General features: G+C 45.0%; 3 protein-coding genes across 3 annotated transcripts; 2 read left to right on the top strand and 1 right to left on the bottom strand.

Annotated features, from left to right (window-relative positions):
- Positions 1-7,606: 7,606 nt before the first annotated feature.
- On the bottom strand, positions 7,607-46,772 carry SLC51A (solute carrier family 51 member A). Its single transcript, XM_060767279.2, has 9 exons — positions 46,498-46,772; positions 30,004-30,098; positions 25,433-25,587; positions 25,235-25,308; positions 21,352-21,510; positions 17,430-17,541; positions 15,376-15,522; positions 14,704-14,809; positions 7,607-8,369 (listed from the first exon to the last, which is right to left on the bottom strand). Exons 1-9 carry the CDS (start codon positions 46,521-46,523, stop codon positions 8,230-8,232), a joined length of 1,014 nt encoding a protein of 337 aa, XP_060623262.2. The 5' UTR covers positions 46,524-46,772; the 3' UTR covers positions 7,607-8,229.
- Positions 46,773-56,499: 9,727 nt separating this feature from the next.
- Positions 56,500-78,913, top strand: LOC132769783 (palmitoyltransferase ZDHHC19). Its single transcript, XM_060766714.2, has 9 exons — positions 56,500-56,603; positions 56,706-56,827; positions 60,324-60,451; positions 63,452-63,624; positions 66,207-66,312; positions 66,614-66,690; positions 72,904-73,138; positions 76,226-76,289; positions 78,706-78,913. Exons 1-9 carry the CDS (start codon positions 56,500-56,502, stop codon positions 78,834-78,836), a joined length of 1,140 nt encoding a protein of 379 aa, XP_060622697.2. The 3' UTR covers positions 78,837-78,913.
- Positions 78,914-81,515: 2,602 nt separating this feature from the next.
- On the top strand, positions 81,516-103,819 carry LOC137096673 (palmitoyltransferase ZDHHC19-like). The gene is made up of 6 exons (XM_067466337.1): positions 81,516-81,619; positions 81,727-81,848; positions 89,538-89,674; positions 99,417-99,589; positions 101,685-101,790; positions 103,296-103,819. The coding sequence occupies exons 1-6, from the start codon at positions 81,516-81,518 to the stop codon at positions 103,434-103,436; spliced, it is 783 nt and encodes a 260-aa protein (XP_067322438.1). The 3' UTR covers positions 103,437-103,819.
- Positions 103,820-120,788: the final 16,969 nt, after the last annotated feature.

The following is a 120,788-nucleotide window of genomic DNA, read 5'->3' as shown; positions in this document are numbered from 1 at the left end:
ATGATTGATTTCTAGACTTTCGTTGCATCCAAGAGACATGTTTTGATTCTGCTGCATGACGTTTTGTGTTGCTCAGCTGATTTGCACACCTGAATGCAAATTCACAAATACTCAAATTGTGTCCTGCCTTTAGACAATGTTGAAAGTAAAAGAAAAATGCTTTACTTCAGCAAACACAAAGGGTTAGCAAATGCAACTGAAAAGTGCAAAAGAAAGCAAGGAAGTCTTCATCCAGATGCAAATTAAAGTCTCTTACAAAGTCCCAAAAGAAACACCAGTCTTCCATTAGACAACGGGCAATGAACTAAGTCCTTAGCAGCAGACACAAAGCAGATTCCAGTGAAAACATCAGTATCAGGGTCGTTGTTACCAGTGAAAGCTGACTGCTGCTGCTACTGAATTCCCCATGCAGGAGGTACTAGGGCGTCTTCCAATTAGCTCAGTGTTTTTAGCAGCTATTCTAGCTGAACGCCATCTGTGCTCTGTCTCTTTTTGTCTCTAGAAATGTGGGCACTTTCAAACCCTCATTGTCTGGTTTTTCTTCTGCCTCCAATTCCTGAGCACTTCCCTGCTCCCCTTCCTCTTCCAAAGATGAGGAATCCCTAACAAATTGAAAGCTGACTGCTCCTGCTACTGAATTCCCCACGCAGGAGCAAGGAAGAAAGCAAGGAAGTCTTCATCCAGATGCAAATTAAAGTCTCTTACAAAGTCCCAAAAGAAACACCAGTCTTCCATTAGACAACGGGCAATGAACTAAGTCCTTAGCAGCAGACACAAAGCAGATTCCAGTGAAAACATCAGTATCAGGGTCGTTGTTACCAGTGAAAGCTGACTGCTGCTGCTACTGAATTCCCCATGCAGGAGGTACTAGGGCGTCTTCCAATTAGCTCAGTGTTTTTAGCAGCTATTCTAGCTGAACGCCATCTGTGCTCTGTCTCTTTTTGTCTCTAGAAATGTGGGCACTTTCAAACCCTCATTGTCTGGTTTTTCTTCTGCCTCCAATTCCTGAGCACTTCCCTGCTCCCCTTCCTCTTCCAAAGATGAGGAATCCCTAACAAATTGAAAGCTGACTGCTCCTGCTACTGAATTCCCCATGCAGGAGGTACTAGGGCGTCTCCCAATTAGCTCAGTGTTTTTAGCAGTTATTCTAGCTGAATTCCGTCTGTGTTCTGTCTCTTTTCATTTCTCTAGAAATGTGGGCACTTCATAATGTAAAATTATATTATAGTTTTCACAGCATAGCAGACTGACCCCTTTATTGCAGCACCAGGTGAGTGACTTCACAACTTGTGTTAACCAACCAGAGGCCCTTTTGTACAATCATCTTATTGCAGAGTCAGTGACTCTTCCGTCTCAAAGTAGTCTCGTAATTTGGCTCTGCTCTGCTTCACGCAAATGCCTTGGAGACAGTGAAGGGGGAACTCTGAATAGGCCTCAGTTCTGCTCCAGAATGAAAGGTTTGGGTCACTACAATTCTTGTTGTGTTGCTGAAACACCTTCTGCAATATGGTGGCTCAGCTTAGTTGTTGAAAGTGCTCAACGTTTACTTGCACAGCTCCATATCCAATTTTACATCCCTTTGAGGGGCGCCTTGGGGCTACACCACTTTTCTATAGTAATGTGTTTGATACATGAAATACAGAAGTAAATTGCTAGTAAAAGCCTTCATAAAGTACATGTGTACCTACTCACACAAGTATTGCATATGCAGTGAGCGCTACACATTGTGTATGGCAACAATTGCCAGAGCTAATGGAAATTACTTGAGTTGCAGCTCCCAGGATCCAGAGCCAGCATGGCCATTTTCAAACTCTACAAACAACATACATGTAGGATCAACATGTGACAGTGTGCTTTCATGACATATGCATGCCAGTCTTTGCAAGCATGAAGCACACCCACTTTACTCTGTCAAAAAGTTTTGGCCTATGAATGGAAGTTTCAGACTATTCGACCTTATCAGCAGATGCAAAATCTATCCTTGCAGCACCACCTCGGAATAATACGAGTTCTCGCTTTCCCTTTCCTCGTCTTCTCCACAATATTGCATCTTCAACGTGGTTTCTTCCCTTGAAAGGGCAAATAGGTGATGCATGGCCAGTGAACGTTGTAAGCTGAGTTTCTCCAATGGGTCATCAACTGAATGAACTGCCATCTTCCCAATATACGAGGGTAGAATAAAAAGTAATGCCTCCACCTTCACAACTCCTCAACAGATGGCAGTACTGGTATGCAGCAGGTACTGGCTTGTTCAGTAGACTCCTCTACAGTTCCATTTTGGCAGGAAGCCTTAGCATTGAACGGTTGTGTTGCTAAGTGCGAAGTGTGGAACCCTGCGTAGACAGTCAATGCGACTTAAGCAACGTATGCGGCAGGTACTGGCTTGTTCAATAGACTCTCCTCTACACTTCCATGTTGACGGGAAGCCTTAGCATTGAACGGTTGTGTTGCTAAGTGCGAAGTGTGGAACCCTGCGTAGACGGTCAATACGACTTAAGCAACGTATGCGGCAGGTACTGGCTTGTTCAGTAGACTCTCCTCTACATTTCCACTTTGGAGGGAAGCCTTAGCATTGAATGGTTGTGTTGTTAAAGTGCGAAGTATGGAACCCTGCTCAAGACGGTTGGCCAGTGCAACTTAAGCAATGTGCAGTCATTGAATTCTTGAGAGCAGAAGCTGTCACCTCAACATCTTTAAACTTACCCAACGACGCACAGTACTCACAACACCATAACCAGCTTGCATTCTCTGATGAATCTCCTTTGGGATGACACCTTCTGCTGTGAATAATTGATTGACTGCACGTTGCTTAAGTCGCATTGACAGACCTTCTGCGCAGGGTTCCATAGTTCGCACTTTAACAACACAACCATTCAATGCTAAGGTTTCCCACCAAAATGGAACTGTAGAGGAGCGTCTACTGAACAAGCCAGTACCTACCGCATACCAGTACTGCCATCTGTTGAGGAGTTACGAAGGTGGAGGCATTACTTTTCATTCAACCCTTGTAGAATTACTTTTCCACCGAAACAATCTGAATCCATTACTGCCTTAAGTCTCTGGAGCAGCAGACCAGTACTGCCATCTATTGAGGAGTTACGAAGGTGGAGGCATTACTTTTCATTCAACCCTCGTAGCTTATTTAATTTGGAAAAAAGTTTGTTCTGTGTTAAGTTTAAACCTTTAGTTGGTAGCTAACCAGTTGAAACCATTTCCACAGTGCTTGGAAGTATTTCCACACTTGCAGAATAGGATCTATAGCATGGCGATTACAGTCTTGTTTTTGCATTTTGCATAAATTTTCCTCTCTCCCAATTCTTGAGTAACAAGGGATGATGACTCCACATGTCCAGTTGAAATTTATGTCCTAAATCCTGTTTTTAGCCTGAACCAAAGTAGACTCATTTGTTTGTGTTGATTCCACGACAGATCCAGTGAATCTGCTCCAATGAGAAGTATTGTTGTGTGGTTCCCTTCCATTGCAAATGAACAGCTGGTAGAAACATGGAAATGGGAATTGATGAATATTACCTGCTGACACTTGTTTGTTTCATACATTCCTATAGAAAGCAGGGAATGTATCTGTTGGAGAAATCATAGAATCATAGAATCAAAGAGTTGGAAGAGACCTCATGGGCCATCCAGTCCAACCCCATTCTGCCAAGAAGCAGGAATATTGCATTCAAATCACCCCTGACAAATGGCCATCCAGCCTCTGCTTAAAAGCTTCCAAAGAAGGAGCCTCCACCACACTCCGGGGCAGAGAGTTCCACTGCTGAACGGCTCTCACAGTCAGGAAGTTCTTCCTAATGTTCAGATGGAATCTCCTCTCTTGTAGTTTGAAGCCATTGTTCCGCGTCCTAGTCTCCAAGGAAGCAGAAAACAAGCTTGCTCCCTCCTCCCTGTGGCTTCCTCTCACATATTTATACATGGCTATCATATCTCCTCTCAGCCTTCTCTTCTTCAGGCTAAACATGCCCAGTTCCCTAAGCCGCTCCTCATAGGGCTTGTTCTCCAGACCCTTGATCATTTTAGTCGCCCTCCTCTGGACACATTCCAGCTTGTCAATATCTCTCTTGAATTGTGGTGCCCAGAATTGGACACAATATTCCAGATGTGGTCTAACCAAAGCGGAATAGAGGGGTAGCATGACTTCCTTAGATCTAGACACTCTGCTCCTATTGATGCAGGCCAAAATCCCATTGGCTTTTTTTGCCGCCACATCACATTGTTGGCTCATGTTTAACTTGTTGTCCACGAGGACTCCAAGATCTTTTTCACACGTACTGCTCTCGAGCCAGGCATTGTCCCCCATTCTGTATCTTTGCATTTCATTTTTTCTGCCAAAGTGGAGTCTCTTGCATTTGTCACTGTTGAACTTTATTTTGTTAGTTTTGGCCCATCTCTCTAATCTGTCAAGATCGGTTTCCTTGAGCTCTGATGAAATTTATTTAATTATTTATTTAGAAGTTTTATATACGGGTCTTCTCACCTCCAAGGAGGGACTCAGGCCGGTTCACAACATGTGTTCATATACAATAATATACAAAAACAACACAGTGTATCATGATTACACATTAAAATATAAGTACAATAAAAACATCATCATCACATTACACAAGCCAAGTCATCAGTACTGTCCCATTCACAGTTCATCATCCTCCTTCCATGTGGACGAAGGTTTTAGACTCAGTCCTCAAATGCCACGTTCCAAAGCCAGGTCTTTGTTAGTTTCCTGAAGGTCAAGAGGGAGGGAGCAGATCTAATCTCTAGTGGGAGGGAGTTCCAAAGCCGAGGAGCCACCACCGAGAAGGTCCTGTCCCTCGTCCCCACCAAACGCGATTGCGAAGGTGGTGGGACCGAGAGCAGGGCCCCTCCGGAAGATCTTAATAACCTTGAGAATCCATTCGGACATTTAAACTGGAACAGAGTCGTTTAGGGCTTTATAGGTCAAAACCAGCACTTTGAATTGTGCTCGGAAGTTAATCGGCAGCCAGTGGAGCTGGCGTAACAGAGGGGTCGTATGATCTCTGTACCCCGCTCCTGTTAGCAATCTGGCTGCCGCTCATTGGACTAATTGAAGCTTCCAGGAAGTTTTCAGAGGCAACCCCATGTAGAGAGTGTTGCAGTAGTCTAGACGGGATGTAACCAGAGCGTGGACCACCGTGGCCAAGCCAGATTTCCCAAGGTACAGGCGCAGCTGGTTGAAAACAACCATTACGCACTTTTAGTTTTTCCAGCCTATATTTGTACATCTGGGTTTTATTTATTTACTTTATTTATATACCGCCATTTTCAGCCCAAGGGTGACTCGAGGATTCTGTTTTTCTCTTCATCGGAAGCATCACATTTACAGTCATGAAAGATCAAAGAGATGTTGGGAATTGCAGTTTCAATGCTAGAGGCTTCAGGCACTTCTACACTGTAGGATAAATGCAGTGTCACAGCACTTTAAAGGCTACGGAATGATGTGAGTTGTAGTTTGCGGTGAGGTTTCCTGCATAAGGGTGTTGGTGCCTGACCAAATTACAACTTCCAGGATTCTGTACATTTGAGCCAAGTAGTGCCAAACTGCATTCATTTTGCAGTGTAGATTCACTTGTTTACCTAAAGTGTTGCTCAAGATTTCTTAGATCAAGATCTACTGGTACCCAACAGATTTTTGAATAGTGCATCTGTAAGCTACCAGGGTTGTGAAAGATTTCTCTATAGACAAGCCAAGCTAATAGGGCATCTGCTGGCTGGATGGCCATCTGTCGGGTGATTTGAATGCAATATTCCTGCTTCTTGGCAGAATGGGGTTGGACTGGATGGCCCATGAGGTCTCTTCCAACTCTTTGATTCTATGATTCTATGATTCTATGATCTGACACAAGCCCTATATATTGCCCCAATGGAGCCATGAGGCTGGGGAAGACAAATTGCTCTTCTAGCAGTGCTTCTGTTTGGATCAGTGTTACATATCTCTCGTTTCCTGGATTCTGTTTTGTCTCTGTGTTGGGTTGTCTCCTTTTTTTCTCTTTTGGCTTCTACGTTTAGCCAAATAAATGTCATTTTACCCAAAATATTGTGGGGTGTTTTTCTTCTGTGTTCTCTCTTTTGCTGTGCTTTCAACACACAATCCAGCTGTTTTTGCCAAAGGGAGGAAATTGGGTGGGAAGTAGCATTTTTTTTGGAACCAATAAATGTTATCAAATGCCTTCTCTGCATCCAAAAATGTCAATGCACCTTCCTGTTCTTTATGCTTCTGTAGATATTCTATAGCATTTAGTACAAATCAAGATAATATGAGGATAGTACTAAATGCATCAAGCATCTTTGATGTACCTTGGGAACTCCGTTGAACTCCTCATGGCTATCCGCATGCACATTGGAAATGTCCCAAAGCACATTAGTGCCTACTGTACATCGGGGTGATAGTGCATCAGTCACCCCATTTGCTTTCACTGTGCAACAGGCTACCATAACCTGTAATAACAATCCTAGTTGAACGTGGATGTTGTAAAACTACTCAATTCTGGTCCCCACATCATTAAGTCCACTTTTAAAGGCTGAATTCCAGCCATACCTCTTCTGGGAAGACTTTTGCTTCTGCCTAGGGTACATCTACACTGTGGATTTAATGCAGTTCAACTTTAAATGCCATAGTTCAATGTTATGAATCACAAGAGTTGCAATTTGGTGAGGCACCAGTACTCTGGCAGAGAATAACAACAACAACAACAACAACAACAACAAGGGGACTCAGGGCAGATCACAGTACACAAACATGGCAAATATTCAATGCCGTTTCGACACTGGAGGTATGTTGTGTACAGCTTTTTTGGCTCCTTGGACGTTGTGCTCGAATCCAGCCACAGGAGGGTGCTGTTGCTCCATCCTCTGTGACGAAGAGCCATTAGGACTTCCTCCTTCCTTTTGGTCTCTGGGCATTTTCTGGTCTTTTTCTTTTATGTTGTCATAAAATACCTCCCCCACTTTTTATCAGTACCTAATTTCTCTACTTATAGCTCTAAGCTGTTTTCGAACTGCTTAGGTAAATTGTGAGCTAGGCTAACAGTCAGGTGCTCACATCAACCCGGGGCTTCGAACTGGCAATCTTTCGGTTGGTAGATCTTATCATTGCTAGTGATTCACCAGCTGTGCTAGAGCTAAAGACTTTGTAAAACAACAGTTCCTATTATTCCAAAGCATTGAGACATAGCAATGTCAAACAGCATTATTTCAACAGTGTAGATACACTATTATTTACCAAGTGAAGCAAGGACTGGCAACTTCAAGGTCTCACATAAGAGTTACTCTAGTGCAGTGGTTCTCAACCTGTGGGTCCCTAGGTGTTTTGGCCTACAATTCCCAGAAATCCGAGCCAGTTTACCAGCTATTAGGATTTCTGAGAGTTGAAGGCCAAATCGTCTGGGGATCCACAGGTTGAGAACCACTGATCTAGTGGAATATCCTCAAATCACCATATATTCAGATACCTCCCTTTGCAACCTCTTAGAAAGTGATGCCACCAACAGGATTCTGTCCTACGTCTCCAAATTTCACAGCAAACATCCACGACAGTGTGCGCGCCATGCTATAATACACAACACAATGAAAGATGTGCATTGTGGTCATCCCTTTATTAAGACAAGTAAAAATTGCAAAAGAAATCATGCTAGCTTTTGAATCCCACTGACATCTTCATCAGGCAGGGATGGTTTAAAAACTATGCAAGGGAAACAAGGTGATGGATGAATGCCGCAGGTCTGCATTGTGCCTGAATTGTTTATGAAAGATGGTCTTATGAGAGGGTTGATGCCAGTAGAGGCAAGAAGGAGTTTGCAAACAAATGCAATGAAACTTCCTTCTCCACCAAGTTTACTTTCAGCTCTGGACCTGCTTCTATTCCTTTGAAGCAACCCCTTTGCAGGTGGAATACAGTGAACCTCTCAAGACTCTCCTATTATGTAATGAGACTACAACAAACACACACCAATGCGCTATCTGCCATTTGGGCATTTTCGACAATCGGACCAATGCCTGAAGTCATCTGGAAGCCATGGATGGCTCAACATGTCCATAGTTGCAGTGGTTGTAGATAGCATCAAACTCCCTGCGGTTTTGCTTCTCTTAGCAAATTGCAAACAGCTTCCTCGAAAAAAGTTGTTCCAAGTGGGATATCCAAAAGTTACTAAAAAGAAACAGAAATGTGGCTCTGACATCCGCCTCCACTTTCCATTCAGCTTAGTGGGCATTCGGCTCTGTTCTGCTCTCTGGAGATCCAGCTGGGCAGCAGCCAGGTTGGTCATCTGCTTTCCGGTAATACATCCTGGTCAAGACGGTCATGATGAAGGTCTCTACAATCAGGAGCTGGAAGTGCATCTCTAGGAACGAGAGAGAGGGAAGAAAAGAGGGAGTTTGACCCATTTGCAGCCATAGCTGGAATCTCCCACATCTGTGAAGCAGTGAGTCCATGCTATGTTTCAGACCAAGGCCTCATCTACACTGACCATTGCGTGCCATTTGAAGCTGGGGTAGGGTTTCAGTCATTCCAATGAATGATTTGTTAGATCAGTGGTTCTCAACCTGGGGGTCGGGACCCCTGGAGGGGTCACGGGGGGTTTTAGAGGGGTTGCCAAAAACCATCAGAAAACACAACATTTTCTGTTGGTCATGGGAGTTCTGTGTGGGAAGTTTCGCCCAATTCTATCATTGGTGCGGTTCATAATTCTCTGATTGTAGGTGAACCATAAATCCCAGCAATTACAACTCCCAAATGGCAAAGTCTATTTTCACCAAACTCCACCAGTGTTCATATTTGGGCATATTGAGTATATGTGCTAAGTTTGGTCCAGATCCATCATTATTTATTTATTTATTTATTTACTTTGCTTATATACCGCTGTATCTCAAGCCCGAAGGCAACTCACAGCGGTTCACAAACAGTAAAAACAGTAGAAACAGCAGTGGTTCCATACAACATATAACAATTGACTTAACATATTATCCATAAATTACCAATAAGCAATTACAATGCACAATTATTACAAAAAACAACCGTACCCAATCTTCTCATCATCCAAGCGTAGTCCAGGTTCGTCGTCCATTGTTCCATTCCTATGTTCCATTACCAGATTGCACTAAATTACTCAAACGCCTGCACAAACATCCAGGTCTTCACCTTTTTACGGAATACCATTAGAGATGGTGCTAGTCTAATGTCCGTAGGAAGGGCGTTCCACAGCCGAGGAGCCACCACCGAGAAGGCCCTATCTCTCGTTCCCGCCAGCCGAGCTTGAGAAGCAGGCGGGATCGAGAGCAGGGTCTCCCCGGAAGATCTCAAACTCCTGGTGGGTTCATAGGCAGAGATGCGGTCAGATAAGTCCACAGTGCTCTCTGGATGTAGATGAACTACAACTCCAAAGCTCAAGGTCAATGTCCACCAAACCCTTCCAGTATTTTCTGGTGGCTATGGGAGTTCCGTGTGCCAAGTTTGCTTCAATTCCATCGTTGATGGAGTAAAGCATACTCTTTGATTGTAAGTGAACTATAAATCCCAGCAACTACAACTCCCAAATGACCAAAATTAATCCCCCTAACCCCACCAGTATTCAAATTTGGTCCAGTGATGAAAATACATCCTGAATATCAGATATTTACATAATAACAGTAGCCAAGTTGCAGATATGAAGTAGCAATAACAATATTTTTTTGCTTGGGGGTCACCACAACATGAGGAACTGTATTAAGGGGTCGTGACATTAAGAAGGTTGAGAACCACTGTGTTAGATAGATAATGCGTTATTAGACAGGAATGCATTACCTGTAACCCTGTTGTGTAAAACTGATGGAAAATACCGTTCTAATGGACATGTGGTCACATACCTGCTGAAGAATTAAGTAGCTTGATGTGTAACTTGAGGGACATGCTGAAGAAGCTAAGTCATGACCATGCAACAGTCATGATGAGAGTTGCATCATTCACTTTTGTCCCTGACTGATGACGAGAAGTGATGGGTATAAAAAGCGGGCAGGAAGAGTGTATTCTCTCTCTTGCCATGATTCTCTCACTTCTTGCCGTACATCTGTTGATGATATCTGTTACCTAAAAATTGAGTATATCTCTGTATATGCCATTGATAGGAGATCAGGGGATACTGATGTGTGTGTATTTATTTGTACATCCTTACTTACTTACTTAGGCAATCCCTCATTGTCTGAGTAAGATTGTCCTCCAAGTTCGGTGTCCTGGTGGTGAGTACATAGGTGACTGTAGAGTCCTATTCTTGACCTGCGTATTCTTCCGCAGTGAAGGCATCGGTTTCCAGGTGGAAGACAGTCCTAGTTGGGGTTGGTTCATGCGCCTTCCTCTTGGCACGTTTCTCTCATCCTCCATTCGTGCCTCTTCAAATTCTACAGCACTGCTGGTCACAGCTGACCTCCAGCTAGAGCGCTCAAGGGCCCAGGCTTTCCAATTCTGGTGTCTATGCCACAGTTTTTGAGGTTGGCTTTGAGCCCATCTTTAAATCTCTTTTCCTCTCCTCCAACATTCCACTTCCCATTCTTGAGTTCGGAGTAGAGCAACTGCTTTGGGAGATGGTGGTCGGGCATTCGGACAATGTAGCTGGTCCAGCGGAGTTGATAGTGGAGGATCATTGCTTCAATGCTGGTGGTCTTTACATCTTCCAGCACACTGACATTTGTCTGCCTGTCTTCCCAAGAGATTTGCAGGATTTTTCAGAGGCAGCGCTAATGGAATCATTCCCGGAGTTGCATGTGACGTCTGTAGATAATCCACATTTCGCAGGCATATAGCAGGGTTCGGAGGACAATCGCTTTATAAACAAGCACCTTGGTCTCCTTACAGATGTCCCGGTCCTCAAACACTCTGCTGCACTCGCAGAGCTCAGGCAGTGTCATATTTCATTGTTCATGTTGACTTTTGGGGAGAGGTGGCTGCCAAGGTAGCAGAAATGGTCCACATTTTCTAATGTTACACCATTAAGCTGTATCTCTGGCACTGGAGAGGGATTGGCTGCTGCCTGCTGGAAGAGCACTTTGGTTTTCTCGATGTTCAATGACAGGCTGAGCTTCTCATATGGTTCTGCGAAGGTGTCTAGAGTGGTTTGTAGGTCTTCTTCTGAATGTGCACAGATGATGTCATCAGCATATTGGAGTTCTATAACAGATGTTGTAATTTGTACATAGAGCAACATGTCAAGATAAAAAGTCTCCACTGTGAGTTTGGATGAAAACTGATTTAGAGTGGCTTGTAGGTCTTCTTCGAATGTGCACAGATGATGTGTCATCGGCATATTGGAGTTCTATAACAGATGTTGTAATTTGTACATAGAGCAACATGTCAAGATAAAAAGTCTCCACTGTGAGTTTGGAGGAAAACTGAGTCAATCAGTTCTCTTAAAGATCAGACTCTGCAGTAAAACTCTGTTGACAGCTGATAAGGACTCTGCTATGTATGGGTTTATCTTTTCTGGCTTGCCTCTGAGACCTTCAGTCTGATGCACAGCATATTTAGGGAGGGCATGATTGTGAAGGAGAAACTGACAAATCACACAACTATCCCACTTTGACAAGATCTGGCAAAGATGTTACTTTCATTTCTGTCTTTACCATACATACTCATTGACTTTTCATTCAATCAATGGAAAAAAGAACTGTCTACTTTCATTTAGGATGAGATCCCAGATCCAAAATATTGCAAGGTAATGAGGAAAAGAGACAGTATGGGAGTCTACCCAATCTGAAAATATATTACAATGCTTGTTGTTTGATACAACTTAAGGACTGGTTAAGAAACATTAACAACCTTAGATACGCAGATGATACAACTTTGATGGCCAAAAGCGAGGAGGAGCCGAGGAGCCTTCTAATCAAGGTGAAAGAAGAGAGTCCAAAGACTGGGTAAGAGTTAAACATAAAAAAACAAGATTCTGGCAAACGCACCGATTGATAACTGGCAAATAGAGGGAGAAAACGTGGAGGCAGTGACAGATATTGGATTTCTAGATGTGAAGATGACTGTAGACGCAGACTGCGGCCAGGAAATCAGAAGACGTTTCCTTCTTTGGAGGAGAGCAAGGACCAATCTTGATAAAATAGTGAAGAGTAGAGACATCACACTGGCAACGAAGATAGTTAAAGCAATGGTATTTCCCGTAGTCACCTATGGATGCGAGGGCTGTACCATAAGGAAGATCGAGCAAAGGAAGAGAGCTCCTTTTGAGCTGTGGTGCTGGAGGAAAATGCTGAGAGTGCCTTGCACCATGAGAAGATCCAACCAGTCCATCCTCCAGGAAAGAAAGCCCGACTGCTCATTGAAGGGAAGGAGAGTAGAGGCCAAGTTGAAGTCCTTCAGCCACATCATGAGAAGAAAGGAAAGCTTAGAGAAGACAATGATGCTGGGGAAAAAGGAAGGAAAAAGGAAGAGGGGTCAACCAAGGGCAAAATGGATGGGTGGCATCCTTGAAGTGATTGGCTTGGCCTTGAAAGAGCCGGGGATGGTCACAGCGTCAAGGAGATATGGAGTGGGCTGGTCCAGGAGGTCACGAAGAGTTGGAAAGGAAAACAAGATCCAAAAGTACATAAAAATCCATAAAACTAGGCACTTGAATCCATGAAACTAGACAGCAGGAAAAATCTCATAAACAAAATTGGACCTTGGCAAGAACTTGGTACATGAAACTAAGAGCACTTGAAAACAAGACCAAGATCAATTTCCAACGATGACCCGAATGAGGCAACACTTGTCCATGCATCAATATAAGGCTTTTCCAAACTGTCAGGAAAGTGTTTCTCTTAACCTTGCTATCACATAACAGTTTGTTATCTTTCTTTTGCTGTAAGCAGTGGTCCACGCTCTTGTTACATCCCGAATAGATTACTGCAAAACACTCTATGTGGGGTTGCCTTTGAAGACTGTTCGGAAACTTCAATTAGTCCAACGGGCAGCAGCCAGATTAGTCACTGGAGCATCATACAAGGAGCATACCACCCCCCTGTTATGTCAGCTCCACTGTGCTGATCCAGTTCCGAGCACAATTCAAAGTGCTGGTTTTGACAGTCTTAAGTCTTGCCAAAAGAAGAATTCTTTTGAGGATAAAGACAGAGACTGTTGAATTCCTTCACTGAAATCCGACTCCAGGAAAGGATGGACTTTATTATCTTTAGTCTACTGTTCATTTCTCTATGTTGACAAGATAATCTACATTTACTTATAATGTGCTGATAACATTACTGTTAAATGCTATAAAGTCTAGACAATTTACTCCACTAGAGAACATATAATCCTGATTTATATTACTTTCTTGAGAGTCTTATAAAATACACATACATACATTCTTGTTTCTATGTTACTATAGATATTTGTGCATTGTTTGCTTTGACCTACAAAACCCTAAACAACAGCAAAAGGACTGGTTTACATTGAAACATAATGTGAATTACTTCAACTAGAGGTTTGAAATTTGGGGTACGTGCCTTTCTTTGGTATGATAACATAAAAACAGACTCAAGTTTTTGTAATCATAATCATAAGGAGATCAATATTGCGAGTTTGGAATAGAAGCAAGAATGGATTTTGTTCAAAGCTGCCTTTATGGTGGTCTTGGCATTCTGCGGTGTAATATATAAGTTGTTGATGTCATAGAATCATAGAATCATAGAATCAAAGAGTTGGAAGAGACCTCATGGGCCATCCAGTCCAACCCCCTGCCAAGAAGCAGGAATATTGCATTCAAATCACCCCTGACAAATGGCCATCCAGCCTCTGCTTAAAAGCTTCCAAAGAAGGAGCCTCCACCACACTCCGGGGCAGAGAGTTCCACTGCTGAACGGCTCTCACAGTCAGGAAGTTCTTCCACATGTTCAGATGGAATCTCCTCTCTTGTAGTTTGAAGCCATTGTTCCGCGTCCTAGTCTCCAAGGAAGCAGAAAACAAGCTTGCTCCCTCCTCCCTGTGGCTTCCTCTCACATATTTATACATGGCTATCATATCTCCTCTCAGCCTTCTCTTCTTCAGGCTAAACATGCCCAGTTCCCTAAGCCGCTCCTCATAAGGCTTGTTCTCCAGACCCTTGATCATTTTAGCACCCCTCCTCTGGACACATTCCAGCTTGTCAATATCTCTCTTGAATTGTGGTGCCCAGAATTGGACACAATATTCCATATGTGGTCTAACCAAAGCAGAATAGAGGGGTAGCATTACTTCCTTAGATCTAGACACTATGCTCCTATTGATGCAGGCCAGAATCCCATTGGCTTTTTTTACCGTCACATCACATTGTTGGCTCATTGTTCTTGATGTTGTTGCTGTTGTTGTTGTTGTTCAGAAGATAAATTCTCTTAGAAGGAAATCAGCTGACCTTTAAGCACTTGTTAAGACTTGATAATGACCATCTGTTGATTTAAGTTTCCATGCAAAGGGACATCGTGGAGGACTTGGTTGCACTTTTCTGCCTCGAGTTTCCCCTCCTTTCCTTTGAGTGTAAAATCCTATGTCTCTTTTTGGATATAGCTATTTTTCCTAGGAAAGACACAACTACACAGGCGGAGGTTTACACTCCATCCCGTTGACATTTGCTGGTGCCTTCCATGTCTGTTGGGGTTTCTGCTCTAACCGATGCCCTCAAGTCACCCCAAGTCCCTTTAAATGCCTTCCCTGTGAGCCCCAAAATAGACAACATTGGCTCTCAAACTCACGCTGGGACCGTGATCTGGAGGAGAAAGGTGGGGCGCATGCAATCTGTCCGCCGTTCCCCAAAATGCTGAAGATGGAGGGTTGCAGCGCTGTCAAAATCAGGAGAACCTGGAAGAGGAAAACAGAGGCAAGTTTCGGAAGATGCTTTAGAATTAGAGACTTGCAGAATCTATGTCGTTTGACACCGCTTTAATTGCCATGGACCATTACTATGGAATCCTGGGAGTTGCAGTTTGGTGAGGTACCAGAAGTCTCTGACAAAACTCTTGGTAAAACCTCAGCTCCCAGAATCCCATAGCATTGAGCCATGGTTGTTAGAGTGATATTAAACTGCATTAATTCAGTATAGAATTAATTCTATGCCAGCTGGCTGATTCTATCTGAACATGAGGAAGAACTTCCTGACTGAGAGCTGTTCAGCGGTGGAACTCTCTGCCCTAGAGTGTGGTAGAGGCTCCTTCTTTGGAAGCTTTTAAACAGAGGCTGGATGGCCATCTGTCCGGGGTGCTTTGAATGCAATATTCCTGCTTCTTGGCAGAATGGGGTTGGACTGGATGGCCCATGAGGTCTCTTCCAACTCTAGGATTCTATGATTCTACGACATTTCCCCACCAGAGTATGAGGTGGGTATTCAAATCCTTCCACCTCCATTTAACAGCAAATAGGACGTTTACCTGGAAGCACGCAAATTTGGCACCCACGTTCTGTTCTGACAGGTGCATCTTGACAGAACGAAAGAGGATGGCCAGTGCCCAGAGACCAAAGAGAGTGGAGACACCGGCCGTGGTGTTGATCCAAAGAGCCACGCTGTATTCTGAGATCTAGAGACAGGGAAAGTATGGAAAGGAAGAACGTGGGTGATATTCTCATTGTTCCTATTAGCTGGAACCTTGCAATGCAACTACAGATACATAACGGATACTCAACTGCACCACATCGAGTTATGGTACCTGTGTTTAGCTTGAGAATGGGCCTGAGAGCCACTTGTAAGTATTTGAAAACATGTCCTATTGTTGGATGGATAGGTGTGTTTAGGGGCAATGGTTGGACAACTCTATAGACCAGCGTTTCTCAACCTGGGGGTCAGGACCCCTTGGGGGTTGCAAGGGGGTATCAGAGGGGTTGCCAAAGACTAGGGGTTATGTGTGGGACGTTTGGTCCAATTCTATCACTGGTGGGTTTCAGAATGCTCTTTGATTGTAGGTGAACTATAAATCCCAGCAACTGCAACTCCCAAATGTCAAGGTCTATTTTCCCCAAACTCTACCAGTGTTCACATTTGGGCATATTGAATATTGGTGCCAAGTTTGGTCCAGATCCATCATTGTTTGAGTCCACAGTGCTCTCTGGACGTAGGTGAACTACAACTCCAAAACTCAAGGTCAATGCTTACCAAACTCTTCCAGTATTTTCATGGGAGAACTGTGTGCCAAGTTTGGTTCAATTCCATCATTGATGGAGTTCAGAACGCTCTTTGATTATAGGTGAACTATAAATCCCAGCAACTACAACTCCCACAAAATCATAATTTTTTGAGTGATGGTCACTCCTTGTATAGTGAGACGTTTTGTTGCCAAATTTGGTGTGATTTCGTTCATTGGTTCTTTTTTTTTAAGGTATTCATTATGCACAGAGCACGCGCGTGTGTGTATGTGTGTATGTATGTGTGTGTGTGTGTGTGTGTGTGTATACTGTATTTGTATACCGCCTTTCTCAGCCCATAGGCAACTCAAGGTGGTTAACAGGGTAAAATTCAATGCTTATAATATCATAAATACAATTAAAAACATAACACATAATACAAATTAAACATATCAATAAAATATAAATTCATAATGTCTCCTTGTTAAAAAAAAAACGTATCCGGTCTCATTGTTGTTGTTCTGTTTTCCTTTGTCAGTTACTCTGCATTTGGAAACGCTTGTTCAAAAAGCCACGTCTTGACTTTTCTCGGGAATGTTAAAAGGGAGGTAGCCAATCTAATATCTAGAGGGAGGGCATTCTACAGCCGAGGGGTCACCACTGAGAAGGCCCTGTCTCTCGTCTCCACCAAACATACTTATGACGAAGGCGGTAACGAGAGCAGGGCCTCCCCAGATGATCTTAAAGTCCTAGATGGCTCATAAGGGGAGATACGTTCGGATACGTAAGTAGGGCCAGAACCGTTTAGGGCTTTATAGGCTAAAGCCAGCACTTTGAATTGTGCCCAGTAGCAAACTAGCAGCCAGTGGAGTTGGCGCAACAGAGGAATGGTATACTCCCTGAGCGCCGCTCCTGTTAGCAATCTGGCTGCCATTCGTTGGACCATTTGAAGCTTCCGGACAGTCTTCAAGGGCAACCCCACATAGAGCGCGTTGCAGTAGTCTATATGGGATGTAACCAGAGCGTGGACTAACGTGACCAAGTCTGACTTCCCAAGGTAAGGGCACAGGTGGCGCACAAGTTTTAACTGTGGAAATGCTGTGGTCACCGCCAAAACCTGGTAATGGTTTGACAACTCTATAGACTAAGGTTCGATTCCCCGTTTATCCATGGAAACCTACTGGGTGACCTTGGGTGAGTCACACACTCTCAGCTTCGGAAAACCATGTGATAGCATCGTTTTAGAATCACCAGAAGTTAGCAATGACTTGACGGCACACAAGAAGAAGAGGAGGAGGAGGAGAGAAGGAAGGTCTTCTGTTGCAAACCCTAATAACACATTTTGACCCACAAACTTTCCACTTACATCTGCTGTGTCATACAGGCCTTCCGTGGTCAAAACAAGCCCCAAAAAGGCACAGGCACCTCGGAAGAAGGCATATTGGAAAGTGCCCAGGATCAGAATCCGAAGCTTTCGCCTGGAATGAGAAAAGGGTGGAGCCTGTTACGAAACCCAGGTTTGCTCTTAGGAAACTCCCAATCAAAGGTCAAGCTGGCCCTTCCAAACTCCCCAATTGTCCTAATGTGGAAGAAACAGTCCTGGTTAATCCTGCATCATCCCACTTATTCCAGTTGCTCTTAAAATGTCCTAGTTACTCTTGTTGGTGTGTAGCAGAGTATCGCAGAAGCTCAGAATAATGGACTCTGGAGTCTCCGGTAAAAGCAGGTTTTTAGCTTTACTTAAGCAGCTCAAAATAGACAACATACACCACCAGTGGACAGATGTGAAGAACACAAACCAAAAAAGATAGGAACTAATACAAACTGCAGCTGGAAGGAAGTTTATCTCTAGCACTCCATAATCTTTCACAGAGCAAGAACTCAGAGTCACATTCTCACAGCTTGTTACTTTGCTGTTTAAGCCTTCTATGTCAAGCTACATCCCTGCAATACAATTCTATTACAATCACAATCCTATCACATAAAATTACATTTAAACACACATCATACGTGAATTACACACTGACATCTCTCTCCTCCTCACATTTCCCTCTTTGTCCTTTAGCTTACTTCAATTGTTGTAAACCAGATGCCAGTGCAAAATTAGTTTGCATTGTTGTTAACTGCCTTCAAATTGGCTTCATCTTATGGCAACCTTATGAATGAAAGGCCTCCAAGATGCCTTCCACACAGTTGTATAAAATCCACATTGAACTGGATTATATAACAGTATGGACTCAGATAACCCAGTTCAAAGCAGATATTGTGGATTGTCTGCCTTGACATTCTGGGTTATATGGAACAGAAAGGTTTTCATCCTGATGTATGCTGACGATCTAGTGCTCATCTCTCTCTCCTAGTTGAATCTTTAAAATCTTCTGATGGCTTTCAGTACCTACTGCCAAGAGGAATATGAGTCAATAAATTGCTAATTAAAATATGCATAGATATATGTTAAAGCCAGTACCTTTGTCCTGAGATTCATCCCCATTGCCCTGAAGACTAGAGAAGATGGTCTAGACCCTGAGATGTTGGAACCCTATGATCTCCACCCAAAGTCTAGCCACTTGGTTCCCAAAAACAAAGACAGGAGGCTCTGAAGACCAGAGAAAATGGTCTGGACCCTGAGATGTTGGAACCCTGTGATCTCCACCCAAAATCCACCCATTTTGTTCCCAAAATCAAAGACAGGAGGCCCTGAAGACCAGAGAAGATGGTCCAGACCCTGAGATGTTGGAACCCTATGATCTCCACCCAAAATCTCGACATTTGGTTCCCAAAAGCAAAGACAGGAGGCCCTGAAGACCAGAGAAGATGGTCTAGACCAGTGGTTCTCAACCTGGGGTCCCCAGATGTTTTTGGCCTACAACTCCCAGAAATCGCAGCCAGTTAACCAGCTGTTGGGATTTCTGGGAGTTGAAGCCCAAAAACATCTGGGGACCCAAGGTTGAGAACCACTGGTTTAGACCCCGAGATGTTGGAACCCTATGATCTCCACCCAAAATCCAGCCATTTGGTTCCCAAAAACAAAGCCAGAAGGCCCTGAAGACCAGAGAAGATGGTCTAGACCAGGCATGGGGAACCTTCGGCCCTCCAGGTGTGGTGGACTTCAACTCCCACAATTCCTTGAGGCTCGGCATTCGCCCCAAAGGCTTACCTTGGCCCAACGAGGTTTGTTTGGCTCTTTTTCATGGAGGACGGGCAGCAAAGGGGGAGAGACGAGCGTAACGTAGCTGTGCAGATGGCGAGGAAGGATGCGGAGCCCACAGACTGGCCTCGGAGGGAGAGAGCGGGCGGAAACCCCTGCGGGCAACGCGCCTCCTCGCCGCTTCCCTTTTCCCTTCGCCTTCCCTTTTCCCCGACAAGCTCTGCACGACGTCACTCAGCCGGCGTCGTTGCTAGGGAGGGGGTCCATGCGGGGCGGTTGCTAAGGGCCGAAGCGGCGAGGAGGCGCGTTGCCCGCAGGGGTTTCCGCCCGCTCTCTCCCTCCGAGGCCAGTCTGTGGGCTCCGCATCCTTCCTCGCCATCTGCACAGCTACGTTACGCTCGTCTCTCCCCCTTTGCTGCCCGTCCTCCATGAAAAAGAGCCAAACAAACCTCGTTGGGCCAAGGTAAGCCTTTGGGGCGAATGCCGAGCCTCAAGGAATTGTGGGAGTTGAAGTCCACCACACCTGGAGGGCCGAAGGTTCCCCATGCCTGGTCTAGACCCTGAGATGTTGGAACCCTATGATCTCCACCCAAAATCTAGCCATTTGGTTCCCAAAAACAAAGACAGGAGGCTCTGAAGACCAGAGAGGCTCTGGACCCTGAGATGTTGGAACCCCATGATCTACACCCAAAATCTAGCCATTTGGTTCCTAAAAACAAAGACAGGAGGCCCTGAAGGCCGGAGAAGATGGTCCAGACCCTGAGATGTTGGAACCCTATGACCTCCACTCAAGATCTAGCCATTTGGTTTCTGAAAACAAAGACAGGAGGCCCTGAAGACCAGAGAAGATGGTCCAGACCCTGAGATGTTGGAACCCTATGATCTCTACCCAAAATTTAGACATTTGGTTCCCAAAAGCAAAGACAGGAGGCCCTGAAGACCAGAGAAGATGGTCTAGACCAGTGGTTCTCAACCTGGGGTCCCCAGATGTTTTTGGCCTACAACTCCCAGAAATCTCAGCCAGTTAACCAGCTGTTGGGATTTCTGGGAGTTGAAGCCCAAAAACATCTGGGGACCCAAGGTTGAGAACCACTGGTTTAGACCCTGAGATATTGGAACCCTATGATCTCCACCCAAAATCTAGCCATTTGGTTCCCAAAAACAAAGACAGGAGGCTCTGAAGACCAGAGAGGCTCTGGACCCTGAGATGTTGGAACCCCATGATCTACACCCAAAATCTAGCCATTTGGTTCCTAAAAACAAAGACAGGAGGCCCTGAAGGCCGGAGAAGATGGTCCAGACCCTGAGATGTTGGAACCCTATGACCTCCACTCAAGATCTAGCCATTTGGTTTCTGAAAACAAAGACAGGAGGCCCTGAAGACCAGAGAAGATGGTCCAGACCCTGAGATGTTGGAACCCTATGATCTCTACCCAAAATTTAGACATTTGGTTCCCAAAAGCAAAGACAGGAGGCCCTGAAGACCAGAGAAGATGGTCTAGACCAGTGGTTCTCAACCTGGGGTCCCCAGATGTTTTTGGCCTACAACTCCCAGAAATCGCAGCCAGTTAACCAGCTGTTGGGATTTCTGGGAGTTGAAGCCCAAAAACATCTGGGGACCCAAGGTTGAGAACCACTGGTTTAGACCCTGAGATATTGGAACCCTATGATCTCCACCCAAAATCTAGCCATTTGGTTCCCAAAAACAAAGACAGGAGGCCCTGAAGACCAGAGAAGATGGTCTAGACCCTGAGATGTTGGAACCCTATGATCTCCACCCAAAATGTAGCCATTTGGTTCCCAAAAGCAAAGACAGGAGGCTCTGAAGGCCAAAGTAGATGGTCCAGACCCTGATATGTTGGAACCCTATGACCTCCACCAAAGATCTATCCATTTGGTTCCTGAAAACAAAGACAAGAGGTCCTGAAGACCAGAGAAGATGGCCCAGACCCTGAGATGTTGGAACACTATGATCTTAACCTAAGATCTAGCCATTTGGTTCCTGAAAACAAAGACAGGATACTCTGAAGACCAGAGAAGATGGTCGAGACCCTGAGATGTTGGAACCCTCCACCTGAGATCTAGCCATTTGGTTCCCAAAAACAAAGACAAGAGCCCCGTGAGACGGTGCTTGACTCACTTGGTCATTGTGATGTGTGGGCAACAAGGGCAGCAACAGCAACACGGCCCCGTGCTGATCCTCACCGGAGTGTCCTTCAGGGTCTTGAGCACGGCTGCCTTGCCCCCAAGTCCTTCCACTATGACCAGCGTCATCAGGTAGAAGCAGACAGCAAAGTACCTGGGAGGGGCACAGAAGAAGAAAAGTCACCATTAGTCACCCATATTTACTCATATAATAATAATAATAATAATAATAATAATAATAATAACAACAACACTTTGTTTGTACCCTGCTACAATCTCCCCAAGGGACTCGGTGCAGCTTACATGAGGCCGAGCCCAAATACAACAATACAAGCAATAATAACAACAATACAAGCAATTAAAAACACATAGACAATAAGATAAACAACATTATCAATAAAACAACACATAATTAAAAACAGTGGGAAGGCCAAATGTTAAGTTAAAATTGGAAATAATGCTGGGACATGAACGGAAGGTGATACTGATGTTTGTGGAAGGGCATACGAGCAGACCTAAAGAAATGTAAAGTGCTTTGGAGGACAAAGTGCTATGAGATCATTAATCCAGGAAGGCACACTGGAACAACCACGTCTTCAAGTTCCTCCTGAAGACTGCCAGAGTTGGAGCCTGTCTGATGTCTTTAGGGAGTGAGTTCCAGAGTCGAGGGGCCACCACCAAAAAGGCCCTCTCTCTCATCCCCACCTATCGTGCCTGCGATGCAGGTGGGATCAAGAGCAGGGCCTTGATCCCTTCGGATGATCGAAGGGATCCCTTCGGATGATCGAAGGGATCGCGTGGGTTCGTATACAAAGGGATCGAAGGGATCATGTGGGTTCGTATACAAAGATGTGGTCACACAGGTAGGCGGGTCCCAAACCGTTCAGGGCTTTGTAGGTAAGAACCTGCACCTTGAATTGGGTCCGGTAGATGAATGGCAGCCAGTGGAGCTCCTTGAACAGGAGGGATCACCTCTCCCTGTAAGGAGCCCCAGTTAACAACCTGGCTGCCGCCCGTTGGGTCATCTGAAATTTCCAGGCCGTTTTCAAGGGCAGCCCCACGTAGAGTGCATTGCAGTAATCCAGTCTAGAGGTCCGATGAGCCATCAAATCTAATGCACACCTCAATTTTCAAAACCCTGAACCCTAAAAATTTTTTGCTGGTGAATACAATAAGCAGTGGCAAAATTTGTACTATTTATAATTTGGCCAAAAAGAGTACACAGCACAGTGGGTGCCTGCTTATGATTCCTTCTTTAAAAGCAAAAGTGTTAGAACACCAAAGCTTCCAGCAATGGGAAAGAAAACCTTGGAGTGCAGGAGTGCAGCTATGCTGTAGAATGGATCCACATTAACTGCCTTGGTTCAATGCTATGGGGTCATGGGGGCTGTAGTTTGGGACCATGGGGGCTACCAAAGAATGCTGATGCCTCACCAAACTATAAATCCCAGCACTGCATAACATTGAGCCATGACAAGGAATGCTGTGATCGGGCATTCAGACAACATGGTCAGTCCAGTTGATGGCAGAGGACAATCGCTTCAGTGCTGGTGGTCTTTGCTTCTTCCAGCACACTGACATTTGTCTGCCTATCTTCCCAAGAGATTTGCAGGATTTTTCAGAGGCAGTGCTGATGGAATCATTCTAGGAGTTGCATATGACGTCTGTAGACAGTCCACGTTTCGCAGGCATATAGCAGGGTTGGGAGGACAATAGCTTTATAAACAAGCACCTTTGTCTCCCTATGGATATCCCGGTCCTCAAACACTCTCAGCTTCTAGGTTCTTGTGGGTTTTTTCGGGCTATAGGGCCATGTTCTAGAGGCATTTCTCCTGATGTTTCACCTGCATCCAACAGACCGCACTACCTCTGAGGATGCTTGCCATAGATGCAGGCGAAACGTCAGGAGAAATGCCTCTAGAACATGGCCCCATAGCCCGAAAAAACCCACAAGAACCTAGTGATTCCAGCCATGAAAGCCTTCGACAATACACTCTCAGCTTCATTTGGAAAAATGCTGCACTCGCAGAGCTCAGGCGGTGTTCTATTTCAGTGTCAATGTTGACTTTTATGGAGAGGTGGTTGCCAAGGTAGAGGAAATGGTCAACATTTTTTAACGTTACACCATTAAGCTGTATTTCTGGCATTGGAGAGGGATTGGCTGGTGACTGCTGGAACAGCACTTTGGTTTTCTCGATGTTCAATGAGAGACTGATCTTCTTGTATGCTTCTGCGAAGGTGTTTAGAGTGGCTTGTAGATCTTCTTCTGAATGCACACAGACAACGTTGACATCAACATACTAGAGTTCTATAACAGATGTTGTTGTGACCTTGGTTTTGGCTTTCAGTCTGCTGAGGTTAAATAGCTTGCAATCTGTATGCAAAATGATTTCTGGTGGGAAGCTTCCCATCAACAAGATGAAGTATCATAGCAATGAAGATGCAAAATAAGGTTAGGGCAATAACACATCCCTGTTTTACACCAGATTCCACCTTAAATGGGTCACTTGGACGGGAGGTTTAGCATAGCTGGTAAATCATCAGCAATCATAAGATCTATCAATTAAAAGGTTGCAGGTTCGAAGCCCCGGGTTGGCATGAGCTGCCAACTGTCAGCCTAGCTCATTGTTTACCTAAGCAATTTGAAAACAGCTTTAGCTATGATTAGAAAAATTAGGTACCTCTAAAGCCGGGGAGGTGTTTTATGACGCCATAAAGAAAAAAGATCAAAAAATGCTGGGTGACCAAAAGGAAGGAGGAAATCCTGATGGCTCTTCGTTATAGAGGATAGAGCAACAGCACCTCCTGGACTCGAGCCCAGCCTTCCATGGCACCTCCTTCTGTTCTGTCTGTCTGTGTTATTGTCTAAAGAAGGGGACACTGAATGTTTGCCATGTATGTGTACTGTGATCCGCCCTGAGTCCCCTTCGGGGTGAGAAGGGTGGAATATAAATAAAGTATTATTATTATTACTTTGGGAGCCATTGCTGTCCAAGACTGTTGCCATCATGCCATCGTGGAGGAGCCGCAAGATGTTCACAAATTTGTCAGGGCACCTTATTTTTTACAGAATGGTCCAGAGAGTGCTGTGAATCATTGTGTTGAATGCCTTTGCAAAGTCAGTGACTTCCATGTACATTCATAGAATCATAGAATCAAAGAGTTGGAAGAGACCTCGTGGGCCATCCAGTCCAACCCCATTCTGCCAAGAAGCAGGAATATTGCATTCAAATCACCCCTGACAGATGGCCATCCAGCCTCTGTTTAAAAGCTTCCAAAGAAGGAGCCTCCACCACACTCCGGGGCAGAGAGTTCCACTGCTGAACGGCTCTCACAGTCAGGAAGTTCTTCCTCGTGTTCAGGTGGAATCTCCTCTCTTGTAGTTTGAAGCCATTGTTCCACGTCCTAGTCTCCAAGGAAGCAGAAAACAAGCTTGCTCCCTCCTCCCTGTGGCTTCTTCTCACATATTTATACATGGCTATCATATCTCATCTCAGCCTTCTCTTCTTCAAGCTAAACATGCCCAGCTCCTTAAGCCGCTCCTCATAGGGCTTGTTCTCCAGATCCTTGATCATTTGAGTCGCCCTCCTCTGGACACATTCCAGCTTGTCAATATCTCTCTTGAATTGTGGTGCCCAGAATTGGACACAATTCTGAAAACATATTGGCCAGACAGCCCAGAAACCACACAACAAACCAGTGATTCCAGCCACGCAAGCCTTCAACATCAATGGTATTCATTAAACATGAACAGTCAAAATCTTTAAAGATGCAATAAAAGTGCAATTACAACCACAACATCCCCTGACTTGGTCTTAAAAACCTCCGATATGGCCCTACTTGAAGGAGCCTAAAGGTCACCCCAAGAAGGGACTCACGAGGTTATGGCCATCTCCACCACCGGCATGGACCTCGGGATCCAGAGTCCGAAAAGGCAAAAGATGGAAACGACCTGCGAAAGAGAGTAGACACCAGACTCAGACTAGGACCAATTGATGGGAGAAGGACCAGAGATGGGAAGCCACGTCAAGAAGCCCCTTTTCTGTGTCTCTTCCAGGGAGAGGTCAGTCACTTACGGTTGGCCCCGAGCTGCTCCAGATGAGGGTTTTCATCTTGACAAAACATCGGACCTTCTTAGAAAGGTACAAGGCGTCTTCGGTGAAGATGATGACAGACAGGAGGGTGAGGAAGGTCAGCATGCCAGTCACGCAGAGCTCCACCATGTTCTGCTCTGTAAGGAAGAAAGAGTGGGAATTATAATAGCACCATGAGATTGGAAAAGATGGTCCTGAACAATATGCAGCCTGAAGAAAAGCTGGCATAAAGCAATATGGAGCCACTCTCCATCCCACTTGCAGGTCAATCACAGATATAGTGATGGGGAGATATTGGAAATATATTGATACATATATTATATGTACTTTAGAAGCACTGAAATTTAGAAAAATCAGATTCTCTCTGTGTTAGAAAACCAAGCTGACAGGCCAGAAAGAATGCTGAAGGAGATCTGTGTTGAAAGGGGGAAGAGAAGAGGAGCATGTTATCTGTTCTGGTACGGCTTCCTTTCCTTTCTTTGAGTGTTTGCATGTATTCCAATGTTCCATGCACTTCGCAATAGGGTGGCTTCCCTTGGTTTGCAATTATGGGGCCAATGACCCATCAATCATCGTTGGGTTTTGGTTCCGCCCCTTTCCCCAGGGCTCTGGGAGAGAAAAGAAAGACTTCAGGCAGTCTTACAGTTTTGGAAGCCCAGTTACAGGACATGAGCTTTTCCCACCTGTAGAGAAGCTTCGTTTCTCACAACATCCGGGGGAAACAGCCCTAAAGCTTCTAAGGAAAACAGTTTGACAGCACCACCCTTGTTGGGGTTAAAGAAACAGCTCCACATCATTCGTGGAAAAATTCCAAAAGGACTCCAGCTGAAAAATCTACAAAGTCTTGGCTGGTAGGTCTACTCAGGTAACCAGAAGCAATTGGAACCGGGAGTAGGGCCCACACCAGCAGAGCCTAGAAAACAGATTGGCCAGGGAGTGGTTAAAAGGGTTTTCCTCTTAAAGAAAAGAAACAGTTCACGAAGCCAGTTGCCTGTCCTTTGTGGGCAAGATGAGAAGCATTTGTTTGACTTGTTGAAGATCTAAAAAGTATTGATTGTTTGTTGAAGACCTAAGCAATAATAAATAACTTTGTTAAACTTTTTAAGCTTCTAAAGACTTTTGTATAGGAAAATCCTTAGAGCCTCTCAGCTGAGGCACCCAGATTTCCCGCTGGGCACAAAGAGCACGTCCTGTTCAAACGCCAATTGCTATAGGCCCAGCGCGCGACAGCACATTATCTATACATAGACTGGTACAGCATAGCCCAGGCTATACCTTCTTCTAAAAAGTAAAGAATCTCTTCCTCCCTTTTGACAGGTCAAAGTAGGCCCCTTGATGGATTGGTGTAAGCTGTAAGTGTTGCAATCCAGAGCAGGGAACGAGGCCCTAAGATAACTATCCACCACACTTGGCAGTGAAAAACAATCCTTTTTTATTGAAGAAAAATGGTTACAAAATAAAGGAAAAATGCAAGTCAAAAGCCACAGCAAAATCAGCAAACATGAATTTAAATGGACAAAGCAAAACCAAAAGCCTCACTGGGAAATACTGGAATCTGTTAGCAATCCACTAACCGTACTTGATATCCTAGAAATCTTCCCAAACTATGGCCAGGGAACCGGGAGAACTGCCAAGGTCTTCATCAATTCTGAAACGATGCCTGAACTGAGACAATCAGCTCGGCGTATTGCAATTAAAACTCAAGAATGGGTTCCGTGAACCGCCCTTCTGTTTTGAAGCCAAGGTTTAATTCTTGAATTCGGGAGGATCGACGCAAACTGAGTGATTTACTTCTGTCTTCCCAAATTTGACCCCTTCTGTTGTCATTACAGTTAACAGGTGCAGAAGGGAGGGAAAGTTCAAGGTCTCCCTCTGAAACATTCTCAGGAACACTGGTACTTTCATTTTCCAAATCTATAGAAGTTCCTTCCTCACTAATTTCAGGAACATTGGCATTTTCCAAACCTACAGCAGTTTCTTCCTCACTAATTTCAGGAGCATTGGCATCAAGAGGTACATTTCCACTAGCATCAGTAAATATACTTTCATTAGCATCAGGAGGAACAAACAGAGAATCAGGTTCAAGTTCAAACTCAGGCTGAACCCCAACAGTAAACTGTTTTAGAAAAAAATATAGAGACATGCCTCTTTCATGTTGGAAGATAGAAATTGATATTTCTATGATACCTAAAGTGACCTAGTGATGATGTTATGTATGTAGAAGCATGTTTCTTTGTTTGCCTGCATTTGAAGAGGTATAAAAGGCAAAGTCAACACCTTTATCCTCACTCTTGTTTGCTTTTGGATGAGAGTCCACACCAAATTCCCAGCTGGAAATAAAGCCGTACCTTTCAGGCTCCAAAAGGATCGCTCTTGGTATTATCTCTCCTAGCTGCTGCTACAATAGGATGCAAGCATTTGCCTTGAAAACAGTCCACGCAAAAGGGATTTAGGAGTCTGAGGATGTATTTACATTGCCATATAACGGAATTCAAAGTAAATAATCTGGATTTTGCATGGCAGTGTAGATTGGGCCTTGTAGTGGACCACAAGCTGAACAGAGTCCAACAATGGGATGTGGCACCTCAAAAAGCAGTTCTAGGATGCATTCTTTGGATCAGGTTTGGGCAAACTTTGGCCCTCCGGGTGTTTTGGACTTCAACTCCCACAATTCCTAACAGCCGGTAGGCTGTTAGGAATTGTGGGAGTTGAAGTCCAAAACACCTGGAGGGCCAAAGTTTGTCCATGCCTGCTTTAGATAGTTCCCACCTTGTGATTGATTTCTAGACTTTGGTTGCATAACAAAAGGCATGTTTTAATTCTGCTGCATGACATTTTGTGTTGCTCGGCAGATTTGCACACCTGAATGCAAACTCACAAATACCCAAATGAAAAGGATCCTACCACACCTTTCAGCAGGTGTACATTCAGATGTGCAACATGGCGCCTCAATACAAAGACTTTGTAGCACAATCAAAATGCAACTTTATTTATTTATTTAGAACTTTTATATACCGGTCTTCTCACCTCTGCAGAGGGACTCAGACCAGTTCACAACAACAGTATCACAGACAATCATTTAAACATCACATCCCGTAATACACTAAAACATTAAAATACTAAAATACAATCAGATAATTACATAGGCCAAGTCGTCAAAATGAAATAGTAGTTCATCACCATCCGTTCGTATAGTCACGAGTTATTGACTCACTCGTCAAATGCCAGTTTCCAGAGCCAGGTTTTCACCTGTCTTCTAAAGGTCAAGAGAGAAGGGGCAGTTCTAATCTTCAGTGGGAGAGAGTTCCAGAGCCGAGGGGCCACCACTGAGAAGGCCCTGTCCCTCGTCCCCACCAGACGCGATTGCAAGGATGGTGGGACCGAGAGCAGGGCCCCTCCAGAAGATCTTAACAATCTTGATGGTTCATAGGGGAGAATCCGTTCAGACAGGTAAACTGGGCCAGAGTCATTTAGGGATTTATAGGTTAACACCAGCACTTTGAATTGTGCTCGGAAGCTAATTGGCAGCCAGTGGAGCTGGTGCAACAAAGGAGTAGTCTGGCTGCCGCTCGTTGGACTAATTGGAGCTTCCGGGCAGTCTTCAGAGGCAACCCCACATAGAGAGCATTGCAGTAGTCTAACGGGATGTAACCAGAGCGTGGACCACCGTGGCCAAGTCAGACTTCCCAAGGTACGGGCGCAGCTGGCGCACAAGTTTTAATTGTGCAAAAGCTCCCCTGACCACCGCCGAGACCTGGGGTTCCAGGCTTCAGCGATGAGTCCAGGATCACTCCCAAGCTGCGAACTTGCGCTTTCAGGGGGAGTGTGACCCCGTCAAACTTTACCTTGGCTACACCGCAAAGGTCAGGAAACCAAGCCTTTGGTGGAATGACTTAGGAAACTAGAAGGATTTAGCTTGAATAAGGGGTGCATCTGCACTGTGGAGTTAAGGCAGTTTGGTACCACTTTTATTGCAACTGTCTCATTGTTATAGAACCATGGGAATTGTAGTTTTACATGGTCTTGAGCCTTCTCTGAGCATCAGACAAAAAAAATATCCAAGGACTTTTTTTAGGATTACTTATGCTTTGAGCTGCCTTGAATTCTACAGTGGGAGAAAGGCAGACTATTAAATAAGCAAGTATTTCCTATTTGGAGAATTCTGCACATACAGAACAAGAAAGCAAAGGCAACATTTTCTCCTTTTGCTTTTGGGAAGAACCCTTTTCAGGTGCATCTACACTGAATAATTGCACATTTGTCAACACTTCAACTGCCGCGGCTCAGTGCTATGGAAGCCTGGGAGACAGATGGAAGAAGCAAGAGAAGAAGACAATGCCTGGATCCCTCATCTAATTCTAGTTGGTATCCTAGTTGGCCTTTCATCCCCACAGATTCTGCATCCATGCATTCGACTATCTCTGGCTTTGAAGGTGGGTCAAACCAGGACATGTAGTTCCATGATGGAGCAATGTCAAGGTCTCAGCCTTCATGTTTGCATTTGCAAGTTATGCAACTGCATGAGAGCAGAGCCCACGTCCAGAAGCGCTTACGTTGCAGCCATTGCAGAGCCCTAGGCGGATGGGAAAAGCAGGCAGCCGGGATGCTGAAATTTTCAATTAAGACATGGACCAGTCCAGGGTCGAACCTGCAGAAGAGACAAAATGGGGATCCAGTGAGACATGAGACACTTCTATACCGTCCTGACCACACCAAACCTTGACTCATTTCGCAAGCTAAACTGGGGTGCATCTATGTTGTGGAATGAATGCAATCTGTCACCACTTTTAACTGTCTTGGCTGTGGAGTCATGGGAGATGTAGTTTAACAAGTCCTTCAGCCTTCACTTCCAAAGAGACAGCATTTCCAGGTGAGATCTGACCAAAGCAGAATGCAGTGGGACTTCAACCCCATCTACACTGCATTGAACTGAATTACAAGTATACGAGACTACACTGCCACACAATGCAACTCCTATGCCTCATTGCTATGGAGTCATGGGTGTTGTAGTTTTACAAGGTCTTTAGCCTCTTCCACCAAAGAATCTTGGAAGCTCACCAAACTATAGCTTCTAGGATTCCATTGCAGTGCAGTTAAACTGCTTTATATAGGTGCTCTTACTGCCTATTACAGGGGAAACCAGCTGATCCCCAACCCATCTAAAACACAGACATGTGCCTTCCACCTGAAGAACAGGCAAGCATCCCGAGCTCTGAGGATTACCTGGGAAGGAATCCCACTGGAGCATTGCAGCGCACCCAAATACCTGGGAGTCACTCTGGACCGTGCTCTTACCTACAAGAAGCACTGCCTGAACATCAAGAAAAAAGTGGGTGCTAGAAACAATATCATACGAAAGCTGACTGGCACAACCTGGGGATCACAACCAGATACAGTGAAGACATCTGCCCTTGCGCTGTGCTACTCTGCTGCTGAGTACGCATGTCCAGTGTGGAACACATCTCACCACACTAAAACAGTGGATGTGGCTCTTAATGAGACATGCCGCATTATCACGGGGTGTCTGCACCCTACACCACTGGCGAAATGACACTGTTTAGCCGGTATCGCACCACCTGACATCCGCCGGGAAGTAGCAGCCAATAGTGAAAGGACCAAGGCAGAGACATCTCCAGCTCATCCCGTTTGGGTACCAGCCAGCACGTCAACGACTTAAATCAAGAAATAGTTTTCTTAGATCTACAGAGACACTCGCTGGAACACCTCAGCAAGCGAGAGTCCAAATGTGGCAGGCTCAAACCCAGCACCTCAATCCGTGGGTGATACCAAATGAGAGACTCCCCCCGGGCACACAGAAGACTGGGCGACTTGGAAGGCGCTGAACAGACTGCGCTCTGGCACCACGAGATGCAGAGCCAATCTTAAGAAATGGGGCCACAGGGTGGAATCCACGACATGCGAATGCGGAGAAGAGCAAACCACTGACCACCTGCTGCGATGCACCCTGAGCCCTGCCACATGCACGATGGAGGACCTTCTTGCGGCAACACCAGAGGCACTCCAAGTGGCCAGATACTGGTCAAAGGACATTTAATCAACTACCAAACTTGCAAACTTTGTGTTTTGTCTGTTTGTTTGTTTTGTTCTGTTAGAAATGTAATACAATGTTCTGGTTGCGGATGACACGATAAATAAATAAGCAGTGTAGATGGGACCTAAGACTTTGCTTGATTTGGACACTGTACTCCCGTCGATGCAGCCGAGAATCGCGTTGGCTTTTCTGGCTGCTGCATCACACTGTTTGCTCACAGTCATCTTTTGGTCTGGTGTGACTCCTAGATGATCCCTTTCCCATAATGGAAATAACATAGCAGTGCCCCAAAAGACAGTGGAAGCAAACAGTGTTTCTTCTTCTTAATCTTCTTAATCTGTAGTGTTCATTTGTGGGATTAACAGAACTCAAAAACCACTGAACAAATTGACACCAAATTTGGACACAAGACACCTAACAACACAAGACAACCCAATGTATGTCCTTCACTCAAAAAAAAATTTTTTTTGTCATTTGGGAGTTGTAGTTGCTGGGATATATAGTTCACCTACAATCAAAGAACATTCTGAACACCACCAATGATGGAATTGAACCAATCTTGGCACACAGGACTCCAATGACCAACAGAAAAAACTGGAAGGGTTTGATGGGCAGTGTCCTTTGGTTTTGGAGTTGTAGTTCACCTCCATCCAAAGATGACTGTGGACTCAAACAATGATGGACCTGGACCAAACTCTACAAGAATACTCAATATGCCCAAATGTGAACACTGGTGGAGTGTGGGGAAAATAGAATCTTGACATTTGGGAGTTGTAGCTGCTGGGATTTATAGTTCACCTATAATCACAGAGCATTCTGAACACCACTAACAATAGAAATGGGCCAAACCTCCCACACAGAACCCCCATGTGGGCCACAGCAACGTGTGGCAGGGGATGGCTAGTCTATATAAATAAAAATGTAAGTTTCTTTTGTGGGATTAACATAATTCAAAAACCACTTGACGAATTGACACCAAATTTGGAGACAATACAAGTGTGAGGCCAATGAGTGACCATCATTCATAGAAACACTGAAAAACACAGCAGAAGGAAATTAAAAAGCAAAAAAACAAAAAAAAAACATTACAATGCATGTGCAAAACCACATATACATATGCAAACACATATAACACACACACACATATATATATACACGCAAAACACATATACACAGACTGGGCCACAGCAACACGTGGTAGGGGACGGCTAGTCTATATAAATAAAAATGTAATGTTTGTTTATGGGATTAACATAACTCAAAAACTACTGGACGAATTGCAGCCAAATTTGGACACAAGACACCTACTAATCTAAGGAGTGACCACCACTCAAACATTGATTTTGTCATTTGGACACTATAGTTGCTGGGATATATAGTTCACCTACAATCAAAGAGCATTCTGAACCCCACCAACGATGGAATTGAACCAAACTTGGTACACAGAATTCCCATGACCAACAGAAAACACCATTGGTGTTCCATTGGTCGGGGAGCCCCCATAGAAGTTGTGGTGGGGATGGGGAGATACGGGAAAAGGAGACCTCGAATTCGGCCTAGGGATCGTACAACAACATTAGTAACTCCAACTCGGTCTCCTGATATGGTGAATTGGTGTAACCAGGTCGGCGGTCCCCCCGGATTGAAGGTGGTGCTGTTGAATGCCAGATCTGTCAATGGCAAAACAGCTTTCATCCAGGATTTAATCCTGGATGAACGGGCAGATCTGGCATGCATCACGGAGACCTGGCTGGACGAAGCTGGAGGTGTGAATTTGACCCAGCTTTGCCCGCCAGGTTTCTCCGTGCAGCACCAACCAAGATCCGGGGGGCGGGGAGGCGGGGTTGCAGTGATCTATAGAGACTCCATTCTTCTGACCAGGGTCCCCATCCCGCAGTCAACAAATTTTGAATGCGTCCACCTGAGGGTGGGTGACCGGGACAGATTAGGGATTCTGTTAGTGTACCGTCCACCTCGCTGCACTACAGACTCCCTGACTGAGCTAGCGGGGGTGATCTCGGACCTGGCATTGGAGTCCCAGCGGCTGCTTGTGCTGGGGGACTTCAATGTCCACGCCGAGACCACCCTATCAGGAGCGGCTCAGGACTTCATGTCTACCATGGCAACCATGGGGCTGTCCCAACAGGTATCTGGCCCCACCCACAGTGCTGGACATACATTGGACTTGGTTTTCTGCCAGGGATGGGAGGAAGGTGGCGGTGTTGAGGAGTTATCCATCTCTCCGTTGCCATGGACCGACCACCACCTGGTCAGCTTTAGATTAACTGCACCCCCTAACCTCTGCAGAGGTGGAGGACCCATTAAGTTGGTCCGCCCCAGGAGGCTTATGGATCCGGATGGATTCCTGACGGCTCTTGGGGAATTTCCCGCCGCCTCGGTTGGTGATCCTGTTGATGCCCTGGTCGCTCTCTGGAATGGGGAGATGACTAGGGCAATAAACACGATCGCTCCAGAACGTCCCCTCTCAAGTAGCCGAGCTAAACCAGCTCCTTGGTTCACTGAGGAGCTGGCAGCGTTGAAGCGAAAGAAGAGGGAACTAGAGAGCGTGTGGCGTTCGAATCCGAGCGAGCCAAATCGAACACGGTTTATGTCCTTCTTAAGGGCATATGCCGCGGCAATAAAAGCCGCAAAGAAGACCTTCTTTGCGGCCACTATTGCGTCTGCAAAGAACCGTCCGGCCGAACTGTTCCGAGTTGTCAGAGGCCTGTTAAAACCCACCATTCAGGATGGGTGCCCTGATGACTCGGCAGCTCGCTGTGAAGCCTTTGCTCAGTTCTTTGCAGACAAAGTCGCTTTGATCCGCTCTGGTCTGGACACCATATTAACGGCAGTCTCTGAGGATGTAACACGAGCATCTGCTTGTCCGGTTTTGATGGATTCATTTCAATTGGTTCAATCCGAGGATGTGGACAAGGTGCTTGGAGGAATGAGAGCTACCACATGCATCCTAGACCCCTGCCCATCCTGGCTTCTGAAGGAGGCCAGAGGGGGATTGGCCGAGTGGGTGAAGGTGGTGGTTAATGCCTCCCTCCGGGAAGGCATCTTTCCAGCCAGCTTAAAGCAAGCTGTAATAAAACCGCTGTTGAAGAAACCATCACTGGACCCCACTCAATTCGTCAACTTCCGGCCTGTTTCCAATCTCCCCTTTTTGGGCAAAGTCCTGGAACGTGTGGTGGCCTCACAACTCCAGGCATTCTTGGTAGACACGGATTATCTGGATCCGGCACAGTCTGGCTTCAGGCCGGGGCATGGTACTGAGACAGCCTTGGTCGCCTTAGTGGATGATCTGCGCCGGGAGCTCGACAGGGGGAGTGTGTCCCTGTTGGTGCTTCTGGACCTCTCAGCGGCCTTCGATACTGTCGACCACGGTATCCTTCTGAGACGCCTCGCGGGAATGGGTCTTGGAGGAACTGCTTTACAGTGGCTCCGCTCATTCCTCGAGGGTCGGTCTCAGAAGGTGTTACTGGGAGACTCCTGTTCAACCCCACAACCTTTGTCTTGTGGGGTTCCTCAGGGCTCAATATTGTCTCCCATGTTGTTTAACATCTACATGAAGCCGCTGGGTGAGATCATCCGGAGTTTCGGAGTGCGATGTCATCTGTACGCGGATGATGTCCAACTCTGTCACTCCTTTCCACCTGCTACTAAGGAGGCTGTCGAGGTCCTGAACCGGTGCTTGGCCGCTGTGACGGTCTGGATGGGGGCGAACAAATTGAAATTGAATCCAGACAAGACAGAGGTACTCCTGGTCAGTCGCAAGGCCGAACAGGGTATAGGGTTACAGCCTGTGTTGGATGGGGTCGCACTCCCCCTGAAGACGCAGGTTCGCAGTTTGGGTGTGATCCTGGACTCATCGCTGAGCCTGGAGCCCCAGGTTTCGGCGGTGACCAGGGGAGCATTCGCACAGTTAAAACTCGTGCGCCAACTGCGCCCGTACCTTGGGAAGTCTGACTTGGCCACGGTAGTCCACGCTCTAGTTACATCCCGTTTGGACTACTGCAACGCTCTCTACGTGGGGTTGCCTTTGAAGACGGCCCGGAAGCTCCAACTAGTCCAACGTTCGGCAGCAATGATACTAACGGGAGCGGAGCGCAGGGAGCATACAACTCCTCTGCTGCACCAGCTCCACTGGCTGCCGATCTGCTACCGGGCTCAATTCAAAGTGCTGGCGTTGGCCTTTAAAGCCCTAAACGGTTCTGGCCCAACTTACCTATCCGAACGTATCTTGGCCTATCAGCCTGCCAGGACCCTAAGATCTTCTGGGGAGGCCCTGCTCTCTATCCCGCCTGCTTCACAGGTGCGGCTGGCGGGTACGAGAGACAGGGCCTTTTCTGTGGTGGCCCCGCGGCTATGGAACGCCCTGCCCTTGGAGGTAAGATCAGCCCCTTCATTGATGATATTCCGAAGAAGATTGAAGACCTGGATGTTTAAGCAGGCATTTGGTTAACCCAATGCAACGAATGGTAACTGACTAAAGGACTGGCAACATGGATGACGAACTGGATCACGTTTTTAGTTAAGAGTCGAACTGGATTGGTATTGATGTATGAATTGTGTTTTTATGTTTTTTATGTTTTTTATGCTTTTAACTGTATACTGTTGATTGTTATATTATGTTGTAAACCGCGTTGAGTCGCCGGCTAGGCTGAGAAACGGCGGTATATAAATATAGCAAATAAATAAATAAATAAATAGAAGGGTTTGGTGGGCATTGATCTTGAGTTTGGGAGTTGTAGTTCACCTACCTCCAGAGAGCACCATGGACTCAAACAATGATGGATCTGGACCAAACTTAGCACAAATATTCCACATGCCCAAATATGAACATAGATGGAGTTTGGGGGAAATAGACCTTGACATTTGGGAGTTTTAGTTACTGGGATTTACAATTCACCTACAATCAAAGCACATTCTGAACTCCACCAATGACAGAAGTGGCCCAAACTTCCCACACAGGACCCCCATGACCAACAGAAAATACTTAAGGCCATCCATTCCAACTCCCTTCAGAAGGACAAGAAAACGTAATCAACGCCCTCCTGACAAAGAGCCATTCAGCCATATAGATATAGATAGATATATATGATTCACACACAGAGAGATATAGTATCATAGATTTGAAAGGGACCCTTAAAGAAGGACAATGATATGTTGCATGTTCCAGAGTAGGCAAACCAGACACTCTCCACATCAACACTGACAAAGAAACAGCAAGAAATACTGTTTGCCCACAAGCAGAAAGACATTACATATATTAGAAACCAACACTTTCTCATTACTTTATTTTCCAGATCAACAGACTGGGCCACAGCAACGCCTGGCAGGGGACGGCTAGCAATAATAATAAATAATAATTAAACTTTATTTATATACTGCCCTATCTCCCCTAGGGGACTCAGAGCAGTTTCCACATATAATAATACAAAATAATGCAAAATAATACAAAAACATACAATATAAAACAAAAACATAGGCATAAACTGTTAACACAACATATACATTAAAATCCATTTAAAACCAGACTTCCGGTGGACATGGCGACGGGATAGCCTCGTCGAGAGGGAGCTCCCGACGAGGACCTGTGTTGTGGTGGCTGGGTTGAGCTGAATGCTCCCCCCTTTGCCGGATTGAGTTTGCAAAGGTGTCGCGAATCCCAGAGTGGGCTTGAGACCCCAGAGATCTCTCCCCCCTCAAGGAGGAGGGGTCGGGAGGGTTCGAGCAGCACAGGGGAAAGCGAGCCACCCCACAAGGATCGAGCCGCAAGGCTTGTTTAACTGCCGCCAATCCATTCACAAATTGAAGAAGAAAGAAGAATTAAGAAGCCCCAGTCTGGGGAGAGACACAAGAAAGACCCCATCTTCAGGTAACGGGAACTTGTTCCCAAATTTTAAAGAAGAAAAAGCCAAGCTAGAAATAGCTGGGGAGAATATGGAAAGATAAAGAATCAAAGAAGAAGTCGTAGAAATTAACAAAGAAGCGATTGTATTAATTGGCTTTCCGATAGATAAATTAAGGAATTAAAGGAGTAGAGTGACTGAATTAAGACCTACTTAAGATTAAATACGATATTTTGGCAATTGGGACAATTTGAATGATTTTCTAAATTAGCAAATAGTGAACGTGGCCGCTCTGTTTAACCTAAATTAAACCTAAATTAAATTTAAAGTATAAGAAGACGGGATATTTCCCCCACCACCCCCCCCCCCCCCGCTGGGGAAGCAAAGGGAAAAAGCGATAGTGTGCCCGACCTTGACGCCATAATTGTTGTGTCTAGCTCCAACCTTCTTCATAAACAAGCAGGCTGAGTGGAGGAGAAGGAAGTGACGAAACGGAAGGTTGATTGCAGGGACGAACGAGAAACCGGAAGAAACAAAGAAAGGAAGGAAGGGCGGAAGTGACGGGGCGGAAGGAGGGAAGACGCCATTTTGGAAACCATAGAGAAAGTCCGATACAGAAACAAAGAAAGGAAGGAAGGGCGGAAGTGACGGAAGTGACGGGGCGGAAGGAGGGAAGACGCCATTTTGGAAACCATAGAGAAAGTCCGATACAGAGCGGCCAGAAATAAAATTGAGAATAAATCTGTAATAAAAGGATTATTCTGAAACAAAATTTTGATAAATTTGGAAGAGAAGAGGAGTAGAGGACAGGAGGAGACAGAACAAGGACGAGAAGCAGACGAAACGAGGACGAGAAGTAGACGACGACGGCGGTGACGAGGAAGAGAAGTAGACGAAGGGCGAAGGGCATCAAAGACTAGGACGAGAAGCAGACGAAACCTGATTAATCGAGGACGAGAAGTAGACGAGTACAAAGGATAAAGTAGAGGGGAGAAGCAGAAGAAGAAAGTAGATTCTCTCCTTTTTTTTAGGGAGAAGGGATCCAAGATGACAACTCAAGGAAAACCAGAGTCCCGGAGGGGATCTTTGGACATAAACCCAAAAATGGACAATCTTCTAAAAGAAATAAAAAAGATATCAGAAAAACAAGATGCATTGAAGGTGGAATTGAAGGAGGAGGTCAAGACTAAGCATGAGGAATACTATAAGAAACAAGAGGGAATTATTACGAAGATGACAGAGGAATTTAAGGCAATGAAAACCGAAATAAAAGAAGAATTTGGCCAGATCAAAAAAGATATATCACAATTACAGGGGGAAGTGAAGGAATTAAAAGTTTCTAAAGAGAAAATTGAGGGAACTCAATCAGAAATGGCGCAGAAGATAAAAGGACTGGATAAACAAAGAGAGAAAATGGAATTAGAACAAGAGAGACTGCTGCAAATGCAAATGGACTTCCAATTAAGATTCAGAAATATAGGGGAGGAAGAGAAAGAAGATATAAGACAAATGGTAATTAAAATGCTGGCAAGTTGCTTGGAGTGTGAGGTAGATGAATTGGAACAAGAGGTGGATCAAATTTACAGGATTTCATCATTCTATTCCAGGAGAAATAAGACAGATAGGGATGTGATTGTGAAGTTTACAAGAAAGAAGGTACGGGATGACATTTTGTATAATAGTAATAGAAACCCAATCCTTTATAAAGGAAAGAAAGTTGTGGTCTTGAAGGAATTTCCGCAGATGACTTTAGCAAGAAGAAGAAAATATTTTTTCCTAACAGAGGAGTTGAAAAAGAGGGAGATAAGATTCAGGTGGGAAAGAAGAGAAGGAATAATGGTGACTTACAATGAAGAAAGACTCTGGTTGACATCTGAACATAAGGCAAAGGTATTTTATGATAAACTTATGAGTCAAAAGGAGGGAGAAGAAGAGATGGGAGAAGGGGGGGAAGAAGAAGAAGAAGAAGAAGAAGAGACAGAAGGAGCTGAAGAAAGAAGATTATCCACCCCCAGAAAAGGAATTAAAGCTAAAAAAGCAAGATATAAATCACCAAAGGATTATAGCTACTTCTCGAAAGATCCAAAACCACAGAGAATGACACCACGAAAAAAAGAAGGAAAAGAAGGACAGAGTATGGAACAACCAACAACTGGAATAGCGGAAACGGCTTTAGGCGACATAGGACTGGGATTAGATCAGAACGAATAACAAGATGGAGCGACAAATAAAATGTTTTTCTAACAATATTAATGGATTGAATTCCCCCCAAAAACGTAAGAAAGTCTGGAATAGTTTGAAGAAATCTAGTTATGACGTAATAGCCCTCCAGGAGACACACATCTGTGATAAACATACAGCACACCTCCCGAACAAAAAATTAGGAAAAGAATATCATTCGTCATACGAGAAAAAGAAGAGAGGAGTAGTTACATATGTAAAGGAAACAATAGAATCAGAACTGGCTTTTAGAGACTTAGAAGGAAGATGTGTTGCAGTAAAGATGATAATTGGAGATTCTAAAATTTTGATTTGTAACATCTACGCGCCTAACGGTTCAAAGACAAAATTTGTTGAATTTTTAAATGTTAAATTGAAAGAAGTGGAATTTGATGAATTGATTCTGGTAGGAGATTTTAATGGGGTAATGGATTCCCAAATGGACAAAAGTTTGAAGACTAGAAAGTCTAAGGAAGGCAAACTTCCACAAAAATTTACAGACCTTCAGAAAGAATTTGATTTAGAAGATATATGGAGAAACAGAAATAAAGAAAAAAAAGACTATACCTTCTTCTCGAATAGACATCAATCTTGGTCGAGGATAGACATGGCTTGGATAACTAGGAATCTCTCCGCAAAAGTCAAGGAGATCAATATACTACCACGAGATCTGTCAGACCACTGCCCTCTAGAAATTGTTATCAATCACAAAAACTGTTTCAGAAAATGGAGACTAAATGAGAACCTGATAAAAACAGAAGAAGATAAAGAATACTACAATAAAATAATCCAAGACTTTTTGCAAATAAACAAATTGGATGAAATGGAGCCACGAGTGGTGTGGGATGCATTTAAAGCTGTTTTGAGAGGACATTTTATACAACAAGGATCAAGGAAGAATAGAGAAAGGAATAAAAGAATAACTGAATTGGCAGCAGAAATAGCAGCCAAGGAAATGGAATTAAAACGAAAACCATCGAAGAAAATAGAGAGACAACTGTTGGCACTAAAACAAGAGAAAAACCATATGGAGTTAGAACTCCAGTCAAGACAAATGAAATTTTTAAAACAACAGACTTTTGAAAATGCGAATAAACCCGGTAAATGGTTAGCAAATCAAATCCGGAAAAAAAGACAAATAAATTATATATCTAAAATAACAACTGCAGATAAGGATTTGAGGACGGATAAAGAAATCATAGAGGAGTTCAGGAGATTTTATACTCAATTATATACAAAGGACAATATAATGAAAGAAGACATTATGGAGTACATAGGCCAAATGAAGCTAGATAAAATAACGGATGAAGATAGAGAAGCACTGAATAAAGAGATATCTGAGGAAGAAATTGAAAAAGCAATCAATAAAATGGATGCAGATAAGGCCCCTGGACCTGACGGGTTTACGGCGGGATTTTATAAATCCTTTAAACAACAGCTACTACCAACACTTAAAGTTATTGCAAATGAAGCGATGAAATATCAGAAGGTACCAGACTCTTGGAAGGAAGCGGAGATCACAGTGATACACAAAGAAGGCTCCCCAGAAACGGATATTAAAAATTATAGGCCAATTTCTCTCTTAAACACGGATTATAAAATATTTGCAAACATCATGGCCACAAGATTAAAATTATTTTTAAACAAATGGATTGGAGAAGAGCAAACAGGTTTTCTGCCAAATAGACACATGAAAGAAAACATACGCAACGTCCTAGATCTTTTGGAATATTATGAGATGAACCATCAAAAAGAATTCGCCATTTTATCAATAGATGCAGAGAAAGCTTTTGATAATTTGAATTGGGATTTCTTCAAAATACTAATACAAGAATTGGACATGGGGGAAAAATTTAATAATGCAATTAATGCGATCTACGAATTCCAAAAAGCCAAAGTGAAAATAAATGGCCAAATGACACAAGAATTTGAAATAGCAAAGGGTACCAGGCAAGGGTGCCCACTATCCCCATTGATTTTCATAATGGCAGTGGAGATCCTAATGAAGAAAATCAGAGAAGATGAAAAGATAAAAGGAGCGAAAATTGGAAAATTTGAATATAAGATACGAGCGTTTGCGGACGATTTATTAGGAACAATTGAGGACCCAGAGAAAAATTTACAAAATTGGATAACCAAAATAGAACAATTTGGAAAAGTGGCAGGTTTTAAAATGAATATGAAGAAAACAAAACTCTTATTTAAGAATGTGGAAAAGGAGAAACAAGTAAAGATACAACAACAAGTGGGGATAGAGAGTGTTAAGAAAATTAGATACCTCGGAGTCTGGATTACAGCGAGAAATGGTCAACTTCTGAAGAATAATTACGAAATAGTTTGGAAGAAAATTCAAAAAGATGTACAAAAATGGAATTCTTTAAACCTATCACTTCTTGGCCGGATATCTTTAATAAAGATGAATGTTTTACCAAAACTTATATTTCTATTTCAAAATATTCCGATAATAAGAAATCAAACCCTATTCAAAAAATGGAAGAAGGACTTATTGAAATTTGTCTGGAAAGGAAAAAGGCCAAGAATAAACTATATAAACCTGATAGATAAAAAATCTAGAGGAGGGTTGGGATTTCCTGATTTGAAGACTTATCATGAGGCATGTGCTCTGTCATGGATAAGAGACTGGATGACGTTAGACAAAGAAAAATGTTTAAATTTAGAAGGTCATGACCTGAGAGTAGGATGGCACGCATATGTTTGGTATAACAGAGAACTAAAAGAAAAAAACTTCGGTAATCATTTTGTGCGAGCCTCCCTACTGAGGACATGGCTGAGGTACAAAGCCCTCTTTTATAAAAACACACCACTATGGGTCTCAGCAATGGAGGCACATCAAAGAAGATTGTTAGGATGGAGGGTTTGGCCAAGATATAAGGACATCCTGGTAAAAGGGAAAATGGAGATTAAATCTTTTGAACAACTCAAGAACTCTTATGGCAATATAACTTGGTTACATTACTTACAAATTAAAGAATATTTCAAACAAGATCAAAAAATTGGTTTTGACTGGGAAGAAAACACATGGGATAAAGTATTAAAAATACAAAAGAAAATAGTGACAATACTCTATAATAAATTGGTCCAATGGCAAACGGAAACTGAACAGGTGAAAACATGTATGATTAAGTGGGCCGAAAACTTAAGACGACCCATTCAGTTTAGAGAATGGGAGCAAATATGGAACAAAAAGTTGAAATATACGTATGCCATGGACCTGAAAGAAAATTGGTATAAAATGTTTTATAGATGGTATTTGACACCGAATAAACTTAGCCATATGTATCAAAATGTCTCAGATAAATGTTGGAAATGTGGGGAACAAACAGGTACATTCTACCATATGTGGTGGACCTGTAAGGATACAACTAAGTTTTGGGCTTCTATCCATGAAGAAACACAAAAGATGTTGAAGAAGAGGTTCAAAAAGAAACCTGAATATTACTTATTGGGATTTACAGATTTGGATTTTAAACTGGATGAGAATGAAGACAAATTATTTACATACTACACTACAGCGGCAAGGACTGTTTTTGCCAAATACTGGAAGAATGATCAAACACCGACCATCGAAGAATGGTTGGAGAAAGTTAAAGAAATAAGAGACATGGACGAATTAACTTTTTTGATGAGAAGAAATACTGGAAAATCGCTAAAGAGAACAGACTGGACCCTTTTCTATGACTACGAAAAGAAACTTAAAGATAAAAGTATTAGAGGATAAGAATAGATAAGTAGGTTGGAGAAGTAGAGTGAGAAGATCCTGAGGTGGGAGTGGAAGTCATTTTAGATTAGTTTAGGTGTTTTTTTTTTCTGTTGTGTTTTTGTGCTACCCTTCCTTCTTTCCTATCCTCTTGTTATTGTTCCCCCTCTTTCCCTGTGTTGATTTATAAAATGTTTAATAAAAATTATTTGGAAAAAAAAAAAAAACCTTTTGTTTACTATTGTTTACAAAACTTTTTGTTTACTATTGTTTACAAACCTTTTTTTACTATTGTTTACAAAACTTTTCATAGAATCATAGAAGCAAAGAGTTGGAAGAGACCTCATGGGCCATCCAGTCCAACCGCATTCTGCCAAGAAGCAGGAATATTGCATTCAAAGCACCCCTGACAGATGGCCATCCAGCCACTGCTTAAAAGCTTCCAAAGAAGGAGCCTCCACCACACTTCGGGGCAGAGAGTTCCACTGCTGAACGGCTTTCACAGTCAGGAAGTTCTTCCTCATGTTCAGATGGAATCTCCTTTCTTGTAGTTTGAAGCCATTCTTCCACGCCCCAGTCTCCAGGGAAGCAGAAAACAAGCTTGCTCCCTCCTCCCTGTGGCTTCCTCTCACATACTTATACATGGCTATCATATCTCCTCTCAGCCTTCTCTTCTTCAGGCTAAACATGCCCAGCTCCTTAAATTGCTCTTCATAGGGCTTGTTCTCCAGACCCTTGATCATTTTAGTCGCTCTCCTTTGGACACATTCCAGCTTGTCAATATTTTTGTTTATTATTATTTACAAAACCTTTTGTTTACTATTGTTTACCAAAACTTTTGTTTACTATTGTTTACAAAACCTTTTGTTTACTATTGTTTGCCAAACTGTTTGTTTACTATTGCTTACAAAACTTTTTGTTTACTATTCTTTACAAAACTTTTTGTTTACTATTGCTTACAAAACCTTTTGTTTACTATTGGTTGCAAAACGTTTTGTTTACTATTGTTTACAAAACTTTTTGTTTACTATTGTTTACCAAACCTTTTGCTTACTATTGTTCACAAATCTTTTTACTATTGCTTACAAATCTTTTCGTTTACTATTGTTTACAAAACTTTTTGTTTACTATTGTTTACAAAACCTTTTGTTTACTATTGTTTACAAATCTTTTTAGTATTGCTTACAAAACTCTTTGTTTACTATTGTTTGCAAATCTTTTTGTTTACTATTGTTTACAAAACTTTTGTTTACTATTGTTTACAAAACAACGTTTTGCTTACTATTGTTGACAAAACCTTTTGTTTACTATTGCAAAATAATAGGAACAGTTCCCTTTTGTGTCGTCAAAAGAGGTTTACAAGAGATCTCCGGCTGCTCCCACACAGCTGAATAAAATCCCACCTTATCTGCTTTGAAGTGGAACATATGGCAGTGTGGACTCAGATGACCCAGTTCAAAGGAGATATTGTGGGATTTTCTGCCTTGAGATTCCGGGTTACGTGGCTGTGTCATCCAAGGAAAGTAGATGACTGAGGATCAGCACTTTGGATGTTTCCTTTCAAGTTCAGAGTAAAAACCATGAACAGTTTCACTGTCTCCCTTTCTCAAAACAAAACCCATCAATCACCAATGAAACTGTTGAACAAATGCAGTTTGACCCCACTTGGCTCAATGCTATGCAATCCTGGAAATTATAGTTCAAAGGGGCACCAGCATTATTTGGCAGGCAAAGGCAAAACTACAACTCCCATGACTCATTGCTATGGAGTGATGGGTGTGGTAGTTTTACAAGGTCTTTAGCCTCCTCTGCCAAAGAACCTTGGAGGCTCACCAAACTATAGCTTCCATTGCCATTACTGCTCAAGCAGGGAGCTTTGAGATGGTAGAACAGAAGCTCTCCAAAGCTCTAGGTGCCCTTACTGCCTATTACAGGGAAAACCAGCTGATCCCTAATCCATCTAAAACACAGACATGTGCTTTTCATCTCAAGAACAGACAAGCATCCCGAGCTCTGAGGATTACCTGGGAAGGAATCCCACTGGAGCATTGCAGTGCACCCAAATACCTGGGAGTCACTCTGGACCGTGCTCTGACCTACAAGAAGCACTGCCTGAACATCAAGCAAAAAGTGGGTGCTAGAAACAATATCATATGAAAGCTGACTGGCACAACCTGGGGATCACAACCAGACACAGTGAAGACATCTGCCCTTGCGCTGTGCTACTCCGCTGCTGAGTATGCATGCCCAGTGTGGAACACATCTCACCACGCTAAAACAGTGGATGTAGCTCTTAATGAGACATACCGCATTATCACGGGGTGCCTGCGTCCTACACCATTCGAAAAATTACACTGCATAGCCGGTATTGCACCACCTGACATCCGCCGTGGCAGCCAATAGTGAAAGGACCAAGGCAGGGACATCTCCAGCTCATCCTCTGTTTGGGTATCAGCCAGCACATCAACAACTTAAATCAAGACATAGTTTTCTAAGATCTACAGAGACACTCGCTGGAATGCCTCAGCAAGCGAGAGTCCAAAAGTGGCAGGCTCAAACCCAGAACCTCAACCAATGGCTGATACCCAATGAGAGACTCCCCCCTGGGCACACAGAAGACTGGGCGACTTGGAAGGCGCTGAACAGACTGCGCTCTGGCACCACGGGATGCAGAGCCAACCTTCAGAAATGGGGCTACAAAGTGGAATCCTCAACATGTGAGTGCGGAGAGGAGCAAACCACTGACCACCTGCTGCAATGCAACCTGAGCCCTGCCACATGCACCAGGGAGGACCTCCTTGCAGCAACATCGGAAACACTCCAAGTGGCCAGATAGTGGTCAAAGGACATTTAATCAACTACCAAACTCACACATTTTGTATTTTCTCTGTTTGTTTGCTTTGTTCTGTTAGAAATGTAATATAATTGACTGGCTGCCCTGACACGAGGGGGAAAAAAAAGCTTCCATTGCACAGAGCCGTGGCAGTTCAAGTGGTATCAAACTGCATCTGTTCTTCAGTGTAGACCGGGTATGGGCAAACTTGGGCCCTCCAGGTGTTTTGGACTTCAACTCCCACAATTCTTAATGGTTGTTAGGAATTGTGAGAGTTGAAGTCCAAAACACCCAGAAGGCCCAAATTTGCTCGTGCCTGGTCTACACTTCAATGCTGTTGAATCCTAAGATTTGTAGTTTGCTTACCTGGGGTCTTTCACCAGATCTTCCATGCTGATGGTTTTCCCCCAAAGGCTTCCCTATGGATCCTGGAGCAGAAATGGACAAAATGCAATCTCCGGCCGCAGAGTTCCTGGTTTGCGCTTTGTTTGCACAGCAGGGTCAGAGTCCTCCTGTTCGGCACTGGTGCCGGCTAAATTTGTGAGTGTTTGGTTGGTTGTTTCCCCTTCTTTTCATTTCAGAAACAGATTCACTTTCCAGCGGTCCCCTCTGTTCCTCTGTCCTCTCCCTTTGATGGCATGTCGGCAGGTTCACTGACACAGAGGATGCGTCACGCTTCATACATGTGCCACCTAGATCAATGAACCCGGAAGGGGCGGTGAAGGGACAGCAATGTGGACTCAAGGCTCTTTCTGACACCCTGCATGTGCCAGAAGCCTTGAAAACAGCTTCCTTTCTCTTCTTCACAATCTGCAAATCTCTGAATACAGTTTGGCACCACTATCACTGTCATGGCTCGATGCTATGGGAGTTTTACAAAGTCTTTAGCCTCCTCTACCAAAAAGCGCTGGGCGTCACCAAACTATTAATCCTAGGATCCCATAGCAGTTAAAGTAACAAAATGAAGTTCAACAGTGACAAATGCAAGATACTCCACTTTGGCAGGAAAAACGAAATGCAAAGATACAGAATGGGGGACGATGCCTGGCTCGAGAGCAGTACGTGTGAAAAAGATCTTGGAGTCCTCGTGGGGAGGAAGTTAAACATGAGCCAGGAATGTGATGTGGCGGCAAAAAAAGCCAATGGGATTTTGGCCTGCATCAATAGGAGCATAGTGTCTAGATATAGGGAAGTAATGCTACCCCTCTATTCTGCTTTGGTTAGACCACACCTAGAATATTGTGTCCAATTCTGGGCACCACAATTCAAGAGAGATATTGACAAGCTGGAATGTGTCCAGAGGAGGGCGACTAAAATGATCAAGGGTCTGGAGAACAAGCCCTATGAGGAGCGGCTTAAGGAGCTGGGCATGTTTAGCCTGAAGAAGAGAAGGCTGAGAGGAGATATGATAGCCATGTATAAATACGTGAGAGGAAGCCACAGGGAGGAGGAGGGAACAAGCTTGTTTTCTGCTTCCCTGGAGATTAGGACGCAATGGAACAATGGCTTCAAACTACAAGAGAGGAGATTCCATCTGAACATGAGGAAGAACTTCCTGACTGTAAGAGCTGTTCAGCAGTGGAACTCTCTGACCCGGAGTGTGGTGGAGGCTCCTTCTTTGGAAGCGTTTAAACAGAGGCTGGATGGCCATCTGTCAGGGGTGATTTGAATGCAATATTCCTGCTTCTTGGCAGAATGGGGCTGGACTGGATGGCCCATGAGGTCTCTTCCAACTCTTTGATTCTATGATTCTATGATTCTATGAGGTCAAACTGCATTTGTTCTATAGTAGAAAGCCAACCTATGTGTCCATCTATGGCTGTAGTTCTCAACCTGGGGGTCAGGACCCCTGGGAGGGTCGCGAGAGGGGGTTTTCAGAGGCGTCTCCAAAGACCATCAGAAAACACATATCTCTTTTTTTTAATACAATTTTTATTGTGCATTTTAATATTTACAACAAGACTGAGCGAGTGCCGGTAGCACTCACCCTAAACATCATAGACATTGAAAACTTCCAAAACATCTAAAACATCGTAAACATCACAACATAGAATCATAGAATCAAAGAGTTGGAAGAGACCTCATGGGCCATCCAGTCCAACCCCATTCTGCCCATTTGGGCATACTGAGTATGTTGATTGTATGTAGGTGAGCTATAAATCCCAGTAACTACAACTCCGAAATGTCAAGGTCTATTTTCCCCAAACTCCACCAGTGTTCATATTTGGGCATAATGAGTATGTGTGCCAAGTTTGGTCCAGATCCATCATCGTTTAAGTCGACAGTGCTCTCTGGATGTAGGTGAACTACAACTCCACAACTCAAGGTCAATGCCCACCAAACCCTTCCAGTATTTTCTGTTGGTCTTGGGAGTTCAGTATGCCAAATTTGGTTCAATTCCATTGTTGGTGGAGTTCAGAATGCTCTTTGATTGTAGGTGAGCTTTAAATCCTAGCAAATACAACTCCCAAATGTCAAGGTCTATTTTCCCCAAACTCTACATTTGGGTGTATTGAATATTCGTGTCAAATTTGGTCCAGATCCTTTATTGTTTGAGTCCACAGTGCTCTCTGGAGGTAGGTGAACTACAACTCCAAAACTCAAGGTCAATACCCACCAAACCCTTCCAGTATTTTCTGTTAGTCCTCGGAGTCCTGTGTGCCAAATTTGGTTCAATTCCATTGTTGGTGGAGTTCAGAATGCTCTTTGATTGTAAGTGAACTATAAATCCCAGAAACCACAACTCTCAAATGACAAAATCAACACCACCACCACCACCACCCCTCAACCCAACCAGTATTCATGTCTGGGAGTATTGGGTATTTGTGCCAAATTTGGTCCAGTGAATGAAATGCATCCTGCATATCTGATATTTACGTTATGATACATAACAGTAGCAAAATACAATTATGAAGCAGCAACAAAAACAATGTTAAGGTTGGGGGTCACCACAACATGTGGAACTGTATTAAAGGGTCGTGACATTAGGAAGGTTGATCTATGGAATCAACAGTGACAAATGCAAGAGACTCCACTTAGGCAGAAAAAAGGAAATGCAAAGATACAGAATGGGGGGCAATGCCTGGCTGGAGAGCAGTACGTGTGAAAAAGATCTTGGAGTCCTTGTGGACAACAGGTTAAACATGAGCCAACAATGTGATGTGGCGGCAAAAAAAGCCAATGGGATTTTGGCCTGCATCAAGAGGAGCATAGTGTCTAGATCTAGGGAAGTCATGCTCCCCATGCTCTATTCCGCTTTGGTTAGACCACACCTGGAATATTGTGTCCAATTCTGGGCACCACAATTGAAGAGAGATATTGACAAGCTGGAATGTGTCCAGAGGAGGGCGACTAAAATGATCAAGGGTCTGGAGAACAAGCCCTATGAGGAGCGGCTTAAGGAGCTGGGCATGTTTAGCCTGAAGAAGAGAAGGCTGAGATATGATAGCCATGTATAAATATGTGAGAGGAAGCTTGTTTTCTGCTTCCTTGGAGACTAGGATGCGGAACAATGGCTTCAAACTACAAGAAAGGAGATTCCACCTGAACATTAGGAAGAACTTCCTGACTGTGAGAGCCGTTCAGCAGTGGAACTCTCTGCCCCGGAGTGTGGTGGAGGCTCCTTCTTTGGAAGCTTTTAAGCAGAGGCTGGCTGGCCATCTGTCAGGGGTGATTTTAATACAATATTCCTGCTTCTTGGCAGAATGAGGTTGGACTGGATGGCCCATGAGGTCTCCTCCAGCTCTTTGATTCTATGATTCTATGAGGTCAAACTGCATTCGTTCTATAGCAGAAAGCCAACCTATGTGTCCATCTATGGCTGTAGTTCTCAACCTAGGGGTCATGACCCCTGGGAGGGTCGCGAGAGGGGTTTTTCAGAAGGGTCTCCAAAGACCATCAGAAAACACATATCTCTTTTTTTAAAATATAATTTTTATTGTGCATTTTAATATTTACAACAAGACTGAGCGAGTGCCGGTAGCACTCACCCTAAACATAACATCATAGACATTGAAAACTTCCAAAACATCTAAAACATTGTAAACATCACAACATAGAATCATAGAATCAAAGAGTTGGAAGAGACCTCATGGGCCATCCAGTCCAACCCCATTCTGCCCATTTGGGCATACTGAGTATGTTGATTGCATGTAGGTGAGCTATAAATCCCAGTAACTACAGCTCCCAAATGTCAAGGTCTATTTTCCCCAAACTCCACCAGTGTTCATATTTGGGCATATTGAGTATGTGTGCCAAGTTTGGTCCAGATCCACCATTGTTTAAGTCCACACTGCTCTCTGGATGTAGGTGAACTACAACTCCAAAACTCAAGGTCGATGCCCACCAAACCCTTCCAGTATTTTCTGTTGGTCTTGGGAGTTCAGTGTGCCAAATTTGGTTCAATTCCATTGTTGGTGGAGTTCAGAATGCTCATTGATTGTAGGTGAGCTTTAAATCCTAGCAAATACAACTCCCAAATGTCAAGGTCTATTTTCCCCAAACTCCACCGGTGTTCACATTTGGGTGTATTGAATATCCGTGCCAAATTTGGTCCAAATCCTTTATTGTTTGAGTCCACAGTGCTCTCTGGAGGTAGGTGAACTACAACTCCAAAAGTCAAGGTTAATGCCCACCAAATCCTTGCAGTATTTTCTGTTGGTTTTGGGAGTTCTGTGTGCCAAATTTGGTTCAATTCCATTGTTGGTGGAGTTCAGAATACTTTCTGATTGTAGGTGAACTATAAATCCCAGAAACTACAACTCTCAAATGACAAAATCAACACCACCACCACCACCCCTCAACCCAACCAGTATTCATATCTGGGCGTATTGGGTATTTGTGCCAAATTTGGTCCAGTGAATGAAATGCATCCTGCATATCTGATATTTACGTTATGATACGTAACAGTAGCAAAATACAATTATGAAGCAGCAACAAAAACAATGTTAAGGTTGGGGGTCACCACAACATGTGGAACTGTATTAAAGGGTCGTGACATTAGGAAGGTTGATCTATGGAATCAGCAGTGACAAATGCAAGAGACTCCACTTCGGCAGAAAAAACAAAATGCAAATATACAGAATGGGGGACAATGCCTGGCTCGAGAGCAGTACGTGTGAAAAAGATCTTGGAGTCCTCGTGGACAACAAGGTAAACATGAGCCAACAATGTGATGTGGCGGCAAAAAAAGCCAATGAGATTTTGGCCTGCATCAAGAGGAGCATAGTGTCTAGAACTAAGGAAGTAATGCTACCCCTCTATTCTGCTTTGGTTAGACCACACCTGGAATATTGTGTCCAATTCTGGGCACCACAATTCAAGAGAGATATTGACAAGCTGGAATGTGTCCAGAGGAGGGCGACTAAAATGATCAAGGGTCTGGAGAACAAGCCCTATGAGGAGCGGCTTAAGGAGCTGGGCATGTTTAGCCTGAAGAAGAGAAGGCTGAGATATGATAGCCATGTATAAATATGTGAGAGGAAGCTTGTTTTCTGCTTCCTTGGAGACTAGGATGCGGAACAATGGCTTCAAACTACAAGAAAGGAGATTCCACCTGAACATTAGGAAGAACTTCCTGACTGTGAGAGCCGTTCAGCAGTGGAACTCTCTGCCCCGGAGTGTGGTGGAGGCTCCTTCTTTGGAAGCTTTTAAGCAGAGGCTGGCTGGCCATCTGTCAGGGGTGATTTTAATACAATATTCCTGCTTCTTGGCAGAATGAGGTTGGACTGGATGGCCCATGAGGTCTCCTCCAGCTCTTTGATTCTATGATTCTATGAGGTCAAACTGCATTCGTTCTATAGCAGAAAGCCAACCTATGTGTCCATCTATGGCTGTAGTTCTCAACCTAGGGGTCATGACCCCTGGGAGGGTCGCGAGAGGGGTTTTTCAGAAGGGTCTCCAAAGACCATCAGAAAACACATATCTCTTTTTTTAAAATATAATTTTTATTGTGCATTTTAATATTTACAACAAGACTGAGCGAGTGCCGGTAGCACTCACCCTAAACATAACATCATAGACATTGAAAACTTCCAAAACATCTAAAACATTGTAAACATCACAACATAGAATCATAGAATCAAAGAGTTGGAAGAGACCTCATGGGCCATCCAGTCCAACCCCATTCTGCCCATTTGGGCATACTGAGTATGTTGATTGCATGTAGGTGAGCTATAAATCCCAGTAACTACAGCTCCCAAATGTCAAGGTCTATTTTCCCCAAACTCCACCAGTGTTCATATTTGGGCATATTGAGTATGTGTGCCAAGTTTGGTCCAGATCCACCATTGTTTAAGTCCACACTGCTCTCTGGATGTAGGTGAACTACAACTCCAAAACTCAAGGTCGATGCCCACCAAACCCTTCCAGTATTTTCTGTTGGTCTTGGGAGTTCAGTGTGCCAAATTTGGTTCAATTCCATTGTTGGTGGAGTTCAGAATGCTCATTGATTGTAGGTGAGCTTTAAATCCTAGCAAATACAACTCCCAAATGTCAAGGTCTATTTTCCCCAAACTCCACCGGTGTTCACATTTGGGTGTATTGAATATCCGTGCCAAATTTGGTCCAAATCCTTTATTGTTTGAGTCCACAGTGCTCTCTGGAGGTAGGTGAACTACAACTCCAAAAGTCAAGGTTAATGCCCACCAAATCCTTGCAGTATTTTCTGTTGGTTTTGGGAGTTCTGTGTGCCAAATTTGGTTCAATTCCATTGTTGGTGGAGTTCAGAATACTTTCTGATTGTAGGTGAACTATAAATCCCAGAAACTACAACTCTCAAATGACAAAATCAACACCACCACCACCACCCCTCAACCCAACCAGTATTCATATCTGGGCGTATTGGGTATTTGTGCCAAATTTGGTCCAGTGAATGAAATGCATCCTGCATATCTGATATTTACGTTATGATACGTAACAGTAGCAAAATACAATTATGAAGCAGCAACAAAAACAATGTTAAGGTTGGGGGTCACCACAACATGTGGAACTGTATTAAAGGGTCGTGACATTAGGAAGGTTGATCTATGGAATCAGCAGTGACAAATGCAAGAGACTCCACTTCGGCAGAAAAAACAAAATGCAAATATACAGAATGGGGGACAATGCCTGGCTCGAGATCAGTACGTGTGAAAAAGATCTTGGAGTCCTCGTGGACAACAAGGTAAACATGAGCCAACAATGTGATGTGGCGGCAAAAAAAGCCAATGAGATTTTGGCCTGCATCAAGAGGAGCATAGTGTCTAGAACTAAGGAAGTAATGCTACCCCTCTATTCTGCTTTGGTTAGACCACACCTGGAATATTGTGTCCAATTCTGGGCACCACAATTCAAGAGAGATATTGACAAGCTGGAATGTGTCCAGAGGAGGGCGACTCAAAGCATCAAGAGTCTGGAGAACAAGCCCTATGAGGAGCGGCTTTAGGAGCTGGGCATGTTTAGCCTGAAGAAGAGAAGGCTGAGAGGAGATATGATAGCCATGCATAGCTATGTGAGAGGAAGCCACAGGGAGGAGGGAGAAAGCTTCCTTTCTGCTTCCCTGGAGACTAGGACGCAATGGAACAACGGCTTCAAACTACAAGAAAGGAGATTCCATCTGAACATGAGGAAGAACTTCCTGACTGTGAGAGCCGTTCAGCAGTGGAACTCTCTGCCCCGGAGTGTGGTGGAGGCTCCTTCTTTGGAGGCTTTTAAACAGAGGCTGGATGGCCATCTGTCAGGGGTGATTTGAATACAATATTCCTGCTTCTTGGCAGAATGAGGTTGGACTGGATGGCCCATGAGGTCTCTTCCAACTCTTTGATTCTATGATTCTATCATTCTGAACTCCACCCATGATGGAATTGAACCAAATTTGACACATAGAACTAACATGAGCAACAGAAAAGATTGGAAGGGTTTGGTGGGCACTGACCTTGACTTTGGGAGTTGTAGTTCAGCTACATCCAGAGAGTACGGTGGATTTAAAACAGTGATGGATCTGGACTGGATGGTCCATGAGGTCTCTTCCAACTCTAGGATTCTATAGGAATTGTGGTGTGATGAGACAATAGCGCTCTTTGACAGAGAAAGCTAAAGTCCTTGTAAAGTTTAGCTACAAGTCCCATAATTCCATATAGGGGTGTGCACGGTGCCATTTTTCAAAATGGGATCTGGGAAATGGCACACCATCCAGGGGTATACAGTTGTGTTTTCAGATGTTATATAGGAAATCTATGCAAGCTGAGAGACCTGTTCTCTTTGTATGCAAATTCCCATTTGCATGCACTTCCTACGCTCACATCCTGAAAGCAACATTGCCGATACCAGCAGGACTCCAAATGCTTCCTTTTCTCATCCCTTGCCGTCATGATATGATCGAGAAATCCATAAGCTTTGGAAGCAAACAAGAGGCATTTTCCAGCTTCTAGTTGGCCTAAAACGGGGGTATGATGCCGTGGATGATGGAATGCTTCATTCTAACTCTTGAAACCAGGGTTCAAATCCCTGCTCAGCCATATAACCTCACATGAAACTAATCATATACTTCCACCCCCCCAAAAGTCACATACTCTCAGGGCACAATCCATCAGAAACAAGGTGGGAAGAAGTAGAAGAACGAAACGGGTGATGGACTTGGATCTGGGTGGGTTGGGGTGGAGCAGGAAACTACAGAAGGAAGAGAGATTGAGGAGGACTGCTTTATATTGTGGCACAGAGATATAAATAGAGGCAACATAAGCAATTGAGTAGAGGTGCATCTACGCTATAGAATCAATGCACTTTGACACCACTTGAACTGCCCAGGTTCAGTGCTATGGAACCCTGGGAATTGTATTTTTACAAGGTCATTAGACTTCTCTGCCAAAGAGCACTGGTGAATCGCCAAACTATTATTTTGTATCATTGAGCCATGGCAGTTCAATTGGTATCAAACTGCATTATTTCAATAGTCTAGATCAGAGCGCCTCAAACTATGGCCCATGGGCCGGCCCCGGCCCCCTGACAGCATTTGTCTGGCCCGTGGGGTGTGGAGAAGGGTGGGAGAAATGTCAGAAGATAATGCTTCTGGAACATGGCCAGACAGCTCATAGCAACTCACCAGGATTCTTTTTGTTGTTGGAGACTGCACAACCTCTGAGGATGCAGACGACACCAAATTGGGAGGGATAGCCAATACTCCAGAGGACAGGAGCAGGATTCAAAACGATCTTGACAGATTAGAGAGATGATGGGCCAAAACTAACAAAATGAAGTTCAACAGGGACAAATGCAAGATACTCCACTTTGGCAGAAAAAATGAAATGCAAAGATACAGAATGGGGGACAATGCCTGGCTCGAGAGCAGTACGTGTGAAAAAGATCTTGGAGTCCTCGTGGACAACAAGTTAAACATGAGCCAACAATGTGATGTGGCGGCAAAAAAAGCCAATGGGATTTTGGCCTGCATCAATAGGAGCCTAGTGTCTAGATCTAGGGAAGTCATGCTCCCCATGCTCTATTCTGCTTTGGTTAGACCACACCTGGAATATTGTGTCCAATTCTGGGCACCACGATTCAAGAGAGATATTGACACGCTGGAATGTGTCCAGAGGAGGGCGACTCAAATGATCAAGGGTCTGGAGAACAAGCCCTATGAGGAGCGGCTTAGGGAACTGGGCATGTTTAGCCTGAAGAAGAGAAGGCTGAGAGGAGATATGATAGCCATGTATAAATATGTGAGAGGAAGCCACAGGGAGGAGGGAGCAAGCTTGTTTTCTGCTTCCTTGGAGACTAGGACGCGGAACAATGGCTTCAAACTACAAGAGAGGAGATTCCATCTGAACATGAGGAAGAACTTCCTGACTGTGAGAGCCGTTCAGCAGTGGAACTCTCTGCCCCGGAGTGTGGTGGAGGCTCCTTCTTTGGAAGCTTTTAAGCAGAGGCTGGATGGCCATTTGTCAGGGGTGATTTGAATGCAATATTCCTGCTTCTTGGCAGAATGGGGTTGGACTGGATGGCCCAGGAGGTCTCTTCCAACTCTTTGATTCTATGATTCTATGATTCTATGATGCCTGCCATAGATGCCGGTGAAACATCTGGAGATAATGCTTCTGGAGCATGGCCAGACAGCGCAAAAAAACTACAACAACCCATTCTATTTTTTTTCTTAACTATTTAACCCGCAACCCTTGTCGGCTGCTTTGGCCGGTCCAAAAATAGTGGACTACAACAGAAATCTGTATGTATGTTCGTAGCATCGGACCCATTGGGAAGCATCTTCCATGGTCACTATGGTGCCATTCCACAGCAACCCTCTCTATTATGTAATAACCACATTGCCATGGAAATCCATGGGCCATGGTTCCATCTGGACCTGGCTTTGCAATTGTGCCAGGGTTCCCTTAAGGCATGGCGCCCAGGTCAGATGGATGCCATGCGCTCAGCTCCGGCATCTTAGCTTCGCTTCTTTACAGCACCCTCATGGCCCTCAGCTGCCTCTTTTTCACCTTCCCGTAAGTATGGTTGGGGCCAAACCCATTTAGATTTAATATCTCTTCTCCAAAACTCTTGGGATTGGAAATGTTTTGGACTTCTCTTGGCTTTTCCTCCTACAGATGTAGCTGGCTAGCTCTCCATGTCTCCTGGACGATCCCCGTCCTTTGCGGCCAGTTGCTGGTTGCAGCTGCTATTTACTTCTGCCTCACCAGTTTCACAGACACAGGGATTCTCCACAAAGGTCGGTCAATAGTATGCAAAACCTTCCAAAGTTTCAGTCCTGGTCAAAGCTAGTGAGGTGCCATAAAAGGGGGGGGGGTTGTCTCCTGGCACCACTTAACAATTAAGACTTGTGCGCCAGCTGCGACTGTACCTTGTGAAGTCGGATCTGGCCAGGGTGGCCCAGACTATTGGCTCTCCCTCCCAATTTGGTGTCGTCTGCAAACTTGATGATCCTGCCTTCTAGCCCTTCATCTAAGTCATTAATAAAGATGTTGAACAGGACCGGGCCCAGGACGGAGCCCTGCGGCACTCCACTGGTCACTTCTTTCCAAGATGAAGAGGAAGCATTAGTGAGCACTCTCTGTGTTCGTCCACTTAACCAATTCCAGATCCACCTCACCGTAGTTTTGCCTAGCCCACATTGGACTAGTTTCCTTGCCAGAAGGTCATGGGGGACCTTGTCAAAGAAGGCCTTACTGAAATCCAGGTACGCTACATCCACGGCATTCCCCGCATCTACCCAGCTTGTAGCTCTATCAAAGAAAGAGATCAGATTAGTCTGGCATGACTTGTTTTTGATAAATCCATGTTGACTATTAGCGATGACTGCATTTGTTTCTAAGTGTTTGCAGACCGCTTCCTTAACAATCTTTTCCAGAATCTTGCCCGGTATCGACGTGAGGCTGACCGGACGGTAGTTGTTTGGGTCGTCCTTTTTTCCCTTCTTGAAGATTGGGACCACATTGGCCCTCCTCCAATCTGCTGGAACTTCTCCCGTTCTCCAAGAACTCTCAAAGATGGTTGCCAATGGTTCTGAAATGACTTCTGCTAGTTCCTTCAGTACTCTTGGGTGTAGTTGATCTGGCCCTGAAAGGGGACTTGAACTTATTAAGAGCGGCCAGGTATTCCTGGACGACTTCTTTCCCAATTTGGGGTTGGATGTCCTCCAATCCCTCATCCACTCCATCTTGCTGAGGTTGAAGACTCTCTTTTTGTGAGAAGACCGAGGCAAAGAAGGCATTAAGTAGTTCTGCCTTTTCCCTGTCCCCTGTCAGCATTGCCCCATCTTCTCCTCGAAGAGGAGAACCCCCTGCTTCTTGGCAGGGGGTTGGACTGGATGGCCCATGAGGTCTCTTCCAACTCTTTGATTCTATGATTCTATGATTCCATGCCTTATTCACCTCCAGATTGGATTACTGCAATGCACTCTACGTGGGGCTGCCCTTGGAAACAGCCCGGAAATTTCAACTGGTACAACGGGCGACCAACTGGTACAACGGGCGACTAACTGGTGCTTCTTGCAGGGTGCGGTCAACCCCCACCCCCCCCACCCCCGTTTAAGGAGCTCCATTGGCTGCCGTTCATTTTCCGGTCCCAATTCAAGGTGGAGGTTCTTGCCTACAAAGCCCTGAATGGTTTGGGACCCACCTACCTGCATGACCGCATCTCTGTGTACGAGCCCACACGATCTCTTCAATCATCTGGAGAGGCCCTGCTCACACTCCCACCTCCTTCGCAGGCGCGATTGGTGGGGACGAGGGACAAGGCCTTCTCAGTGGTGCCCCCCCCCCCCCCCCCGATTCTGGAATTCACTTCCCAGGGACATTAGACATGCCCCAACGTTGGCAGTCTTTAGAAGAAGCCTGAAAATGTGGTGTGCCTTCCCAGAATAAGGAGAACTCTCAGCAATATGTCCTCACAATGCACTTTAATACTGACTTAGGATGGACTGTGCTTCCTCATTTCTCTCCGAAAAATCCTATCCTAGTTATATTTTACCTTGTTCGCGTCAGCATATTTTCAATTTTAATCTATTACATTTGGCCCAGTCATTTTTAAAATTGTTTATGTCACTATTGATTGGTTCTTGTTTTTGTGATTTATATGATTTGTATTTTATTGATTGTTTATTGATGTTGTGTTTATTGATGTTTAGTTTGATGTACTTTGGGCTTGGCCTCATGTAAGCCGCACTGAGTCCCTGGGGGAGATGGTAGTGGGGTACAAATAAAGATTATTATTATTATTGTTGTTGTTGTATTGTCAAAGGCTTTCATGGCCAGAATCACTCGGTTGTTGTAGGTTTTTCAGGCTATATGGCCATGTTTTAAAGGCATTTTCTCCTGACGTTTCGCCTGCATCTATGGCAAGCATCCTCAGAGGTCCAACAGACCTCACTACCTCTGAGGATGCTTGCCATAGATGCAGGCGAAACGTCAGGAGAAAATGCCTTTAGAACATGGCCATATAGCCATAAAAAACCTACAACAACCCTATTATTATTATTATTATTATTATCATCATCATCATCATCATCATCATCATCATCATCATCTCCTATTTCTCAATGCTATAGAATTCTGGAAATTGTAGTTTTGCAACTACAATGCAAAACTACAATATGCAACCAATAGCTCCCCTTCATCCTGGATGAGTGTAATGGGAGGGAGTGGGTCAGCCCTTGACCTAGTGCTATTCAACATGCTTATTAATGACTTGGATGATAGAATAGGAGACATGCTGATCAAATTTGCAGGTGACACCAATTGAAAAGAAAGCTAATATCCCAGAGGAAAGGCTCAGAATCTGTTGTTGTTGTTGTGCTGGTATGGCTCTACAAGTAGCTTCAGCTTCATTTTCTTTCTATTGAGTGTTTGCATATATTCCAAGGTTCCATGCATTTGCAACAAGGTGGCTTCCCTTGGTTTGCAATCATAGGGCTAGCCACCTGTCTATCATTGTTAAGTTTTGGTTCCGCCCCTTTCCCCAGGGCCATGAAAAGAGAGGGAGCCATTTTTAGTTCAGTCTTATAGTGGAAAGCTAAGCTGAAGGACGTGGATTTGCTCCATCCGTAGAAAAGCTTCATTTCCTACACCATCCGGGGCAGACATTCTGGGGGAAAACAGTCCCAAAGCTCTGGCAGGGAGCTTACGGCCTCTCAGCTTTACAGCATCTAAGGGAAACAGTCCTAAAATTTCGGAAGAAAACAGTTTTGCAGACCCAAAGAACTCCAGCTGGAGAATCTACATGGCCTTGACTGGTAGGTCTACTTGGGACCCAAGACGCAGATTGGAACTGGTAGTAGACCCCACATCAGCAAAGTTTAGACAGTAGATTGCCTGGGAGGGGTTAAAAAAGGGTTTTCCTTGTTAAAGAAAGAAATAGTTCTCCAAGCAAGGTGCCTCTCCATTTTGGGGCAAGTTAAGAAGCATTTGTTTAATCTGTTGAAGATCCAAGAAGTGTTTGTTGTTTTATTGAAGACTTAAGCAATAATAAAGGACTTTGTTAAACCTTTCAAGCCTTCTAAAGACTGTGTATGGGAAAATCCTTGAAGGCCTCTCACCCGAGGCACCCTGGCTCCCCAATGGGCACAAAGAGCACGTCCTGTTTAAAAAATTCAATTATTACAGGCCCAGCGCGTGGCAGCACAGTTGTTGTTGTTGTTGTTGTTGTTGTTGTTGTTGTGCATGCCCCCCCCTTCTCTTCTGCCTTCCCAACCCACACAACTTTTGCAGGAATTGACAAAGAGCTGATGAACCAAGCCGTGACCATGAACGATGCCAACCAGCGCTGGTGCAACAAATGCCAACTGTACTGCTTGCCACACACCATTCATTGCCACTGCTGCAACACCTGCGTGGAGGTAATGCAAAGCACTACAATGACAACATGCCCCCAAAAGTTCGTATTGTGGTCCTGGAAAGCTGTAGTTTTGATGTCACAGGGAGATTTGGTAACCCATTTCAAAGGGGGAATTCCAACCTCTAGGGCGCATCTACAATGTAGAATTAATGCAGTTTGACACCAGTTGTACTGCCATGGCTCAATGCAGTACAACTGGTTGAGGGTTTTCCTGGTTTGTAGCAAATTAATTCGGGACTGTCCAGAATGTTGTCTGGACAGCCCCTTCTTTATTGCGGGAGTTACCACAATAAAGGTACTGTCTGGACGGGCCGCAGGAGAATGCCTTTGCAATTCAGACCAGAACTAAATCTGGATTCACCACTGACCATATTTTATTATTTATTTATTTATTTAGAAGTTTTGTATACCGACCTTCTCACCTCTCTTGAGGGACTCAGACCGGTTTCCAACCATAATATTACATACAGTCACTAAAACATCATACTTCACATTACAATAAAACATTAAAACAGCAATTACATTCGATAAATACAATGGTCAGTCGTCCCACTAAAATCGTTGCTCATCATCCTCCATCCATATCTCAGGGTGTTGGCTCACTCGTCAAATGCCTGTCTCCATAACCACGTCTTCAGCTGCTTCCTGAATGTCAGGATAGACGGGGCGGTTCTGATCTCCAGAGTGAGAGAGTTCCAGAGTCGAGGGGCCACCACCGAGAAGGCCCTGTCCCTCGTCCCCACCAGGCGCACTTGCGAGGCTGGTGGGACCGAGAGCAGGGTATAAAGGCTGGTAGATGGGCAAACGATAGCTGGACAGGGGAGAAAACAAATCCCACCGCTGCCACCAATTATAAAGGCGATGTATATGGCACCGATATAAATGTTATGAGGGGATGTCTCACTAATTAAACTTCCGCTGCCACCATAACTATAAAGGACAGGAACACTCTAGCTGTTTAAAATATTAAAAAAATGCTTTTTAAGACCACCAAGCACTGTGTCTTCTAATTTGCTTCTTTAAAGGAAAACAAGTTGAGGTTGAAAAGGGGCTATATCCACAAATGGCACACTGGACTCAGGCTTTTAAAGTTGTAAAATAAACAAGGAAAGTTTATTGATGGAAATATACAAGAAAGTAAGTGCTGCTTGAAAATCTTGGCGGTTACAGAGAAATTCTGGTTTGTCTTGCAAGCGTAATGGTTACATGTAAATGGTTCTTTCTTTGTTACAACAACAGAGATTTTCTTCTCTTTAAAACCAAGTACACTTGACAGGAACTGAATCTCTGTCAAGATACAACTGTAGCTTAGCTACCCTAAACTGAGGCCTAGCTAACTACAACTCCAGCTATTTTCCCCCTAATAGCTGTTTCCAGTTTGCTACAGCTTACTTCGCTGGCAAACCTAAGGCAAACTGCCTACTCTTAACAAATCTCAAACACGAACTCCTAAACTACCTTCCTACTCTAATCTCCAACAACAATAGACTGACTGAAAAAGCCCTCTTCTTTCCCTCCAAACCTTGCTAACTCCGCCCCCATTTCTAGACCAATCCTGGCTGTTCTAATGCTGACTCAGGCCCAGGACACTCCCCCTCTCTAAAATGGTGTTTTTCCTGAACTAAAATGGCTACTGCTGTTACTGCCAGGCCTATCAAAGCAGCAACTAACTGGCCTGTTTCTCCTAGGCCCTGCCATCCAGGCTGGAAAGGTCTGGATCTTTCCTGTGTAAAGGATCTGCCCTGTGTAAAGGATCTTTACACAGGGCATCTCCAGATGATCTTAATAATCTTGATGATTCATAGGGGAGAATACGTTCGGAGAGGTAAACAGGGCCGGAGTCGTTTAGGGCTTTATAGGTTAACACCAGCACTTTGAATTGTGCTCGGAAGTTAATTGGCAGCCAGTGGAGCTGGTGTAACAGCGGAGTGGTGTGCTCCCTGTACCCAGCACCCGTTAGTAGTCTGGCTGCCGAGCGTTGGACTAACTGCAGCTTCCGGGCAGTCTTCAGAGGCAACCCCATGTAGAGAGCGTTGCAGTAATCTAAACGGGTTGTAACCAAAGCGTGGACCACCGTGGCCAAGTCAGACTTCCCAAGGTACAGGCGCAGCTGGCACACAATTTTTAATTGTGCAAAAGCCATGGTAGTCCACGCTCTGGTTACATCCTGTTTAGACTACTGCAACGCTCTCTACGTGGGGTTGCCTTTGAAGACAGCTCGGAAGCTCCAACTAGTCCAGCGTTCGGCAGCCATGATTCTAACAGGAGCGGAGCGCAGGGAGCATACAACCCCCCTGTTGCGCCAACTCCACTGGCTACCGATCTGCTACCGGGCTGAATTCAAAGTGCTGCCGTTGGCCTTTAAAGCCCTAAACGGTTCTGGCCCAAGCTACCTATCTGACCGCATCTCTGCCTATGAACCCACCAGGACTTTGAGATCTTCCGGGGAGACCCTGCTCTCGATCCCGCCTGCTTCTCAAGCTCGGCTGGCAGGGACGAGAGATAGGGCCTTCTCGGTGGTGACTCCTCGGCTGTGGAACGCCCTTCCTACGGACATTAGACTAGCACCATCTCTAATGGTATTCCGCAAAAAGGTGAAGACCTGGATGTTTGTGCAGGCGTTTGAGTAATTTAGTGCAATCTGGTAATGGAACATAGGAATGGAACAATGGACGACGAACCTGGACTATGCTTGGATGATGAGAAGATTGGGTACGGTTGTTTTTTGTAATAATTGTGCATTGTAATTGCTTATTGGTAATTTATGGATAATGTGTTAAGTCAATGGTTATATGTTGTATGGAACCACTGCTGTTTCTACTGTTTTTACTGTTTGTGAACCGCTGTGAGTCGCCTTCGGGCTTGAGATACAGCGGTATAGAAGCAAAGTAAATAAATAAATAAAAGCTCCCCTGACCACCGCCGAAACCTGGGGCTCCAGGCTCAGCGTTGAATCTAGCATGGAAGCCACAAGCCAATGTTTCTACGTCTCCCTTTGCAGGAATTTGACCACCACTGTGTGTGGATGAACAACTGCATCGGCTCCAACAACCAATGCTTCTTTGTCCTCTTCCTGCTCTTCCTGAACTGCTATGACGTGGCCGTCCTGGTCTGCTGCCTTGTTTACCTGACCCTCAATGCCCAGCAGGATTTCAATGTGGAGAAGATTTGCACGTATCCTTCTCCCAAAGGCAAAACTTGGCCCAGCATCTGCATATCTGTGTGAATGCATTGGTGCCAAGTTTGCAAGACACTCTCCAACTCCCTTTGCCTGTTCTGTCTTTGCCCTTTAAGGGCTTCCATTACTTGCAGGGATGATAGGTAACACGCAACATTCGTGAGGCAAAATCAGAGGGTAAGCCCTTATTCCATGCTTACTTACTTAGGCGATCCCTCGTTGGACGAGTAAGATGGTCTTCCATCATGGGTTTCCTTGTGGGTCCGTAGGTGGCTGTGGAGCCCTATTCTTGCTCTGCATCTTCTTCCGCAGTGAGGGCATTGGTTTCCAGGTGGAAGGCGGTCCCGGTCGGGGTTGGCTTGATGCGCCTTCCTCCTGGCACGTTTCTCTCTTTCACCCTCCATTCGTGCCTCCTCGAGTTCTGCAGCACTGCTGGTCACAGCTGACCTCCAGCTGGAGCGCTCAAGGGCCAGGGCCTCCCAGTTCTCAGTGTCTATGCCACAGTTTTTAAGGTTGGCTTTGAGCCCATCTTTAAATCTCTTTTCCTGCCCACCAACATTCCGTTTTCCGTTCTTGAGTTCAGAGTAGAGCAACTGCTTTGGGAGACGGTGGTCAGGCATCCGGACAACGTGGCCGGTCCAGCGGAGTTGATGTTGGAGGACCATCGCTTCAATGCTGGTGGTCTTTGCTTCTTCCAGCATGCTGACGTTTGTCCGCTTGTCTTCCCAGGAGATTTGCAGGATTTTCCGGAGGCAGCGCTGATGGAATCGTTCCAGGAGCTGCATGTGACGTCTGTAGACAGTCCACGTCTCACAGGCATATAGCAGGGTTGGGAGGACAATAGCTTTATAGACAAGCACCTTAGTATCCCTACGGATGTCCCGGTCCTCAAACACTCTCTGCTTCATTCGGGAAAATGCTGCACTTGCAGAGCTCAGGCGATGTTGTATTTCGGCGTCGATGTTGACTTTGGTGGAGAGGTGGCTGCCAAGGTAGCAGAAATGGTCGACATTTTCTAATGTTACACCATTAAGCTGTATCTCTGGCATTGGAGAGGGGACGGAGAGGGGACGGCTGGTGACTGCTGGAACAGCACTTCCATGCTACACTGTGCTCTGATGAGGCAGCAACCAGGAACCCTGGAGGCCCATATTGCAAATCCCAGACGAGGCTTCTCAATGGCTTCTCTGTGTAGTCTGACATGGTGGTTGTGAGAGTGGTCCAGCATTTCTGTGTTCTCAAATAATCTGCTGTGTCCAGGTTGGTTCATCAGGTGCTCTGCTATGGCTGACTTCTCTGGCTGAAGTAGTTTGCAGTGCCTTTCATGTTCCTTGATTCGTGTTTGGACAATGCTGCTGCGTTTGGTGGTCCCTATGTAGACTTGTCCACAGCTGCATGGTACACGGTAGACTCCTGCAGAAGTGAGAGGATCCCTCTTGTCCTTTGCTGAACGGAGCATTTGTTGGATTTTCTTGGTGGGTCTGTAGATAGTTTGTATGTTGTGTTTCCTCATCAGCTTCCCTATGCGGACAGGAGCAGGATTCAAAACGATCTTGACAGATTAGAAAGATGGGCTAAAACTAACAAAATGAAGTTCAACAGGGACAAATGCAAGATACTCCACTTAGGCAGAAAAAAACGAAATGCAAAGATACAGAACGGGGGACAATGCCTGGCTCGAGAACAGTACATAGACCTTGGAGTCCTCGTGGACAACAAGTTAAACATGAGCCAACAATGTGATATGGCGGCAAAAAAAGCCAATGGGATTTTGGCCTGCATCAATAGGAGTATAGTGTCTAGATCTAGGGAAGTCATGCTCTCCATGCTCTATTCCGCTTTGGTTAGACCACACCTGGAATATTGTGTCCAATTCTGGGCACGACAATTCAAGAGAGATATTGACTCTAAGCTGGAATGTGTCCAGAGGAGGGCGACTAAAATGATCAATAGTCTGGAGAACAAGCCCTATGAGGAGCAGCTTAAGGAGCTGGGCATGTTTAGCCTGAAGAAGAGAAGGCTGAGAGGAGATAGGATAGCCATGTGTATGTGAGAGGAAGTCACAGGGAGGAGGGAGCAAGCTTGTTTTCTGCTTCCTCGGAGACTAGGACGCAATGGAACAATGGCTTCAAACTACAAGGGAGGAGATTCCCCGTGAACATGAGGAAGAACTTCCTGACTGTGAGAGCCGTTCAGCAGTGGAACTCTCTGCTCCGGAGTGTGGTAGAGAGGTTCCTTCTTTGGAGGCTTTTAAACAGAGGCTGGATGGCCATCTGTCAGGGGTGCTTTGAATGCAATATTCCTGTTTCTTGGCAGGGGATTGGACTGGATGGCCCATGAGGTCTCTTCCAACTCTTTGATTCTATGATTCTATGATGTATGGCAAGAACACTTTTCCTCTGGGTGGATCTATGTCTTTACTCTTGTGGCTTGTTCTTGGTCTTGCAGCTCTTTTGATGTCTGAAATCTTCAGTGGGCCACATAGTTGTAGACTCTGGCTCCCCAGGACTAAAGGTCTGGCAACCCATCCATTGTGACTCTCCTTCTTGTTCTCCTTGACCAAACGTCCTCCTCCCAGACTTCTGGTGACCATCCCTGCCACGTTCTGCCTGGTGCCTCTACTCATCCTTCTCTGGAGCCAGATTGGCAAACTCGTAGCTGCTCGTCACAAAGCCGCCTCTAAGGTAGAAGTGCCCAGTGGTCTTTGGAATACAACTCCCAGAATCCCCTTCAAGCCAACCATGGTGGATAGAGGGGTTTCTAGGTTTCTAGAGCTTGTACTGCAAAGAAGAAACTTTTTCCAAACTTTGATTGCTGTGCAACCTCCTTGGTTATGAGCCCCAAAAGGAACTTTGCTAAGCTCCGGTTGGCTCTCTAAACTCTGATTGCTCTCGATGTAAGGTACTTCTCCATTATTCATCCCCAATCAAGCGACTAACTAGCTTCAATCAACCAATCAATTAATCTTTATCTCTCTTTCCACAGCTTCCCTCTTCTAACACTCCTTCTGTCCGGAATAGATACTATCCAGTTTCCATCCAAAGGCGATGTGATGCAGCAAAGTGAGTGGCGTAGCGATTTATTAAGGCTTCTGGTCCAACGGAGCATTATTATTATTATTATTATTATTATTATTATGTTTATGTTTATGTTTATGTTTATTTATACCCCGCTTTTTCTCTCCACAAGGAGACTCACAGCATTGGAACTGGCAAGCCATAAACAGAGGGGGAAATCGATGATATCACAGCATTTATCCATCCGTCATAGGCCCCATCTACACTGCCATTATAATGCAGATTGTACTTATTATATGTCAGTGTGGACTCTGTTGAGGATCCCTCATCGTCAAAATCATAGAATCATAGAATCATAGAATCAAAGAGTTGGAAGAGACCTCATGGGCCATCCAGTCCAACCCCCTGCCAAGAAGCAGGAATATTGCATTCAAATCACCCCTGACAGATGGCCATCCAGCCTCTGCTTAAAAGCTTCCAAAGAAGGAGCCTCTACCACACTCCGGGGCAGAGAGTTCCACTGCCGAACGGCTATCACAGTCAGGAAGTTATTCCTCATGTTCAGATGGAATCTCCTCTCTTGTAGTTTGAAGCCATTGTTCCGCGTCCTAGTCTCCAAGGAAGCAGAAAACAAGCTTGCTCCCTCCTCCCTGTGGCTTCCTCTCACATATTTATACATGGCTATCATATCTCCTCTCAGCCTTCTCTTCTTCAGGCTAAACATGCCCAGTTCCCTAAGCCGCTCCTCATAGGGCTTGTTCTCCAGACCCTTGATCATTTTAGTCGCCCTCCTCTGGACACATTCCAGCTTGTCAATATCTCTCTTGAATTGTGGTGCCCAGAATTGGACACAATATTCCAGGTGTGGTCTAACCAAAGCAGAATAGAGGGGTAGCATTACTTCCTTAGATCTAGACACTCGGCTCCTCTTGAGGCAGGCCAAAATCCCATTGGCTTTTTTTGCCGCCACATCACATTGTTGGCTCATGTTTAACTTGTTGTCCATGAGGACTCCAAGATCTTTTTCACACGTACTGCTCTCGAGCCAGGCATTGTCCCCCATTCTGTATCTTTGCAGAAGAGGAAGGGGAGCAGGGAGGTGCTCAGGTCTTAGAGCGAGAGGAAGAAGAATCCAACAATGAGGTTTTGCAGGTGCCTACTGATGGAGGGAGTCAGAGAACAGGCGGCGGTCAGCTCGATTAGTTGCTAAAAGATTGATGATGTTGGGGTTCAGCCTCCGTGCGAACCAGAACCTGAACCTGATTCTTTAATTGTATTTCCTGATGCAACTGAACAGGCCTCTGAACATGTATCTTTCCCTGATGGTGTTGAAACTGTTGATTATGAGGCCAGTGGCGGGGAAAGTGAAACTGAACTTCCTGATGGGAATGTTTTGGAATCAAGCAGTGACAGCTCTCCAGAGGGACTCACACCTGGGTTTGGTAATGAGGGCCGAAGAGAACAGATTTGGAAAAACAGGAGTGAATCGCAGTTTCTACGAAGGTCAAATAGATTACGGGAGAGGCTTCAAAGCCTGGAGGCGTTTCAAGAAATAGTTTCTTTAATTTAAGGGGCCTCTCCCTGGCTGTCTAGCTAGATCAAGCATCGTTTTAGACTGAGGCAGTACCTTGGCAGATTTCCTGTGTTCCAGGGCCTGCATTCCCAGAGGCTTCTAGTTTTCAAGTACGGTTAGTGATATGCTAACAGGTTTCTGGTTTTTGTATTGTGGCTTTGGAATTTTGCTCAAGTTCAGAGATTTTCCTGACTGCTGTGTTTCTACTATGGCATTTTGACTTTGCATCTACCTTTCTTTTGTAACCATTTTTCATCAATAAAGAGGATTATTTTTTTCCCACAGTCCAGTGTGATGGATTTAATCTTATGGTCTCGTTTCCTGATCTGGGATGCAACAGATGAGCTAATTGGGTGACGCCCTAAGCCTTCCTGCATGGGGTATAAATCAGAAGCAGGAGAACTTAGCTTTTCGCTGCTAACAACAACTCTGTTACTGCCGTAATCTACTTTGTGTTAAAGACTTCGTGATCTGTGCCTTCTTGTCTGCTGATTTTGCTGGGACTTTGCAAAAGACTTTCATTAGTGTCTGTAGTAAGACTTCCTTGTTTCCTTTTTCAATTGCATTTGCTTATTTTGTTTGCTGGAGTAAAGCGTTTTTCTTTCACTTTCAATTTTGCATTAAGGCTGTTTGTTAAAGAGCAAAACAGGACAAATTGTTAGCAGCGAAAAGCTAAGTTCATAGAATAAGAATCAAAGAGTTGGAAGAGACCTCATGGGCCATCCTGTCCAACCCCATTCTGCCAAGAAGCAGGAATATTGCATTCAAATCACCCCTGACAAATGGCCATCCAGCCTCTGCTTAAAAGCTTCCAAAGAAGGAGCCTCCACCACACTCCGGGGCAGAGAGTTCCACTGCTGAACGGCTCTCACAGTCAGGAAGTTCTTCCTAATGTTCAGATGGAATCTCCTCTCTTGTAGTTTGAAGCCATTGTTCCGCGTCCTAGTCTCCAAGGAAGCAGAAAACAAGCTTGCTCCCTCCTCCCTGTGGCTTCCTCTCACATATTTATACATGGCTATCATATCTCCTCTCAGCCTTCTCTTCTTCAGGCTAAACATGCCCAGTTCCCTAAGCCGCTCCTCATAGGGCTTGTTCTCCAGACCCTTGATCATTTTAGTCGCCCTCCTCTGGACACATTCCAGCTTGTCAATATCTCTCTTGAATTGTGGTGCCCAGAATTGGACACAATATTCCAGATGTGGTCTAACCAAAGCAGAATAGAGGGGTAGCATTACTTCCCTGGACCTAGACACTATGCTCCTATTGATGCATGCCAAAATCCCATTGGCTTTTTTTGCCGCCACATCACATTGTTGGCTCATGTTTAACTTGTTGTCCACGAGGACTCCAAGATCTTTTTCACACGTACTGCTCTCGAGCCAGGCGTCACCCATTCTGTATCTTTGCATTTCATTTTTTCTGCCAAAGTGGAGTATCTTGCATTTGTCACTGTTGAACTTCATTTTGTTAGTTTTGGCCCATCTCTCTAATCTGTCAAGATCGTTTTGAATTCTGCTCCTGTCCTCTGGACTATTGGCTATCCCTCCCAATTTGGTGTCGTCTGCAAACTTGATGATCATGCCTTCTAGCCCTTCATCTAAGTCATTAATAAAGATGTTGAACAGGACCGGGCCCAGGGAGGAACCCTGCAGATGGCACTCCACTCGTCACTTCTTTCCAGGATGAAGAGGAAGCATTAGTGAGCACTCTCTGTGTTCGTCCACTTAACCAATTACAGATCCACCTCACCGTAGTTTTGCCTCGCCCACATTGGACTAGTTTCCTTGCCAGAAGGTCATGGGGGACCTTGTCAAAGAAGGCCTTCCTGAAATCCAGGTACGCTCCATCCACGGCATTCCCCGCATCTACCCAGCTTGTAGCTCTATCGAAGAAAGAGAGCAGATTAGTCTGGCATGCTTCTGGTTTATACCCCACGCAGGAGGGCTTAGGGTGTCACCCAATTAGCTCATCAATCTTTTAGCCGCTAATCGAGCTGACCGCTGCCTGTTCTCTGACTCCCTCCGTCTTTCTACAAAAGTAGACACCTGCAAAACCTCATTGTCAGACTCTTCCTCCTCTCCCTCCAAGATCTGAGCACCTCCCTGCTCCCCTTCGTCTTCTGACGACGAGGAATCCTCAACAGAGTCGTATAATCAAGTTCAAACTGCATTATAGAGCAGTGTAGATAGGACCAAAGTAGCACTGGGCCTGATCTTTGAGAATAAGGATAGCAAAAAAAAATCCATCCTTATTCATTCCCAGGTCAAAAAAAAACCTCAACTGAGAAATAATAATAATAATAATAATAATAATAATAATTCTTATTACAACAACACTATGTAACAAAATTTGAAAACGTTTGTGTTCCTGGTTTGAAAGTGTTATTTCCTGTTTAATTGTGCAGTCCATACTTTGAAAGTAGTTGTTCTACTCCAGAAACTTCGTTTTCGTGGCTGCCACAAACTATGTTGAATTGGGTTGCTGTGAGTTTTCCGGGCTGTTGAATTAGTTGAGACTGTTATGAGATATTCATTGAAAATCTATAGGAAGATGTGCTGCAGGTTGTTCTTCCCACAGAAACAAAGTTTTTGCAGTTTAATAAACTTTTCCCATGCTTTTTTAAAATAATAAAACCAATTTAAATAATAGAAACTTCCAAGGTCATGTGGCCAGCATGACGGCATGGAGAGTCATTACCTGCAAGACTGTAGGTTTTATATAGCAATATTAAATGATCACTCACAAGCCGGTTTTGCTTGGAAATGAATATATTGCTTGTATCTCTGCAGCAAAGAAAGACACTACTGACTTTTCCCCACCACCACTTCCTTTTATACACCTTTCCTGCCCATCTCCCCCCTCTTCTCGGTTTCCTTATTAGAACTGGTTTATTTATTTATTTACTTTGCTTCTATACCACTGTTCTCAGCCCGAAGGCGACTCACAGCGGTGTACAACATAGAGAAACAGGGTTCAAAATTCAAGACACAATCTAAAACAATCCACAATCCAGTATTAGCAACAACATTATCAACAAAAACACCTCAATTACTACAAAAATCATTCCACATCGTCTCATCGTCCAGACCACAATCCAGAATCATTTTCCTTTGTTCCATTCCTATCGTCCTTACCAATCATTGCACTTCTTGTTCGAACGCCTTCTTGAACAGCCAAGTTTTTAATTTTCTGCGGAAGATCATCAGGGAAGGTGCCAGTCTGATGTCCACGGGAAGAGTGTTCCACAGCCGAGGAGCCACCACTGAGAAGGCCCTATCTCTCGTCCCCGCCAGCCGTACCTGTGAGGCCGGCGGGATCGAGAGCAGGGCCTCCCCGGAAGATCTCAAAGTCCTGGTGGGCTCATAGGCCGAGATGCGGTCAGTTAGGTATCTTGGGCCAGAACCGTTTAGGGTTTTATAGGCCAACGCCAGCACCTTGAATTGAGCCCGGTAGCAAATCGGCAGCCAGTGGAGCTGGTACAACAAGGGGGTTGTATGCTCCCTGCGTCCCGCTCCTGTTAGTATCATGGCTGCCGCCCGTTGGACCAATTGAAGCTTCCGGGCCATCTTCAAGGGCAACCCCACGTAGAGAGCGTTGCAGTAGTCTAAACAGGATGTAACCCGTTTATTTCCTGGTTGCTTCACAAGTTCCAATACAAGGTTTCCAGCGCTCTCTGCTGGCTTCAAAATGTCACAGAGAGAAAACTGAGGCAGCCAGGATGATTCAGTCAGGATGTCACGGAGGGAATTTGTGATGTCTTCGTGCCGTCAGAAATTGACTCCTGACATTACCTTCCCACCAAAGTGGTACCTATTGATCTACTCACATTTGCATGTTTCTGAACTGCTAGGTTGGCAGAAGCTGGGGCTAACAACAGAAGCTCACCCCGCTTCCCAGATTCGAAGCACTAACCTTGTGGTTTGCAAGTTCAGCAGCTCAATGCTTTAACCTGCTGCGTGACCAGGGACTCACATAGTGTATCACATAGTTTAATATAAAAATAGAGCCGTAATGCTTCAAATATGTGTCGGGAAAGAGACGTAGGCCACAACAAATCTATTTTTCTTCTGCTGCTTGGAAGTCCAATCATAGAATCATAGAATCAAAGAGTTGGAAGAGACCTCCTGGGCCATCCAGTCCAACCCCATTCTGCCAAGAAGCAGGAATATTGCATTCAAATCACCCCTGACAGATGGCCATCCAGCCTCTGTTTAAAAGCTTCCAAAGAAGGAGCCTCCACCACACTCCAGGGCAGAGAGTTCCACTGCTGAATGGCTCTCACAGTCAGGAAGTTCTTCCTCATGTTCAGATGGAATCTCCTCTCTTGCAGTTTGAAGCCATTGCTCCACGATTACAATGGAATAATCTTCTCTATAAGTTTGTAAGCAGAGGCTACATAGCCATCGGTTCAGAGGGTTTGGATTGTGTCTAACATCACAGAGTTGGACTGGATAGTCTTTGGGGATATTTTCCAACTCTAGGAGTCTTACGTGCTTCTGAAGGCTTTCATGGCTGGAATCAGTAGATAGCTGTGAGTTTTTCGGACTGTATGGCTATGTTCCAGCAGCATTCTTTCCTAATGATTATGTTTCTGGCCTGTAATAGTGACCGATCCCAAAGAACCAAAAATGGGACCCACTCCTATGGTTCACCTATCTCACTGTTCTGTCCATCTTTTCCATAAGGTACAAAGCAAAGCCAACTCCGGCACCTCCAGGAGCCCAAACCTGGGAAGCTCTGGACACCTCTCAAAATCCTTCTAGGATTTCTAACTCCTGTCCCCATGGCCACAGCCACACGCCCGGCGAACAGAAGGCACTCAAGGCTTGGCAACACTTCCTTTCAACCATGGGGGGCTTCTTGCCCCGGAATCAGCACCAGATGGGAGCCTGGGCACGAAGGCTATCTGACAAGGAAGAGGTGAGCCAAAGGTATGAAGATACAGCAGGCATGGGCAAACTTCGTCCCTCCAGGTGTTTTGGACTTCAACTCCCACAATTCCTAACAGCCGATAGGCTGTTAGGAATTGTGGGTGTTGAAGTCCAAAACACCTGGAGGGACGAAGTTTGCCCGTGCTGGCGGTTTAACTCCTGTGGTTTTGCTTTTTACAAAGATATTCTGCTTTGGTCAGACCTTACCGAGAATAACCCTGTGTCCAGCTCTGAGCAACACCATTCATGAAGAAGATAGATTAAAATGGAAGGTGTCCAGAAAAGGGTGACCAAAATGGTCAAAGGTATGAAAGCCAAGTCCTATGAGAAGTGGATGAGCACAGAGAAGGGAAGGTTGAGAGAAGGGGATGTGAGAACCACGATGAAGTATCTGAAAAGGAGTCATTTTGAGGAGGGGGATAAGCTTGTTTTCATTTGCTCCAGAAACTAGAACTGTTCTGTCGTACGCTGGGCTTGTAAAGAATTTCCTTTACAACAGGACGTGCAACCTTTGCCCAGCGGGAAGCCAGGGGGCCCAAGGAGAAGTTCTCAGAGGTTTTCCACCACAAATGATCTTTAGATGGCTTGTGAAGTATAACAAAGACTTTTATTAATGAACAATCAAACAGAACAATCAAACAATCATACAACAGGCATGGGCAAACTTCGTCCCTCCAGAAACTTCTCTTGTCTTCAGAAAGTTAAACAAATGATTCCAGGCTTTTATGCAACTGGTAGCTTCCTAAACTTGCCCACGAAGGACAGGCAACTGTCTTCAATAACTTCTTCTTTACTTTAAAGGAAAATCCCCTTTTTAACTTCTCCAAGACTGACTGTAATCTAACCCTTACTGATGTGGGCTCTGCTACCGGTTCGAACTGCTTCTCGAACGCTGAGTGGACCTACCAGTAAAGGCTTAGATGTTCTCCAGCTGGAGTTCTTGGTCTTTAGGGCTGTTTCCCTGGAAATCTTTAGAATCTTTGGAGGCTCTTAAGACTGTTTTCCCCCGGAAAGTCTTAAGTGTTGAAGCTTTTGTACAGGGGAAGCTTGCACACATCCTGTACATTAGCTTTCCTTGCTGAGACTAACTAAAAATGGCTCCCTTCCCTTCCCAATTGCCCTGAGCAAGGGGTAGAACCAAAACTTAACGATGATGGACAGGTGACTTGCCCTATGACTGCAACTAAAGGAAGCCACCTATCTGCACAGACCCTGAAACCTGGGACTGCAAACAAACATTTAATACAAAGCAAATAAATTTGGAGCTCCTGGTACAGCCGTACCAGCACAAGGACACAACAGAAATTATTCAATTTGAAGGAAAGGAGATTCCATATAAACATTAGGAAGAATTTCCTGATGGTCAGAGCTGTTCAACAGTGGGATACCTGGTGGTGTCTCCTGCTGTGGAGATTTATAAGCAGAGGCTGGATGTCCATCTATTGGGAGGGCTTGGATTGTGCATTCTTGCATCAAATGGCCCTTGGAGCCTCTTCCAACACTAGGATTCTATTGTTATAATCAAAACACCACAAGCCCAAATTGAACCCCAGAATCTGGAGCCCCATAACCATCAACAATGAAGCTGTGCTGTCACACGCTGGGCCTATAGCAATTGGCTTTTGAACAGGACGTGCTCTTTGTGCCCAGCGGGAAGCCGGGGTGCCTCGAGTGAGAGGCCCTAAGGATTTTCCTATACAGAGCCTTTAAAAGCTTGAAAAGTTTAACAAAGTCCTTTATTATTAGGTTCTTGTGGGTTTTTTCAGGCTATAGGGCCATGTTTTAGAGGCATTTCTCCTGACGTTTCGCCTGCATCTATGGCAAGCATCCTCAGAGGTAGTGAGGTCTGTTGGAATTAGGACAATGGGTTTATATATCTGTGGAATGGCTGGGGTAGGGCAAAGAGCTCTTCTCTGCTGGAGCTAGGTGTGAATGTTTCAACTGATCACCTTCATTACCATTTGAAGGCCTGCCTGAGCCTGGGAAAATGTTCTGTTGAGAGGTGTTAAAATGTGCCGGGTTGTTTCCTCTCTGCTGTTTTGCTGTTGTAATTTTAGAGTTTTTTAATACTGGTAGCCAGATTTTGTTCATTTTCATGGTCTCCTCCTTTCTGTTGAAATTGTCCACATGCTTGTGGATTTCAATGGCTTCTCTGTGTAGTCTGACATGGTGGTTGTTGGTGTGGTCCAGCATTTCTGTGTTCTCAAATAATATGCTGTGTCCAGTCTGGTTCATCAGGTGCTCTGCTATGGCTGACTTCTCTGGTTGAAGTAGTCCTTTATTATTGCTTCAGTCTTCAACAAATTAAACAAATGCTTCTCAGATCTTCAACGGGTCAAACAAATACTTAAGGTTTAGAATCAACTGGTGGCTTTCTTAATCTTGTCCACAAGGGACAGGCAACTAACTTTGTGAACTGTTTCTTTTCTTTAAGAGGAAACCCCTTTTTAACCCCTCCTTGGGCAATCTACTTTCTAAACTTTGCTGCTGTGGGCTCTACTCCCGGCTCCAAACTGCTTCTTGGGTCCTGATTAGACCTACCCAGTCAAAGTTTTGTAGATTCTCCAGCTGGAGTCCTTTGGAATTGTTTCCCCCCAGAATTTCATAAGAAATGAAGCTTCTCTACAGGTGGAGCTGATTCACGTCCTGTAGCTAAGCTTTCAACTGTAAGACTGAACCAAAATGGCTCCCTTTCCTTCCTGAACCCTGGGGAAAGGGGCGGAACTAAAAAACCCAACGATGATAGGCAGGTGGCTGCAAACCAAGGGAAGCCACCTTATTGCAAAATGCATGGAACTTTGGGATACATGCAAACACTCAAAGAAAGAAAAGGAAGTTAGAGCTCCTGGTATAGCTGTACCAGCACAGAAGCCCTCAAAGACCTTTCCCCTCAGTTTTAGACAACTTCTCAGTGAACTCGCCTAAAGTTTATTTATTATTTATTTTATTTTTTTACTGCATTTGTATACCGCCTTTCTCGGCCGGAGGCGACTTATTTTCTGTATCTCAGAGGGTTTGGGAAGTGTTTGAGATGCCTCCTTCCTCGTTGTTGATTTCTCAATGCTCCTTCCTACAGTGTGCCAAGAAGAAGAAGAGCAAATGGCAGCTGAACCCCATGGAACGGAGCGTGGAGATCCCTAGTGAGTACATTCAGACACCCACAGTCGCTGCGGCTATGGAAACCCCATGGAAGAAATGGCTAAAATAATTACCTAAAAGAATAGCTTTGTAGGATTTTCTAGGTCTTCCAGCATAATGAGAGGAAGTTGACCCTAAGAGTCACAGTGGGGGACCTAGATGTTCCTGGAGAAAACAATTAAACCAAATCCTCAAATGTGGAATGGCAACTGTAAACTTCTTGCCACTAGCTTTATTTATTGTTTATTTATTTCTGGTATTTATATCCCATCTCTTCTCTACCCAAAAAGGGGGACTCAGGACGGCTTACGTAGGCAGCAATTCGATGCCGTTACATGAACAATTAATACAATAACCATTAAACAAACCATCAAACCATTAAAATACATAAGCCATTAATTAAACAATATAAAAACTTTTGTTACCAAATAGAATCGTATCCTCATGTAAATCGCCTTTCTGATCCATTTCCGCCTTGAGTCGCCGATTGGCTGAGAAAGGCGGTATACAAATACAGTAAATAAACAATAAATAAATACATTTCCACTAAAGTGCTAATTTATGTCTGCTGATTGAAAGCTTGGTCCCATAGCCACGATTTTACTTTCTTCCTGAAAGCCAGGAGGGATGGGATTGATCAGAGCCGTTCAGCAGTGGAACTCTCTGCCCCAGAGTGTGGTGGAGGCTCCTTCTTTGGAAGCTTTAAACAGGGGGTGGATGGCCATCTGTCGGGGGTGATTTGAATGCAATATTCCTGCTTCTTGGCAGAATGGGGTTGGACTGGATGGCCCATGAGGTCTCTTCCAACTCTTTGATTCTATGATTCTATGATCGTATCTCACTTGGAAGAGCGTTCCACAGGCGGGAGGCCACCACCAAGAAGGCCCTGTCTCTCATCCCCACCATCCGCGTTTGTGATGTTGGTAGGAGCGAGAGCAGAGCCTCCCCGGATGATCTTAAGTTATGAGGTGGGACATAGAGGCAGATGCGTTCGGACAAGTAAGCTGGGCCAGAACCGTATAGAGCTTTAGAGGGCAAAACCAGCACTTTGAATTGAGCTCGGAAGTGGACAGGCAGCTTTCCCTCTCAATGGCCAGAACGTGGGTAAATGTTCTATTTCTTAGACTTCCAGAACCACTAAACACAATGCTGATGCTGGCTGGAATGGGAGATGCAGTCCTGACAAGAACAGTAACTCTTCTCAGGTGTATCTATACTGTAGAACAAATGAATGTAGCTTGACACCAGTTGAATTGCTATGGCTCCATTCTATGGAAGCATGGGAGCTGTAGTTTGGTTTGGTAAAACCCCAACTCCCACGATCCCATGGCATTGAACCAGGGACGGCTCAACCCATACGCAAAGTAAGCATTTGCAGAATAGTTGATTTTGCCCAGGGGTGCTCTTGAGGCGCTCTTGGGGGGTAATAGACCTTGACATATGCGAGATGTAGTTACTGGGATGTATAGTTCACCTACAATCAAAGAGCATTCTGAACTCCACCAATGATGGAATTGAACCTACAACGAACAGAAAATATATACCAGTGATTGGTTGGTGGGGGGGGGGGTGTCAAAATACTGTTTGCTTATCCTTGAAAATTACCTAGGGCCTCCTCTGGTACTAGGAATAAGAATCTGCAAATTCTGATTGTATATTTGTATATATTGCAACAATGAAGATTAAAGCCTCTGGATATTTTGGATGTAAACCTGTGAGTTTACTAAACAGTGTACAGATAACCACTGATTTAGGATTGTCTGCGCACCCCATCTCTACCTGAGAACTCTATCCCAGTTATATCCTGCTGTGGCTGAGATGTTATGTGATGATGAGGATGATGGGATTCAGATTCCTGTCTCTTTTTCTGTGCCTCAGATCTCTGGGCCTGCGGCTTCCACAGACAGCACAGACAGTGCAGAGTCAACATCAACACAGCGGTTCCCAAGTGAAAGGAATTTTAACGAAGGAGATAGCGAACAGGTGGGGAGGCATTTGCCTCCTTCCCACGCTGATACTGAAAGTATTGAAAGCCTTGACAGTGACCTGACCCAGTAGGCTCGTCTTGATCTCCGGGTCAGGCGGAGTTTTCGCCTGGCCGGCAGACGAGAAGCCAGCTCAGTGAAAGGTCATCGCAATGATTTCATGTAATGTTTTCATGTTAGAAACCAAGGAAAAGCGTCAGTTCAATGTAGCTTATTAGCCTGAAAGCTTCATGGAATCAATGATTGGTTGGGGGGGGGGGGGGGTGCAAAAATACTGTTTGCTTACAGTTGAAAATTACCTAGGGCCACCTCTGCATTGAACCATGGCAGTGAAAGTGGTGCCAAAGTGCCTTATTTCTACAGTGTAGATGCACCTTTAGGCATCCCCATGTATCCCAGGCTAATCCTTACTCTGCTCTTTGTCTCCTGATAGTCCCAGACATGTTGGGTGCTGCAAAGCTTCTTGATCCTGACCAAGACTCCCATTGGAAATGCCGGATCCACGAGAGCCTGAGAGGCCCTCCTTCGCCCATGGCCATGCTCCTTTCCTCCTCAAACATCTGAACAGCATCTTCGAGGCTGCCTTTCTTTCGTGACAATCACAATAGTACTTTCCACTAGGTAAAGTGGGTTGAAATAAAGTCCTGCAAATTGGGTGCTTCCCATTTCAACTCTTCTTCTCGACTCTTCCCCTCAACCCATTATTAATTGAAATTTTTTAACATAAAAAAACACAAATAAAGAAAACAAGAACACTTGTACAATACATGCAGAGCATATGTTTGTTATATTTGGGGGCCACCTGGGAGAAACCCTGAAGGTATCATCAGGAAACAATAAAATGGTGATTGCCCCCCAAGACTTGGAAAGGGATGAAAGCCCTTCTCTCAATGAATGTAATTTATGATCCCGGGAACAACTGACGTGGAAACCTTTATATAGGCAATCATAGGAAGACCTTCCAGTCATGACAAAAGTGTCTGCTAATGGCATGACAAGAGTATCTGATAACATTAGAAAATGTTGATCATTTCCGCTCCCTTGGCAGCCACCTCTCCACCAAAGTCAACATCGACACCAAAATACAACACCGCCTGAGCTCTGCGAGCACAGCGTTTTTCCGAATGAAGCAGAGAGTGTTTGAGGACTGGGACATCCGTAGGGAGACCAAGGTGCATGTTTATAAAGCTATTGTCCTCCCAACCCTGCTATGCGCCTGTGAAACGTGGACTGTCTACAGACGTCACAGGCAACTCCTGGAACGATTCCATCAGCGCTGCCTCCAAAAAATCCTGCAAATCTCTTGGGAAGACAGGCGGACAAATGTCAGCGTGCTGGAAGAAGCAAAGACCACCAGCATTGAAGCGATGGTCCTCTGCCATCAGCTCCGCTGGACCAGCCACGTAGTCCGGATGCCCGACCACCGTCTCCCAAAGCAGTTGCTCTACTCCGAACTCAAGAACAGAAAACGGAATGTTGGTGGACAGGAATCATAGAATCATAGAATCATAGAATCAAAGAGTTGGAAGAGACCTCATGGGCCATCCAGTCCAACCCCTTTCTGCCAAGAAGCAGGAATATTGCTCTGCTTAAAAGCTTCCAAAGAAGGAGCCTCCACCACACTCCAGGGCAGAGAGTTCCACTGCTGAATGGCTCTCACAGTCAGGAAGTTCTTCCTAATGTACAGATGAGTTGGAAGAGACCTCATGGACCATTCAGTCCAACCCCATTCTGCCAAGAAGCAGGAATATTGCATTCAAATCACCCCTGACAGATGGCCATCCAGCCTCTGTTTAAAAGCTTCCAAAGAAGGAGCCTCCACCCCACTCCAGGGCAGTGAGTTCCACTGCTGAACGGCTCTCACAGTCAGGAAGTTCTTCCTAATGTTCAGATGGAATCTCCTCTCTTGTAGTTTGAAGCCATTGTTCCGCGTCCTAGTCTCCAAGGAAGCAGAAAACAAGCTTGCTCCCTCCTCCTCCCTGTGGCTTCCTCTCACATATTTATCCATGGCTATCATATCTCCTCTCCGCCTTCTCTTCTTCAGGCTAAACATGAAGAGAAGGCTGAGAGGAGATATGATAGCCATGTATAAATATGTGAGAGGAAGAGAGACTTCAAGATGGGTTCAAAGCCAACCTTAAAAACTCTGGCATAGACACTGAGAACTGGGAAGCCCTGGCCCTTGACCGCTCCAGCTGTCCAATCTCCAGTATTTTGGGTAAGAGGTAATCAAAAGGGATGGTTTTGTCACAATGGGCATTACAGAATTGGACAAGTTTGAAATCTTCTGCAGGACAAAGCCCAGGCTAGAACTTCAAGCAAGGATCTCTCTTCATCTCAGACTATGCCTTGGAGTTAAGGAAATTGGCCACCCGTGTTTTGAATTGGGAGGAATCATAAAATCCAGGCCTTCAAGATTGGTTTGAGGGCAGGTTTGTTGGAATGGGTGTTACCACGGGATAACTGAGATATCTTGATGAGTTGTGGTTGTCCAGGTCAGTCAGGGAGAAATGGTTAAGGAAGAAGTGAAAAGTGTGATAAATATGTTTGGACTGAATGAAATTCTATGATTGGTGTATGACTGAGGCCTATGTAAGGCTGAAGACACCATCTTAAGAAGAATGGCATTATGGAAAACTGCAAAAGGAGGCGAAGAATTCATGATCTGCTAAACTGCTGGCATGACCAGAGACAATGATTAACTCTTTGTGGAAAACAACATGTTTATATAGTCAAAGACAATGATTATTTAAGTAATGGAAGCAAACACAATGCACCTTACTGAAGAAGAAAAACTAGCATCTGTCTGGCACTGATAGTCAGCATGTTGCGTATGGATGTGCGACACGCCTCCCGCCAGCAACCAGAAAAGACAAGCACACACTGAGATGGGAAGAAAATGGCCACAACTCATTTATTGATTACAGGAACTGAAAAGGGTTTGGAATTTGGAACAACAGTAAGGAATATACTATATAAGAGACCTTTGTACTATCCAAAAGTGTGGCAGACAGTGGAGTCCGGTCATCCACTGCTTTCCCCAAGAGAGATCCTGAGCCATGGCCTTGGCTGATCTGAAAGTAGTCTTGGTTGCCTCAGACCCATTGTTTGGCATCTTACATAACCACTAAGGTTACATAATAGAAACCTTCTCTGTTATGTAAACACATTGCCATGGCAATACCTGGACCATGGTTATATCAAAGCCTGACTTTTGTAATTGTGCCAGTTTTCCCTTAAGACATGGGGTCTGGTCTGGATAGACGCCATACGCCTACTTCTGCCATCCTTTCCTTGTGTTATTTTGTCTGCCTCTTCACCTGTGGCTGCCTCTTTTTGACACACGAGTAAGTATGGGCTGGGACCAAGCCTGTACAGGTTGAGTACCTCTTATCCATAATACTTGAGATTGGATGTGTTTTGGACTTTTCTTTTTGGATTTGTTCCCTTCCAGATGTAGCTGGCTAGCTCTCCATGTCTCCAGGACTATCCCCATCATCTTTGGCACACTTCTGGTGCTGACCATTGCTTTCTTCTTGCTCACCAGTTTCACAGGCACCACGATTTTCTACAATGGTAAGGCTGCTGCACCTGCCAAGTCAGCAGTATCAAAGCTGGGGGTCATCTGGTCCAAACTAGTGGGGTGCCACAAGGGGGTTCTGTCCTAGGTCCAGTGCTATTCAACATCTATATCAATGACTTGGTTGATGAAATAGAGAACTGGCTGTTCACATTTACAGATAGCCACAAATTGGGAGGGATAGAAGCCGCTGGGAGAGATCATTCGGAGTATCGGACTAAGATGTTATCTCTATGCAGATGATGTCCAAATCTGTCACTCCTTCTCACCTGTTACCAAGGAGGCTGTCCAGACCTTGAAATGGTGTTTGGCCGCTGTGTCGGACTGGATGAGAGCTAACAAATTGAAATTGAATTCAGACAAGACAGAGGTCCTACTGGTCAGTCTTAAGGCCGAACAGGGTATAGGGTTACAGCCTGTGTTAGACGGGGTTACACTCCCCCTGAAGACGCAGGTTCGCAGCTTGGGAGTGATCCTGGACTCATCGCTGAGCCTGGAACCCCAGGTCTCCGCGGTGGCCGGGAGAGCATTTGCGCAATTAAAACTTGTGCACTAGCTGCGCCCGTACCTTGGGAAGTCGGATCTGGCCACGGCGGTCCACGCTCTTGTTACATCCCGAATAAATTACTGCAATGCGCTCTACGTGGGGTTGCCTTTGAAGACTGTTCGGAAACTTCAATTAGTCCAACGGGCAGCAGCTAGATTACTCACTGGAGCGTCATACAGGGAGCATACCACCCCCCTGCTATGTCAGCTCCACTGGCTGCCGATCCAGTTCCAAGCACAATTCAAAGTGCTGGTTTTGACCTACAAAACCCTTTACGGCTCCTGCCCAGCGTACCTGTCCGAACATATCTCCTTCTACGTCCCATCTCGGAGTTTAAGATCTGCTGGGGAAGCCCTGCTCTCGGCCCCACCTTTATCACAAGCAAGACTGGTGGGGACGAGGGACAGGTCCTTCTCGGTGGTGGCCCCTCGCCTGTGGAATGCGCTCCCCGGGGAAATTAGGACATCAACATCCCCCCTCTCCTTCAGAAGGAAGCTAAAGACCTGGATGTGGGACCGGGTCTTCGGGTAAGCTGGCAGATGTACAAATACAACCAATTATGACCAGAGTAGGAAAGGACAATGACAATGCAAAATGGTTTACGGACTTGGATTTGGTGAACATTGACCACAAGATGTTTTTATTGATGCTAGTATACTGTTTGATTGTTTTAGTTAGTTATAACTGTGATATTATATGGTAAATTTGTGTATTGTATATTGTATTGTACTTTAGAATCATAGAATCAAAGAGTTGGAAGAGACCTAATGGGCCATCCAGTCCAACCCCCTGCCAAGAAGCAGGAATATTGCATTCAAATCACCCCTGACAGATGGCCATCCAGCCTCTGCTTAAAAGCTTCCAAAGAAGGATCCTCCACCACACTCCGGGGCAGAGAGTTCCACTGCTGAACGGCTCTCACAGTCAGGAAGTTCTTCCTCATGTTCAGATGGAATCTCCTCTCTTGTAGTTTGAAGAAATTGTTCCGCGTCCTAGTCTCCAAGGAAGCAGAAAACAAGCTTGCTCCCTCCTCCCTGTGGCTTCCTCTCACATATTTATACATGGCTATCATATCTCCTCTCAGCCTTCTCTTCTTCAGGCTAAACATGCCCAATTCCCTAAGCCGCTCCTCATAGGGCTTGTTCTCCAGACCCTTGATCATTTTAGTCGCCCTCCTCCGGACACATTCCAGCTTGTCAATATCTCTCTTGAATTGTGGTGCCCAGAATTGGACGCAATATTCCAGATGTGGTCTAACCAAAGCAGAATAGAGGGGTAGCATTACTTCCTTAGATCTAGACACTAGGCTCCTCTTGATGCAGGCCAAAATCCCATTGGCTTTTTTTGCCGCCACATCACATTGTTGGCTCATGTTTAACTTGTTGTCCACGAGGACTCCAAGATCTGTTTCACACGTACTGCTCTCGAGCCAGGCATTGTCCCCCATTCTGTATCTTTGCATTTCATTTTTTCTGCCAAAGTGGAGTATCTTGCATTTGTCCCTGTTGAACTTCATTTTGTTAGTTTTGGCCCTTCATCTCTCTAATCTGTCAAGATTGTTTTGAATCCTGCTCCTGTCCTCTGGAGTCTTGGCTCTCCCTCCCAATTTGGTCCCGTCTGCAAACTTGATGATCATGCCTTCTAGCCCTTCATCTAAGTCATTAATAAAGATGTTGAACAGGACCGGGCCCAGGACGGAACGCTGCGGCACTCCACTTGTCACTTCTTTCCAAGAACTTTGTAATTGTTAGGCATCGAATTGTGCCTTTTGTAAGACGCCCTGAGTCCCCCCTAGGGGGTTGAGAAGGGCGGGGTAGAAGCACCCCAAATCAATAATAAATAAATAAATAGATAGATATTACACCGGAGGACAAGATCAGGATCCAAAATGACCTCAACAATTTGGAGAGCTGGATCAAAACTAACAAAATGAATTTCAACCTTGAGACAGGTTTGAACTGAATTATATGAGTCTCCACTGACAAATAATTTGGGATAAGCAGATAACCTGGGACCAGATCCTGGCATATAGGGCAGTGTAGAAGGAGCCTTAGTATCTAGACTGAGGGAAGTCCTAGTCCCATTCTCTTCTGCTTTGGCCAGACCTCACCTGGAATAAGAACCTTGTGTCCAGTTCTGGGAAAAGTGATTCAAGAAAGGGACTGACAAAGATATAAGGTGTCCAGAGAAGGATCACCAAAATGATCAAAAGTCTGGTAGATATGAATCCTACCGAGGAGCAGCTGAAGAAGCTGTGGATGTTTAGCTTGGAGAAAAGAAGACTGAGAGAAGGGAGCATGAGAACCATGTTTCAATATTTTAAGGATCTCACATTGAGGAGAGGACAAACTTGATTTCTGCTGCTCCAGAGAGTAGGACACAATGCAGAAAAAGATTCAAACTACATAAAAAGCGATTCCACCTAAACTTTGAGAAGAACTTCCTGATGGAAAGAGGACTATTTGTCACTGGAATATGCTTCCACAAAGTCTGGTGGAGTCTCTTTCTCTGTAGGCTTTAAAGCAGAAGATGGATGGCTGTCTTCCTATCTGGCATAACAGGGCTGGGTTGGGTATCCAGCTCTTAAGATTTCAGTGTATCTACAGGTGAAGAGGACATCGTTCTGAATATTACTTACCTACTTACTTAGGCAATCCCTCGTTGTCCAAGTAGGATTGTCTTCCAAGATCGGTGTCCTGGTGGTGGGTCCAGGATGACTGTGGAGCCTACAAGCCACTCTAAACACCTTCGCAGAAGCATATGAGAAGATTGGCCTGTCATTGAACATCGCGAAAACCAAAGTGCTGTTCCAGCAGTCACCAGACAATCCCTCTCCAATGCCACAGATACAGCTTAATGGTGTAACATTAGAAAATGTTGACCATTTCTGCTCCCTTGGCAGCCACCTCTCCACAAAAGTCAACATTGACCATCTTGATCCGCATGTTCTCCCACAGTGAGGGCATTGCTTTCCAGGTGGAAAGTGGTTCCAGTTGGGGTTGGCTTGATGCGCCTTCCTCTTGGCACGTTTCTCTCTTTCACCCTCCATTTGTGCCTCTTCAAATTCTACAATACTGCTGGTCACAGCTGACCTCAACTGGAATGCTCAAGAGCCAGGGCTTCACAGTTCTCAGTATCTATGCCAGAGTTTTTAAGGTTGGCTTTGAGCCCATCTTTAAATCTCTTTTCTTGCCGACCAACATTTCATTTTACGTTCTTGAGTTCGGAGTAGAGCAACTGCTTTGGGAGACGGTGGTCGGGCAACTGGACAGCGTGGCCAGTCCACCAGAGTTGATGGTGGAGGACCATCACTTCAATGCTGGTGGTCTTTGAGTCTTCCAGCATGCTGACATTCGTCTGCCTGTCTTCCCAAGAGATTTGCAGGATTTTTTGGAGGCAATGCTGATGGAATCGTTCCAGGAGTTGCACGTGATGTCTGTAGATAGTCCACGTCTCGGAGGCGTATAGCAGGGTTGGGAGGACAATAGCTTTATAAACAAGCTCCTTGGTCTCCCTACAGATGTCCCGGTCCTCAAACACTCTCTGCTTCATTCGGAAAAATGCTGCACTCGCAGAGCTCAGGCGGTGTTGTATTTTGGTGTCGATGTTGACTTTGGTGGAGAGGTGGCTGCCAAGCTAGTGGAAATGGTCAACATTGCCTAATGTTACACCATTAAGATGTATTTCTGGGATTGGAGAGGGATTGGCTGGTGACTGCTGGAAGAACACTTTGGTTTCCTCCATGTTCAATGATGGGTCGAGCTTCTTGTATGCTTCTCTGAAGGTGTGGCTTGTAGGCCTTCTTCTGAATGCGCAGAGATGATGTTGTCATCAGCATATTGGAGTTCTATAACATGTTGTAACTTTGATGAATATATAGTGATTGCCATATAGCAATTCTGCCTCCTCGATGAAATGTTGCTCCAGTTCTTACATTTCTAGTATTGCAATTGACCATTTAGACCTGTTAACTAATCCAAGATAATATATTTGCTCTCTGGGATCCAGCATTAGCATAATACACAATATTCTTGAGGACCAGATTTTGGAATTTGGGCTGGACGAAAGGTATAGGGTCAGTGGAGTGGCCCCAGTCCTCTTTGCTATGAAACATTCCTCATTGGGCTGCCATGAAATCACCTTTATTTTTCAAAGGTGTGCTTGGTATATCGCATATCAGTATTGATGCATCTCCGTTTATCGGGATCTTAATACCAGCCACTTCACTTTGCTTAATGCGATGGCCAATGCCCTTCAAACATCTGCACATAAATGAGGAGGGGAAATCATGCACATTCTTTCTATCACTGTTTCATTATTCCCTTAACCCAGCCTTCAAAAGTTACCTGCATCCTCTCCTCAAAATAGAGCTTCTCCCCACTTTCTTCGCTTGCAGCAGATTGGGTAACTGGGTTTTCCAGCAAGGTAAACACACACAAAAACAAACACACTATCTTTACACTTTATAGAATCATAGAATCAAAGAGTTGGAAGAGACCTCATGGACCATCCGGTCCAACCCCATTCTGCCAAGAAGCAGAAATATTGCATTCAAATCACCCCTGACAGATGGCCATCCAGCCTCTGTTTAAAAGCTTCCAAAGAAGGAGCCTCCACCACACTCCGGGGCAGAGAGTTCCACTGCTGAACGGCTCTCACAGGAAGTTCTTCCTAATGTTCAGATGGAATTTCCTCTCTTGTAGTTTGAAGCCATTGTTCCATTGCGTCCTAGTCTCCAGGTGAAGGGAACCCCTTTTGTTAGGCACCCCAAGGCTGGTGACAGAAAGCAAGCAGTCTCTGTAGGTGAAGCAAAAATCTTTATTCAAGTGTGGCCACACAGGGAGAAACAGCCAAGACAGACCAGTGTCTTCAAAAAAAGCTGTCTCTGACATTTGGATCTTTCAGTCACCTTATATACATGTCTTTTCGCTGGGTCATAGGCACACACCTCTCTTATCGGATCAGCCATTCAAAAACATGTTTTTCTCATATTTTGCCACTTCAGTGTCTCTAACTGCTAACCTTCTTCAAACTACGTAAACACACACATTATTGTTACCCCACCCTGAGTACTCCCTAGGCGTACTTGGCAATAGAGCATCTTGTGTCTTCCAAATACATTATCTCCTCTTGGCTTTTGGTCTTCTGCAGGCCAGAGGAGAGGGAGAAACCCCTCTTTAGGTTTGCATTTCAGCATTTCAACATTTCTAAGTTCTGTTAACCCTTTCACAGGGAAGCAAAAAACAAGCTTGCTCCCTCCTCCCTGTGGCTTCCTCTCACCTATTTATACATGGCTATCATATCTCCTCTCAGCCTTCTCTTCTTCAGGCTAAACATGCCCAGCTCCTTAAGCCGCTCCTCATAGGGCTTGTTCTCCAGACCCTTGATCATTTGAGTCACCCTCCTCTGGACACATTCCAGCTTTTCAATATCTCTCTTGAATTGTGGTGCCCAGAATTGGACACAATATTCCAGGTGTGGTCTAACCAAAGAGGAATAGAGGGCTAGCATTACTTCCCTAGATATTTATTTATTTATCTATTTATTTCGATCTTTTATATACCAACCCTCTCACCTTCAAAGAGGGATTCGGACTGGTTCACAACATGTTTTAACATACAAAGAATATACAATAACAACACAATGCCACTTCATTACACGATTAAAATATCAGCACTATACACATTAAAACATGATCATCCCAGTTAAAAGAGCCAAATCGTCCGACACCATCACAATCCCATTCATCATCCTCCTTTCATGTGGGCAAAGAATTAAATCAGTTGTCAAATGCCGCGTTCCACAACCAGGTCTTTGTTAGTTTCCTGAACGTCATGAGGGAGGGGGCAGTTCTGATCTCTAATGGCAGGGAGTTCCAAAGTCGAGGGGCCACCATCGAGAAGGCTCTGTCCCTCGTCCCCACCAGCCGTGCTTGTGCAGGCGGTGGGACCGAGAGCAGGGCCCCTCCAGACGATCTTAGTGGTCTTGATGGTTTGTAGGGGAGAATACATTCGAGGTAACGTAATACGAGAGGTAAACAGGGCCGGAGTCGTTTAGGGCTTTATAGGTTAACACCAGCACTTTGAATTGTATTGTCGAAGGCTTTCATGGCTGGAATCACTAGGTTCTTGTGGGTTTTTTCGGGCTATAGAGCCATGTTCTAGAGGCATTTCTCCTGACGTTTCGCCTGCATCTATGGCAAGCATCATCAGAGGTTGTGAGGTCTGTTGGAAGTAGGAAAAATGGGTTTATATATCTGTGGAATGGCTGGGGTGGGGCAAGGAGCTCCTCCCTGCTGCAGTTAGGTGTGAATGTTTAGCTGATCACCTTCATTAGCATTTGAAGGCCTGCCTGAGCCTGGGAAAATCTGTTGCTGGGAGGTGTTAATCTGTGCCTGGTTTTTTTCCTCTCTGTTGTTTAGCTGTTATAATTTTAGAGTTTTTTAATACTGGTAGCCAGATTTTGTTTATTTTCATGGTTTCCTCCTTTCTGTTGAAATTGTCCACATGCTTGTGTATTTCAATGGCTTCTCTGTGTAGTCTGACATGGTGGTTGCTGGTGTGGTCCAGCATTTCTGTGTTCTCAAATAATATGCTGTGTCCAGGCTGGTTCATCAGGTGCTTTGAATTGTGCTCGGAAGCTAATCGGCAGCCAGTGGAGTTCGAGTAACAGTGGAGTGGTGTGATCCCTGTACCCGTTGATTGTTATTGTTGTCGTTGTCCAGATCTTCTGGCAGACTAACTGTATGTTTCAACGAAAAGTCTTGATGTCTTCCAACAGTACTTTATTGTTAACAGACAGAAGAAATCCATCCGTGCATGGCATTCTTTTGTCGGATGCAAATCCCTCCAGAACTATCCATATAAAGGCTGGTTTGCAAAGTTATTCCTGGGCTCATAAATCATATCCACAACTCTTTCCAACGAAAAGAGGTCCTATTTCCCACTCACATCAAACCCTGAGTCATAAACTTGTATAATTTCCACAATTTCCCATTTATGGTCCCAGCCACACAGGCCTTGTACATATACAACAATTTCATGTCTTCTGTTGACCTTCATAACATGACTTCAAAGGAATAATGACATGAATCCACTTCATTCTTTCCTCTCCTCTCCCAACCTCCTCACCCACTCAGCTTTTTCAGGAATTGACGAAGAGCTGATGACCCAAGCCATGACCAAGTACTATTCCAACCGGCCTTGGTGCCATGAATGCCAGCTGGACTGCCGACCCAATGCCTCCCAATGCCACCGGTGCAAGACCTGTGTGAAGGTAAGGCAACGCAATGGACACATGGAAGTGGCCCCAAAAGTTCACTTCTGGTTGCATTCAGACAGGTAAGTTGGGCCAGAACCGTTTAGGGCTTTATAAGCTAAAGCCAGCACTTGAATTGTGCCCGGTAGCAAACTGGCAGCCAGTGGAGCTGGCGCAACAGAGGAATTGTGTGCTCCCTGAGCGCCGCTCCCGTTAGTAACCTGGCTGCCGCCCGCTGGACCATTTGAAGCTTCCAAACAGTCTTCAAGGGCAATCCCATGTAGAACGCGTTGCAGTAGTCTATATGGGATGTAACCAGAGTGTGGACTACCGTGGCCAAGTCAGACTTCCCAGGGTACAGGTGCAGCTGGTGCAGAATATTTAACTGTGCAAATATTCCCCTGGTCACTGCCGAAACCTGGGGTTCCAGGCTCAGCAATGAATCCAAGATCACTCCCAAGCTGCAAACCTGCGTTTTCAGAGGGAGTGTAACCCCATCCAACACAATATTATTTTTGCTGGCTCATGAATACGATTAAGACAAGCTTAATCATATGCATGATTAAACTTGTCTGTAACTCTTAATGCATATGAGTTACAAGCTGGGCAGATGCGGGGAATGCCGTGGATGTAGTGTACCTGGATTTCAGGAAGGCCTTCTTCGACAAGGTCCCCCATGACCTTCTGGCAAGGAAACTAGTCCAATGTGGGCTAGGCAAAACTACGGTGAGGTGGATCTGTAATTGGTTAAATGGACGAACCCAGAGGGTGATTCTCCCCAAGGATTCCTCTTCATCCTGGAAAGAAGTGACGAGCGGAGTGCCATCAGCAGGGTTCCGTCCTGGGCCCGGTCCTGCTCAGGATCTTTATTAATGACTTATATGTAGGGTTAGAAGGCAGGATCATCAAGTTTGCAGGTGACACCAAATTGGGAGGGAGAGCCAAGACTCCAGAGGACAGGAGCAGGATTCAAAACAATCTTGACAGATTAGAGAGATGATGGGCCAAAACTAACAAAATGAAGTTCAATGGTGACAAATGCAAGATACTCCACTTTGGCAGAAAAAATGAAATGCAAAGATACAGAATGGGGGACAATGCCTGGCTCGAGAGCAGTACGTGTGAAAAAGATCTTGGAGTCCTCGTGGACAACAAGTTAAACATGAGCCAACAATGTGATGTGGCGGCAAAAAAGGCCAGTGGGATTTTGGCCTGCATTAATAGGAGCATAGTGTCTAGATCTAGGGAAATAATGCTACCCCTCTATTCTGCTTTGGTTAGACCACACCTGGAATATTGTGGCCAGTTCTGGGCACCACAGTTCAAGAGAGATATTAACAAGCTGGAATGTGTCCAGAGGAGGGTGACTCAAATGATCAAGGGTCTGGAGAACAAGTTCTATGAGGAGCGGCTTAAAGAGCTGGGCATGTTTAGCCTGAAGAAGAGAAGGCTGAGAGGAGACATGATAGCCATGTATAAATATGTGAGAGGAAGCCACAGGGAGGAGGAGGGAGCAAGCTTGTTTTCTGCTTCCTTGGAGACTAGGACACAATGGAACAATGGCTTCAAACTACAAGAGAGGAGATTCCATCTGAACATGAGGAAGAACTTCCTGACTGTGAGAGCCGTTCAGCAGTGGAACTCTCTGCCCTGGAGTGTGGTGGAGGCTCCTTCTTTGGAAGCTTTGAAACAGAGGCTGGATGGCCATCTGTCAGGGGTGATTTGAATGCAATATTCCTGCTTCTTGGCAGAATGGGGTTGGACTGGATGGCCCATGAGGTCTCTTCCTGCTCTTTGATTCTATTATTCTATGGTTCTAAGAACTTCCTGACTGTGAGAGCCGTTCAGCAGTGGAACTCTCTGCCCCGGAGTGTGGTGGAGGCTCCTTCTTTGGAAGCTTTTAAGCAGAGGCTGGATGGCCATCTGTCAGGGGTGATTTGAATGCAATATTCCTGCTTCTTGGTAGAGTGAGGTTGGACTGGATGGCCCATGAGGTCTCTTCCAACTCTTTGATTCTATGATTCTAAGACCAAACCCAAGACCGTTCCTCATTAGTTAATTTTAAAAATAACTCCTCAGCAATTTAAAAATCTAGAAAAAACATATATCTCAGCATTTGCCTTTTTGATGTTATCCTAGACAGACACATATATCTCCCCTTTGTCTGCTTTTAGACAGTTGCAATTTGCATGCTATCTCCATATGACCTTTGTGCATCTGACTTAAGATCATTGTTAATAGTTTCCTAGAAAGTGGTCATCCCTGTGGTTACTTTCCTCATTGTCTGTTTACACACCTCTCGGACTGTCCAAAGTTCACTCAAAACTGAACAGCTTTTTCCAGACCCCGTACTTTTCACTTTCAGGCACAGATCAAAGCGTACCTAAACAAAATCTAAATATTGATCCTGCCTCTACATTTTTCCTCATCTGAAACAGAAGAATATATATTATTCTTGTTTCATTTCATTTTGATAACCTTGTATACATTGTCCTCAGTGTTCATTATACTGCTACCCAAATACCTGGGAGTCACCCTGGACCATGCTCTGACCTACAAGAAGCACTACTTGAATACCAAGCAAAAAGTGGGCACTAGAAACAATATCATATGAAAGCTGACTGGCACAACCTGGGGATCACAACCAGACACAGTGAAGACATCTGCCCTTGCGCTATGCTACTCTGCTGCTGAGTACGCATGCCCAGTGTGGAACACATCTCACCACGCTAAAACAGTGGATGTGGCTCTTAATGAGACATGTTTGCGCCCTACACCACTGGAGAAATTACACTGTTTAGTCGGTATTGCACCACCTGACATCCGCTGGGAAGTAGCAGCCAATAGTGAAAGGACCAAGGCAGAGACACCTCCAGCTCATCCTCTGTTTGGGTATCAGCCAGCACGTCAACGACTTAAATCAAGAAATAGTTTTCTAAGATCTACAGAGACACTTGCTGGAACACCCCAGCAAGCGAGAGTCCAAAAGTGGCAGGCTCAAACCCAGAACCTCAACCAATGGCTGATACCAAATGAGAGACTCCCCCCTGGGCACACAGAGGACTGGGCGACTTGGAAGGCGCTGAACAGACTGCACTCTGGCACCCCGAGATGCAGAGCCAACTTTCAGAAATGGGGCCACAAAGTGGAATCCTCGACATGCGAGTGTGGAGAGGAGCAAACCACTGACCACCTGCTGCAATGCAACCTGAGCCCTGCTACATGCACAATGGAGGACCTCCTTATAGTAACACTAGAGGCACTCCAAGTGGCCAGATACTGGTCAAAGGACATTTAATCAACTACCAAGCTTGCAAACTTTGAGTTTTGTTTGTTTGTTTGTTAAAAATGCAATACAACTGTTTGGCTTGCTCCTGACACGATAAATATTATACCGCTCAAGCAAAAGATGTTTAGTTTCTGAAGAATTCATAGCTATATCTCTAGCAAGTTGCATTCCATTAAGCGGATAATCCAGCACAAGGTCATATTGATACAAGGCTTCTCTCATTTGAGCACTTTGATCAGCAAACAATCAAAGAGATGTAGATGTTTGGTTAGGGATGATCTCTAGTGCTGCATGTGATCCTATAATCCTATTGATATGATAAACGGGTTCGCTGGTTCCCGGAGTTTAGCAACATTTTCTTCTACTTTGCGACACAGATAAAATCATATCTAAATGAAATAGCATCTTAATATTGATCCTGCGTCTACATTGGGAGGTGTAGTTTGGTGAGGCAGCAACACGCTTTGGCAGAGGAGGCAAAAGACCTGGTAAAACTACAATTCCCAGGATTTCCTAGCACTGAGCCACAGCAGTTGAAGTGGGATCTCACTGCATTCATTCTACAATGTAGGCACTCTACTAGAAAGTCCCAGGAGCCGATTCACACTACTTAGATCCAGCACTACGATTGTGTTTCAACTGCATGCTGTTGTGCCAAACTGATCGTGTGATGATACGTTGGATAGAAATGCCTCAGCATTGAGTCTGTGTAAAATACAGTTCTGATGGACATGTGATAACACTCCTGTGGAATGACTAAGTGGGTAATGATGAAATACCTAAGGGGCCAGCATAATCAAGATTTTGGAAAAGATTGTTAAGGAAGCGGTCTGCAAACACTTAGAAACAAATGCAGTCATCGCTAATAGTCAACATGGATTTATCAAAAACAAGTCATGCCAGACTCATCTGATCTCTTTTTTCGATAGAGCTACAAGCTGGGTAGATGCGGGGAATGCCGTGGATGGAGCGTACCTGGATTTCAGGAAGGCCTTCTTTGACAAGGTCCCCCATGACCTTCTGGCAAGGAAACTAGTCCAATGTGGGCGAGGCAAAACTACGGTGAGGTGGATCTGTAATTGGTTAAGTGGACGAACGCAGAGAGTGCTCACTAATGCTTCCTCCTCATCTTGGAAAGAAGTGACGAGCGGAGTGCCATCAGCAGGGTTCCGTCCTGGGCCTGGTCCTGTTCAACATCTTTATTAATGACTTAGATGAAGGGCTAGAAGGCATGATCATCAAGTTTGCAGACGACACCAAATTGGGAGGGATAGCCAATAGTCCAGAGGACAGGAGCAGGATTCAAAGGGATCTTGACAGATTAGAGAGATGGGCCAAAACTAACAAAATGAAGTTCAACAGTGACAAATGCAAGATACTCCACTTTGGCAGAAAAAATGAAATGCAAAGATACAGAATGGGGGACAATGCCTGGCTCGAGAGCAGTACGTGTGAAAAAGATCTTGGAGTCCTCGTGGACAACAAGTTAAAAATGAGCCAACAATGTGATGTGGCGGCAAAAAAAGCCAATGGGATTTTGGCCTGCATCAAGAGGAGCATAGTGTCTAGATCTAAGGAAGTAATGCTACCCCTCTATTCTGCTTTGGTTAGACCACATCTGGAATATTGTGTCCAATTCTGGGCACCACAATTCAAGAGAGATATTGACAAGCTGGAATGTGTCCAGAGGAGGGCGACTCAAATGATCAAGGGTCTGGAGAACAAGCCCTATGAGGAGCGGCTTGGGGAACTGGGCATGTTTAGCCTGAAGAAGAGAAGGCTGAGAGGAGATATGATAGCCATGTATAAATATGTGAGAGGAAGCCACAGGGAGGAGGGAGCAAGCTTGTTTTCTGCTTCCTTGGAGACTAGGACGCGGAACAATGGCTTCAAACTACAAGAGAGGAGATTCCATCTGAACATTAGGAAGAACTTCCTGACTGTGAGAGCCGTTCAGCAGTGGAACTCTCTGCCCCGGAGTGTGGTGGAGGCTCCTTCTTTGGAAGCTTTTAAGCAGAGGCTGGATGGCCATCTGTCAGGGGTGATTTGAATGCAATATTCCTGCTTCTTGGCAGAATGGGGTTGGACTGGATGGCCCATGAGGTCTCTTCCAACTCTTTGATTCTATGATTCTATGATTCTTATCTATTTGGTTGTTTGTGTGTTTTTGTGTCAGGAGTGACTTGAGAAACTGCAAGTTGCTTCTAGTCTGAGAGAATTTGCCCAGGAGACACCATGAAAGTTTGATGTTTTTTACCATCCTTGTTGGAGGCTTCTCGCATGAGGAGCTAGAGCCGACAGAGGGAGCTCAGTCCACTCTCCCAGGATTCAAACTACTGATTTGTCGGTCAGCAGTCTTGCCGGCACAAGGGTTTAACCCATTGCACTACCAAGGGCTTCATGTGCCATTTATGACACGGGGTTGCATCATACATTTGTCCCTTAGTGATGGCAAGTCAGCAGGTGGATATAAAAGAAGAGAGAAAATGCTCAATCTCTCTCTTGCCTCCATTTCTTTGCATGTGTCTCTCTTGCTGTGTGAAACTCATCATGAGTATATCTCTGTATCTGCCGGTTGTTCGATTGTACATCAGGGAATCTGATTTGTGTACTGTAAATAGCGCAATGTGCCAAGATTAAAACCTCCTGATATTTTGGATGGAAACCAAATCTGTGAATTTATTGAACAGTGTGCTAAGAAGGTCAGACGTTGCAGTTACTTCCTTAGGCGATCCCTCGTTGTCCGAGTAAGATTGTCCTCCAAGGTTGCTGTCCTGGCAGTGGGTCCGTAGGTGACTGTGGAGCCCTATTCTTGACCCACATATTCTCCTGCAGTGAGGGAATCAGTTTCCAGGTGGAAGGCAGTCTTGGCCGGGGTTGTCTTGATGCACCTTCCTCTTGGTACATTCCTCTCTTTCACCCTCCATTCGTGCCTCTTCAAATTCTACAGCACTGCTGGTCACAGCTGACCTCCAGCTGGAGTGCTCAAGGGCCAGGGCTTCCCAGTTCTCATTGTCTATGCCAGAGTTTTTGAGGTTGGCTTTGAACCCATCTTTAAATTTCTTTTCCTGCCCCCTACCATTCCATTTTCCATTCTTGAGTTCGGAGTAGAGCTTTGGGAGACGGTGATCGGACATTCGGACAACGTGGCCGGTCCAGCGGAGTTGATGGCAGAGGAGCATGGCTTCAATGCTGGTGGTCTTTGCTTCTTCTACCAGCACACTGACATTTGTCCGCCTGTCTTCCCAAGAGATTTGCAGGATTTTTCAGAGGCAGCACTGATGGAATCATTCCAAGAGTTGCACATGATTTCTGTAGACAGTCCACGTTTCGCAGGCATAGAGCAGGGTTGGGAGGACAACAAGCACCTTGGTCTCCCTATGGATGTCCCGGTCCTCAAACACTCTCTGCTTCGTTCAGAAAAATGCTACACTCACAGAGCTCAAGCAGTGTCGTATTTCAGTGTCAATGTTGACTTTTGTGGAGAGGTGGCTGCCAAGGTAGAGGAAATGGTCAACATTTTCTAATGTTACACCATTAAGCTGTATTTCTGGCATTGGAGAGGGATTGGCCGGTCACTGCTGGAAGAGTACTTTGGTTTTCTTGATGTTTAGTGACAGGCCGAGCTTTTTGTATGCTTCTCTGAAGGTGTTTAGAGTGGCTTGTAAGTCTTCTTCTGAATGTGCACAGACGATGTTATCATCAGCATATTGGAGTTCTATAACAAGCTGGAATGTGTCCAGAGGAGGGCGACTAAAATTATCAAGGGTCTGGAGAACAAGCCCTATGAGGAGCAGCTTAGGGAACTGGGCATGTTTAGCCTGAAGAAGAGAAGGCTGAGAGGAGATATGATAGCCATGTATAAATATGTGAGAGGAAGCCACAGGGAGGAGGGAGCAAGCTTGTTTTCTGCTTCCTTGGAGACTAGGACACAATGGAACAATGGCTTCAAACTACAAGAAAGGAGATTCCATCTGAACATGAGGAAGAACTTCCTGACTGTGAGAGCCGTTCAGCAGTGGAACTCTCTGCCCCGGAGTGTGGTGGAGGCTCCTTCTTTGGAAACTTTTAAGCAGAGGTTGGATGGCCATTTGTCAGGGGTGATTTGAATGCAATATTCCTGCTTCTTGGCAGGGGGTTGGACTGGATGGCCCATGAGGTCTCTTCCAACTCTTTGATTCTATGATTCTATGATTCTAACAGATGTTGTGACGTCGGTTTTGGCTTTCAGTTTGTTGAGGTTAAATAGCTTGCCATCTGTCCGATGGATGATTTCCACTCCGGTGGGAAGCTTCCCATCAGTAATACTCTGTTGATAAGACCGATTAACTGAATAAGACGGCTAGTTGCTGTGAACGAACTCTTCTATGTTTTCCTTGTCTCTGGGATTTGCGCCAACTGCGACCTTACCTCGTAAAGGCTGATCTGGCCGGGGTGGTCCATGCCTTAGTCACCTCTAGATTGGACTACTGTAATGCGCTCTACGTGGGGCTGCCCTTGAAAACGGCTCAGAAATTTCAGCTAGTCCAGCGGGCGGCAGCCATGGTGTTAACTGGTGCTCCTTACAGAGAGAGGTCAACCCTCCTGTTCAAGGAGCTCCATTGGCTGCTGTTCATTTTCCGGTCCCAATTCAAGGTGCAGGTGCTCACCTACAAAGCCCTAAAAGGTTTGGGTCCTACCTACCTGTGCGACCGCATCTTCGTTTATGAACCCGCACGCTCCCTCCGATCATCTGGAGAAGTCCTGCTCGCGATCCCACCTGCGTCGCAGGCGCATTTGGTGGGGACGAGGGACAGGGCCTTCTCTGTGGTGGCCCCCCGACTCTGGAACTCTCTCCCCAAGGACATCAAACAAGCCCCAACATTGGCAGTTTTCAGGAAGAGCCTGAAGACCTGGCTGTTCCAGTGTGCCTTTCCAGAATAGGAAACTGCTGGCATTAAGTCCCAAATGCACTTTGATAGAGATTCAGGATTATCTGCACATTGCACCTACCTCCAAATACCTCTACATATTACCTGTTGAAAAGAAGCAGGGGTGCTGAGGGATGATTTATTGTTGCCACCAATCTGAAAGGAACCAGTATTCAGGAGATTTTTCCCCAGTTCCCAATTTTAAAAAGAACTAGCCGATTTGCAATGGAGGTTGCCGATTAGGAATCAAATTTACCATCAAGTTAGAAGGGAGGCTGTTCAATTGCACCTCCTCCTTTGTTAAGAAAGTAATAACTTAGTAGTAATTACACTGTATATACTGTAGCGTGACTGGAGAGAAGAATGTAGATTTATTTGATTACTTTTCCCTGCGTTTCTGCCACCACGTGAGGTAAGTTGTAATATTGTGGGAAATTGCACTTTGTACACAGAATAGATGGAGCTGAGGCAATCTTCAAATAAAAGTTAACAATTTTATTAAGTACACAGCGTGTGGTTGCATGACGTAACTTTTCCTTGTTGCACTTGGAATAATACTTGTAACTTTAACAGTTCATTCTTTCAAGTAACACAGTGCCTTTCTGACATAGAGCACTTGTTTCAGACAAAGTTTCCATACAGGGATGTTTCCCTTAGTTGATCCTCCCTAGATCAAATACTAAGTAAACTATTTTTTAGCCTCTCCTAAGACTAAAAGAATACTATGTTTCACCATTCAGCTGCACTAGCCTGAAAAACTTCCAATAGCCAAACCCAGCTTTTCAAAGCCTCAAAGCTTTGCTTCACAAGTCACTCTGCCACCTTTCCTTTCCTTCTCTCCCAACTCCTAATTCCTCACTCCTCTGAATCTAACTCTGACTGCTCACTCCTCTAAACCTAAACCCTAACTGATTTTTAACTGTCGTTTTTTCAAACTCTCCCCTCTAAGCTCCTCCCACTTCCCTCTCTCCTGCATCGGTCTCCATGGCAACGCACATGGAGGACTCCTCTGACTAAGGCCGCTCCAGCATTACTGCGGCCAATCTAAACACAAATACAGTTAAAATCATACAATTTATAATCAACTCCTGTACACCTGTCAAGTTCAACACATTTAAATTTTGTCTATTACATTTGGTCCGGCCTTTAGGTTTTAATTGCGTTCACGGTGTCATCATTTTACTGTTTTATTGTTTTGCTTGATGTTTATTATTTGCTTATGTGTTTTATTGTGTATTGTATGTTGTTGTTGTCAGCAACCTTAGCCTTTGTAAGCCGCATCGAGTCCTTCGGGAGATTTTGCGGGTATAAATAATGGTAATAATAATAATAATAATAATAATAATAATAATAATAATTTGTTTTGTCCAATGTGTAGTGTTTCCAGGGGGGTGTGATTGGAAAACTATACATCACACATCTATCACACGACAAGATAGAGTTTGGGAGCCGGGATGGTTCCTTCACAACGCAGAGTAAAACTAAGACCAGCTTCACTGTTGACCCCATTATGGAAGACGGAAGCCAATGTTGTGTTTCCACTCTCTGTCTCTCTTTGCAGGGATTTGTCCACCGCTGGATGTGCATAAACAACTATGTCGGCTCCAAAAACTACTGCTTCTATGTGCTCTTGCTGCTTTCCCAGAGCTGCTATGAACTGGCCATCCTGGTCTGCTGCCACATCTATGCTGCCTTCAACACCCAGCAGGATTTCAGCAGCGATAAAAAATGCATGTATCCTTCACCCAAAGTGTTTGCACACGTCTGTGCAAAACTTGCAAGGCGTACTCCCACTCCTTTTCGCTGCTGTCTCCTTGCCTCTCCTTGTTCCTGAGTTATAAATGTTGGTTGTATCATAAAAACATGGAGAAAGTTTATTAAACTGCAAACCATTTATTATGGAGACATTTTATCTCAGACATGGGCCAACTTGGGCCCTCCAGGTGTTTTGGACTTCAACTCCCACAATTCCTAACAGCCTACCGGCTGTTAGGAATTGTGGGAGTTGAAGTCCAAAACACCTGGAGAGCCCAAGTTGGCCCATGCCTGTTCTATCAACTCTAGAACCCCAAGGTCTAGGTCATATTCTAATAACAGAAGACATTTTGAAATGGCAGGGAGGAGTTTTGAGGAAAAGAGACAAAAGAGAGCTCCTGGGGTCTGCAAAAGAACGGTTTATTCTCGGTTGGTGCCAACCAGATATAGACCCTGCTGGTATTCCAGAAAACAGGGTGATGAACCATGGAATCGCCTTGGTTTATATACTCTTTAAAATAATATGCATACATGGAGCCCCCAGTGGCGCAGTGGGTTAAACCCCTGTGCCGGCAGAACTGAAGACTGACAGGTCGCAGGTTCGAATCCGGGGAGAGGCGGATGAGCTCCCTCTACCAGCTCCAGCTCCTCATGCAAGGACATGAGAGAATCCTCCCACAAGGATGATAAAAATATCAAATAATCCGGGCATCCCCTGGGCAACATCCTTGCAGACGGCCAATTCTCTCACACCAGAAGCGACTTGCAGTTTCTCAAGTCTCTCCTGACATGACAAAAAAAATTGCATACATCATACAAGCATCACAATGTGTGTCACAAAATTCCACTTTTACATTGTCTTCAATAGCATATTTTTAACTTCAAGACCTTTAACCTTCCATTAAGCACCTTTATCTAAAGAGTTGCTATGAGAGGACCATCCTGTACCCCATAGCGCCAGAGTGTCTACCACTGGCTACTGATAGCAAGAGCTTCCATCCATCTTGAGATAAGTCCTCCCTGGTACCAAGAAGCTTCTAGATGACAAGGCTTCATCATTAATCTTATGACAAGCCCTACTTGGTACGAAAGGGTCTCTTGATATTTGCCAGATGCCTTAGACATTCCTTTCCTAGACCCTGGCCTTTTGTGGCATCTAATTTGTAGCTTTTAATAAGAGCATATTTTCCCAAGTGAATGTTCATGCATACATATCCCTTTGTGATTTCACATATATTTTCTAATTCCTATTTCTAATATAGTTACATCCAATATATATTTTCCAATATGTGTATTATGTATTTTCATCATGCCTTCAATCATGCCTTCATCATGCCTCAATTTCAAGAATTGTCTCTTGTGCCTGCATTATGCGCATCACTCATTAATAAAGAGCGCAATTCATCGGTGCAGAATCAGTGGCTACAGAGAACCAACCAGAGTCTCCAAAATACCAATTTGTGAGAGCAAAGCCATAAAAGCATAGCTATAAATCCTGAGCCTCCAGTGACTTGTCAATGACATTGGCAGCACAGCAAGGCAGGAATAGATCAATCACAGCCACTATAGGCTATAAACTACTTTATTTTACAGCTATCTACATTAGAAGCTACTTAACACTTAGCACATCATAAACTTGCTTCTTTGCCATCTGATTGTAACATTGCGAACTCACTAACTGTTATCAGTACTAGTCCACACCTCTTGCATTCCAGAGTGACGTATGACATATGACGCATGATGCTGTGTCCATTTGTTCTATACACTTGGTTTATGACCTCTCTAGGAATGCCGTTCCCTCCATGGTTCAGTCAACTCTTTCCACACAGGAATACATTACACTCGGCACATAGCTACTGCATTTTAAACATACATACATACTTTGAAATCGACCTTATACATTGCAAACAGCTTCAACATACCTTCCTAGATAAGGCCTTTCTGACTCACTTTTCTGCTCAAACCCAGGGCGAGTCAACCCAGATGTTGTTGGTTCTCTCTCTCATTCTCTCTCTCTGTCTCTCTCTCTCATATCTTCTCTGTTCCATCCCTTGACTGGTTTTCCTCCTCCCAGGCCTGTGGTGACCATCGGTGCTGCCTTTAGCTTGCTGTGCTTGCTAATCCTCCTCAGCATCCAGATTTTCATCTTCTCAGATATTTGCCGCAAAGCCAAGTCCAAGGTACAAAGGTCCAGTGAGCAGAGCTTGGGGAAATTCAGGGGTTTTTTTGGGGGGGGGGGGACTACATTCCTGGGAATATATATGAGTATATATGTGGTGTTGCGCATGCGTTGTAATGTATTTTTTGTTTATTGGCTTTTTAAGGTGTTTAGAGTGGCTTGTAGGTGGTCTTCTGAATGTGCACAGACTATGTTATCATCAGTATATTGGAGTTCTATAACTGCTGTGTTTTCCAGTGTTTTTATGAGTGATGGTCACTCGTTGGCCTGATCAGTGTATTGTCTTCAAATTTGGTGTCAATTCGTCCAGTGGTTTCAAGTTATGTTAATCCCACAAACGAACATTACATATTAATTTATATAGATGTAAGGAGCAACTTACATCTATATAAGTAAGGAGCTGGGGGTGGTGACGGCCAACCGGGAGCTCAGGCGTGGGCTGGTCCATGAGGTCATGAAGAGTCGGAGACGACTGAACGAATGACCAACAACAAGGAGCAACTGTGTTGACTTTGGCCCCTTCCACCCAGCTGAATAAAATCCCTCATAATCTGCTTTGAACTGGAATATATGGCAGTGTGGACTCAGATAACCCAGTTCAAAGCAGATATTGTGGGATTTTCTGCCTTGATATTTCTGGGTTATATGGCTGTGTGGAAGGGCCCTACCTTACTTAAAAGAGCTGTTGTCTCTGGTAATGTAAACATGTTGTTTTCCACCAAGAGTTCATCATTTGTCTCTGGTCATCAACAGTTCAGCAACTTTTAATTACAGTTCATGAATTCTTCACCTTCTTCTTGTAGTTTTCCAGGCTTTTATCTTAGGATGGCATCTCTAGACCATATACCGTCTAAGCTGTCAGTCTCCCCTAATCTAGAAGGGTTCGGTGGGTATTGGCCTTGAGTTTTGGAGTTGGAGTTCATCTACATCCAGAGAGCACTGTGGACTCAAACAATGATGAATCTGGACCAAAATTGGCACGAATACACAATATGCCCAAATGTGGATACTGGTGGAGTTTGGGGAAAATAGACCTTGACATTTGAGAGTTGTAATTGCTGGGATTTATAGTTTACTTACAATCAAAGAGCATTCTGAACCCCACCGATGATAGAATTGAGCCAAACTTCCCAGACAGAACCCTCATGAACAACAGAAAATACTGTGTTTTCTGATGGTCTTTGACAACTCCTCTGACACCCCCTCACAAACCCCCCCAGAGGGCCCGACCTCCACTTTGAGAAACGCTGCCCTAGATAGTCTTCTTTTGAATTGTTACCATCTAGAAGCTGGTATAGGGTGATAAAAACAAGAAAAAATAGGCTGGGATAAAGCTATTCTATATCCTTCTTGAATTGGAGGGTGGACCTGTGCAAAGGGTGGTTGTTATGAATTGTGGGAGTTGAAGTCCAAAACACCTGGAGGGCCGAAGTTTGCCCATGCCTGTCCTAAAGTTCACCCATATATTCACTATGTGTCCTTACTCTGCTCTTTGTTCCCAACCAGCTGCAGACGTGTTGCTCTTCAGAATGCCTTGACCGTGATGAAGACTCTTCCTTCTCCTCCTCCTTGAAATGCCAGGTGCATGAGACTCAAAGGTGCCCTCCTTCTCCTGTGGCCAGGACCCTCTCCGCTTCCTATGTCTGAAAAGTATCTCGGAGACTCTCTTTCCATCACGCCAACAGCTGCACTACTTTTGTATTGGGGAAAGAGGGTCGAAATAGAACCCCCTGCAAATTTGCTGCCTCTCATTTGGATTCTGTTTTTTTCTTCTCTTTTGCCCCACATTTTCAAATCAAAGCTTTCACAGAACACAAGGAAAACAATGATATCAGGCTGTCCCTGAGTTACAAACATCCGGCTTACAAACAACTCACAATTAGATAGATAATGCACTATTAGACAGGAATGCATTGACTGTAACCCTATTGTGTAAAACTGTTTGGAAAATACTCTTCTAATGGACATGTGGTCACTCACAGAACACAAGGAAAACAATGATATCAGGCTGTCCCTGAGTTACAAACATCCGGCTTGTTCCGTCTTCCAGGAGCATAGTTTGCATTACTTTTTAGTTGCATGGGATAGCATACTTTTGCATTTCCCCAGGGTTGCTACAATCTTAGCTGCACTCTGAAAGTTAACATTATCAGAGGCTGGAAAGGCAGTCTGCAGGCCTCCTTTGCAGCTATTGGTTCAGAAAGGTATCTCTTTGGATCTAGGGACCGCCTTTTCTCCCAGGAAGAGATCTCCATTTTGGAATCTCCCCTGCCTTCTTCAGTTGAGAAAGAAAGCTTCAGATGTGCTGTGGCCAGGTAGGTACTCCGAGAAAACCATTACAAGAACTATTGAGAAATAGATATATTGTCAAAGGTTTCATGGCCGGAATCACTGGGTTGTTGTAGGTTTTTTGGGGGCTATATGGCCATGGTCTAGAGGCATTCTCTCCTGACGTTTCGCCTGCATCTATGGCAAGCATCCTCAGAATGCCTCTAGACCAGTGGTTCTCAACCTGTGGTTCCCCAGGTGTTTTGGCCTTCAACTCCCAGAAATCCTCACAGCTGCTAAACTGGCTGGGATTTCTGGGAGTTGTAGGCCAAAAACATCTGGGGACCCCAGGTTGAGAACCACTGCAGTCTAGACCATGGCCATATAGCCCGAAAAAACCTACAACAACCCAGAGAAATAGATAGTTAGAGACTAAGATATTGAGCTGTATAGAGGCATATTGAGATTAAGATATAAAGAAGCTGATTGAGATAAGATTGAGATAGATAGATATTGAGGTATTGAGTTATATAGATAGAAAGATCAATTAACTGATTAAGATAGAAAGATATTTATTTATTTATTATTTATTTATTTATTTATTTCTTGCATTTATTGACCGCCACTCTCAGCCCGAGGGCGACTCGTGGCGGTGAACAACAACATATAAAGACAGTGTACAAAAATGGCGACAATACATACACAACTAATACTACATAACATATACTTATGCTAAAAATCCGCTTCGTCCAATCCTGGGGTCATAGTCAAATTCGTAGTCATAGTCCATTCCAGAGTCGTTCCAATGATACACTCAGTTGAAGGCCTGCTCGAAGAGCCATGTTTTCAGGCTCCTACGGAAGGCCATCAAAGAGGGCGCCTGTCTAATTTCAGTAGGGAGGGTGTTCCACAACCGGGGGGCCACCACCGAGAAGGCTCGCTCTCTCGTCCCCGCCAGACGTGCCTGTGAGGCAGGCGGGACCGAGAGAAGGGCCTCCCCGGATGATCTCAAGGCCCTCGTGGGCTCGTAGGCCGAGATGCGGTTTGCAAGGTATTTTGGGCCGGAACCGTTTAGGGCTTTGTAGGATAACACCAGCACCTTAAATTGGGCCCGGTAGCAAATCGGCAGCCAGTGGAGCTGGGACAGCAGGGGCGTTGTATGCTCTCTGCGCCCTGCTCCTGTTAACAACATGGCTGCCGCGCGTTGAACTAGCTGAAGCTTCCGGGCCGTCTTCAAGGGCAGCCCCACGTAGAGAGCGTTGCAGTAGTCGAGGCGGGATGTGACCAAAGCATGTACCACCGTGGCCAAGTCAGACTTCCCAAGATACGGGCGCAGCTGGCGCACGAGCCTAAGCTGTGCAAATGCTCCCCTGGTCACCGCTGAAACCTGGGCTCCAGGCTCAGCGATGAGTCCAGGGTCACACCCAAGCTGCGAACCTGCGCCTTCAAGGGGAGTGCGACCCCGTCCAGCACAGGCTGTAACCCTATACCCTGCTCGGCCTTGCGACTGACCAGGAGTACCTCTGTCTTGTCTGGATTTAGTTTCAGTTTGTTCGCCCTCATCCAGACCATTACAGCGGCCAGGCACCGGTTCAGGACTTCGACGGCCTCCTTAGTAGCAGGTGGGAAGGAGTGACAGAGTTGGACGTCATCTGCGTACAGGTGACACCGCACCCCGAAACTCCGGATGATCTCACCCAGCGGCTTCATGTAGATGTTGAACAGCAAGGGGGACAAGATGGAACCCTGAGGAACGCCACAGGTCAACGGCCGTGGCGTTGAACAGGAGTCCCCCAATAACACCTTCTGGGTGCGACCCTCCAGAAATGACCGGAGCCACTGCAGAGCAGTGCCCCCGAGACCCATCTCTGCAAGGCGCCCCAGAAGAATACCGTGGTCGACGGTATCGAAGGCCGCTGAGAGGTCCAGGAGCACCAACAGGGACACACTCCCCCTGTCTAGCTCCCGGCGCAGATCATCCACTAAGGCGACCAAGACCGTCTCGGTACCATGTCCCGGTCTGAAACCAGACTGTGCCGGATCCAGATAATCCGTGTCTCTCAAGAATACCTGGAGTTGTGAGGCCACCACGCTTTCCATGACTTTGCCCAAGAAGGGAAGATTGGAAACAGGCCGAAAGTTGTCCAATTTAGTGGGGTCAAGTGATGGTTTCTTCAACAGCGGCTTTATAACAGCCTGTTTTAGGCTCGCTGGAATCTTGCCTTCCCGAAGGGAGGCATTAACCACCACCGTTACCCACTCGGCCAATCCCCCTCTGGCCTCCTTCAGAAGCCAGGATGGGCAGGGGTCTAGGATGGACGTGGTAGGTCTCATTCCTCCAAGTATCTTGTCCACATCCTCGGGTTTCACAAACTGAAAAGAATCCAACAAAATCGGACAGGCAGGTGCTTGTGTCACATCCACAGAGACTGCATTTAATGTAGTGTCCAGCCCAGCGCGGATCAAAGCGACTTTGTCTGCGAAGAACCGAGCAAATGCTTCACAGCGCGTTGCCGAATTGTCAGGGCTCCCTCCTGAGATAGGGGGAGTTAAAAGACCTCTGACAATCCGGAACAACTCCGCCGGACGGTTTTTCGCAGATGCAATAGTGGCCGCAAAGAAAGTTTTCTTTGCGGCTTTTATTGCCGCGGCATATGCCCTTAAAAAGGACACAAACCGTATTCGGTTTGGCTCGCTTGGGTCCGAGCGCCACACGCTCTCTAGAACCCTCTTCCTTCGCTTCATCGCTGCCAGCTCCTCAGTGAACCAAGGGGCTGGTTTAGCTCGGTTACTTGAGAGGGGACGTTCCGGAGCGATCATGTCAATTGCCCTGGTCATCTCCCCATTCCAGAGAGCGACCAAGGCCTCAACATGATCACCTACCATGGTGGCGGGAAACTCCCCAAGAGCCGTCAGGAAACCATTCGGATCCATTAGCCTCCTGGGGCGGACCATCTTAATGGGTACTCCACCCTTGCGAAGGTTAGGGGGCGCAGTGAGTCTAAATCTAACCAGGAAGTGGTCGGTCCATGGCAACGGAGAGATAGACAACTCCTCCACACCGCCACCCTGCTCCCATCCCTGGCAGAAGACCAAGTCCAATGTGTGTCCAGCACAGTGGGTGGGGCCAGTTATTTGTTGGGACAGCCCCATGGTTGCCATGGCAGACATGAAGTCCTGAGCCGCGCCTGTGAGGGTTGCCTCGGCATGGATGTTGAAGTCCCCCAGCACAAGAAGCCGTTGGGACTCCACCGCCAGGCTCGAGACCACCCCCGCTAGCTCAGGTAGGGAGACTGTAGTGCAGCGAGGTGGACGGTACACTAACAGAATCCCTATTCTGTCCCGGTCACCCACCCTCAGGTGGACGCATTCAAAATTTGTGGTCTGCGGGATAGGGCTCCTGGTCAGATGGATGGAATCTCTATAGACCACTGCGACACCGCCTCCCCGTCCTCCGGCTCTTGGTTGGTGTTGCACGGAGAAACCTGGAGGACAAAGCTGGGAGAGGTTAACGCCCCCAGCTTCATCCAGCCAGGTCTCCGTGATGCACGCCAGATCTGCCCGCTCCTCCAGGATTAAGTCCTGGATCCAGGTCGTTTTTCCGTTAACGGATCTGGCGTTCAACAACACCACCTTCAAGCCAGAGGGCCCGCTCACCTGGTTACACCAATTTACCTTAGGAGACCGATTGGGAACTATTAATTTGGATAAACGGTCCGAATTAGGCCGAATTCGCGGTCTCCTTCTCCCGCATCTCCTCCTTCCCACCACGACCTCTATGGGGGCCCCTCGGCTAGTGGAACACCTCCCCTGAGTCGTTCAGTATTATTGAGCATTATTTCATTCCCAAAGCTAACCTTGAGCTATAGATAGGGGAAAAACCTGCTTTCTTCTAACCATAGTAGCTCAGGGTTAGGGTGAAAGATTCCAGAATCTTATCTGCCTTTTGGGGGAAAGGTTACCTCAGTAACTGAAGGAAAGAAAGATCATCTTTATGGTTTCACCAATTGACTGTTTTGTTTGTTACTTTAACAAGCTGTGCCAAGTCTGCAAGGACTTTTGGAAATAAATATTCTGTTTTGATATTTAAAACTGAAGTAGCCTCAGTTGCTAAAAATCTCAAGCTTCTAAAGAAAGACCCCAGCGATCCACCCAGACAATGAGAGAAGCACATCTTAGTTTATTTTTATAGGGTCTGGGTGTGACGGCACATGGCTTACAAACAACTCACAGTTAGATAATGCACTATTAGACAGGAATGCATTGACTGTAACTCTATTGTGTAAAACTGTTTGGAAAATACTATTCTAATGGACATGTGGTCACATGCCTACTAAAGGGTTAAGCAGGTAATGGTGTGGAACTGAAGGGACATGCAAAGAAGCTGGATCATGTCCATGAAGAGTTGCAATGAGTATAAAAGAGGGTGGCAGGTGTGTGCATTCTTTCTCTTTCCATTATTCTATTTCCATTATTCTCTTGCCACAATTCTCTCACTTCTCGCCATACATCTGTTGCTGTTACCGTCGTGAGTATATTTCTGTGTGACAGATAGGAGATTGGGGGATCCCGATGTGTGTGTATACCACCGTACAAAAAGCAACATGTCAAAATTAAAAGCCTCCAGTGTGAGTTGGGATTCATAATAATAATACCTTATTTATACCCCAATGGGGACTCGGGCGGCTAACATGAGGCCAAGCCCAAAATAATTACAACAAATCAAAATAAAGTACATACAGCAAATAATAACATCAAATGTTGGCACGTTTCTCTCTATCGCCCTCCATTCATGCTTCTTCAAATTCTGCAGCACTGCTGGTCACAGCTGGCCTCCAGCAGGAGCGCTCAAGGGCAAAGGCTTCACAGTTCTCAATGCCAGAGTTTTTACGGTTGGCTTTGAGGCCACCTTTAAATCTCTTTTCCTGTCCACCAACATTCCATTTTCCATTCTTGAGTTCAGAGTAGAGCAACTGCTTTGGGAGATGGTGGTTGGGCATCTGGACAACGTGGCCGGTCCAGCGGAGGTGATGGCAGAGGACCATCGCTTCAATGCTGGTGGTCTTTGCTTCCTCCAACATGCTGACGTTTGTCCACCTGTCTTCCCAAGAGATTTGCAGGATTTTACGGAGGCAAAGCTGGTGCAATCGTTCCAGGAGTTGCATGTGACGTCTTTAGACAGTCCATGTCTCACAGGCATATAGAAGAGTTGGGAGCATAATAGTTTTATAAACAAGCACCTTGGTATCCCTATGGATGTCCCAATCCTCAAACACCCTCTGCTTCATTCAGGAAAGTGCTGCACTCACAGAGCTCAGGCAGTGTTCTATTTCAGTGTCAATGTTGTCTTTGGTGGAGAGGTGGCTGCCAACGGAGTGGAAATTGTCAACATTTTCTAATGTTACACCATTGAGCTGATTTCTGGCATTGGAGAGGGGATTGGCCGGTGACTGCTGGAAGAGCCCTTTGGTTTTCTTGATGTTCAATGACAGGCTGAGCTTCTCGTATGCTTCTGCGAAGGTTTTGAGTGGCTTATAGATCTTCTTCTGAATGCGCACAGATGACATTGTCATCAGCATACTGGAGCTCTATAACAGATGTTGTTGTAACCTTGGTTTTGGCAAAGGAAAGGTTACAAAGGAAACACCACAGGAGTGTTCACCCTTCCCTATGCTATCCAAAAATTATATGTGTGTGTGTGTTAGTCTTAATAAATGCATCTGTTCCAACTTGCATACAAATTCAACTTAAGAACAAACCTAGAGAACCTCTCTTGGGGACTGCCTGTACACTACTCATACATACATAAGGATATTTGAACAACTGTATAATGCATATATTAGAAAACAAAGAACAAAAAGGGCATTGTGTTCTGTATTCTGCACAGAATTCTCTGATCTTTTCTAAAGCATTAACATAATTAATTGTTGCATAAAATACTTTTTTTCCGGAATGCAACATGGCTTGAATATATGCTGCATTGCCATATATTGTATTTCTTTTAGTGTTATCTGATCTGAGTCTCTTTTTAGAGAGATAAATTGGGATAGAAATAATAATAATAATAATAATAATAATAATAATAAAGCATTTCTCAGAAATTTTCACCAGTTTCCAACTTTATTTACTTATGTATTGTCAAAGGCTTTCATGGCCGGAATCACTGGGTTGTTGTAGGTTTTTCCGGGTTTTATGGTCATGGTCTAGAGGCATTCTCTCCTGACGTTTCACCTGCATCTATGGCAAGCATCCTCAGAGATAGTGAGGTCTGTTGGAACTAGGAAAAAGGGGGTTTATATATCTGTGGAATGACCAGGGTGGGGCAAAGAACTCTTGTCTGCTGGAGCTAGGTGTGAATGTTTCAACTGACCACCTTAATTAGCATTTGATGGCTTGGCAGTGCCTGGGGGAATCTTTTGTTGAGAGGTGATTAGATGTGCCTGATCTTTTACTCTCTGTTGTTTATTTACTTAATTCTCACCTTTTGTACCAAGCTTTCAGAGTGCAGCAATAATTTCAGTGTCCACTAGATGGTACTGTTGTGCTTTTACTAACTCAACCATTACTGTGTTGCTTTTACTAACTCATCCATTTCCAGATGGCATTACTTTTTGTAATAGTGCTGAAGTCAACTTTCTCTCAGCCATAGTGATTTATTTACCCATCAGGTGGCACTGCTAACTAGGCTTGGTTGATCAAAAAAAGGTTCAAAACTTGTTTCGGATCTAGGGGGCGCTGGTGGTTCAATTCGGAAGTCAATTCCGAATTTTCCCCCAAAAAAGTCAGAACTTTCCGAAACTAACTTCCGAAACTTCCGAATCGCTTTGTTAATGGCGCATGCACAATACGCGGAAAAAAGCAACTGGCACTGGGAAATGTAGTTTTGGGTGGCAAAATACAAGCACACAGCCCTGAGAGAACAGCAACCCACAGCAGTGGCCCTGGCCCTTTTGAAAATGTTGGAAATGAGTGTTTGGAGTCCAAAGGTGGCTTGAAGGAATGGGAGATGTAGATTTTGGTGGCAAAATACAAACACACACACACACACAATTTCCGATATTACTCTCCCCTAGCTTGAGGCTTCCTTTGCTCTTTGGTTCGATCCTTCCTTCTCTCTTTCTTTCCTTCCTTCCTTCCTTCCTTCCTTCCCTCCCTCTTTCTCTCTTTTGTTCCTTCTTTCCTTCCTTCCCTTTCTCTTTCCTTCCTTCTTTCACATTTTTCCTTCCTTCCTTCCTTCCTTCCTTCCTTCCTTCCTTCCTTCCTTCCTTCCTTCCTTTGTTCCAAACCTTTCTTTTCTTCTCTGTCTCCTTCCTTCCTTCCTTCCTTCCTTCCTTCCTTCCTTCCTTCCTTCCTTCCTTCCTTCCTTCCCCCTTTCTGTGTATATGTGTTTTGTGTGTGTGTGTAATTGTGAATGTGTGTTTGTGTATATATGTGGTTTTGCGCATGCGTTGTAATGGGGTTTTTTTTGTTTTTTGGCTTTTTAAGTCTCTTCTGCTGTGTTTTTTGTGTTTTAAGAGTGACCTGATACATATATTGTGTCCAAATTTGGTGTCAGTTTGTCCAGTGGTTTTTGAGTTATGTTAATCCCACAAATGAGCTTGTTGATCGAAAGGTCGCAGGTTCGATCCCGGGGAGTGGCGTGAGCTTCCGCTGTCAGCCCCAGCTTCTGCCAACCTAGCAGTTCGAAAACATGCAAATGTGCATAGATCAATAGGTACCGTTCCGGCGGGAAGGTAACGGTGCTCCATGCAGTCATGACCTTGGAGATGTCTACGAACAACGCTGGCTCTTCGGCTTAGAAATGGAGATGAGCACCACACCTCAGAGTCAAACATGACTGGACTTAATGTCAGGGGACTACCTTTACCTTTACCTTTTAATCCCACAAACGAACATGACATTTTTATTTATATAGATGTCTCCAACTCCAGGGACCAAAATGGGAAGTTCAGGGTTAATTGTGGACAATTGCGGAGGGAGGAAGGTTATTTCTGCAATGATTTCTGCAAATGTTTTGAGCCTGGCTTCAAAAGCAAGCTGGGGGTCACTGTCCTGGGAAAAGAGCCCACTTGTTTTTAAGGCGCCAGTCAATTGTTTGTAGGGCAACGATCGATTGTCAGGACAGCCATCGGCCAAATTTAACCATTGGTTTCATTTCTGGCGTCATCCTTGAAAAGAGATAGGAGACAATAAGGGTCACTGGAGCACAACGCATGCCCTCATAGCCTCCCTTTTGGAGCCAAAGACATCCAAACATGACATTTAGCATGTGGAAAACATATCCGAAATGGCTACACTTTGGGTACAGATTGGGAAAATCCTTAAGGAAGTTGAGGGTGCATTGATTTATTTTAGCAGGTGCTTTCATGGATATGAGTCACTCTCTTCAGGTGCAGCTATAGAATCCTAGAATCCTAGAGTTGGAAGAGACCTCCTGGGCCATCCAGTCCAACCCCATTCTGCCAAGAAGCAGGAATATTGCATTCAAAGCACCCCCGACAGATGGCCATCCAGCCTCTGTTTAAAAGCTTCCAAAGAAGGAGCCTCCACCACATTCCGGGGCAGAGAGTTCCACTGCTGAACGGCTCTCACAGTCAGGAAGTTCTTCCTAATGTTCAGATGGAATCTCCTCTCTTGTAGTTTGAAGCCATTGTTCCATTGCGTCCTAGTCTCCAGGGAAGCAGAAAACAAGCTTGCTCCCTCCTCCCTGTGGCTTCCTCTCACATATTTATACATGGCTATCATATCTCCTCTCAGCCTTCTCTTCTTCAGGCTAAACATGCCCAGCTCCTTAAGCCGCTCCTCATAGGGCTTGTTCTCCAGACCCTTGATCATTTGAGTCACCCTCCTCTGGACACATTCCAGCTTGTCAATATCTCAACTGGTGGCTTTCTCAATCTTGTCCACAAGGGACAGGCAACTGGCTTCGTGAACGGTTTCTTTTCTTTAAGAGGAAAACCCTTTTTAACCCCTCCTTGGGCAATCTAATTTCTAAACTTTGCTGGTGTGGGCTCTACTCCCAGCTCCAAACTGCTTCTTGGGTCCCAAGTAGACCTACCAGTCAAGGTTATGTAGATCCAGCTGGAGTCCTTTGGAATTGTTTTCCCCCGGAATTTTGTAAGAAATGAAGCTTCTCTACAGGTGGAGCTGATTCACGTCCTGTAGCTAAGCTTTCAACTGTAAGACTGAGCTAAAATGGCTCCCTTTCCTTCCTGAATCCTGGGGAAAGAGGCGGAACTACAAAGCCCAACGATGATAGGCAGGTGGCTGCAAACCAAGGGAAGCCACCTTATTGCAAAATGCATGGAACTTTGGAATCCATGCAAACACTCAATAGAAAGAAAATGAAGTAGGAGCTCCTGGTACAGACGTACCAGTACACCTATACTAGAGCTGATGTGGTCTATCTAATGCAGTTTTCTGAATCAGTATGCCAAATAACCCCAGGAACAGGCCTAAAATGAAAACACCTAGGGAAAAAAATTAGGATGTGTTATTGTCCATATGTCTTGTGGACCTGATTTTAGGTCTCGTGGCTCACCAGTGGGCCCTAACCCACAGTTGGGAACCACTGATTTAGTGTCTAATTCATAGTTCGACTCCATGGAGTTGTAGTTTTACAAGCCTTCTTTGCCAAAGAGTGCCGGAGTTTCACCAAACTACAGCTCCCATATTCCCATAGTATTGAATGGTGCAGTTAGATTGATGTGAAACTGCTACAGTGTAGATGCACCTGAAGACACCAGATAAGAAGGACCCATATCCATGAAAGCTCCTGCTGAAATAAATCACTCTCTCAGAGGCTTCCAATGTTGTTTCTTCTTACCTCCCTTGTTTTTGGTGGAGGAAAAGATTTTTTTCCAAGTCATCCGACAATAAGTTCATTCACGTTCCTCATGCTGTGTGTGTGAATTCCTCTCGAGCCCAGCCGTGCCATTTAGTTATGGAAAAAAGGGTGGTCTGCATAAGGTTTGGACACAGCCTGTATTTCCATGTGAGATTCCAAGCCAAGCAAAGAGGGAAGATAAATCAGCTCATCCATCACACCAAAGGCATCGCCAAACAGCCTCTTCTTAACCGAGGCTCAGTTGTATTTCTTTTGAAACAAGAAATGAACAAAACAAGCTCTAGAATTAAGGCCAATGAATGGGTGAATGAGACTATGACCCTGTTTCGATTAATTGGTAGATCTAAAGCAATGGTCTTCCCTGTAGTAACCTACGGATGTGAGAGCTGGACCTTAGGGAAGGCTGAGCGAAGGAAGAGAGATGCTTTTGAGCTGTGGTGTTGGAGGAAAGTGCTGAGAGTGCCTTGGACTGCGAGAAGATCCAACCAGTCCATCCTCCAGGAAATAAAGCCCGGCTGCTCACTGGAGGGAAGGAGACTAGAGACAAAGTTGAAGTCCTTTGGCCACATCGTGAGGAGACAGCAAAGCCTAGAGAAGGGAATGATGCTGGGGAAAGTGGAAGGCGAAAGGAAGAGGGGCCGACCAAGGGCAAGATGGATGGATGGCATCCTTGAAGTGACTGGACGGACCTTGAAGGAGCTGGGGGTGGTGACGGCCGACAGGGAGCTCTGGCGTGGGCTGGTCCATGAGGTCACAAAGAGTCGGAGACGACTGAACGAATGAACAACAACAACATTTGTATTCAATAATGCTGTCTGGTTAGCTAGTAAGTTAAGTGACACTTGGCTTGAAAACCCTGGTCTCCAAACCTACACTGGCTCTCAGATAGTGAGATATGCATTAGTGTGTGTCTGTGTGTGTTGTTTCTACTTGTGCTGTCACGCGCTGGGCCTATAATAATTGTCTTTTGAAAAGAACGTGCTCTTTGTGCCCAGCGGGAAGCCGGGTTGCCTTGGCTGAGAGGCCCTAAGGATTTTCCGATACAAAAGTCTTTAGATGCTTGAAAAGTTTAACAAAGTCCTTTATTATTGCTTAGATCTTCAACAATTTAAACAAACACTTCTCGGATCTTCAACAAGTCAAACAAATGCTTCTTAACTTGCCCAAATGGACAGGTAACTGGCTTCGTGAACTGTTTCTTTTCTTTAAAAGGAAAACCCTTTCGAACCCCTCCCAGGCAATCTACTTTCTATGCTTGCTGGTGTGGGCTCTACTCCCGGCTCCAATTGCTTCTCGTTACCCGAGTAGACCTACCAGCCAAGGCTTTGTAGATTCTCCAGCTAGAGTTCTTTTGGATCTTTTCCATGAAAGATGTGGAGCTCTTTTCCCCCAGAAATGCTGTGAGAAAGGAAGCTTGTCTACAGATGGAGCTGGTCCACGTCCTGCAGCTAAGCTTTCACTATAAGACTGAACTAAAAATGGCTCCCTTTCCCTCCCAGAGCCCTGGAAAAAGGGGCGGAACCAAAACTTAACAATGATAGACAGGTCATTGGCCCTATAATTGCAAACCATGGGAAGCCACCTTACTGCAAAATGCATGGTAACCTTGGAATATATGCAAACACTCAATAGAAAGGAAATGAAGCTGAAGCTCCTGGTACAGCCGTACCAGCACACTACTATAATCACTGTGCAAGCCAGACAATAACAATAAAATATTTATTTATTTATTTACAATTTTTATATTCCGCCCTTCTCACCCCACAGGTGACTCAGGGTGGATCACAATGTACATATACATGGCAAACATTCAATGCCATAGACACACAACATATATAGACAGACACAAAGAGGCTATTTAACTTTCCAGCTTTCATGAGGATATGATCAAATTCTGGCCACCGGGGGGAGCTGTTGCTTCACCGTCCACTTGTGACACTGATGGAGTACTTCCTCATTCTTTTGCACGCTGCTGGAGAGTTTTATGGCGTCGTAAATTAGTTAAATTAGCCTCCCTGCATAAGCGGTTCTTAAATTTTCTACTTGACAGATGCAACTGTCTTTTGGGTTGCAAAGGTCGACAGCAAGCTAGACAAATGGTTGGGAGCTTACTCCAACCCAGGTTGGTTTCAAACTCATGACTTTTCGGTCAGCAGTCATTTTAATGCCGCTGACTCCCAACGAACTGTGCCACAACTTGGTCCTCAAATACAATGCGAAATCTAATTTTAAATAAGGAAGATACTGCAAGAACCATCCATCCCAACCTCATTATTCTGCCAGACAGGAAGGCACAATCAAAACCCTCCTGACAGATGGCCATCCAGCCTCTGCTTAAAAACCTCCACTGTGCTATTAAAACACACATAAAAATAGCACAATTAACTTATCTTTGTACATCAGTCTCAGATTCGGGTTACTAACGCTTGCAAAGGAAATTAGAAAACAGACATGCTTCTATGTATTGTTGAAGGCTTTCATGGCCGGAATCACTGCGTTGTTGTAGCCATTAAAGCCTTGGCAGACCGTGCAAAGAGAATCTGCGAAGCCCACCTCCTCCAAGATGAACTGAACCACCTCAACTGGGCTCTCCAGGCCAATGGAGACTCCACCTCAGACATCAGAAGAGCTGCAAGACAACCGAGAAGAAGCCATGAGAGTCAAGATGAAGATCCACCCAGAGGAAAAGTGTTCCTGCCATACATCAAGGGAACCACTGACCGCAGAGGGAAGCTGATGAGGAAACACAACATACAAACGATCTACAAACCCACCAAGAAAATCCAACAAATGCTACGTTCAGCAAAGGACAAGAGGGATCCTCTCACCTCTGCAGGAGTCTACCATGTACCATGCAGCTGTGGACAAGTCTACATAGGGACCACCAAACGCAGCGCCCAGACACGCATCAAGGAACATGAAAGGCACTGCAGACTACTCCAACCAGAGGAATCAGCCATAGCAGAGCACCTGATGAACCAACCTGGACACAGCATATTATTTGAGAACACAGAAATGCTGGACCACTCTCACAACCACCATGTCAGACTATACTGAGAAGCCATTGACATCCACAAGCATATGGACAATTTCAACAGAAAGGAGGAAAATTAACAAAATTTGGCTACCAGTATTAAAAAACTTAAAAATTACAACAGCAAAACGGGGAGGAAACAACAAACAACAACAAAAGATTGCCCCAGGCACTAACAAGCCACACCAAAAAACTGCCAGGCCATCAAATGGTAATCAAGATGTTGTCGAAGGCTTTCATGGCTGGAATCACTAAGTTCTTGTGGGTTTTTTCGGGCTATATGGCCATGTTCTAGAGGCATTTCTCCATGTCTCACCCTGGTCGTTCCGCAGATATATAAACCCTTTTTCCCAGTTCCAACAGACCTCACCTCTGAGGATGCTTGCCATAAATGCAGGTGAAACGTCAGGAGAAATGCCTCTAGAACATGGCCATATAGCCCGAAAAAACCCACAAGAACTTGGTAATCAAGGTGATCAGTTGAAACATTCACACCTAGCGTCAACAGACAAGAGTCCTTTGTCCCACCCTGGTCATTCCACAGATATATAAACCCCTTTTCCTAGTTCCAACAGACCTCACTACCTCTGAGGATGCTTGCCATAGATGCAGGCGAAATGTCAGGAGAGAATGCCTCTAGAACATTGCCATATAGCCCGAAAAAAAAACCTACAACAACCCAGATATGCTTCTAATGTGTTGACCACCTCCAAACCGATACTGACCGAGAGTGACGTTATTTGCTCAAGTGGAATCGATGCCTGGCTCTGCTCTAATCAGGAGTCCCAGCCTAATTGGCGGGCTCTGCCGCCTGCATGTGTGTGCAAACAGTGCTTTCCTAAGTCGAAGCAGACGAAAACACAGACAGACATGTGTATGTCGATCGCTGTTTCTGCTTTTTGGGGTCCTTGGCCTCCTTGTCTGCTTAAGAGGAGACATATCAGCTTTTTAATTAACCAAAACAGACGACTTTCTTCCTTCCATATGTTGGACATATTTCTGAAATCCCGCCGGTCCGAAAGCCAGAGAAAACAGCCTTCCCTTGGATGCAATATTTGCAGTGGCGAAAGGAGAAAGGCTCCCTTGTGCCTCCGGACAAGGCCTCTTTGGTTGGGAGCTGCACTCCGACGCCTTCCAGGTGTTTAAAGTTTATGGAAACAAAGGCCTCCCTTTAGTGAAATATTTTCCCATCCAAGGACACTGCTGACCATTGACTCCATGGCAGGGAATGCTGGAGTTAAAGCCGTGTCCAAAGGGAGGGAAAAGGATGCTCGAGGGGCATCTACACTGGAGAATTAATACGGTTTGATGCCACTCCAAATGCCATGGCTCAATGCTGTGGAATCCTGGGAACTGTAGTTTTACAAGGACTTTAATCTTCTTTGCCAATGAATGGGCCAAAACTAACAAAATGAAGTTCAACAGTGACAAATGCAAGATACTCCACTTTGGCAGAAAAAATGAAATGCAAAGATACAGAATGGGGGACAATGCCTGGCTCGAGAGCAGTACGTGTGAAAAAGATCTTGGAGTCCTCGTGGACAGGAAGGTAAACATGAGCCAGGAATGTGATGTGGCGGCAAAAAAAGCCAATGGGATTTTGGCCTGCATCAATAGGAGCCTAGTGTCTAGATCTAGGGAAGTCATGCTCCCCATGCTCTATTCCGCTTTGGTTAGACCACATCTGGAATATTGTGTCCAATTCTGGGCACCACAATTCAAGAGAGATATTGACAAGCTGGAATGTGTCCAGAGGAGGGCGACTAAAATGATCAAGGGTCTGGAGAACAAGCCCTATGAGGAGCGGCTTAGGGAACTGGGCATGTTTAGCCTGAAGAAGAGAAGGCTGAGAGGAGATATGATAGCCATGTATAAATATGTGAGAGGAAGCCACAGGGAGGAGGGAGCAAGCTTGTTTTCTGCTTCCTTGGAGACTAGGACGCAATGGAGCAATGGCTTCAAACTACAAGAGAGGAGATTCCATCTGAACATGAGGAAGAACTTCCTGACTGTGAGAGCTGTTCAGCAGTGGAACTCTCTGCCCCGGAGTGTGGTGGAGGCTCCTTCTTTGGAAGCTTTTAAACAGAGGCTGGATGGCCATCTGTCAGGGGTGATTTGAATGCAATATTCCTGCTTCTTGGCAGAATGGGGTTGGACTGGATGGCCCATGAGGTCTCTTCCAACTCTTTGATTCTATGATTCTATGATTCTATGAATGCTGGGGCCTCACAAACTACAACTCCCCTGATCCCATAGCACAGAGACCCATGAAGATTAAAGTGGTGTTAAACTGCATTCATTCTACAGTGCAGATGCACCACTGAACAAGAGATGCAAAGCAGCTAATGCCCAAGCTATTCTTACAGGCAATTTCCAATGAAATTAACTCTATACATTTATAACTTGTCTTCTTTCTCCCAATTCCAGAACATCATATTCTTTACAAATCATCATATAGGATCTTATTGTATAAGGTCCTAAAAACAGGGTCTGGCATTGCAAACCCATCTTGTTCATAGTTGGAGCATGCCGTTGTTGTTGTTGTTGTTGTTGTTGTTGTTGTTTATTTTTTATCCTGCCTTTCTCCCCATACAATACAATAGAATATAAAACAGGGCTAATATATATACATATGAATACAAAAAATTAAAATACAGTATATATTTGCACTATGACTGTAAAAGTTAACATACAGCAAACATACAATTACATTAATTTGTATTAACTAACCAGCACTGTCAGTAAAAAGCCACTTTGCGTCCCCATCAAAAGAAAAAAGGATACATCTATTATTGTTGTTGTTTGCTTGCTTGCATGCTGGTCGCTTCTGTGGTGAGAGAATCAGCCGCCTACGAAGACGTTGCCCAGGGGACGCCCGGATGTCTTGTAATCCTTCGAGGAGGCTTCTCTCATGTCCACACATGTCATGTGTGGCTCTTAATGAGACATGTCGCATTATCACAGGGTGTCTGCGCCCTACACCACTGGAGAAATTACACTGCTTAGCCGGTATTGCACCACCTGACATCTGCCGGGAAGGAGCAGCCAATAGTGAAAGGACCAAGGCAGAGACATCTCCAGCTCATCCCTTGTTTGGGTATCAGCCAGCACGTCAATGACTTAAATCTAGAAATAGTTTTCTAAGATCTACAGAGACATTCGCTGGAACACTTCAGCAAGCGAGAGTCCAAAAGTGGCAGGCTCAAACCCAGAGCCTCAACCAATGGCTGCTACCAGATGAGAGACTCCCCCCTGGGCACACAAAAGACTGGGCGACTTGGAAGGCGCTGAACAGACTGCGCTCTGGCACCACGAGATGGAGAGCCAACCTCAAGAAATGGGGCCACAAAGTGGAATCCATGACATGCGAGTGTGGAGAAGAGCAAACCACTGACCACCTGCTGCAATGCAACCTGAGTCCTGCCACATGCACAATGGAGGACCTTCTTGCAGCAACACCAGAGGCACTCCAAGTGGCCAGATACTGGTCAAAGGACATTTAATCAACTACCAAGCTTGCAAATTCTGTGTTTTGCCTGTTTGTTTATTTGTTTTTGCTAAAAATGTAATACAAATGTCTGTTTGCTGATGACGTGATAAATAAATAAGCTGAGGATGTAAACTGTTGTTTCATCTGCTTCCTTGCAGAGTCTACACTTGGGATCTGTCATATTATTATTATTATTTTATGGAGTATTATTTTCTGCATCTTTGTCTCATTGTGAATTCCCAGTTGTGCAGTTAATTACCTCTGTATAGTCAAACAATTGTTCTTACAAATACTTTAAAATATTTATTTAAATAAAGATACTCTTTGCAATTCCAAGCCGTTTTCCTATGTTGTGTGTTT

The sequence above is a fragment of the Anolis sagrei genome, chromosome 3 (assembly GCF_037176765.1).
Source record: "Anolis sagrei isolate rAnoSag1 chromosome 3, rAnoSag1.mat, whole genome shotgun sequence".
NCBI lineage: Eukaryota > Metazoa > Chordata > Lepidosauria > Squamata > Dactyloidae > Anolis > Anolis sagrei.
The sequence above is the reverse complement of the archived record's forward strand: the minus strand, read 5'-3'. Positions and strand labels throughout refer to the sequence as shown.

Bases quoted from the DNA above. Each gene is read 5' to 3' on its own strand.
- SLC51A (XM_060767279.2), bottom strand. From the start codon at position 46,523: ATGGAAGATCTGGTGAAAGACCCCAG. The intron at 15,523-17,429 runs GTAAGTGGAAAG...CCCTGTCTCTAG, and splicing joins GCCTGTATGACACAGCAGAT to ATCTCAGAATACAGCGTGGC. The intron at 14,810-15,375 runs GTAAACGTCCTA...TTCCTCTTCCAG, and splicing joins CCAAATTTGCGTGCTTCCAG to GTTCTCCTGATTTTGACAGC.
- LOC132769783 (XM_060766714.2), top strand. From the start codon at position 56,500: ATGGCGCCCAGGTCAGATGGATGCCATGCGCTCAGCTCCGGCATCTTA. The intron at 63,625-66,206 runs GTATCCTTCTCC...TCCTCCTCCCAG, and splicing joins AATGTGGAGAAGATTTGCAC to ACTTCTGGTGACCATCCCTG. The intron at 66,313-66,613 runs GTAGAAGTGCCC...CTCTTTCCACAG, and splicing joins GTCACAAAGCCGCCTCTAAG to CTTCCCTCTTCTAACACTCC.
- LOC137096673 (XM_067466337.1), top strand. From the start codon at position 81,516: ATGGGGTCTGGTCTGGATAGACGCCATACGCCTACTTCTGCCATCCTT. The intron at 89,675-99,416 runs GTAAGGCAACGC...CTCTCTTTGCAG, and splicing joins GGTGCAAGACCTGTGTGAAG to GGATTTGTCCACCGCTGGAT. The intron at 101,791-103,295 runs GTACAAAGGTCC...GTTCCCAACCAG, and splicing joins GCCGCAAAGCCAAGTCCAAG to CTGCAGACGTGTTGCTCTTC.